The 144,179-nt window shown below is 49.5% G+C and overlaps 1 protein-coding gene across 1 annotated transcript; it reads left to right on the forward strand.

Annotated features, from left to right (window-relative positions):
* Positions 1 to 32,146: 32,146 nt before the first annotated feature.
* On the forward strand, positions 32,147 to 108,135 carry LOC139228043 (chemokine-like protein TAFA-2). The gene is made up of 4 exons (XM_070859192.1): positions 32,147 to 32,261; positions 76,777 to 76,929; positions 99,383 to 99,507; positions 108,082 to 108,135. The coding sequence occupies exons 1-4, from the start codon at positions 32,147 to 32,149 to the stop codon at positions 108,133 to 108,135; spliced, it is 447 nt and encodes a 148-aa protein (XP_070715293.1).
* Positions 108,136 to 144,179: the final 36,044 nt, after the last annotated feature.

The raw sequence follows: 144,179 nt of genomic DNA on the forward strand, positions 1-144,179 counted from the left end.
ATTAGCAATCTTGTTGTGCGAGGCCCCTTGGGGAAGAGTGACCATAACATGGTAGAATTCTTTATTAAGATGGAAAGTGACAAAGTTAATTCAGAAACTAGGGTCCTGAACTTAAGGAAAGGTAACTTTGATGGTATGAGGCGCGAATTGGCTAGATTAGACTGGCAAATGATACTTAAAAGGTTGACGGTGGATAGGCAATGGCAAACCTTTAAAGATCATATGGACGAACTTCAACAATTGTACATCCCTGTCTGGAGTAAAAATAAAACGGGGAAGGTGGCTCAACCGTGGCTAACAAGGGAAATTAAGGTTAGTGTTAAATCCAAGGAAGAGGCATACAAATTTGCCAGAAAAAGTAGCAAACCGGAGGAATGGGAAAAATATAGAATACAGCAGAGGAGGACAAAGGGTTTAATTAAGAGGGGGAAAATAGAGTATGAGAGGAAGCTTGCCGGAAACATAAAAAATGACTGTAAAAGCTTCTATAGGTATGTGAAGAGAAAAAGATTAGTGAAGACAAGCGTTGGTCCCTTGCAGTCGGATTCGGGTGAATTTATAATGGGAACAAAGAAATGGCAGACCAATTGAACAAGTACTTTGGCTCTGTCTTCACAAAGGAAGACACAAATAACCTTACCGATGTACTAGGAATCCGAAGAACTAGTGAGAAGGAGGAACTGAAGGATATCCTTATTAGGCGGTAAATTGTGTTCGGGAAATTGATGGGATTGAAGACCGATAAATCCCCGACGCCTGATAGTCTGCATCCCATAGTACTTAAGGAAGTGGCCCTAGAAATAGTGGATGCATTGGTGATAATTTTCCAACAGTCTATCGACTCTAGATCAGTTCCTATGGATTGGAGGGTTGCTAATGTAACACCACTTTTTAAAAAAGGAGGGAGAGAGAAAACGGGTAATTATAGACCAGTTAGCCTGATATCGGAGGTGGGGAAAATGTTGGAATTGATCATTAAGGATGAAATAGCAGCGCATTTGGAGAGCAGTGATAGGATTGGTCCAAGTCAGCATGGATTTATGAAAGGGAAATCATGCTTGACGAATCTTCTAGAATTTTTTGAGGATGTAACTAGTAGGGTGGACAAGGGAGAACCAGTGGATGTGGTGTATTTGGACTTTCAAAAGGCTTTTGACAAGTCCCACACAAGAGATTGATGTGCAAAATCAAAGCACATGGTATTGGAGGTAATGTATTGACGTGGATAGAGAACTGGTTGGCAGACAGGAAGCAGAGAGTCGGGATAAACGGGTCCTTTTCGGAATGGGAGGCAGTGACTAGTGGAGTGCCGCAGGGCTCAGTGCTGGGACCCCAGCTCTTTACAATATATATTAATGATTTAGATGATGGAATTGAGTGTAATATCTCCAAGTTTGCAGATGATACTAAACTTGGTGGCGGTGTGATATGTTAGGAGGACACTAAGTTAGCAGGGTGACTTGGACAGGTTAGGCGAGTGGGCAAATACATGGCAGATGCAGTATAATGTGGATAAATGTGAGGTTATCCACTTTGGGGGCAAAAACACGAAGGCAGAATATTATCTGAATGGCAGAAAATGAGGAAAGGGGGAGGTGCAGTGAGACCTGGGTGTCATGGTACATCAGTCAGAAAGTTGGCATGCAGGTACAGCAGGCGGTGAAGAAGGCAAATGGTATGTTGGCCTTCATAGCAAGGGGATTTGAGTATAGGAGCAGGGGGGTCTTACTGCAGTTGTACAGGCCCTTGGTGAGGCCTCAGCGGGAATATTGTGTTCAGTTTTGGTCTCCTAATCTGAGGAAGGACGTTCTTGCTATTGAGGGAGTGCAGCGAAGGTTCACCAGACTGATTCCAGGGATAGCATATGAGGAGAGACTGGATCAACTGTTTATTCACTGGAGTTTAGAAGGATGAGAGGGGATCTCATAGAAACATATAAGATTCTGACGGGACTAGATAGGCTAGATGCGGGAAGAATGTTCCCGATGTTGGGGAAATCCAGAACCAGGGGACATAGTCTTAGGCTAAGGGGCAGGCCGTTTAGGACTGAGATGAGGAGAAACTTCTTCACTCAGAGAGTTGTTAACCTGTGGAATTCCCTGCCGCAGAGAGTTGTTGATGCCAGTTCATTGGATATATTCAAGAGGGAGTAGTTAGATATGGCCCTTACAGTTAAGGGGGGGTCAAGGGGTATGGAGAGATAGCAGGAAAGGGGTACTGAGGGAATGATCAGCCATGATCTTATCGAATGGCGGTGCAGGCTTGAAGGGCCGAATGGCCTACTCCTGCACCTATTTTCTGTTTCTATGTTTCTAAATTACGAGAGGTTCCGGACAGATGGGTAGGAAGCGCCTGTCTATATTCCTTTGAGCGATAAGGGAATAAAGGGCTATGGGGAGAGAGCATGGAAGTGGAGTTGAGGCCACGATCAGATCAGCCTTGATCTTATTGAATGGCGGAGCAGGCTCGAGGGGCTGAATGGCCGATTCCTGCTCCTATTTCTTATGTTCTTAGCAGAGAGGGCAATAACCAGGGGGAATAGATTTAAAATAATTGTTAGAGGGGAGCTGAGGAAAATATTTTTCACCAAGAGGGTGGTGGGGGTCTGGAACTCGCTGCCTGAAATGGCAGTAGAGGCAGAGACCCTCATCGCTTAGACCTTCAGGGCTGCTGACCGAGGGCCATGCGGACACGATGGGCTGAAATGGCCTCCTTCTGCGCTGCAGATTTATGTGATTCTATGTGCACTTGAAGTGCCGTAACCTACAGGGCTACGGACCCAGAGCTGAGCTGGAACATAAGAACATAAGAATTAGGAAGAGGAGTAGGCCATCTAGCCCCTCGAGCCTGCTCCGCCATTCAAAAAGATCATGGCTGATCTGGCCGTGGACTCAGCTCCACTTACCCGCCCGCTCCCCGTAACCCTTAATTCCCTTATTGGTTAAAAATCTATCTATCTGTGATTTGAATACATTCAATGAGCTAGCCTCAACTGCTTCCTTGGGCAGAGAATTCCACAGATTCACAACCCTCTGGGAGAAGAAATTCCTTCTCACCTCGGTTTTAAATTGGCTCCCCCGTATTTTGAGGCTGTGCCCCCTAGTTCTAGTCTCCCCGACCAGTGGAAACAACCTCTCTGCCTCTATCTTGTCTATCCATTTCATATTTTTTAATGTTTCTGTAAGATCACCCCTCATCCTTCTGAACTCCAACGAGTAAAGACCCAGTCTACTCAATCTATCATCATAAGGTAACCCCCTCATCTCTGGAATCAGCCTAGTGAATCGTCTCTGTACCCTCTCCAAGGCTAGTGTATCCTTCCTTAAGTAAGGTGACCAAAACTGCACGCAGTACTCCAGGTGTGACCTCACCAATACCCTATACAGTTGCAGCAGGACCTCCCTGCTCATGTACTCCATCCCTCTCGCAATGAAGGCCAACATTCCATTCGCCTTCCTAATTACCTGCTGCACCTGCAAACTAACATTTTGGGATTCATGCACAAGGACCCCCAGGTCCCTCTGCACCGTAGCATGTTGTAATTTCTCCCCATTCAAATAATATTCCCTTTTACTGTTTTTTTCCTAAGGTGGATGACCTCACATTTTCCGACATTATATTCCATCTGCCAAACCTTAGCACATTCGCTTAACCTATCTAAATCTCTTTGCAGCCTCTCTGTGTCCTCTACACAACCTGCTTTCCCATTAATCTTTGTTTCATCTGCAAATTTTGTTATACTACACTCTGTCCCCTCTTCCAGGTCATCTATGTATATTGTAAACAGTTGTGGTCCCAGCACCGATCCCTGTGGCACACCACTAACCACCGATATCCAACCGGAAAAGGACCCATTTATCCCGACTCTCTGTTTTCTGTTAGCCAGCCAATTCTCTATCCATGCTAATACATTTCCTCTGACCCCGCGTACCTTTATCTTCTGCAGTAACCTTTTGTGTGGCACCTTATCGAATGCCTTTTGGAAATCTAAATACACCACATTCATCGGTACACCTCTATCCACCATGCTCATTATATCCTCAAAGAATTCCAGTAAGTTAGTTAAACATGATTTCCCCTTCATGAATCCATGTTGCGTCTGCTTGATTGCACTATTCCTATCTAGATGTCCCGCTATTTCTTCCTTAATGATAGCTTCAAGCATTTTCCCCACTACAGATGTTAACCTAATCGGCCTATAGTTACCTGCCTTTTGTCTGTCCCCTTTTTAAACAGAGGCGTTACATTAGCTGCTTTCCAATCCGCTGGTACCTCCCCAGAGTCCAGAGAATTTTGGTAGATTATAACGAATGCATCTGCTACAACTTCCGCCATCTCTTTTAATACCCTGGGATGCATTTCATCAGGACCAGGGGACTTGTCCACCTTGAGTCCCATTAGCCTGTCCAGCAATACCTCCCTCGTGACAGTGATTGTCTCAAGGTCCTCCCTTCCTACATTCCTGTGACCAGCGATTTTTGGCATGGTTTTTGTGTCTTCCACTGTGAAGACCAAAGCAAAATAATTGTTTAAGGCCTCAGCCAATTCCACATTTCCCATTATTAAATCCCCCTTCTCATCTTCTAAGGGACCAACATTTACTTTAGTCACTCTCTTCCGTTTTATATATCGGTAAAAGCTTTTACTATCTGTTTTTATGTTTTGCGCAAGTTTACTTTCGTAATCTCTCTTTCCTTTCTTTATTGCTTTCTTAGTCATTCTTTGCTGTCGTTTAAAATTTTCCCAATCTTCTAGCTTCCCACTAACCTTGGCCACCTTATACGCATTGGTTTTTAATTTGATACTCTCCTTTATTTCCTTGGTTATCCACGGCTGGTTATCCCTTCTCTTACCGCCCTTCTTTTTCACTGGAATATATTTTTGTTGCGCACTATGAAAGAGCTCCTTAAAAGTCCTCCACTGTTCCTCAATTGTGCCATCGTTTAGTCTGTGTTCCCAGTCTACTTTAGCTAACTCTGCCCTCATCCCACTGTAGTCCCCTTTGTTTAAGCATAGTATGCTCGTTTGAGACACTACTTCCTCACCCTCAATCTGTATTACAAATTCAACTATACTGTGATCACTCATTCCGAGAGGATCTTTTACTAGGAGATCGTTTATTATTCCTGTCTCATTACACAGGACCAGATCTAAGATAGCTTGCTCCCTTGTAGGTTCTGTAACATACTGTTCTAAGAAACAATCCCGTATGCATTCTATGAATTCCTCCTCCAGGCTACTCCGTGCGATTTGATTTGACCAATCGATATGTAGGTTAAAATCCCCCATGACTACTGCCATTCCTTTTTCACACTGCCATTCTATTATTCCCTTGATTATTGCCCGTCCCACCATGGGGTCAGAACAGCGCAGACACGGTGGGCCGAGATGGCCTCCATCTGTGCCGTAGATTTAAAAGTTTAAAATATCATCAATTACGAAGAAGTTACAGTACAGAAACAGGCCATGCGGACCAACTGATCGGTGTTTAGGCGCTTGAAAAAATTAAAGTCACATGCCTCCCCACGTCAAAAACAAGCGACCTCGTTCAGTTCTGCAATGTTGCATTCAGGTTGCATGCAAAACCGCTTCCACATTCAGCGATGTACCGACGGTCAGTGTACATCCACCGATATACCCATGGCCTCACCCACCCCCTATCTCACAGCTAGCTCGCTCCACTCCTCCGATCAGACTCATGGGCACACACTTCTTCCACTTTGCCCAGGTGAGGAGAGATTCGGTCTCCCTGATCATTGTGAAAACCAGGAGACAAGAAACAGCGTGCATTGTATTAATGGCACAGACGGTTTATGCCGGTCTTTATGCTCCAGATAATCCTCCTCCCACCTTAATCAAACTAATCCCATCGCCATCTCTGATTCCTTTCCCCCTCATGTGTTTATCCAGCTTCCCCTTAAATACATCGATACTATTCGCCTCAACCCCTCCCTGTGGCAGCGAGTTCCACATTCTCACCCCTCTCTGGGTAAAGATTTTCTCCTGAATTACCCATTGGATTTATTAGTGACTGTCTTATATTTATGGCCTCTAGTTCTGGTCTCTCCCACACGTGGAAACATCCTCTCTGCATTTACCCTATCCGAACCCCTTCATCATTTTATTGACCTCTATCAGGTCACCCCTCAGCCTCCACTTTTCCAGAGAAAAGGGCCCCAGACTGTTCAGTCCTCACCCTCTCAGTTCTGATATCAGCTGCAATCGGTAAAAACTAGCAACTCGCCAAGGCTTCTTCGGCAGCACCTCCCAAACCCACGACCCAGACAAGGGCAGCAGGCGCATGGGAACACCACCACCTCCGAGTTCCCCTCCAAGTCGCACACCATCCTGACTTGGAAATATATCGGCCGTTCCTTCATCGTCGCTGGGTCACAATCCTGGAACTCCCTCCCTAACAGCACTGTGGGAGCACCTTCTCCACACGGACTGCAGCGGTTCAAGAAGGCGGCTCACCACCACCTTCTCAAGGGGCAATTAGGGATGGGCAATAAATGCCGGCCTTGCCAGCGACGCCCACATCCCAGGAATGAATAAAAAACAAACAGTATCCCACACCATGGTGTACCAGCTATCTATGGTATGCTGACTGCCTAGCTCTACTGAGAGGGAGATGGGCCAGAGTGCCATAGGCCACACGTAGGGTCACCAACTCTGGTTGAATGCATTCCTGGAGGTTTCTTCACATGACCTCCCGTCTCGAATGCCAAACCCTCCTCCACCCAGTCAAAGTATCCTTTCCCTATCAGAAGGTTGTGGGTTCACTTCCCACTCCAGAGACTTGAACACTAAATCCAGGCTGACGCTCCCAGTGCAGTACTGAGGGAGGGCTGCACAGTCTGAGGGGCAGAACTGAGGGAGGGCTGCACTGTCAGAGGGGCAGAACTGAGGGAGGGCTGCACTGTCGGAGGGGCAGTACTGAGGGAGCGCTGCACTGTCAGAGGGGCAGTGCTGAAGGAGTGCTGCACTGTCGGAGGGGCAGTACTGAGGGAGGGCTGCACAGTCTGAGGGGCAGAACTGAGGGAGGGCTGCACTGTCAGAGGGGCAGAACTGAGGGAGGGCTGCACTGTCGGAGGGGCAGTACTGAGGGAGCGCTGCACTGTCAGAGGGGCAGTGCTGAAGGAGTGCTGCACTGTCGGAGGGGCAGTACTGAGGGAGGGCTGCACAGTCGGAGGGGCAGAACTGAGGGAGCGCTGCACTGTTGGAGGGGCAGTGCTGAAGGAGTGCTGCACTGTCGGAGGGGCAGTACTGAGGGAGCGCTGCACTGTCGGAGGGGCAGTGCTGAAGGAGTGCTGCACTGTCGGAGGGGCAGTACTGAGGGAGCGCCGCACTGTCGGAGGGGCAGTACTGAGCGAGTGCTGCACTGTCGGAGGGGCAGTACTGAGGGAGTGCTGCACTGTCAGAGGGCCAGCACTGAGGGAGTGCTGCACTGTCGGAGGGCCAGCACTGAGGGAGCGCTGCACTGCCGAAGGTGCCGTCTTTTGGATGAGATATTAAACCAGGCCCCGTCTGCTCTCTAAGGTGAATGTAAAAGATCCCATGGCACTATTTTGAAGAAGAGCAGGGGAGTTCTCCCCGGTGTCCTGGGGCCAATATTTATCCTCCAATCAACATCACTAAATCAGATTATCTGGTCATTATCAAATTGCTGTGTGTGGGAGCTTGCTGTGCGCAAATTGGTTGCCACATTTCCCACATTACAACTGTGACTACACTCCAAAAAGTACTTAATTGGCTGTAAAGTGCTTTGGGATGTCCGGTGGTTATGAAAGGCGCTTCATAAATGCAAGTCTTTTTTATAACTACTAAATGAACGAGAAAATGAGAAAGAAACGCACTGATTATTTATTGCTCCTTTGGTTTTGCACCCATTGTTTTTCTCTCAGCGTGTCCGGGAGATGAATCTTTAATTCCTGGGCACTGCTGGGCAGTCCTGGAGTGTTGGTGAACCTCTGTCCCTCTCAACACCAGCGAGTAGGTTCCGTGAAATGGCCGCTTTGTGCATCACTAAATGCTGGGGCATTTCGAGGTTGTGTTCAATGTGAATTTAACAGACTGAGCTGTTCAAATGGCGAGGCAGGATTATCTCTGTAGCTGAGCAAATATTGATTTCTCTATCTAGCTAACGTTTAACGGTGACCACTCAAGGAACAGGGCCAATCCACAGCTCTGACAGGCTCTTGCATTTTAAAGAAAGGAAGGACTTGCATTTATATAGCGCCTTTCACAACCACCGGACACCCCAAAGAGCTTTACAGCCAATGAAGTCATCATCATAGGCGGTTCCTCGAAACGAGGATGACTTGTTTCCACGCTAAAAACAGGATGAGTTCAATGAGTTCACAGGTGTTTCAATGAAGGACCTGATATTCCAGGTCCCGAACTGTATATTGAAGGGTTGCACACCAGTCACCACACGGGCTTGACAGAGCTCGGTCTTGGTCCAGTGGCAAGGGTTAACCAAGACGACTGGAGACCAGCTCTGCTGCATGGACCCAGTGCGCACACATATCGCAGTGTAGCGCCCCGTCCTGCAAGGGCAATAAAGTACTTTTGGAGAGTAGTCACTGTTGTAATGTGGGAAATGTGGCAGCCAATTTGTGCATAGCAAGCTCCCACAAACAGCAATGCGATAATGACCAGATATTCTGTTTTTCTTATGTTGATTGGGAAATAAATATTGGCCAGGACACCGGGGATAACTCCCCTGCTCTTCTTCAAAATAGTGGCATGGGATTTTTTCCATCCGACTGAGAGAGCAGACGGGGCCTCGGTTTAATATCTCATCCAAAAGATGGCACCTCCGACAGTGCGGCGCTCCCTCAGTACTACCCCTCCGACAGTGCCGCACTCCCTCAGTACTGCACCTCCAACAGTGCCGCACTCCCTCAGTACTGCCCCTCCGACAGTGCTGCACTCCCTCAGTACTGCGCCTCCGACAGTGCGGCTCTCCCTCAGTACTGCCCCTCCGACAGTGCGGCATTCCCTCAGTACTGCCTCTCCAACAGTGCGGCGCTCCCTCAGTACTGCCTCTCCGACAGTGCGGCGCTCCCTCAGTACTGCCCCTCCAACAGTGCGGCTCTCCCTCAGTACTGCCTCTCCGACAGTGCGGCGCTCCCTCAGTACTGCCCCTCCGACAGTGCGGCGCTCCCTCAGTACTGCCCCTCCGACAGTGCGGCTCTCCCTCAGTACTGCCACTCTGACAGTGCAGCACTCCTCAGTAAGGCCTCCCCGACAGTGCGGCGCTCCCTCAGTACTGACCCTCCGACAGTGCAGCGCTCCCTCAGTACTGCCCCTCTGACAGAGCGGCGCTCCCTCAGTACTGTCCCTCCGAAAGTGCAGCACTCCCTCAGTACTGTTCCTCCGACAGTGCAGCACTTCCTCAGTACTGTCCCTCCGACAGTGTGACACTCCCTCAGCATTGCACTGGAGTGTCAGCCTGGATTTTTGTGCTCAAGTCTCTGGAGTGGGACTTGAACCCACAACCTACTGACTCAGTGGCGAGAGTGGGATGGGATGAGGTGGGATATTGAAAGGTAGTGGGAGTGAGGAAAATGGGATTCGACTCGGTGGCTGATATGGAGGCAAGGACCATCATGTATCTGATGGGCCGAATGGCTGTTTCACTCAATGATACCCACAGCAATTACCTTCCTGGACACCCACAGTCAGAACCCATTTCTCCACTCACGATTCCTGTGGAGAATAGATGAAATGGGAATCACTGTTCCCTCCGTCTGTGCTTCTGCTCAGGAACCAGGCGGGGAGCGTAGGCTGGGTTGAGGTTGTACTGTTTATTTATTTCAATGATTCAGCCTTCCTTCCACACTGCTGGGCTTCCCAAGCTCAGTCCAACCTTTGCACGCGGTTAGCAGCAGACCTGTCTGATGCTGTTCTCAGCACGAAGGGACAACAAAAACAACTTGTATCACAGGAGTGTTAGAAAACAAAAATATTAATTTAACATCGAGCCAGATAAGAAATTAGGGCAGGAGACCAAAAGCTTGTTCAAAGAGGTAGGTTTTAAGGAGCATCCTGAAGGAGGAAAGAACATGAGATATAGGAGCAGGAGTCGGCCATTCGGCCCCTCGAGTCTACTCCGCCATTCATTTAGATCGTGGCTGATCTGAACTCCACTTCCCCGCCCGCTCCCCATAACCCTTGACTCCCTTTTCGTTCAAAGATCTGTCTATCTCCACCTTAAATATATTCAATGGCCCAGCCTCCACAGCTCTCTGGGGCAGAGAATTCCACAGATTTACAACCTTCTGAGAGAAGAAATTCCTCCTCATTTCCGTCCTAAATGGGCAGCCCCTTATTCTGAAACTATTCCCCCTAGTTCTAGATTCCCCCACAAGGGGAAACATCCTCTCTGCATCTACCCTGTCAAGCCCCCCTCAGAATCTTATACGTTTCGATAAGATCACCTCTCATTCTTCTAAACTCCAATGAGTACAGGCCCAACCTGCTCAACCTTCCTTCATAAGGCAACCCCTTCATCTCAGGAATCAACCTAGTGAACCTTCTCTGAACTGCCTCCAAAGCAAGTATATCCTGCCTTAAATAAGGAGACCAGAACTGTACGCAGTACTCCAGATGTGCCTCACCAATACCCTGTACAGTTGTAGCAGGACTTCTCTGCTTTTATACTCCATCCCTTTTGCAATAAAGGCCAACATTCCATTTGCCTTCCTGATTACTTGCTGTACCTGCATACTAACGTTTTGTGTTTCATGCACAAGGACCCCCAGGTCCCGCTGTACTGTAGCATTTTGTAATCTCTCCCCATTTTAATAATAAGTTGCTTTTTTATTTTTCCTACCAAAGAGAGGCGGAGAGGTTTAGGGAGGGAGTTCCAGAGCTTGGGGCCCAGGCAACAGAAGGCACGGCCACCGATGGTGGAGCGATTATAATCAGGGATGCTCAAAGAAATTGTGTTGGTTTTCAAAGTGGCACCTCCCCCACTAATACCCTCGCTACAATTACTGCTGTCCGATCAGTTCAACATCTTAAGTTGTGTGTTTACATTAAACCTCTAACTCCCCTGGACGGGAAATTAAGTCACAGCGAAATTCGGATGCTTTCTGGAGACAAAGGTTCTGTAAAGAAGTGGCTCGCTGTAGCTCACTGAAACCGTTTGATTATGAATAGTTGAAAATGATGCAGCAAGTCTTCAACGACACATCATAAATCATAACTCAGGGCTTTTTTTTTTACATAAAGGTCGAACTCTTTAAATAAATTTATATTTGAAGAACGTGTAGAGCATGTCAGAGAAAGATTGGCATTTAACTGGAGCACTTTGCAGCTTTGGACATGAATTTTTAAATGGAGAGATTTTCTTTACAGAGAGGCTGCAAGATGTGACGGCTGGTGTACATGATGTTCGATAACTAATGGGCAGTTTCAAGAGGCAAAGTGTCAATTTAAAGCAAAATTAATGTAGAAATAAAGACCTTTATACACTTGGCTGGATGAGTGCAGGTACAACAACACACAAGAAGCTCGATACCATCCAGGACAAAGCAGCCCGCTTGATTGACACGCTACCCACCACCTTCAACACTCACTCCCTCCACCACCGGCGCACCGTGGCTGCAGTGTGTACCATCTACAAGATGCACTGCAGCAACTCGCCAAGGCTTCTTCGGCAGCACCTCCCAAACCCGCGACCTCCATCGCCTAGAAGGACAAGGGCAGCAGGCGCATGGGAACACCACCACCTCCACGTTCCCCTCCCAGTCACACACCATCCTGACTGGGAAATATATCGGCCGTTCCTTCATCGTCGCTGGGTCACAATCCTGGAACTCCCTCCCTAACAGCACTGTGGGAGCACCTTCACCACACGGACTGCAGCGGTTCAAGAAGGCGGCTCACCACCACCTTCTCAAGGGGCAATTAGGGATGGGCAATAAATGCCGGCCTTGCCAGCGACGCCCATGTCCCAGGAATGAATAAAAATAAAATACAATACCTATCACATTCTCACAATGTCCCAAGGCTCCACAATCAATGAAGTACTTCTCAAGTGTAGTCACTGTGGTTATATGGACAAACACCGCAGTCAATCTGCGCACAGCAAGCTCCCAGAAACAATAATGAGATGCTGGATAATCTATTAGTGATGTTGATTGAGGGATAAATATTGGCCCAGGAAACCGGGGAAAACTCCCCTGCTCTTCTTTGAAATAATGCCCTGGGATCTTTCAGGTCATCTGACATGGTTTAGATGGGGCCTCGGTTTAACGTCTCATCCGAAAGACGGCCCCTCTGACAGTGCAGCCCTCCCTCAGTACTGCCCCTCCGACAGTGCGGCGCTCCCTCTGTACTGCCCCTCCGACAGTGCAGCGCTCCCTCAGTACTGCCCCTCCGACAGTGCAGCGCTCCCTCAGTACTGCACTGGGAGTGTCAGCCTAGATTTTTGTGCTCAAGTCTCTGGAGTGGGACTTGAACCCACAACCTTCTGACCCAGAGGCGAGATTGCGACCCACAAGAGATAAACGTAAGTTGCGAGTGACATGACTCTTCATATAAAACCGCTGACTGTTTTTCTTTTACGTCCCTGTGTTTAATTGCCCAAAGTGCCGACCACATCATTAGCCAGTCATCATCATCATCATAGGCAGTCCCTCGGAATCGAGGAAGACTTGCTTCCACTCTAAAAATGAGTTCTTAGGTGACTGTACAGACCGATACGGGAATTACAGTCTCTGCCACAGGTGGGACATAGAAACATAGAAACATAGAAAATAGGTGCGGGAGTAGGCCATTCGGCCCTTCGAGCCTGCACCACCATTCGGTAAGATCATGGCTGATCATGCAACTTCAGTACCCCACTCCTGCTTTCTCTCCATACCCCTTGATCCCTTTAGCAGTGGTTGAAGGAAAGGGTGGGTGGGGAGTCTGGTTTGCCGCACGCTCCTTCCGCTGCCTGCGCTTGTTTTCTGCGTGCTCTCGGCGACGAGACTCGAGGTGCTCAGCGCCCTCCCGGATGCACCCCATGCAGCGTCAGTTAGTCACTGCAGTCTGCTTGCTGCCGGTTACAGAATCGGTTCTCTGGCTGAGCAGGCAGTTAAAATACAGGGTCTGAAGCAGTGCTCTGTACATCTACAGCTGTAACACCTTGCCCACCTCGACAGTTTGAACCCTTCACACACGGTGCAAAAGGCAAGTCGGTCGTGCTCAAACTGGACAGGCTGTCAATGGAAATCGAGGATGGCGCAGTTCTGACACTCCACCAGCAGAGGCTGCTATTCCCTGTAGTGATGATAACGCTCGCTTGGCTCGCTATGGACATCTAGGGGCAGAGCGGCGCCACTACACCATTTCCAGGTTAACGCCTTGGGCTAGTTGCCAGCCTCCGAACTCCTGATGCAGAATTTTGAGCAGTGAGACCAGAAATGGTGCTAAATGTGCAGCTTGAGTCCACGTTTGCATGGGCTGCTAGTTGGATGCTGAGGCCATTGTCGAGGGGAAACCCCCTGTGAACCGAACCCCCCCATGAACCCTCACCCCCCCGCCCCCCCCCCCCAGTGAACTGGCACCACTGAGCTCAAAGCCCAGCGAACCCTCAGTGAACTGTCCTGCTGTTGATCCCCAGGGAATCATCGCCCCGTGAACCAGTTCCTCTGAAGCTGACCCCGTGACCCCCCCCCGTGAACTGACCCCCTGTGAAAAAGTGCTGAGGCCCACGGCGCTCACCATTACTTAGGCGCAAATCGGAGAGCAACTTCCGGCAAGCGGAGATGTGCAGTTGAACGGGAAAATCCGGACGTCGCTGTCCAAAATTGGAGTTTAGAAGAATGAGAGGTGATCTTATTGAAACACACAAGATTCTGAGGGGGCTCAACAGGATAGATGCAGAGAGGATGTTTCTCCTCCTCATGGGGAAATCTGGAACAAGGGGACATAGTTTCAGAATAAGGGGTCAACCATTTAAAATGGAAATGAGGAGAAATTTCTTCTCTCAGAGGGTCGTGAATCTTTGGAATTCTCTGCCCCAGAGAGCTGTGGAGGCTGGGTCATTGAATATTTTTAAGCGAAAATAGACAGTTTTTTGAATGATAGGGGAGTGAAGGGTTATGGGGAGTGGGCAGGGAAGTGGAGTTGAGGCAAAGATCAGGGCAGCCATGATCTTATTGAATGGCGGAGCAGGCTCGAGGGGCCGAATGGCCGACTCCTGCTCTTATATCTTACGTTCTAATGAAATGCGTCGCTCCTCCGTAAGCTGTGTGGAAAAAGCATCTCGACTTCTGGCTGCCCGTTGAAGTCATTGAACACAGGATGTACGTCACAGAAACCGGCCATTCGGCCCATCCAGTCTGTGCCGGCGTTTATGCTCCACTTGAGCGGTGGGATATTCTTGTGCTGACGCCACAGGTACTTGTCACAGAAAGCGAAGTCAAATCATTCCAGAACCCTTTGGTAACAGCGAGGTAAGTCATAGTTACTGCCAAACAACCTCTCTAACACTGAAAATTAACTTTTACAAACATCGAGTCCCATTCCTTCAGAGTTTAATTATTGCCGATTTAAAACAAAAGTGAAAGAACATTATTTTTAATGGTATTTTCTTTCTGCCACCTTTCTCTCTCTCTTAATCCAATCTCACTTTCCCTCTATTGTACTTTCTGCACCTGATTTTACATTGAATTTAATATTCAAACTTGCACATCCTGCTCCAGACTCTGCGCTGCTCATTAATGATTCTTCAATCTGATTGGTTAAAGAGATGATCAATTGCTTGTTCTTACCTGTAGTGGGCGCTGTGCTGTTTGGATCCCCCGCGGACAGCAACCTGCCTCAGGGTAATTTGAGTGGGGGGGTAAGAAAGTGGATTCAAAAACTCCTATTTTATTATTAATTCTCAGGATGTGGGCGTCGCTGGGAAGGCCGGCATTTATTGCCCATCCCTAATTGCCCCTTGAGAAGGTGGTGGTGAGCCGCCTTCTTGAACCGCTGCAGTCCGTGTGGTGAAGGTGCTCCCATAGTGCTGTTAGGGAGGGCGTTCCAGGATTGTGACCCAGCGACGATGAAGGAATGGCCGATATATGCCAAAATGGTTTGTGACGTGGAGGGGAACGTGGAGGTGGTGGTGTCCCCTGCTGCCCTTGTCCTTCAGTGTGGTGGTGGTCGTGGGTTTGAGAATTTACTGGAGAACCAGATAGAGGCTGTGATCTAGTTATCTGTAGGGCGATGAGCTGGATAGGCCTCTTGAACCTTCTGCTCACAACCATGGTTTCATATTTGACCCTGAAATTAACTTTCGACCACATATCCGCAATATAACTAAGACCGCCTATTTCCACCTCCGTAACATCGCCCGTCTCCACCCCTGCCTCAGCTCATCCGCTGCTGAAGCCCTCATCGATGTCTTTGTTACCTCTAGACTTGACTATTCCAACGCGCACTCCTGGCTGGCCTCCCACATTCTACCCTACCTAAACTAGCGGTGATCCAAAACTCGGCTACCCCGTGTCCTAACCCGCAGCAAGTCCCGCTCACCCATCACCCCCTGTGCTCGCTGACCTACATTGGCTCCCGGTTAAGCAATGCCTCGATTTCACAATTCCCATCCTTGTTTTCAAATCCCTCCATGTCCTCACCCCTCCCTATCTCAGTAATCTCCTCCAGCCTCACAATCCCCCCCGAGATATCTGCACTCCTCTAATTCTGCCCTCTTGAGCATCCCTGATTATAATCGTTCCACCATCGGTGGCCGTGACTTCTGTTGCCTGGGTCCCAAGCTCTGGAACTCCCTGCCTAAAGGGATATGGGGACAGTGCTGGAAAGTGTTGAGGTACAAGATCAGCCATGATCCTATTGAATGGCGGAGCAGGCTCTAGGGGCCGATGACCTACTCCTGCTCCTAATTCTTATGTTCTTGAACCTCTCTACCTCTCTTTCCTCCTTCAAGACGCTCCTTAAAACCAACCTCTTTGACCAAGCTTTTGGTCACCTGTCCCAATTTCTCATTTTGTGGCTTGGTGTCAAATTTTTTGTCTCATAGAAGCATAGAAACATAGAAAATAGGTGCAGGAGTAGGCCATTTGGCCCTTCGAGCCTGCACCGCCATTCAATGAGTTCATGGCTGAACATGCAACTTCAGTACCACATTCCTGCTTTCTCGCCATACCCCTTGATCCCCCGAGTAGTAAGGACTACATCTAACTCCTTTTTGAATATATTTAGTGAATTGGCCTCAACAACTTTCCGTGGTAGAGAATTCCACAGTTTCACCACTCTCTGAGTGAAGAAGTTTCTCCTCATCTTGGTCCTAAATGGCTTACCCCCTATCCTTAGACTGTGACCCCTGGTTCTGGACTTCCCCAACATCGGGAACATTCTTCCTGTATCTAACCTGTCTAAACCCGACAGAATTTTAAACGTTTCTATGAGATCCCCTCTGATTCTTCTGAACTCCAGTGAATACAAGCCCAGTTGATCCAGTCTTTCTTGATATGTCAGTCCCGCCATCCCGGGAATCAGTCTGGTGAACCTTCGCTGTACTCCCTCAATAGAAAGAATGTCCTTCCTCAAGTTAGGAGACCAAAACTGTACACAATACTCCAGGTGTGGCCTCACCAAGGCCCTATACAACTGTAGCAACACCTCCCTGCCCCTGTACTCAAATCCCCTCGCTATGAAGGCCAACATGCCATTTGCTTTCTTAACTGCCTGCTGTACCTGCATGCCAACCTTCAATGACTGATGTACCATGACACCCAGATCTCGTTTTACTAATCTGTCACTATTCAGATAATAGTCTGTCTCTCTGTTTTTACCACCAAAGTGGATAACCTCACATTTATCCACATTATACTTCATCTGCCATGCATTTGCCCACTCACCTAACCTTTCCAAGTCACTCTGCAGCCTCATAGCATCCTCCTCGCAGCTCACACTGCCACCCAACTTAGTGTCATCCGCAAACTTGGAGATACTACATTTAATCCCCTCATCTAAATCATTAATGTACAGTGTAAACAGCTGGGGCCCCAGCACAGAACCTTGCAGTACCCCACTAGTCACTGCCTGCCATTCTGAAAAGTCCCCATTAACTCCTACTCTTTGCTTCCTGTCTGCCAACCAGTTCTCAATCCACATCAGCACACTACCCCCAATCCCATGTGCTTTAACTTTACACATTAATCTCTTATGTGGGACCTTGTCGAAAGCCTTCTGAAAGTCCAAATACACCACATCAACTGGTTCTCCCTTGTCCACTCTACTGGAAACATCCTCAAAAAATTCCAGAAGATTTGTCTAGCATGATTTCCCTTTCACAAATCCATGCTGATTTGGACCTATCATGTCACCTCTTTCCAAATGCGCTGCTATGACATCCTTAATAATTGATTCCATCATCTTACCCACTACCGATGTCAGGCTGACCGGTCTATAATTCCCTGTTTTCTCTCTCCCTCCTTTTTTAAAAAGTGGGGTTACATTGGCTCTCATAACACTCCTGCAAAGCGCCTTGGGACGTTTCACTACGTTAAAGGCGCTATATAAATGCAAGTTGTTGTTGAGCCCTTGGCGTTGTTCCCCCACTCCCCGGCAGCAATTGCCGGCTGTGTTGCACACGGACGGAAGCTCAGGGATCGTCACAGGACTGAGCAGCAACACAAGGGCCGCAGTCCTCAGACATGAGCTGTTTAAGAGTTAAAGTCTGTATGGGAACGGCAGCAGTGACAGGAAGGAGCTCTGGGTAACGTTTGCAGCCCATCAGTTCTGATTATTCATTAATGAATTTAATGATCATTGCGATTACGGAACTGAAAATCAGCCTCATTATCTACTTACTAGGGTTTTTTTTGTTTCTTTAAATATTGGCTCAACTGACAAGTTAATTAGTGGAAAGTTCCAATATTAATCTTCCCGTTCCCTTTAAAATGCTAAAACGCCATTTTACCCCAAGCACAGACACAACTGGCTACACTTTCTTCCAATTCATGTTTAATCCAAGTACATTTCACCAACAATAAAATCACTCACACCCCTCACAGCACAAGAGGAGGCCATTGGGCCCATTGAGCCTGTGCCGGCTCTGTGACTGAGTGATCCAATCAGTCCCACTCCCCCCGCTCTTTCCCCACAGTCCTGTGAATGTTTCCTCTTCAAGTATTTATCCAATTCCCCGTTTGAAAGTTACTATTGAATCTGCTCCCACCGCCCTTTCAGGCAGCGCGTTCCCGATCACAACAACTCGCTGCGTAAACACATTCTCCCCATCTCCCCCTCTGGTTCCATCGCCGATTATCGCCAATCTGCGTCTCTCTGGTTACCGACCCTCCTGCCCCTGGAAACAGCTTCTCCTTATTTACTCTATTAAAGCCCCTCATCATTTTGAATGCCTCTATGAAGTCTCCCTTTAGCTTTCTCTGCTAAGAAATAGGAGCCATTCGACCCCTCGGGCCTGCTCCGTCATGGCTGATCTGATCTTTGCCTCAACTCCACTTCCCCGCCCGCTCCCCATAACCTTCGACTCCCTCATCGCTCAAAAATCTGTCTATCTCCACCTTAACTATATTCAGTGACCCAGCCTCCACAGCTCTCTGGGGCAGAGTATTCCACAGATTTACAACCCTCTGAGAGAAGAAATTCCTCATCTCCGTCTCAAATGGGTGGCCCCTTATCCTGAAACTGTGCCCTCTAACTCGAAGGGGAACAACCCCAGCTGCTGCAGTATCTCACCTTGACTCAGTCGGTAACGCTCTTGAGTCAGAAGGTTGTGTGTTCCTGGTCCTGCTCCTGGTCTTGAACACGATAGCTGTCCCTTCAGTGTTGGATTGAGGGAGCCTCTGCTGCATTGGCAGAGCAACCTGTCCATTGGACTAGGGATCTCCAGGCATTGTACAAAGAAAGGTGTCCTTGGCGACATTCATTAGAAAGAAAGACTTGCATTTATATAGCGCCTTTCACGACCGCCGGATGTCTCAAAGTGCTTTACAGCCAATGAAGTATTTTTGGAGTGTAGTTACTGTTGTAATGTGGGAAATGCAGCAGCTAATTTGCGCACAGCAAGCTCCCACAAACAGCAATGTGATAATGACCAGTTAGTTAGGTATCCTTCAACTAATACCCAAAAACAGATAAACTAGTCATTTATCTCACTGATCTCCGTGGGATCTTACCGTGTACAAATTGCCAACAAAACAAAACATGACTGTATTTGAAAAGTAATTCGTTGGCTATGAAGCACTTTGGGATATCTCATTCTTTCTTTCTTTCTTTCTCTCTTTCTCTCTTTCTCTCTTTCTTTCTTTCCTTCTTTCGCCTGTTCTGGACTTCAGATGTAAAGACGTTTGTTGGTGTCCTCCCACATTCTACCCTACGTAAACCTGAAGTGATCCAGAACTCTGCTGCCCCGTGTCCTAACCCGCACCGAGACACGCTCACCCATCACCCACTGTGCTCGCTGACCTACATTGGCTCCCGGTTAAGCAACACCTCGATTTGAAAATTCTCATCCTTGTTTTCAAATCCCTCCATGGCCTCGCCCCTCCCTATCTCTGTAATCTCCTCCAGCCCCACAACCCCCCGAGATGTCTGCGCTCCTCCAATTCTGACCTCTTGAGCATCCCTGATTACAATCACTCAACCATCGGTGGCCGTGCCTTCTGTTACTTGGGCCCCAAGCTCTGGAACTCCCTCCCTAAACCTCTCCGCCTCTCTACCTCTTTTTCCTCCTTTAAGACGCTCCTTAAAACCTACATTTTTGACCAAGCTTTTGGTCACCTGCCCTCATTTTTCCTCATGTGACTCAGTGTCAATTGGTTTGTCTCATAACACTCCAGTGAAGAACCTTATAACGTTTTACTATGTTAAAGGCACTATATAAATACAAGATGTAGTTGGTATATCTAATACCACAAGGTCTTGCTCTATAGCTGAACAATTAGAAATACAGGAACATTAGGAACAGGAGGAGGCCATTTGGCCCTCGAGCCATTCTGTCAGAGCATGGCGGACCTGTACCTCAACTCTGTTTACCCGCCTTTGCTCCATATCCCTCGATACCCTCATCCAACATAAATCTATCGATCTCAGTCTTGAAATCTATAATTAACCTCCAGAATTCACAGCCTTTTGGTGAAGTCCTAGATTTTAAAAATAATAATTCCTGGGATGTGAGCATCACTGGCATTTATTGCCCATCCCTAATTGCCCCTTGAGAAGGTGGTGGTGAGCCGCCTTCTTGAACCGCTGCAGTCCGTGTGGTGAAGGTGCTCCCACAGTGCTGTTAGGGAGGAAGTTCCAGGATTGTGACCCAGCGACGATGAAGGAACGGCCGATATATTTCCAAGTCAGGATGGTGTGTGACTGGGAGGGGAACGTGGAGGTGGTGGTGTTCCCATGCACCTGCTGCCCTTGTCCTTCTAGGTGGTAGAGGTCGTGGGTTTGGGAGGTGCTGCCGAAGAAGCCTTGGCGAGTTGCTGCAGTGCATCTTGTAGATGGTGCACACTGCAGCCACGGTGCGCCGGTGGTGGAGGGAGTGAGTGTTGAAGATGGTGGATGGGGGGCCGATCAAGCGGGCTGCTTTGTCCTGGATAGTGTCGAGCTTCTTGAGTGTTGTTGGAGCTGCACTCGTCCAGGCAAGTGGAGAGTGTTCCATCACACTCCTGACTTGTGCTTTGTAGATGGTGGAAAGGCTTTGGGGAGTCAGGAGGAGAGACACTCGCCGCAGAATACCCAGCCTCTGACCTGCTCTTGTAGCCACAGTATTTATGTGGCTGGTCCAGTTAAGTTTCTGGTCAATGGTGATCCCCAGGATGTTGATGGTGGGGATTCGATGATGGTAATGCCGTTGAATGTCAAGGAGCAGAGGTTAGACTCTCGCTTTTTGGAGATGGTCATTGTCTGGCACTTGTGTGGCGCGAATGTTACTTGCCACTTATCAGCCCAATGCTGAATGTTGTCCAGGTCTTGCTGTATGCGGGCACGGACTGCTCCATTATCTGAGGAGTTGCGAATGGCACTGAACACTGTGCAATCATCAGCGAACATCCCCACTTCTGACCTTATGATGGAGGGAAGGTCATTGATGAAGCAGCTGAAGACCACCCTTTGTGTGAAGAAGTGCTTCCTGACATCACTCCTGAGCAACCTGGCTCTAATTTTAAGAATATGTGCACTTGCTATCGCTATCCCCACCAGAGGAAATAGATTCTCTGTATCTAACCTATCGAATCATTTTAACAGTTGAAATTCTTCCATCAGATCATGCTTCAATCTTCTAAACTCAATGGAAAACAAGCCAAGTTAATGCAATACAATTTAAGCCCCTGGTATTATGCTGGTGACTCTGCGCTGCTCTCTCTCCGAGCCCGATATATCCTCCTGAGGGGTGAGGCGGGGCACTTACTCCCGATGGGGGTCTGGCCAAACCTCTGTACAAGTAAAGTCATTGGTACTTTATTTCAACACTGACTTTACAGCGTTACACAAACTAATTGAACCTTTTACAAGTAAACGCATTGCTAATGAGCTCCTTCTTAATTTCTGCATATCTTGCCTCTGTTTGTGTCAATGAGTGTGAGGTCTAAGTGAAGTGTTGCCACTGGCAACTGTACATTTGCTGCAGCAGAGCAGCTAATCCTGTTTGTGATGCATTACGGAAAATCATTCTTGCCTTTCTGAACCAACTCTTTAATTGACTCTTCCTGTTTATGATTTCAGCTCCTTTTCAAAGTCTTATCTTAATTTAAAAAAAGAAAGAATGCCAGACTTGCATTTCTATAGCGCCTTTCACTGCCACTGGGCGTCCAAAAGCGCTTTACAGCCAATGATGTACTTTTGGAGTGTAGTCACTGTTGTAATGTGGATAGCACGGCAGTCAATTGCGCACAGCAAGCTCCCACACACAGCAATGTGATAATGAGCGCATAATCTGTTTTAGTTATGTTGATTGAGGGATCAATATTGGCCCCAGGCCACCACTTCTGTTTCTGGAAGATTTACAACATAATTAGCTATTCCTTCCTCATATTGGTCTCTTTCAGTGCAGTACTGATGGAGCGCTGCACTGTCGGAGGGGCAGTACTGAGGGAGTGCTGCACTGTCGGAGGGGCAGTACTGAGGGAGTGCTGCACTGTTAGAGGGGCAGTACTGAGGGAATGCTGCACTGTCGGAGGGGCCGTACTGAGGGAATGCTGCACTGTCAGAGGGGCAGTACTGAGGGAGTGCTGCACTGTCGGAGGGGCAGTATTGAGGGAGTGCTGCACTGTCGGAGGGGCAGTACTGAGGGAGTGCTGCACTGTCGGAGGGGCCGTACTGAGGGAATGCTGCACTGTCAGAGGGGCAGTACTGAGGGAGTGCTGCACTGTCGGAGGGGCCGTACTGAGGGAGCGCCGCACTGTCGGAGGGGCAGTACTGAGTGCTGTTCTGTCGGAGGGGCAGTGCTGAGGGAGTGCCGCACTGTTGGAGGGGCAGTACCGAGGGAGCGCTGCACTATCGGAGGGGCAGTATTGAGGGAGTGCCGCAGTCTCAGAGGGGCATTGCTGAGGGAGTGCCACACTGTTGGAGGGACAGTACTAAGGGAGTGCTGCACTGTCGGAGGGGCAGTACTGAGGGAGCGCTGCACTGAGGGGCAGTACTGAGGGAGTGCTGTTCTGTCGGAGGGGCAGTGCTGAGGGAATGCTGCACTGTTGAAGGGGCAGTACCGAGGGAGCGCTGCACTGTCGTAGGGGCAGTATTGAGGGAATGCCGCAGTCTCAGAGGGGCAGTGCTGAGGGAGTGCCGCACTGTCGGAGGGGCAGTACTGAGGGAGTGCTGCACTGTTTGAGGGGCAGTGCTGAGGGAGCGCTGCACTGTCGGAGGTGCCGTCTTTCTGATGAGACGTTAAACCGAGGCCCCGTCTGCTCTCAGGTGGATGTAAAAGATCCCATGGCACTATTTCGAAGAAGAGCAGGGGAGTTATCCCTAGTGTCCTGGGGCCAATATTTATCCCTCAACCAACATCACTAAAACAGATTATCTGGGTCATTATCACATTGCTGTGTGTGGGAGCTTGCTGTGTGTCAGTTGCCTGCTGTGTTTCCCACATTACAACAGTGACTACACTCCAAAAGTACTTCATTGGCTGTAAAGTGCTTTGGGATGGCTTGAGGTTATGAAAGGCGCTATATAAATGCAAGTCTTTCTTTCTTGCAGACATGAGCCATTCTCTGTCTCTGACAGTTATATTCTCCGACCATGCCTTCACTGGTGATGATATCATCAACAAATATAATCAGAGTGACTAGAAATACATTGCTCGCTTTATTAAGTTTCAGTTTGACTCTAGCAGTCTGATGTCATGTTCCTCTTTGGGCAAAGCACAAAGTAGCAATTCATTCTTCAGTATCTCAGCACCATCATTGTGGTCGGACATTAACTGGATGGCTTCCGCTCCGGCAATGCCTTGATTTTAAAATTCTCATCCTTGTTTTCAAATCCCTCCACGGCCCTCGCCCCTCCCTATCTCTGTAATCCCCTCCAGCCCCACAAACCCCCGAGATCCATGGCTTCTTGACCATCCCTGATTATAATCGCTCCACCATCGGTGGCCGTGCCTTCTGTTGCCTGAGCCCCAAGCTCTGGAACTCCCTCCCTAAACCTCTCCGCCTCCCTACCTCATTTTCCTGCTACAGGTTCGACCTCCAAAATCCGGAGTTCCGGAATCCAGAATGTTCCGGAGTCCGGACACCGGGCCGATCCGTGGCGGGGTCGTCTGGAAATCGGAAATTGTTCCGATATCCGGATTCCTCCCGCCTTGGTGAACCGACTTCGCCCAGCCCTGACTTCGCCCAGCCTGACCTCGCCCCGGCCCACCTCCCTCCCCTTTACCTCGACCCCACCTACCTCGGGCCAGACAAGGAACTCCTCCTCGGCGGCAGGCCCCCGCCCGAACATTTCCTCAGCGGTGGGCCCTGCCCGATGACCTCATCGACCCGAACAGCTCCTCGGCGAGCACCCCCCCATTCCCATCCCCCCCCTCCCCCACCTTTCTGACATTCTGAAATCCGGAAATCTTGAACCTGGGCTCGCGTGTTTCCGGATTCGTGACGTCAGAAACACGTTCCGAAGTCCGGACAAACCCGAAAACCGGCTCGGCCCCAAGGTTGCCGGATTCGGGAGCTCGAACCTGTATTAGACGCTCCTTAAAACCTACCTCTTTGACCAAGTCAGTCTTCTTTATCTGACTCTGTGTCAAATTTTGATTGATAATGTTGCCGTGAAGCACCTTTGGACGTTTTACTTCGTTAAAGGCGCTATATAAATCCAAGTTATTGTTGTTAGATCTGCCTCATCTTAATCTACCCAGTGATACACTGTCTTGGGGAAAGAGCGAGAAAAATGAGTTGTTGTTCCTGATGAGTGTAAAAGATCCCGTGGCACTATATTGAAGAAGAGCAGGTTCTCCCCGGAGTCCTGGGCCAATATTTATCCTTCAATCAACATCACTTATACAGATTATCTGGCCATTATCACATTGCTGTTTGTGAGGCCTTGCTGTGTACAATATAGCTTTTTCTACATTCCCATGGGATTGGGAGTAATGTATTAGCTTGGATTGAAGATTGGTTAACAGAAAGAAAACAGGAGAATCAGAATAAACAGGTCATTTTAAGGAAAGGTTGAGTAGGTTGGGCCTCTACTCATTGGAATTCAGAAGAATGAGAGGTGATCTTATCAAAACGTATAAGATTATGAGGGAGCTTCACAAGGTGGATGCAGAGAGGATGTTTCCACTGATGGGGGAGATTAGAACAAGGGGGCATGATCTTAATCATAATAAGGGACCGCCCATTTAAAACTGAGATGAGGAGGAATTTCTTCTCTCAGAGGGTTGTGGATCTGTGGAATTAGCTGCCTCAGAGAGCTGTGAAAGCTGGATCATTGAATAAACTTAAGACAGAGATAGACAGTTTCTTAAACGATAAGGGGATAAGGGGTTATGGGGAGCGGGCAGGGAAGTGGAGCTGAATCCATGATCAGATCAGCCATGGTCGTATTAAATGGCGGAGCAGGCCCGTATGGCCTACTCCTGCTCCTATTTCTTATGTTCTTATGTTGGCAGGCTGTAACTACTGGGGTGTCTAAAGGATTGGTGCTTGGGCCCCAGCTATTTGCAATCTATATCAATGACTTGGATGAAGGGCCGGAGTGTAATATATCCAAGTTCACTGACAATGCAAAGCTGGGAGGGACAGTAAGCTGTGAGGAGGACACAAAGAGGCTGCAAAGCGATACGGACAGGCTAAGTGAGTGGGTACGAAGGTGGCAGATGGAGAAATTTGAAATGATTCACTTTGGGAGGAAGATTTCTTAAAGCAGAATATTTTTAAAAAGGTGAGCGACGGGTAAACGTTGGTGTTGGGAGGGATTTGTGCGTCAGAAAGTTAACGTGCGGGTACAGCAATCAATTATGAAGGCAAATGGTTGAAAGGCCGAATGGCCGACTCTTCTTGTTACAGCCAGTGACGACACCTTGAAAAAAAGACTTCAGTGACTGTACAGCTTTTGGACATTCTGAAGTCATGAAAGGCGCAATATAAATACAAGTCTTTCTCTGGTGTCTGAATTCAAATGAACGGCTTGTCATGGTGAGATCTGAACCGGTGATCTCTGGGCTGTTAGTCCCATACCATTACCACGAGGTTACCATACTGTACATTCGATTGTGACTGTGACAACACAGAAATCACCATCGTCTTTATGCAGCTGCCTTTGTGGGTTGAATGCGCATCACGGTGCACGGGCTCCCTGTCGGTCTTTCCTAATTGAATTGCTTCTTTCTAGATCCAGCCATGTGTATGTCTCCACTTCAAGAGGGCATTCACTTTAGACTGGCTAATGCACGCTCCTTAAGACTGCAATGCTCTCTCACTCCCATCCTGTGCGCTGAACATTTATTTATGCTTGTGTTGAAGTGTGCTGGCGACTGCATCTGTTTTATAATGCATGAAGTCAGCGTAAATGATTTAAAGGCAGGAGCATAAACTGCAGTGTCTCCCAACAACTGTATTAGAGCCCTTCTCACCAATGCCATTCATCATCTTTCCTTGAACAACAAAGATCAGTGGAAGGAATAAAATCTCAGTCATTTGCTTAAGTGCTGGGCTGGATTGAAAGGCCAGTGAGTGGTGTTGAGCCGGCTGTGTTCCGTCGGGTCTGACTCTGGCAGGAATAGAAACATAGAAACATAGAAAATAGGTGCAGGAGTAGGCCATTCTGCCCTTCGAGCCTGCACCGCCATTCAATAGGATCATGGCTGATCATTCACCTCAGTACCCCTTTCCTGCTTTCTTGCCATACCCCTTGATCCCTTTAGCCATAAGGGCCACATCTAACTCCCTTTTGAATATATCTAATGAACTGGCACCAACAACTTTCTGTGGTAGAGAATTCCACAGTTTCACAATTCTCTGAGTGAAGCAGTTTCTCCTCATCTCGGTCCTAAATGGCTTACCTCTTATCCTTAGCCTGTGACCCCCCTGGTTCTGGACTTCCCCAACATTGGGAACATTCTTCCTGCATCTAACCTGTCCAATCTCGTCAGAATTTTATATGTTTCTATGAGATCCCCTCTCATTCTTCTAAATTCCAGTGAATAAAAGCCTAGTCGATCCAGTCTTTCTTCATATGTCAGTCCTGCCATCCCAGGAATCACTCTGGTGAACCTTCGCTGCACTCCCTCATAGCAAGAATGTCCTTCCTCAGATTAGGAGACCAAAACTGAACACAATATTCCAGTTGTGGCCTCACCAAGCCTCCCTGCTCCTATACTCAAATCCTCTCACTATGAAGGCCAACATGCCATTTGCCTTCTTCACCACCTGCTGTTCCTGCATGACAACTTTCAATGACCGATGTACCATGACACCCAGGTCTCGTTCCACCTCCCCTTTTCCTAATCTGTCACCATTCAGATAATATTCTGCCTTCCTGTTTTTGCCCCCAAAGTGGATAACCTCACATTTATCTACATTATACTGCATCTGTCATGCATTTGCCCACTCACCTAACCTGTCCAAGTCACCCTGCAGCCTCTTAGCATCCTCCTCACAGCTCACACTGCCACCCAGCTTAGTGTCATCTACAAACTTGGAGATATTACATTCAATTCCTTCGTCTAAATCATTAATGTATATTGTAAATAGCTGGGGGCCCAGCACTGAACCTCGTGGTACCCCACTAGTCACTGCCTGCCATTCTGAAAAGGACCCGTTTATTCCTATCTTTGCTTCCTGTCTGCCAACCAGTTCTCTATCCACGTCAATACATTACCCCCAATACCATGTGCTTTAATTTTGCACACTAATCTCTTGTGTGCAACCTTGTCAAAAGCCTTTTGAAAGTCCAAATACACCACATCCACTGGTTCTCCCTTGTCCACTCTACTACAGCCTCAAAAAATTCTAGAAGATTTGTCAAGCATGATTTCCCTTTCATAAATCCATGCTGACTTGGACCTATCCTGTCGCTGCTTTCCAAATGCGCTGCTATTACATCTTTAATAATTGATTCCAGCTTTTTTCCCACTACTGATGTCAGACTAACTGGTCTATAATTCCCTGTTTTCTCTCTTCCTCCTTTTTTAAAAAGTGGGGTTACATTAGCTACCCTCCAGTCCATAGGAACTGAACCAGAGTCCATGGAATGTTGGAAAATGACCACCAATGCATCCACTATTTCTAGGGCCAGTTCCTTAAGTACTCTGGAATGCAAACTATCAGGCCCTGGGGATTTATCAGCCTTCAATCCCATCAATTTACCTAACACAATTTCCTGACTAATACTGATATTCCTGTTAGAACGTAATAATGGGATGAGGCTGGGGAAATCCGAGTTCTTAACCCACTATGACATGTGTTGGTGGCAGTGTCATGCTTTGTTGGGTATGGTATGCATTGTTGGCTACGGCATGCATTGTTGGGTATGGCATGCATTGTTGGGCACAGCATGCATTGTTGGGTACGACATGCATTGTCGGGCACAGAATGCATTATTGGGTACGGCATGCAATGCTGGGTACCGCATGCAGTGTTGGCTATGGCATGCATTGTTGGCGACGGCATGCATTATTGCATACGGCATGCATCGTCGGGTACGGCATGCATTATTGGGTATGGCATGCATTGTTGGGTACGACTTGCATTGTTGGGTACAGCATGCATTCTTGGGTGCAACATGCATTGCTGGGCATGGAATGCATTGTTGTTTGCAGCACACATTGTTGGGCACATCATGCATTGTCAGATACAGCATGCATTGTTGGGTACGACACCATACATTTTTGGGTACAGCATGCAGTGTTGGTTGCCGCATGCATTGTTGGGTGCGGGATGTGGTAGGTATTGTTGGACACTACCTGCATTGCTGGTTATGCCATTCATCGGTAGCTGTGGCATGCATTGTTGGGCGTGCCGTACATTTCTGGTTGCAGCATGCATTGTTGGGTACAACTTGCCCTACTGTTTGTAACATGCATTGTTGCATGTGGCGTGCATTGTTAGCTGCGGCATGCATTTGGGGTATGGCATGCATTGTTGGACGTGACATGCATTTGGGGTATGGCATGCATTGTTGGATGTGGCATGCAGTGTTGGGTATGTCATGCATTGTTGGGTATGACATGCATTGTTGGCTGTGCCATGCATTGCTGGCTGCAGTATGTGCTGTTGGGTGCAATATGCCTTTCTGGGTTTTATGGGAATTGTCGGGCACAACATACACTATGGTTTATTCCTTTAGTTATTAGGATAGGTTTAGAGATCTGGGTCTTCTTACTCATGAAGAGCGAAGTATTTACATTGATGGAAGTAGCAGGCGGTCGATGTGTGGAGCTGGATTGGTTAGGGGAAACGAGTGTTCATGTGTATAAGGCACGTAAGCCTAGGATAGGTTAGATATCAGGAGGGGTTCTCTTTACACGCCGGGTTGTTGACATTTGGAATAAGTTGCTGGCTGCTGTGGTGAGTGAGGATTTGCTGAAGCAGCTGGGTTAATCCCTCACTGCGGCTGATATCGCTGTGCAGGAAAGACAGGTAGATCGTTGGGTTTTGTACCTCAGGGTCACTGCGAACTCCTGGAACTCCTTTTAATCACCCTACGTGGTGAGAGAGAAGTTGGCTTAGGGTTTTAAAAACCTTTTGTCTGTCTCTCCCAGGGGTGGGGGATTTACAGGACTACACGTACCTGGGTGTCTCCATGTTTAGTGAGTCAAGACTGTTTAGGTCAGGCTTGATAGACCCTGGTTTTTTCCTGACTGTCTTTCAATGCTTATGTTCATATGTAACACACATTGCTGGGCGTGACATGCATTGCTGGGCGTAACATATGTTGTTGGGTTTGGCATGCATTGTTGCATGAGAGATCCAATTTTAGGTATGCCATGCACTATTGGGCGTGATATGCATTGTTGCATGTGGCTTGCTTTGTTGCGTCTGAAAAGTATTGTTGGGCATGCATGCATTGTTAGGTATGGCATGTTGAATGTGACATGCATTGTTGGATATGGCATGCAACGTTGCATCTCACCCCATCACCATCTCCTTCTATTCCTTTCTCCCGCATGTGTTTATCCAGCTTCCCCTTAAATGCATCGATACTATTCACCTCAACCCCTCCCAGTGGCAGCAAGTTCCACATTCTCACCGCTCTCTGGGTAAAGAAGTTTCTCCTGAATTGCCCATTGAATTTATTAGTGACTCTTATATTGATGGCCTCTAGTTCTGGTCTCTCCCACAAGTGGAAACATCTTCTCTACGTCTACCCTATCAGACCCCTTCATAACTTTAAAGACCTACATTAGGTCATCCCATCAGCCGTCTATTTTCTAGAGAAAAGGGCCTCAGCCTGTTCAACCTTTTCTGACAGGTATAACTTCTCGATACCTTGATTCCTGGGATGAAGGGGTTGCCTTATGAAGAAAGGTTGAGCAGGTTGGGCCTGTACTCATTGGAGTTTAGAAGAATGAGCGGCGATCTTATTGAAACATATAAGATTCTGAGCGGGCTTGACAGGGTAGATGCAGAGAGGATGTTTCCACTGATGGGGGAGACTAGAACCGGGGGGGGGGGGGGGCATAGTTTCAGAATTAGGGGCTGCCCATTTAAAACGGAGATGAGGAGGAATTTCTTCTCTCAGAGGGTTGTAAATCTGTGGAATTCGCTGCCCCAGAGAGCTGTGGTGGCTGGGTCATTGAATATATTCAAGGTAGAGATCAACAGATTTTTGAACGATAAGAGAGTCGAGGGTCATGGGGAGTGGGCAGGAAAGTGGGGTTGAGGCCAAGATCAGATCAGGCATGATCTTACTTAATGGCGGAGCATGCCCGAAGGGCCGAATGGCCGACTCCTGCTCCTATTTCTTATGTTCTGGTGTCATCCTTGTGAACCATTTTGCACCTTAACCAGTGCCTGTACATATATAATATGGAGAGCAGAGCTGTGCACCGTGCTGTGAGTGACACACATGGCATACAACAGCAGTAGGATGCTGGCTCGGGTAACATTGGATGCTCCTGTCCAGCCAGCCCCTGCCTGGAAACGGGCAATAAATCTTCAATCCATCGAGCTCAAAGTGCCCCTAAACTGCAGGCCTCATTACATCACTTATAAATTGTTCATTTACTTCATAATTGCATTTTCTTTTTGTAAATTGATTGAAAACCAATGGGGAAATATAGAAATCTCAGGGTTATTCAACCTCATTGGCTGTTGACATAATGAATGACTAATTAACCAAGAGTAACGACACCACTGTTGAAGGAGTTAGAACGTTGAGACTAATCTTCATGAACTCTTCTTCAGAACTGGGCATCGGTGCCAAGTCAATTAAAGTGTAGGAAGTGCTGACTCTTCCAACCTGTGCAGGCAGGGAGGAGCCGGGTGTGAATCCTTGCTCCGTGTCTGGTTAGCTGGTCTATGATGGGGTGATGGGAGAGGGCGGGGGTGGCGTGCTGTGATCAGTGGTGGCACTCCTGAGTTAGACCACCTTGGGGCCCTGCTCTCGATCGCAGCCCGCTGAGTCCACCATTCACTGGGCATTGGGCGAAGGTATGATTTGCTCAGCACGTCCACGGCACCAACTCACCAAGGCTTCTTTGGCAGCACCTCTCAAACCCACTCCCTCCACCACCGGCGCACCGTGGCTGCAGTGTGTACCATCTACAAGATGCACTGCAGCAACTCGCCAAGGCTTCTTCGGCAGCACCTTCCAAACCCGCGACCTCTACCACCTAGAAGGACAAGAACAACATCCTGGGGGTCACCATTGACCAGAAACTTAACTGGGCCAGCCACATAAATACTGTGACTACAAGAGCGGGTCAGAGGCTGGGTATTCTGCGGTCAGTGTCTCACCTCCTGACTCCCCAAAGCCTTGCCACCATCTACAAGGCACAAGTCAGGAGTGTGATGGAATACTCTCCACTTGCCTGGACGACTGCAGCTCCAACAACACTCGAGAAGCTCGATACCATCCAGGACAAAGCAGCCACTTGATCAGCCCCCCATCCACCACCTTCAACACTCACTCCCTCCACCACCGGCGCACCGTGGCTGCAGTGTGTACCATCTACAAGATGCACTGCAGCAACTCGCCAAGGCTTCTTCGGCAGCACCTCCCAAACCCGCGACCTCTACCACCTAGAAGGACAAGGGCAGCAGGCGCATGGGAACACCACCACCTCCACGTTCCCCTCCCAGTCACACACCATCCTGACTTGGAAATATGTCGGCCGTTCCTTCATCGTCGCTGGGTCAAAATCCTGGAACTCCCTCCCTAACAGCACTGTGGGAGCACCTTCACCACACGGACTGCAGCGGTTCAGGAAGGCGGCTCACCACCACCTTCTCAAGGGGCAGTTAGGGATGGGCAATAAATGCCGGCCTTTCCAGCGACGCCCACATCCCAAGAATTAATGTTTTAAAAGCTATGATAGCTCCTACAGTTGAATAGCTGGCCAGAATTCGTTGCTTGCGTATCCACGAGAAGTAAAGATGCTTGGGTGAGGTACAGGGAGGTCCTAGTGGCCTGAACACAAATCCCAATGATAGTCAGCGCCTTGCAGAGCAGAGGGGAAATGACTTTTAACTTGTAAAATCTCATCCCAATTTTATGAATTCTTTGTAGGATGAGTGGGAACTACTTACAGAACGTGAATAAATGGATAATACTGCTCACCGTATGCCTGATAACTATCTGGGGAAGAGTAAGTCTGGCCTCCAACCATCACCGAAGCCACTCAGGTACGTACAGCTTTATCCTCTGTCTATTTTTAAATATATATCTAGAAATGTTCGAGACACGAATTAACTAGAAATCATAAGGCTTCAGTTGTACTGAGCGTCGGTCAGACCTCCATCTGGGGTCACTGCGTTTGGTCTGGGCCCCTGACCTCAGGAAGGAGATATCGGCCCTAGAGGGGGAGTAACGCAGGTTCACCAGACTGAGCCTAAAAGGTTAATGTACGAGGACAGGTTGTATAGATGAGGCGAGGGGGTCGTTCAGCCCGACTGACTGCCTCTCTTCCGCGGTTACGTCCAAGCCAGGGTGTCCCTGGAGATGGTGCACACGGTGTCCACCGGTACGCTCGCGGCCTTCCGCGAGAGATGGGCGCCGGAGGGACTGGAGTGCATCATCACCCCCGGCAACCAAATTCTAATTTGATTAAAGGTTTGCGTTACAGTTTTAAATTGTTAATTTGTGGGTTTTAATGCCAAAAGGGGGCACTTGATTTAAGTATCAACAAAATTGTTGCATAGACAAGGCTTGTATTCGCTTAGGCTCAGTCAGGGGACTTGAGTACAGGGGCAGGGAGGTGTTGCTACAGTTGTACAGGGCCTTGGTGAGGCCACACCTGGAGTATTGTGTACAGTTTTGGTCTCCTAACCTGAGGAAGGACATTCTTGCTATTGAGGGAGTGCAGTGAAGGTTCACCAGACTGATTCCCGGGATGGTGGGACTGACATATCAAGAAAGACTGGGTCAACTGGGCTTGTATTCACTGGAGTTCAGAAGAATGAGAGGGGATCTCATAGAAACGTTCAAAATTCTGACGGGTTTAGACAGGTTAGATGCAGGAGGAATGTTCCCAATGTTGGGGAAGTCCAGAACCAGGGGTCACAGTCTAAGGATAAGGGGTAAGCCATTTAGGACCGAGATGAGGAGAAAATTCCCCTCCCAGAGGCGCTAACGCAACGTGAAAACAACCCCGATTTCTCCCCCCAAAAATGTTAGAAGGATTTGCGAGGGTTGGTAAAGAGAAACTGTTTCCTCTGGTGGGGAAATCAAGAACAAGGGGTATAAGGCTGATCGGGGGCGGTGTCGGGAAGCACATCTTCACACAACGGGTAGTGGGAACCTGGAACTCTCTCCCCCCAAAAACAGTCTGTGAACGCTGGGGGTCAATCGGAGCTCTCAAGACTATGGGCTCGAACCTCCACTTTTGTGCTTATCGGCCAAAAATGGGCGTTATTTCCGGCGTGGGCGGTAAAAAAGGATTTTCAGATCGCCGGCTTCTCGCCCGTTCTCAAAACACCCAGTTTACATTTTTGAAAATGGGCGTTACCGCGAGCGATATCAAATGGGCTGTAGCGTTAAATTTTTTTGACCTTCTGCCGTAAAGTGTGGCCGTCCTTAGCAATGGCATGACAACGCTCGATTCCCGCCATTCAGGAGGTCAAGGGTCATCATGACATGCGCAGAAGAGGAGACAGAGCGAGAGGGAGCTCAGTGGGACTGAAAGCGTGTCTGGGTGTGGTGTTTGCTTGTGGGAGGCACAAGGGAGATTCACCAGCAGCAAAAAGCCCACTAAGCACCAAGAACATAGTTGGCACTGAGTTTTTGTCCAACAAATAAGATATAACATGGAAGATATGGAGGAGGCCCTGGAGCTGGTAGCCAGGAACACTGGTGGCAGAGGGCTCCCAATGGTCCCGGAGCGCGGCACTGCACCCCAAGGTGACGCACCCCCATTGCCAACCACACGAGAGCCAGCAGCAACATCTTGCTTCTGGCTCGGAGCACGTTTCCACCTTGGGACCATCCTCTCCCGTATCCGTCCAAGCAGTGCCTCAGCCGTCACCCCCCCACACCCCGCTCCCCCCATCGAAGCATCTCCTCGGTCAGGTAGGGGAAGGGGTAGAGGTGGGGAGGAGAAGCGGGGGGCGGGGGGGTGGGGTGGGGGCGAAGGGTGGTTTGTACATAAATATTGATGATTTCAGACTAATGTTCGGTTGAAATGTTTTTTTATTTAACAAAACCTTGTAGCACATTGGCTCAGATAGCTGCACCATTACACTCTGGTGATTCCTTAACATCAAATGGCATAATCACACTTAACTTCAATCAACTTAAACTTTAACTGTCACCAAGGTGATGCCCACCATTGATGTATGACATGCACACCCAGCAGTGTGTCAGCCTTGGAATTAACACCAATGTTCTTTCAGGCAAAGCGATCATTGATGAGCTCCTGACGTAAGGCTCTTGCAGCTATCATACCACCATAGGCCTTTTCCTGAGGTCTTCAGGGGGGTGGGGCGTGGCTTCAGCATCGGCCTGATTGTTTGGGCCGATGTCAGCGTCCGCCTCCTCGTCCTCCTCTTCCTCTCTCTGGTGAGGTGGACTGTCAGACTCATCAGGCAATTCTTGTCCCCTCCCGATAGCCAAGTTGTGCAGCATGGAGCACACCACCACGAATTGAGCTACCTGCTCAGGGTGGTATTGGAGCTCGCCTCCTGAGTGGTCCAGGCATCTAAAGCGCTGCTTCAGCACTCCAATGGTTTTCTCCGCGATATTGCGAGTTGCTCTGTGGCTCTCGTTGTATCGCCTCTCGGCTTCGGTGTGGGTGTCATGCAGGGGGGGTCATCAGCCAGGTGGCGAGGCCATATCCTTTGTCCCCAAGTATCCAGCATTGAGCTTATGGCTGATTGTTAAACAAGTCAGATACTGTGCTCTCACGCAGAATGTGAGCATCATGGATGCTGCCCGGAAATTGAGCATTCACTGCCAGTATAATTTGCTGGTGGTCGACAACCAGTTGGACATTCAGGGAGTGGAATCCCTTGTGGTTCCTGAAAACCTCAGCATCCTGAAAAGCTGCCCGCATCGCGATGTGCGTACAATCTATTGCTCCCTGCATCTTGGGGAAGTTTGCAATTCTGGAGAATACTAGCGCCCTCTCACTCTGTGCCTCCCTGGTCATAGGGAAGCTGATCAAGTCCCTCCTGCATGCGTACAGGGCTTCAGTGACCTGTCCAATGCAGCGATGTGTGGCATGCTGAGAAAGTCCGCAAATGTCGGCAGCTGTGGCCTGAAAAGAACCTGAGGCATAGAACGACAGTGCCGCGGCGAGTTTGACCTCGACGGACAGTGCAGTACTGATGGTGTGGCAGGCTGCAGGTCTGCCCTTATCAGCTGGCATACCTCAGTGATAACCTCTTTGTGAAAGCGCAGTCTCCGAAGGCAGGTGATGTCGGGCAAGTCGAGGTAAGAATGCTTCTCCCTGTACTTGCGGGGTGTGTAACGTCTGGTCCTCCTCAGCTGTCTGGCACGTAATGCAGTGGAGTGTACCTTCGGTGATGTCGAGTCTGCTGCATGTAATTGGTCACCGAGAGGGTGAGAAAGGGCAGGCCCCATTGCAGTAGCTCTCTGTTTTCCACCGATCGGTCACAAACAAAGAATGTCCCGATGAAGACACCTTTTCATTTCAAATCGGTCACAGTGCGGTCAAGATGTTTTTAGAGATGTTTACATCAACTCCAACGACCTGCACAGTACATCCGAACCCCGCCGAGGTTGAAGCAGGGCAGCCTTTTAAAGGCCACGACATGTGATCTACAACATGGCGTCACAACGCTGTGATTCGTCCGGGTTAGTTCCACTTTTTGTGGCCGTTTTTTTGAGCGAGCGATATGTGTGCGAGGTGGTGAAATTGACGCTGGCCGATCTCCATGGCCGCTAGTTCGGGTAAATATACTCTGTACAGCAAAAAACAGTGGCCGGGCGTTAATATTGAATCTCGGCGATAATTCCATGCGGAAAGTAACGCTGGGTGATATTATGGGCTTTGAATTCGCCCATTCTGCTGATTCCGCCCAAAACAGTGGCCGGGCGGTAATATTTTTTCTCGCCATTAAGCACACGGGGAAAGTAACGCTCGCCGATAAGTCTCCGAAAAATGGCTGCCAGTTTCCAAATTGGCCGATATCTGGGCGTTATATGTCATTTCAGCGGTAAAATGGCCGTTAAGTGGATGTTAAGCTTGCATAAAAAGTGGAGGTTCTAGCCCTATGATTGGTGGATTTTTGTTGGGTAAGGGTATCAAGGGATGTGGAGCTAAGCCGGGTAAATGGGGTTGAGGTACAGATCAGCAATGATCGAAGAGAATGGCAGAACAGGCTGGAGGGGCTGAATGGCCTGCTCCTGTTCTGACATTCGTGAAGCAGCTCCTCCAGTCGGAGAGCAGTGGGGTGAGGGCTCGAAGCCAGGCAGAGCAGTTAGTGCCATTTGGATTAATGCTTTCTGAAGCAAGCTTCAAGCAAGAATGTAGGAAGTGAATTTGTAAGACAGAGGAAGCAAGGGTTAGTAAGTAGTAATCAAGGAGATCTTCCTGTGCTAAATGGTATATACTTCAATGCAAGGAGTATAGCGAATAAGGCGGATGAACTGAGAGCACAGATAGACACTTGGGAGTATGACATCATCGCCATTACAGAGATATGGCTGAAAGAGGGGCAGGTTTGGCAGCTCAATATTTCTGGTTACAGGATTTTTAGACAGGACAGAGAGGGGGTAAAAAGGGGGGGGGTCGTGATATTGATTAAAGAAACTATTACAGCGGTGAGGAGGGATGGTATGTCAGAGGGATCATCAAATGAGGCCATAATGGGCCGAACTGAAAAATAAAAAAGGGGCGATCACACTGCTGGGCGTGTATTATAGACCCCCAAACAGTGGGAGGGAGAGAGAGGAGCAAATATGTAGGCAAATTGCTGTGAAGTCCAAAAACCATAGGGCAGTAATAGTAGGGGATTTTAACTATCCAAATATTGTTTGGGACAAATATAGTGTGATAGTGTATAGAGGGTGCAGAATCCTTAAAATGCATTCAAGAGAACTCTTTTAGTCAGTATGTAACAAGCCCAACATGGGGGGGAGAGGTTCTGGATTTAGTTTTGGGGAATGAAGTTGGGAAGGTGGAAGGGGTATCCGTGGGAGAGCACTTGGGTGCCAGTGACCATAAATTCAGTCAGATTCAAGTTAGTTATGGATAAGGACAAGGATAGACCAGGAATAAAAATCCCAAATTGGGGAAAAGCTAACTTTGCTAAGTTGAGAAGTGATTTGGCCACAGTGGACTGGAAACAGCTACTTGTGGGTAAATCAGTGTCGGAACAGTGGAAGGCATTCAAGGAGGAGATCCGGAGGGCTCAGTCCAAACAAGAAAAAGGCGCCCACCTCTCGCGGAAGGCCGCGAGCGTACCGGTGGACACCAAGTGCTCCATCTCTAGGGACACCCTGGCTCGGATGTAACCGCGGAAGAGAGGCAGGCAGTCGGGCTGAACGACCCCCTCGACCGCCCGCTGCCTGGACCGGCTGATAGCCCCCTTGGCCAGGCCCAGGAGCAGTCCTACGAGGAGGCCTACCGACCTGCCCCCTCCCCTCCGCACCGGGTGCCCAAAGATCAGGAGCGTGGGACTGAAGTGCAACCAGAATTTGAGGAATAGTCCCTTCAAATATTGGAACAAGGACTGCAACCTCACACATTCAGTAAAAATGTGGAACATGGACTCTTCCAGACCGCAGAAATTACAGGCAGCCGATTGCACGGGACTGCTCCGTGCAACACCCTCCAGGCCAAGTCCCCAATAAATAGAGGGAGGGCTCCTGCGTAGAGAACACTCCATTGGGGACCCCCTCCTCTGGACGGCAAGATGGTGCGCCATAGCGTGTCGGAGGGGCAGTACTGAGGGAGTGCCGCACTGTCGGAAGGGCAGTACTGAGGGAGTGCCGCACTGTCGGAAGGGCAGTACTGAGGGAGTGCCGCACTGTCGGAAGGGCAGTACTGAGGGAGTGCTGCACTGTCGGAGGGGCAGTACTGAGGGAGTGCCGCACTGTCGGAGGGGCAGTACTGAGGGAGTGCTGCACTGTCGGAAGGGCAGTACTGCGGGAATGCTGCACTGTCGGAGGGGCAGTACTGCGGGAGCGCCGCACTGTCGGAGGGGCAGTACTGAGGGAGTGCAGCATGGTTGGAGGTGCTGTCTTCCGGATGAGACTTTAAACTGAGGTAATGCAAAAGATCTCATGGCAGTATTCCAAAGAAGAGCAGGGGTGTTATCCCCGGTGTCCTGGGGCCAATATTTATCCCTGAACCAACATCACTATTATCTGCTCATTATCACATTGCTGTTTGTGGGAGCTTGCTGTGCGCAAATTGGCTGCCGCGTTTCCCACATTACAACAGTGACTACACTCCAAAACTACTCATTGGCTGTAAAGCGCTTTTGGACGTCTGTTGGTTGTGAAAGGCACAATTAGGACTGGATTGTCGGCTTTGATGATTTCGGGGCGGTAATGGCGGTGGGGCGGTAAAGTTAGCGCCCGGGAACAGTTTGCGCCTCAGTCAGCAACATTGGTCAGCTGGGCCCTGAGTGTGGGGCGGGGCGCTAAGGGAGGCGTTACACACCTCTCTCTGGGCGCATGGGAAGATCCCAAGCTGAAGAACCGGCCTCGGAGCGCCCTGAGAGAGGCCTGGGAAGAAACAAAACCTGAAAAAAAACATTCCCAATATGTAGCCCACGCCACCACAAGATAAATCGCAAAAAAACCCAGAAAAAACAATCAAACTTATCTGAGGCGGACGTTAGTTACCTCACTGCAGCCAGTATTGGTTGGACTGTCTGTGTTCACCGGCGTTCCCAGCAGGGGGCGCTATACGCAGCGCTACGGGTCAGGCGGGACTGAAAAATTGAACTGGTGTCGTAACCAGGGGCGTTGCACACTGGCTTGCCTCTCCCTGGCGGTAATGTTCCGCGCCCCGCCGAAACCTGCCCCGAATGTCCTGGCCACCTGCTCGGCAAAGCTCACCACTGCCATTGCCGCACCACTGGGGCTCCAACACCGGCGGCCAGGACTGGGAAATCCAGCCCTATAGGTCTTGCCTTTTTTTATTCGTCAACAACTCCATTATGGTTGGATCACGCAACTGCCAGGATGGTAGAAGGTGAGCGAGACGGACCCTGGTCTATTTCATCGTGTGATTTCTATGTTCCTACTATAAGGACAAGAGAACAACAACAACTTGTGTAATCAGACAAAGGAGGGCGTGAACATTGACCGGGCACTAGAGAATCGCAGGAGGACTCGCCAACACTCCGTTCTCACGTGGGGCCACCGGGGAAGCAGCTCGACCGGGCATTCATCGGAAAGGAGGGCGGACAGGGAGAGGGAGTAAAGTTCCACCACATAACAACAACAACTCGCATTTATATAGCACCTTTAACATAGTCAAACGTCCCAAGTCGCTTCACCGGAGCGTTATCAGACAAGCATTTTGACATTGAGCCACATAAGAAGGTATTAGGGCAGGTGACCAAAACCTTGGTCAAAGAGGTCAGTTTTAAGGAGCATTTTAAAGGAGGAAAGAGAGGTAGAGAGACGGAAAGATTTAGGGAGGGATTTCCAGAGCTTGGGGCCCAGGCAACAGAAGGCACGGCCACCAATGGCTGAGCGATTATAACCAGGGATGCTCAAGAGGGCAGAATTAGAGGAGCACAGACATCTCGGGGGGTTGTGGGGCTGGTGGAGATTACTGAGATAGGGAGGGGCGAGGCCATGGAGGGATTTGAAAACAGGGATGAAAATTTTGAAATTGAGGCGTTGCTTAAAAGGCACAAAAAAGAGTGGGAGAACTATAGTGATAGGGGATTCTATTGTAAGGGGAATAGATAGGCGTTTCTGCGTTTCTGCGGCCGCAATCGAGACTCCAGGAAGGTATGTTGCCTCCCTGGTGCAAGGGTCAAAGATGTCTCGGAGCGGCTGCAGAACATTTTGGAGGGGGAGGGTGAACAACCAGTTGTCGTGGTGCATATAGGTACGAATGATATAGGTAAAAAACGGGATGAGGTCCTACAAACTGAATTTAGGGAGCTAGGAGTTAAATTAAAAAGTAGGACATCAAAGGTAGTAATCTCAGGATTGCTACCAGTGCCACGTGCTACTCAGAGTAAGAATGGCAGGATAGCTAAGATGAATGCGTGGCTTGAGAACTGGTGCAGAAGGGAGGGATTCAATTTCCTGGACATTGGAACCGGTTCTGGGGGAGGTGGGACCAGTACAAACCGGACTGTCTGCACCTGGGCAGGACCGGAACCAATGACCTAGGGGGAGTGTTTGCTAGTGCTGTTGGGGAGAGGTTAAACTAATATGGCAGGGGGATGGGAACCTATGCAGGGAGACAGAGGGAAGTAGAAGGGGGGCAGAAGCAAAAGATAGAAAAAAGAAAAGTAAAAGTGGAGGGCAGAGAAACCCAAGGCAAAAAGCAAAAAGGGCCACATTGCAGCAAAATTCTAAAGGGGCAAAGTGTGTTAAAAAGACAAGCCTGAAGGCTCTGTGTCTCAATGTGAGGAGTATTCGTAATAAGGTGGAAAAATTAACTGCGCAGGCAGCAATTAACGGATATGATATAATTGGCATCACGGAGACATGGTTCCAGGGTGACCAAGGCTGGGAACTCAACATCCAGGGGTATTCAACATTCAGGAAGGATAGACAGAAAGGAGGGGTAGCATTGCTGGTTAAAGAGGAAATTAACGCAATCGTAAGGAAGGACATTAGCCTGGATGATGTGGAATCTGTATGGGTGGAGCTGCGGAATACTAAAGGGCAGAAAACGCTAGTGGGAGTTGTGTACAGATCACCAAACAGTGGTAGTGAGGTTGGGGACAGCATCAAACAAGAAATTAGGGATGCGTGCAATAAAGGTACAGCAGTTATCATGGGCGACTTTAATCTACATATAGATTGGGCTAACCTAACTGGTAGCAATACGGTGGAGGAGGATTTCCTGGCGTGTATTAGGGATGGTTTTCTAGACCAATATGTCGAGGAACCAACTAGAGGGTTGGCCATCCTAGACTGGGTGATGTGTAATGAGAAAGGACTAATTAGCAATCTTGTTGTGCGAGGCCCCTTGGGGAAGAGCGACCATAATATGGTAGAATTCTTTATTAAGATGGAGAGTGACACAGTTAATTCAGAAACTAGGGTCCTGAACTTAAGGAAAGGTAACTTTGATGGTTTGAGGCGTGAATTGGCTAGAATATACTGGCAAATGATACTTGAAGGGTTGATGGTGGATAGGCAATGGCAAACCTTTAAAGATCACATGGATGAACTTCAACAATTGTATATCGCTATCTGGAGTAAAAATTAAATGGGGAAGGTGGCTCAACCGTGGCTAACAAGGGAAATTAAGGATAGTGTTAAATCCAAGGAAGAGGCATATAAATGGGCCAGAAAAAAGCAGCAAACCTGAGGACTGGGAGAAATTTAGAATTCAACAGGGGAGGGCAAAGGGCTTAATTAGGAGGGGGAAAATAGAGTATTAGAGGAAGTTTGCTGGGAACATAAAAACTGACTGCAAAAGCTTCTATAGATATGTGAAGAGAAAAAGATGAGTGAAAACAAATGTAGGTCCCTTGCAGTCAGATTCAGGTGAATTTATAATGGGAAACAAAGAAATGGCAGACCAATTGAACAAATACTTTGGTTCTGTCTTCACGAAGGAAGACACAAATAACCTTCCGGAAATGCTAGGGACCAAGGATCTAGAGAGAAGGAAGAACTGAAGGAAATCCTTATTAGGCAGGAAATTGTGTTAGGGAAATTGATGGGATTGAAGGCCAATAAATCCCCGGGGCCTGATAGTCTGCATCCCAGAGTACTGAAGGAAGTAGTCCTAGAAATAGTGGATGCATTGGTGATCATTTTCCAACAGTCTATCGACTCTGGATCAGTTCCTATGGACTGGCGGGGAGCTAAAGTAACACCACTTTTACAAAAAAGGAGGGAGAAAATAAGTAATTATAGACTGGTTAGCCTGTCATTCAGTAGTGGGGAAAATGTTTGAATCAATTATTAAAGATGAACTAGCAGCACATTTGGAAAGCAGTGACAGGATCGGTCCAAGTCAACATGGATTTATGAAAGAGAAATCATGCTTGACAAATCTTCTAGAATTGTTTGAGGATGTAACTAGTAGAGTGGACAAGGGAGAACCAGTGGATGTGGTGTATTTGGACTTTCACAAGGTCCCACACAAGAGATTGGTGTGCAAAATCAAAGCACATGGTATTGGGGGTAATGTACTGATGTGGATAGAGAACTGGTTGGCAGACAGGAAGCAGAGAGTCGGGATTAACTGGTCCTTTTCAGAATGGCAGGCAGTGACTAGTGGAGTGCCGCAGGGCTCAGTGCTGGGACCCCTGCTATTTACAATATATATCAATGATTTAGATGAAGGAATTGAGTGTAATATCTCCAAGTTTGCAGATGACACTAAGCCGGGGGGTGGTGTGAGTTGTGAGGAGGATGCCAAGAGGCTGCAGGGTGACTTGGACAGGTTTGGTGAGTGGGAAAATGCATGGCAGATGCAGTATAATGTGGATAAATGTGAGGTTATCCACTTTGGTGGCAAAAACACGAAGGCAATATATTATCTGAATGGCAGATTAGGAAAAGGGGAGGTGCAACGAGACCTGGGTGTCATGGTGCATCAGTCATTGAAAGTTGGCATTCAGGTGCAGCAGGCAGTGAAGAAGACAAATGATATGTTGGCCTTCATAGCTAGGGGATTTGAGTATAGGAGCAGGGAGGTCTTACTGCAGTTGTACAGGGCCTTGGTGAGGCCTCACCTGGAATATTGTGTTCAGTTTTGGTCTCCTAATCTGAGGAAAGACGTTCTTGCTATTGAGGGAGTGCAGCGAAGGTTCACCAGACTGATTCCCGGGTTGGCTGGACTGACATATGAGGAGAGACTGGATCGACTGGGCCTGTTTCACTGGAATTTAGAAGGATGAGAGGGGCTCTCATAGAAACATAGAAAATTCTTACTGGACTGGACAGGTTAGATGCAGGAAGAATGTTCGCGATGCTGGGGAAGTCCAGAACCAGGGGACATAGTCTTAGGATAAGGGGTAGGCCATTTAGGACCGAGATGAGGAGATACTTCTTCACTCAGAGAGTTGTTAACCTGTCGAATTCTCTACCGCAGAGAGTTGTTGATGCCAGTTCATTGGATATATTCAAGAGGGAGTTAGATATGGCCCTTATGGCTAAAGGGATCAAGGAGTATGGAGAGAAAACAGGAAAGGAGTACTGAGGTGAATGATCAGCCATGATCTTATTGAATGGTGGTGCAGGCTCGAAGGGCCGAATGGCCTACTCCTGCCCCTATTTTCTATGTTTCTATGTTTCAATGTTAACCGGGAGCCAATGTAGGTTGGCGAGCACAGGGGGAGATGGGTGAGGGGGACTTTGTGAGAGTTAGGACAAGAGTCAGCGAGCACAGGGGGTAATGGGTGAGCAGGACTTGGTGTGAGTTAGGACAGGATGCAGCGAGCACAGAGGGTGATGGGTGAGCGGGACTGGATGCGAATTAGGATACGGGTAGTCAGCACAGGGGGTGATGGGTGAGCGGGACTCGGTGCAATTAGGAAACGGGCAGCGAGCGCAGGGGGTGATGGGTGAGTGGGACTTGGTGCGAGTTTGGACACGGGGCAGTGAGCACAGAGGGTGATGGGTGAGCGGGACTTGGTGCGAGTTCGGACACAGGGCAGTGAGTACAGGGGGTGATGGGTGAGTGGGACTGGGTGTAAGTTAGGACACGGGGGCAGCGAGCACAGGGGGTGATGGGTGAGCGGGACTTGGTGCGAGTTCGGACACAGGGCAGTGAGCACAGGGGGTGATGGGTGAGTGGGACTGGGTGTGAGTTAGGACATGGGGCAGCGAGCACAGGGGGTGATGGGTGAGCGGGACTCGGTGCGAGTTAGGACACAGGTGGCAGTGTTCTGGATAAGTTCAAGTTCACAGAGGGGGGAAGGTAGGCAGCCGGCCAGGAGAGCATCCTAAAAGCTTCCGTGGAAAGACGGGGAAGGGACAAGATCTTAAGTAGCACTTGGGAATGCTTAGGTTGCCATAGCGACGTCTTTATCTCCGTGCAATTCAACTTGGTGACAGAGACGAGAGCAAGCTGTGAAGTTAAGGTGCTTGTTTGGTAATCACCCGTTTGAAAATACTCATCATGAACCGGCACATCTCATGGTGCCTGCGGTAATCCAATTAGAGCCTGTATTTATTGCAGGAATTTGACGCAATACACACTTGCCCACCAGGCAAAATCTCGCCCGCGGTGACCTGTCGACCCCAGCAATGTTGGCCAATTCTCAGCAGCCCGCCTCCGGCCGACAGCAGTCTGTCAATGGACTTTGGGTAGCGGTGACTTCTCAATTCGAGAATTCCGCTGCTGAATAGAAATGACAAGATAGGAACAGGCCATTGGGCCCAACCACACCAACAGAGGACCTAAAGAAAGACTTGGAGGTGGATTTTCATTTGACTCGTGCTTCTGTTTTTTTTTTAAGAACTAGTTGGTTTATTAGCAAAGGTTTAACAATCACACTTCACATTACCGGTTCATCCACCAGGCTCACAACCACCTGCCCCATCGTGGATCCCCCGAACCTAACTGGCCGGGGTTTTATTGAGTCTTGTGAACATCATCATCATTGGCGGTCCCTCGAACGAGGATGACTTGCTTCCACACCAAAAGGGATGAGTTCACAGGTGTTTCAATGGAGGACCCCATGTTCCAGTCCTGAACTCCAGGGATGGAAGATGCCTGTGTGTGGATTTTTTTAACGTGGGGTGGCCGTTGCACACCAGCCACCACACGGGGCTTGACAGAGCGAGGTCTTGGTCCAGGGACAAGAATTAACCAGGACGACTGGAGACCAGCTCTGCTGCACGGACCCAGTGCGCACACACATATCGCAGTGTGGGCTGGGCCCGTGCTGCCCCTGGGCCCTCGCTTCTCCCCGGCCCCGTACCTCATCTGTCGCACCTCCGCCACGATCTCTCGCTGCTCCTCCACCACAAACATTCTGCAACTCAACAGCTCTACAACTATTTTGGTGGAAACTTTCATTCAAGTGCCCCCTTGGTTTTTTTTTTTGAGGGCACCAAATGCATAAATTAAGAATTGAACATAAAAGGGAACCTTTTTCGAATCGCCCCAGAGTGGTGGTAATGGGTCTGGAAATGTTTACCACCCAATGGTCAGTTTCCAGCGCCCCGCCGAGAGATTTGGTGCCTGTTTTGTAGCGACGCTGTGCAGTACTGCCCGGGAGCGCCGTGCCAGTGAGCAACGCCCCCGGTATGGTTCCGATCTCGAAATGTGTTCCGCGCTGACCCCCCCCCCCTAGCGACCCGTAGACAACCCGCCCGAGAACGCTGGTGATCCGGCGAAGGCGAGGGAAAGAACGACTGCCTGAGGTGAGCCTGATTGTTTTTATTTTATTTTTGCAATTTATCTTTATTTGGGGCGAGCGATATACTGGGAATGTTTTTTGTGTTTTCTGAGGCGATTTCTTTTCTTCCCGCGGGAGCCTCTCTCGGGACGCTGCGAAGCCGGCCCTTTAACTCGGGACTTTCCGTTGCTCAGCTGGCCTAGCGACCAGGGACAGGTGGGTAACGCCTCGCTTTGTGCTCTGCTCCACTCTCAAGGCCCAGCAACCCAATTTGTTGGCTGCCATCGCAAACCATATCCCGGCACTAAATTTACCGCCTGCCACCATGAGTGCCCTAAAAAGCCTCTGAAAATTCAGCCCCTGCATTTCTATAGCGCCTTTCACAACCACCGGATGTCTCAAAGCCCTTTCCAGCCAATTAAGTACTTTTTGGCGTGTAGTCACTGTTGTAATGTGGGAACAACAGACCTAATCCAACGTTGGATGGAGTCTTGTCGCCGAGAGCATGCAGGAACCAAGCGCAGGCAGCGGAAGGAGCGTGCGGCAAACCAGTCCCACCCTCCCTTTCCTTCAACCACTGTCTGTCCCACCTGCGACAGAGACTGTAATTCCCGTATTGGACTTTTCAGTCACCTGAGAACTCACTTTTAGAGTGGAAGCAAGTCTTCCTCGATTTCGAGGGACTGCCTATGATGAATCCAATGTTTTAATATCCCTTTATCTCCCATTCTTTCCACCACTGATCTAACCTATTTTTAAATGTTGACATAGTCTCTTATTCAATCGCTAACTCTAGGGGTGCAGTCCAGAGGGGTGCAAACTCTCTTTGTAAAAATGTTTCTCCTGCCCTCTGACCGGATTCTCTCACATTTATTCTTAAACCCGCGACCTCTACCCCCTAGAAGGACAAGGGCAGCAGGCGCATGGGAACACCACCACCTCCACGTTCCCCTCCCAGTCACACACCATCCCGACTTGGAAATATATCGGCCGTTCCTTCATCGTCGCTGGGTCACAATCCTGGAACTCCCTCCCTAACAGCACTGTGGGAGCACCTTCACCACACGGACTGCAGCGGTTCAAGAAGGCGGCTCACCACCACCTTCTCAAGGGGCAATTAGGGATGGGCAATAAATGCCGGCCTTGTCAGCGACGCCCACATCCTGTGAGCGAATTAAAAAAAAATTATGTCCCTTCATTCTAGATCCACCTCTCACTGGAAGGTCTTTCTATTCACTCTGCCCAGTCCCTTCATAATTCTAAACATTTCCTCCACAAACCACTCCCTTAATCCACTCTTCTCAGGCGAAATCTCGCAGTGCAGGACCGCAATGGGGTTGATAAATAGTAGAAAAGTCGAGGTTTATCGGGAAGCAGTGATTGGCTGATGCCAAGTTTTGGGTTTTAAAAGGAGGAAGGGAACATGGAAAGAGACAAGGTCCTGGATACGGGTGAGTTAGAGTGGAAGCATAGGATTACACAGGATTACACGGGATATACGGCACAGAAACAGGCCGTTCGGCCCAACCAGTCCATGCCGCCGTTTATGCTCCACTCGAGCCTCCTCCTGTCTTTCCCCATCTAAATCTTTCAGCATAACCCTCTATTCCCTTCTCCCCCATATCCTTATCCAGCCTCCCCTTAAATACATCGATACTATTCGCCTCAACCCCTCCCTGTGGCAGCGAGTTCCACATTCTCACCATTCTCTGGGTAAAGAAGTTTCTTCTGAATTTCCCATTGGATTTCTTCATGACTATCTTATATAAGAATAAGAACATAAGAAATCAGAACAGGAGGAGGCCATACGGCCCCTCGAGCCTGCTCCGCCATTTAATAAGATCATGGCTGATCCGATCATGGACTCAGCTCCACTTCCCTGCCCGCTCCCCATCACCCCTTATTCCCTTATCGTTTAAGAAACTGTCTATTTCTGTCTTAAATTTCTTCATGTCCCAGTATCCACAGCTCCCAACCCTCTGAGAGAAGAAATTTCTCCTCATCTCAGTTTTAAATGGGGGGCCCCTTAATTTACGATCATGCCCCCTAGTTCTAGTCTCCCCCATCAGTGGAAACATCCTCTCTGCATCCACCTTGTCGAGCTCCCTCATAATCTTACACATTTCGATAAGATCACCTCTCATTCTTCTGAATTCCAATAAGTAGAGGCCCAACCTACTCAACCTTTCCTCATAAGTCAAACCCCCCATCCCCGGAATCAACCGAGTGAACCTTCTCTGAACTGCCTCCAAAGCAAGTATATCCTTTCATAAATATGGAAACCAAAACTGCCGCAGTACTCCAGGTGGGGCCTCACCAATACCCTGTATAACTGTAGCAAGACTTCTCTGCTTTTATATTCCATCCCCTTTGCAATAAAGGCCAAGATACCATTGGCCTTCCTGATCACTTGCTGTACCTGCATACTATCCTTTTGTGTTTCATGCACAAGTACCCCCAGGTCCCGCTGTACTGCGGCACTTTGCAATCTTTCTCCATTTAAATAATAAATTGCTCTTTGATTTTTTTCTGCCAAAGTGCATGACTTCACACTTTCCAACATTATACTCCATCTGCCAAATTTTTGCCCACTCACTTAGCTTGCCTATATCCTTTTGCAGATTTTTTGTGTCCTCCTCACACATTGCTTTTCCTCCCATCTTTGTATCGTCAGCAAACTTGGATACGTTACACTCAGTCCTTTCTTCCAAGTCGTTAATATAGATTGTAAATAGTTGGGGTCCCAGCACTGATCCCTGCGGCACCCCACTAGTTACTGGTTGCCAACCAGAGAATGAACCATTTATCGCGACTCTCTGTTTTCTGTTAGTTAGCCAATCCTCTATCCATGCGAATATATTATCCCCAACCCCGTGAACTTTTATCTTGTGCAGTAACCTTTTATGTGGCACCTTGTCAAATGCCTTCTGGAAATCCAAATACACCACATCCACTGGTTCCCTTTATCCACCCTGTTCCTCAAAAAACTCCAGCAAATTTGTCAAACATGACTTCCCCTTCATAAATCCATGCTGACTCTGCCTGAACGAATTTTGCTTTTCCAAATGTCCTGTTACTGCTTCTTTAATAACGTACTCCAACATTTTCCCAACCACAGATGTTAGGCTAATTGGTCTATAGTTTCCTGCTTTTCCTGCTAATTATGCTCTTCCCCACAAGTGGAAACATTCTCTCTGTATCACTATCGAAACCTTTCATAATTTTAAAGACCTATATTAGGTCACCCCTCGGCCTTCTTTTTTCAAGAGAAAAGAAAAAATACAGCACAGAAAGAGGCCATTCGGCCCATCGAGCCTGTGCCGGCTCTGTGACAGAGCGATCCGATCAGTCCCACTCCCCTCCCAGCTCTTTCCCCACAGCCCGGCACATTTTAATTTTTCTACTGTATAACTAATTCCCTTTTGAAAGTTACTATTGAATCTGCTCCCACCGCCCTTTCAGGCAGCGCGATCCCGATCACAACTCGCTGTGTAAAAATAATTCTTCTCATCTCTTGCTTTTTTGGGCAAATGTTCTTCAATCTGTGTCCTCTGGTTACAGACCCTCCGGACAGTGCAAACAGTTTCTGTCTATCTACTCGATCGAAACCCCTCATCATTTTGAACACCTCTCCCCTTAAACTTCTCTTCTCAAAGGAGAACAATCCCAACACCAGGAGATGGAACGATTTAAGCAGAGTTGGGGTTGAAGTGAGGAGGAAGGATAGGCTGGAATAGGAGGAACAAGATGGGAAGTGTTCGGACTCTCGGACAATATTTGGCTGTACAGACGCACAAAGGGAGCCTTGTGGTGTCAGTCTACATAAACTAGAGGTGATCCAAAACTCGGCTGCCCCTTGTCCTAACTCACACCCAGTCCCGCTCACTCATCACCCCCTGTGCTCACTGCCTGTGTCCTAATTCGCACCGAGTCCCGTTCACCCATCAACCCCTGTGCTCACTGCCCCCGTGTCCTAACTCGCACCGAGTCCCGCTCACCCGTCACCCCCTGTGCTCACTGCCCCCGTGTCCTAACTCGCACCGAGTCCCGCTCATCCATCACCCCCTGTGCTCACTGCCCTGTGTCCTAACTCGCACCGAGTCCCGCTCATCCATCACCCGCTGTGCTCACTGCCACGTGTCCTAACTCGCACCCAGTCCCGCTCACTCATCACCCCCTGTGCTCACTGCCCCTTGTCCTAACTCGCACCCAGTCCCGCTCACTCATCACCCCCTGTGCTCACTGCCTGTGTCCTAACTCGCACCGAGTCCCGCTCACTTATCACCCTCTGTGCTCACTGCCTGTGTCCTAACTCGCACCGAGTCCCGCTCACCCATCACCCCCTGTGCTCACTGCCCCATGTCCTAACTCGCACCGAGTCCCGCTCACCCATCGCCCCTGTGCTCACTGCCCCGTGTCCTAACTCGCACCGAGTCCCGCTCACCCATCACCACCTGTGCTCGCTGAACTACACTGGCTCCCAGTTAAGCAACGCCTCAATTTCAAAATTCTCATCCTTGGTTTCTAATCCCTCCATGACCTCGCCCCTCCCTATCTCTGTAATCTCCTCCAGCCCCACAACACCCCGAGATCTCTGCGCTCCTCTAATTCTGCCCTCTTGACCATCCCTGATTATAATCGCTCCACCATTGGTGGCCGTGCATTCTGTTGCCTGGGCCCCAAGCTCTGGAACTCCCTCCCTAAACCTCTCCGCCTCTCTCTCCTCCTTCAAGACGCTCCTTAAAACCTCCCTCTTTGACCAAGCACCTGCCCTCATTTCCACTTATGGGCCGCGGTGTAAAATTTCTTGTCTCATAATCCTCCTGTGAAGCGCCTTGGGACATTTTACTATGTTAAAGGCGTGATATAAATACACGTTGTTGTTGTTCTGTACCTGCCTAGGAGTGTTTGATGGGACAGTGCAGAGGGAGCTTTACTCTGTATCTAACCCCGTGCTGTTCCTGCCCTGGGAGTGTTTGATGGGACAGTGCAGAGGGAGCTTTACTCTGTATCTAACCCCGTGCTGTACCTGCCCTGGGCGTGTTTGATGTGACAGTGTAGAGGGAGCTTTACTCTGTATCTAACCCATGCTGTACCTGCCCTGGGAGTGTTTGATGGGACAGTGTAGAGGGAGCTTTACTCTGTATCTAACCCATGCTGTACCTGCCCTGGGAGTGTTTGATGGGACAGTGTAGAGGGAGCTTTACTCTATATCTAACCCCGTGCTGTACCTGCCCTGGGCGTGTTTGATGTGACAGTGTAGAGGGAGCTTTACTCTGTATCTAACCCATGCTGTACCTGCCCTGGGAGTGTTTGATGGGACAGTGTAGAGGGAGCTTTACTCTGTTTCTAACCCCGTGCTGTACCTGCCCTGGGAGTGTTTGATGGGACAGTGTAGAGGGAGCTTTACTCTGTATCTAACCCCCTGTACCTGCCCTGGGAGTGTTTGATGGGACAGTGTAGAGGGAGCTTTACTCTGTATCTAACCCCCTGTACCTGCCCTGGGAGTGTTTGATGGGACAATGTAGAGGGAGCTTTACTCTGTATCTAACCCCCTGTACCTGCCCTGGGAGTGTTTGATGGGACAGTGTAGAGGGAGCTTTTCTCTGTATCTAACCCTGTGATGTACCTGCCCTGGGAGTAAGTAAACGTTGTTGTTGTTGTCCATGCACTGCGGGGAAATTGTGGACCGAGGGTTGCCCCCTCCAATGATCTGGAACTGGAGGTGACCGTCACAGATGGGTAGCCATAGAGTCAATAGTGTCAGTCCATCAACAACAACAAATTGCATTTATATAGCGCCTGTAACTTAGCAAAAAGTTCCAAGGCGCTTCACAGGAGGGTTATTAAACAAAATTTGACCGAGTCACATAAGGAGATATTAGGACAGGTGACCAAAAGCTTGGTCAGAGAGGTCGTTTTAAGGAGCGTCTTAAAGGAGGAGAGAGAGGCGGAGAGGTTTAGGGAGGGAGTTCCAGAGCTTGGAGGCCAGGCAACAGAAGGCACGGCCACCGATGGTGGAGCGATTATAATCAGGGATGGTCAAGAGGGCAGAATTAGAGGAGCGCATACATCTCAGTGGGGTTGTGGGGCTGGAGGAGATTACAGAGATAGGGAGGGGCGAGACCATGGAGGGATTCGAAGATGAGGATGAGAATTGTAAAGTTGAGGCCTTGCTACGCTGGGAACAAATGTATGTCAGCGAGCACAGGGGGCGATGGGTGAGTCAAGCTTCAGTGTCGGTATTTTTCCACATTCAGCATCTTCCTGATTGGACACTTTAGAATCAGTTCCTGAACTGTGAAAAAACCTTCAAAGGAATATCAGATGAGTTTCATACCCCGGGGAGTCGGGCCTTGTTATTGGCTTTGACTGGAGTTCTGTGTTTCATGCTCAAATGGCAGGTGCGATGGTTAGCAATGGTTTACAGCTCAGTCCTCACTGTGGCAGCAGTCGCTTACACAAACAGGTCAACGGAAGCCACGTGTAGGAAACTGGAACCCTCAATCAGTGAATAATTAACAAGAGGCAGTGAAACCCATCAGTAAGAATGAAAAAAAAGACTTGCATTTATATAGCGCCTTTCACAACCACCGGCCATCTCAAAGTGCTTTACAACTAATGGTACTTTTGGAGTGTAGCCACTATTGTAATGTACGAAACGCGGCAGCCAATTTGTGCACAGCAAGCTCCCACACTCAGCAATGTGATAATGACCAGATCATCTGTTTTAGTGATGTTGATTGGGGGATAAATATTGGCCCCAGGACACCGGGGAGAACTCCCCTGCTCTTCTTTGAAATAGTGCCGTGGGACCTTTTACGTCCACCTGAGAGACAAGACGGGGCCTCGGTTTAACGTCTCAACTGAAAGACGGCACCTCCGACAGTGCGGCGCTCCCTCAGTATTGCCCCTCCAACGTGCGGTGCTCCCTCAGTACTGCTCTTCCGACAGTGCAGCACTCCCTCAGTACTGCCCTTCCAACAGTGCAGAGCTCCCTCAGTACTGCACTGGGAGGGTCAGCCTGGATTTTGTGCAGTTTGTTGGAGCTTGCTGTTGGCAAATTGGTTGCTGTGTTTCCTACATTACAACAGTGCCTACACTCCAAAAGTACTTTATTGGCTGTAAAGCACTTTAAGACATCCGTCGTCGAGAAAGGCGCTATATAAATCCAAGTCAGGTCACCTGTTCTAATATCTCCAAGATTTAAGCACAAAAAAATCTAGGCTGCCACTGCAGTGCAGTACTGAGGGAGCGCTGCACTGTCGGAGGGGCAGTACTGAGGGAGCGCTGCACTGTCGGAGGGGCAGTACTGAGAGAGTGCCGCACTGTCGGAGGGGCAGTACTGAGGGAGTGCCGCTCTGTCGGAGGGGCAGTACTGAGGGAGCGCCGCACTGTCGGAGGGCCAGTACTGAGGGAGTGCCGCACTGTCGGAGGGGCAGTACTGAGGGAGTGCCGCTCTGTCGGAGGGGCAGTACTGAGGGAGTGCTGCACTGTTGGAAGGGCAGTGCTGAGGGAGTGCTGCACTGTCGGAGGGGCAGTGCTGAGGGAGCACCGCACTGTCCGAGGGGCAGTACTGAGGGAGCGCTGCACTGTCGGGGGGGTTGTACTGAAGGAGCGCTGCACTGTCGGAGGGGTAGTACTGAGAGAGCGCCGAACTGTCAGAGGGGCAATGCTGAGGGAGTGCTGTACTGTCGGAGGTGCCGTCTTTCAGATGAGATGTTAAACCGAGGCCCGGTCTGCTCTCTCAGGTGGATGCAAAAGATCCCATGGCACTATTTCGAAGAAGAGCAGGGGAGTTATCCCCCGTGTGAGATTTTGCCTAATAACGCACCCGTGAAGCCCCCGGGACGATTTACTTCGTATATAATTACATGCTGTTGTCGGCTTGACAACTGGGGTGACTGGTTAAATAGTGGCTGCTCAGAGGCTCAGACATCAGTCCCCATCATTTGTGAAGCCTCCCTGATTCTGTGTACACAAGAAAGACGGAAGAAAGACTTGCATTTATATGGCGCCTTTCACAACCACCGGACGTCTCAAATGCTTTACAGCCAATGAAGCACTTTTGGAGTGTAGCCACTGTTGTAATGTGGGAAACGCAGCAGCCAATTTGCACACAGCAAGCTCCCACACACAGCAATGTGATAATGACCGGATAATTTGTTTTAGTGATGTTGATTGAGCGATAAATATTGGCCCCAGGACACCGGGGAGAACTCCCCTGCTCTTCTTCGAAATTGTCATGTATTCAACCAGCATTGTGACCAATTATAAACTGACAAGTTGTACACTGTGAGAACAATGACCACTAGGTGGTGAACTTTTGGGAGACACTCCTAACCTGGACCTTCAGGTACAAAAGGGGAAGCTCCACCCACTTTCATCACTTGAGTGCTGTGGAATAAAGGACAGGTCACAGACTTACCTTCCCACAAGCATGTGCCTCGTGTGCATTATTACTGTATAGTAAGGACGTATCAATGGCGACGAGAAACTGGGATTTAAACCATGTGAGCATGGCCACTAGCAGAACAGACGAGAGGTACTGTGTTAAGGAGTGGTTGGGACAGCGAATCAACATTGTTAAAGCAGCACACAGTTCTCCAGGCAGACAAGGGCAATTGGGCATGTTCCAACGTGTAGTCGAGCCCAGAGGGGGAGTTCGACAGAGACAATGGCTAGCTAAACGGCGATTCACGCCATTGCAATGCGGCCAGTAATGGGGCCATCAACACCTGTTAATGGCGCACTTAAGGACAGTCACAGAGGCAGTCAGAGATGATCGACTGGCAAGGGACCTTTTGTTTCCAACAGCAGCTCATGTTGGAGGTGTGGAGGCACACACTCAGCCAGCGTTTGCAGAGGTGAGCAAAATACCTGCAGAAATTGCAGAAATGGACACTGGGGGAAATCGCTGGAAGCTGAAGTTCAGCGAGTTCATGTGGAGCAAGTATATAGTTCATACACCAGGACGCCACCGATAATGATGAAAGTGCTCCTCAATGGCATCCCAATATCAATGGAGTTAGACACGGGGGCCAGCCAGTCCCTGATGAGTATCAAACAGTTCGAAAAGTTGTGGGTGTCCAAGGCCAGGAGGCCAAAATTATCGCCGATTGATGCACAGCTGCGGACTTACACAAAGGAGATCATTCTGGTGTTAGGCAGCGCCACGGTAGTCGTGACCCATAAAGATTCGGAGAACAGGTTGCCACTCTGGATTGTCCTGGGGGACGGTCCCGCACTATTGGGGAGGAGTTGACTTGCTGTCATAAACTGGAAATGGGGCGATGTCAATGCAATTTCCTCTGTGGAACGAGTATCATGCTCACAGACCTGGACAAATTTGACTCACTGTTTCAACCCGGCATTGGCACTTTCATGGGGGCCAAGGTAGTTTTTCACATAAACCCGGACGCCAGGCCAGTACACCACAAGGCCAGAGTGGTGCCGTATGTGATGCGGGAAAAGATAGAAGGCGAATTGGACCGCCTGCTGAGGGAAGGCATCATCTTGCCAGTCGAATTCAGTGACTGGGCGAGCCCGATCGTGCCGGTGCTCAAGGCGGATGGGTCGGTCAGGATATGTGGTGATTACAAGGCCACCATCAATTGGGTGTCACTCCAAGACCAGTACCCGCTACCGAGAGCGGAGGACCTCTTTGCAACGCTATCCGGTGGCAAGCTTTTTTCAAAATTGGACCTGACCTCAGCTTACATGACCCAGGAGCTGCTGAGTGAGTCGAAGAAGCTGACCACCATCACGACACACAAGGGGTTGTTTGAGTACAACAGATGTCCGTTCGGGATTCGCTCGGCCGCAGCGATCTTCCAATGAAATATGGAAAGCCTCCTCAAGTCGATTCCAGGGACGGTGGTTTTTCAGGACGGCATCCTCATCACGGGTTGCGATACTGAAGAACACCTCCACAACCTGGAGGAGGTGCTACGCAGACTGGACCGGGTAGGGCTGCGACTGAAAAAGGTGAAGTGCGTCTTCCTAGCTCCAGAGGTAGAATTCCTGGGGATGAGGGGAGCAGCAGACGGGATCAGCCCTACTGCGTCCAAGACGGAAGAGATCCAGAGAGCACCCAGATCCCGTAACACGACGGAGCTGCGTTCGTTCCTGGGGCTCCTGAACTATTTTGGTATTTTTCTTCCCAAATTGAGCACGCTGCTAGAGCCGCTACACGTGCTCCTTTGCAAAGGTCGCGAATGGGTCTGGGGGGACAGCCAGGAAAGGGCTTTTAATAGAGCACGCAATTTGTTATGTTCCAACAATCTGTTAACGCTATATGACCCATGTAAGAAACTTGTGTTAACGTGCGATGCGTCGTCCTATGGTGTCGGGTGTGTGTTGCAGCATGTCAATGCCAAGGGTCAGTTACAGCCGGTAGCTTATGCCTCCAGAAGTCTGTCCCAGGCAGAAAGGGGCTACGGGATGGTAGAAAAGGAGGCGCTCGCATGTGTATATGCGGTAAAGAAAATGCACCAGTAACTGTTTGGCAGGAAATTTGAGCTGGAGACAGATCACAAACCCCTAACGTCCCTTTTGGCCGACAACAAGGCCATAAATGCAAACGCATTGGCCCGCATACAGAGGTGGGCACTCACATTAGCCGTCTATGACTACACAATTCGGCACAGACCATGCACCGAAAACTGCGCCGATGCACTCAGCAGGCTCCCACTAGCCACCACTGAGGGGGCTACCGAGCATGGTACTGAGATGGTCATGGCTGTTGAAGCTTTCAGAAGCGAAGGCTCACCCGTGACAACCCGTCAGATCAAAGTCTGGACAAATAGAGACCCGCTATTCTCTTTAGTCAAGAAATGTGTCCTGAATGGGGACTGGGCAGCCATGTACGGGGAATTTAAACCAGGCGCAGGGATGAACTCTCGATTCAGGCCGATTGCCTACTGTGGGGAAACCGCGTAGTCATGCCCCAGAGGGGCAGAGAGGTGTTCATCAGAGAACTCCACAATGAGCACCTGGGCATTGTCATGATGAAGGCAATTGCCAGGTCACACGTTTGGTGGCCAGGGATTGACGCAGATCTGGAACTTTGTGTTCGCAGGTGCAACATGTATGCCCAGCTGGGCAATGCGCCCAGGGAAGCCCCCCTTAGCCCCTGGTCCTGGCCCGCCAAGCCTTGGTCACGCATCCATGTGGACTACGCAGGTCCTTTCATGGGGAAAATGTTTTTGGTTGTAGTAGACGCCTACTCCAAATGGATCGAGTGTGACATTTTAAATTCAAGCACATCCTCTGCCACGGTAGAAAGTCTACGGGCAATGTTCGCTGCCCACGGTCTACCGGACGGCTTGGTCAGTGACAATGACCTGTGCTTCACAAGCACTGAATTCCAGGACTTCATGGCAGGCAATGAAATTAACCATGTCAGAACAGCACTGTTCAAGCCGGCCTCAAACGGCCAGGCAGAACGACCAGTGCAGATAATCAAACAAGGGATGCTCATAATCCAAGGGGGTTCCCTACAAAGCCGCTTATCACGCCTCCTGTTGGCCTACAGATCCCGACCACACTCGCTCGCAGGGGTTCCACCCACAGAGCTGCTAATGAAAAGGACGCTCAAAACCAGGTTATCCCTTATACATCCCACCATGAAAGAAATTGTCGAGAGCAGGCGCCAGTCACAATGTGACTACATTGACAGGAATGCGAGGGCGCGATGTCAATGACCCTTTCTTTGTCCTCAACTACGCTGCAGGGCCCAAATGGCTCGCAGGCACTGTGATTGCAAAAGAGGGGAATAGGATTCTGGTAGTTAAACTTACCAATGGACAAATCTGCCGCAAACACGTGGATCAAACAAAAAGGACATTCAGCAACCTCATAGAAGAAGCAGAGGAAGAACACGATGTAGAGTTCACTCCACCACAGGTCACCGAACACAGGAACCAAAGGGAGGAGAGCCCAGTCACTGTGTGCAGTCCGGACAGGCCTGAGGCACCGCAAACAGCAGACACTCAGGCCAGTGCCCAACAACGGAGCCCCAACTCAGGCGCTCTACAAGGGAGCGTAAACCACCAGAGAGACTCAACCTGTGATCCCAATAAGACTTTGGAGGGGAGGTGATGTCATGTATTCAACTGTCATTGTAACCTATGTATAAGCTGACCGAAGTTGTACACTGTGAGAACAATGACCACTAGGTGGTGAACTTTTGGGAGACACTGCTAACCTGGACCTTCAGGTATAAAAGGGGAAGCTCCACCCACATTCATCACTTGAGTGCTATGGAATAAAGGACAGGTCACAGACTGACCTTCTCTCATGCATGGGCCAAGTGTGCATTTATACTGTATAGTAAGGACGTATCAGAAATAGTGGCCATGGGATCTTTTACATCCACCTGAGAGAGCAGACAGGGCCTCAGTTTAACATCTCTTCCGAAAGACGGCCCCTCCGACAGTGCAGCACTCCCTCAGTACTACCCCTCCGACAGCGCAGCACTCCCTCAGTACTGCCCCTCCGACAGTGCAGCGCTCCCTCAGTACTGCCCCTCCGATAGTGCAGCACTCCCTCAGTACTGCCCCTCCGACAGTGCAGCGCTCCCTCAGTACTGCCCCTCCGATAGTGCAGCACTCCCTCAGTACTGCCCCTCCGACAGTCCAGCGCTCCCTCAGTACTGCCCCTCCGATAGTGCAGCACTCACTCAGCACTGGAGTGTCAGCCTGGAGTTTTGTGCTCAAGTCTCTGAACCATGGCTGAAAATTGGTTGTGTGGGGGGTGGGGGGAAGGATGAGAGGGTGGGGGGCTGTGAGGGGGAGGGAAGGGGAGGATGAAGGGGGCTGTGGGGGAGGGGGAGGGGCCTGTGGGGGGAGGGGCTGTGGTTGGGGGTGTGGGGAACGATGAGGTAGGTGGGGGGGAGGGGGCTGTGTGTGGGGGGGAGGGGAGGATGAAGGGGGCTGTGGGGGTGGGGGAGGGGGAGGGGCCTGTGGGGGTAGGGTTTGTGGTTGGGGGTGTGGGGAACGATGAGGTGGGTGGAGGGGAGGGGGCTGTGTGTGGGGGGGAGGGGAGGATGAAGGGGGCTGTGGGGGTGGGGGAGGGGGAGGGGCCTGTGGAGGTAGGGGCTGTGGTTGGGGGTGTGGGGAACGATGAGGAGGGTGGGGGGGAGGGGGCTGTGTGGGGGGGGGAGGGGAGGATGGAGGCGGGGGGAGGGAACCTCGGAGGCCCAAGGCCCCCCTGCAGTGTGTGTTTTGTGGCCCTCCCTGAGGAGTTTGCAGTGTGGCAGTGTTGATAGACCTGCAGCAACCTCCGTCATGGAGCTACACATTGGCGGAATTTTGCAGGGTGGTAGCAGGCGATATCGAGGCGGGTCGGGTGGGGACGGTGTTATTTCTGGGAGTGGGTCGGGAACCCGCTGTCACCCCGCCCCCACGGACATTTTCCCGAGGCCCGTCTGTCAGTCAACTCAACCGACAGAGGCGGGCCACACAATTTAAAGTATTAGTAGCAACTTGTTTCCTGAAGGAGTGAGTCTCTATTTGTCTCTCTGTCTCTCTCTCAGTCTCTGTGTCTCTCTCTCTCTGTGTCTCTCTCTGTGTCTCTGTGTGTGTGTGTCTCTCTCTCTCTCTCAGTCTCTCTGTGTCTCTCTGTCTCTGTGTGTCTTTCTGTGTGTCTCTCTGTGTGTCTCTCTCTCAGTCTCTGTGTCTCTTTGTGTGTCTCTCTGTGTGTCTCTCTCTGTCTCTCTCTCAGTCTCTCTGTGTGTCTCTCTCAGTCTCTGTGTGTGTCTCTCTCTCAGTCTCTGTGTCTCTCTGTGTGTCTCTCTCTCAGTCTCTGTGTCTCTTTGTGTGTCTCTCTGTGTGTCTCTCTCTGTCTCTCTCTCAGTCTCTCTGTGTGTCTCTCTCAGTCTTTCTGTGTGTCTCTCTCTCAGTCTCTGTGTCTCTCTGTGTGTCTCTCTCTGTCTCTGTGTGTCTTTCTGTGTGTCTCTCTCTCAGTCTCTGTGTCTCTTTGTGTGTCTCTCTGTGTGTCTCTCTCTGTCTCTCTCTCAGTCTCTCTGTGTGTCTCTCTCTCTGTGTCTCTCTCTGTCTCTCTCTCAGTCTCTGTGTGCGTGTGTCTCTCTCTCTGTCTCTGTCTCTCTCTCAGTCTCGCTGTGTCTCTCTCTGTGTGTCTCTCTGTGTGTCTCTCTCTCAGTCTCTGTGTCTCTCTGTGTGTCTCTCTGTGTGTCTCTCTCTGTCTCTCTCTCTCTGTCTCTGTGTCTGTTTGTGTGTGTGTGTGTCTACCTCTGTCTCTGTGTGTCTCTGTCTCTCTCAGTATTGTGTCCTTACACACTACAGCAAATCAACACGAGGCACAGACTGGAGACAAGGTCACTCTGTGACCTGTACCTTTATTCCCAGGACCAAGAAGTGCTGACCCTCCGTGGGACCTCCCTTTATATACCTGGATGACCAGGTGAGGAGTTCACCCCCTGTGATCAAGGTGTGCATTTCTTAGGTGTATACAGTGTACAGTGTTGTTACATGAAGGTTACAGTTACATGAAGATTACATACATGACATCACCTCCCCCCAACGTCTTTGGGTCAAAGATTGGGTCTTTCAGGCGGTCGACGCTCTCTCTCTCTCTCTCGAGGAGCGCCGCAGTTGGGGCTCTGGTTGTTGAGCCTTGGCCTGCGTCTCTGTCCCCTGTGGTGATTCCGGCCTGTCCGGGCTGGCCGCAGGGACTGTGCATGCTGGTGAATGTTCTTGTTGCTCGTTCACTGGCGGTGGTGTGAGCAACATCTCATGATCTTCCTCAGGTTCCTCAGTGTCCATGCTGAAACTTTTTTTTTACTTGGTCCAGATGCTTGCAGCATATCTGCCCATTGTTAAGTCTGATCACTATGACCCTATTCCCCTCTTTGCCAATCACAGTACCCTCAAGCCACTTGGGCCCCAAAGCGTGATTAAGAACAAATACAGGGTCATCGATTTCTATACATCTGCCCCTTGAGTTACGGTCATGGCACTCATTTTGGGACTGGCGCTTGTCGTCAACAATGTCTGACAGGATTGGGTGAATGAGAGACAGCCGAGTTTTAAGTGTACGTTTCATGAGTAGTTCTGCTGGCGGGACTCCCGTGAGCGAATGCGGTCGGGACCTATAGGCCAGCAGGAGGTGCAATAGGCGGCATTGAAGGGAGGGTCCTTGAATCCGGAGCGTGCCTTGTTTTATGATTTGGACCGCACGTTCCGCCTGGCCATTGGAAGCCGGCTTCAACGGTGCTGTCCTGACATGTTTGATGCCATTACTCGACATGAACTCCCGGAATTCATAGCTAGTGAAGCACGGGCCGTTATCGCTAACCAGGATGTCTGGCGAGCCGTGGGTCGTAAAGACCACACGCAGACTCACAACGGTGGTGGATGTCGTGCACAAGTTTAATATGATGCACTCGATCCATTTCGAGTATGCATCAACAACAATGAGGAACATTTTCCCCATGAACGGGCCCGCGTAGTCTACGTGAATACGTGACCATGGCTTGGTGGGCCAGGGCCAGGGGTTAAGTGGGGCCTCTCTGGGGGCATTGCCCAGCTGGGCACACGTCATGCACCTGCGAACATAGTGTTCCAGGTCTGCATCAATTCCCGGCCACTATACATGTGACCGGGCAATGGCCTTCATTAGCACAATGCCTGGATGCTCGCTGTGGAGTTCCCTGATGAATGCTTCCCTTCCCTTCTGGGGCATGACTACCCGGCTGCCCCATAGTAGGCAGTCGGCTTGGATGGAGAGTTCATCCATCCGTCTGTGAAACAGTCTGACCTCGTCAGGGCATGCTCCGTGTGCGGGCGCCCAATCCCCAGTCAGGACACATTTCTTAATCAAGGATAGGAAGGGATCTCTGTTTGTCCAGATTTTGATCTGGTGGGCTGTGATGGGAGAGCCTGTGCTGTCAAAGGCATCGACAGCCATGACCATCTCAGCGCTTTGCTCCGCTGCCCCCTCAGTGGTGGTCAGTGGAAGTCTGCTGAAAGCGTCAATGCAATTTTCGGTGCCTGGCCGGTGCCGTATGGTGTAGTCATACGCAGCCAGCGTGAGAGCCCATCGCTGTATACGAGCTGACGCATTGGCATTGACAGCTTTGCTGTCTGACAACAGGGATGTTAACGGCTTGTGGTCCGCTTCAATCTCGAACCTTCTGCCAAAAAGGTACTGGTGCATTTTTTCACCCTGTAGACACATGCGAATGCCTCCTTTTCAATCATCCCATATCCCCGTTCTGCTTGGGAGAGCGACCTGGAGGCATAAGCCACAGGTTGGAGTTGGCCCTCATCATTACTCTGCTGCAACATGTGCCCAACCCCATAGGATGATGCATCACATGTCAAAACCAATTTCTTACAGGGGTTGTACAGGGTCAACAGCTTGTTTGAACAAAGCAGGTTCCGCGCCCGATTGAAAGCCCGTTCCTGACAGTCCCCCCAAAACCAATCGCAACGCTTACGCAGGAGCACGTGTAGCGGCTCCAACAATGTGCTTAAGTTCGGCAGAAAGTTCCCGAAATAGTTCAATAGTCCCAGAAGTGAACGCAACTCCAATGTGTTGCCGGGCCTGGGCGTGCGACGGATCGCCTCCGTTTTGGAGTCGGTGGGCCGGATCCCGTCTGCGGCAACCCTCCTGCCCAAAAACTCGATCTCTGGGGCCAAAAACACACACTTAGACTTCTTGAGTCGCAGGCCTACCCGGTCCAGTCGGCATAGCACCTCCTCCAGGTTGTGGAGGTATTCCTCGGTGTCTCGACCCGTGATAAGGATGTCGTCCTGGAATAGGATTGTTCCGGGGATGGATTTGAGCAGGCTTTCCATGTTCCTTTGAAAGATAGCGGCTGCTGAACGAATGCCTGTTGTAAACAAACAGCCCCTTGTGCGTGGTGATGGTGGTCAGTAGCTTGGATTCTTCGGCCAGTTCCTGGGTCATGTGATGTCCAACTTGGTGAACAGCTTGCCGCCTGCCAGCGTGGCAAAAAGATCCTCCGCTCTCGGAAGCGGGTATTGGTCTTGTAGTGACGCTCGGTTGATGGTGGCCTTGTAGTCGCCACAGATCCTGACCGAGCCATCCGCTTGAAGGACAGGAACAATGGGGCTTGCCCAGTCGCTGAATTCAACGGGCGAAATTATGCCCTCTCTTAGCAATCTGTCCAACTCACTCTCAATTTTCTCCCGCATCACATACGGCACGGCTCTGGCTTTGTGGTGCACTGGTGTGGCATCTGGGGTGATGCGTATCACTACTTTGATACCTTTGAAAGTACTGACACCAGGTTAAAATAGTGACTCAAACTTTTGTAGGACCTGTGAGCATGAACTTCGCTCCACAGATGAAATGGCGTGCACATCCCCCCATTTCCAGTTCATCTCAGCTAGCCAGCTCCTCCCCAAAAGCGCGGGACCATTTCTCGGGACAATCCAGAGAGGCAGCCGGTTCTCTGATCCATTATGTGTGACCACCAACATTGCACTGCCTAGCACTGGGATGATTTCTTTGGTGTACATCCGTAATTGCGTCTCAATGTGTTCTAGCTTGGGTCTGCTAGCTCTGAGTGGCCATAGTTTCTCGAATTGTTGGACACTCATAAGTGACTGGCTGGCCCCTGTGTCCAGCTCCATGCGTACCGGGATGCCATTTAACAGTACTCTCATCATCATAGGTGGCGTCTTTGTGTATGTGCTGTGGATGTTTGCCACCTGAACCCGCTGAACTTCAGCATCCATTGCTGTGTCCCAAGCATAACTCTGCCTTGCAGACCCCTCTTGTGGTTCATCTGCTTCGTAAACCAGCCTCGTTGCGGGCTTCCGGCACATTCTGACTAAATGTCCACTGAAGTTACAATTTCTGCAGATAAATTGTCAAAAAGTTAGTTTGCAGGTGCAGCAGGTAATCAGGAAGGCGAATGGAATGTTGGCCTTCATTGCGAGAGGGATGGAGTACAAAAGCAGGGAGGTCCTGCTGCAACTGTACAGGATATTGGTGAGGCCACACCTGGAGTACTGCGTGCAGTTTTGGTCACCTTACTTAAGGAAGGATATACTAGCTTTGGAGGGGTACAGAGACGATTCACTAGGCTGATTCCGGAGATGAGGGGGTTACCTTATGATGATAGATTGAGTAGACTGGGTCTTTACTCGTTGGAGTTCAGAAGAATGAGGGGTGATCTTATAGAAACATTTAAAATAATGAAAGGGATAGACAAGATAGAGGCAGAGAGGTTGTTTCCACTGGTCGGGAAAACTAGAACTAGGGGGCACAGCCTCAAATTACGGGGGAACCAATTTAAAACCGAGTTGAGAAGTAATTTCTCCTCCCAGAGGGTTGTGAATCTGTGGAATTCTCTGCCCAAGGAAGCAGTTGAGGCTCGCTCATTGAATGTATTCAAATCACAGATAGATCGATTTTTAACCAATAAGGGAATTAAGGGTTACGGGGAGCGGGCGGGTAAGTGGAGCTGAGTCCACGGCCAGATCAGTCATGATCTTGTTGAATGGCGGAGCAGGTTCGAGGGGCTAGATGGCCTACTCCTGTTCCTAATTCTTATGTTCTTATGTTCTTATGAAACCTGCAGGTTTTCGCAGCATGTCTGCCCCCGCACCTCCAGCATGAGCTGAGATTGTTGTGAACAACAGAGCTGTTACCAGGCATTCCTCTCTGATTGTCTCTTTGATTACTCTTGAGCACTCTGTTAGTGGGTGTCAGTGGCCCCATCCCGGGACGTATTGTCCCTTGTGATGGTTTAATTGTCCGTTCGACCTGCCATTGTCTGTGTTGAGGGCCCACCCTAGAGTCTGTTACTGCCTGGGTGGTGTTAAATTGCCCTTGCCTGCCTGCGGGGTTCTGAGTCGCGTTTACCATGTTAACTCCCTGCTCCGTCGCCACGTTGGGAGCAGAGTTGCGCGCGTATATGATCTTGGTTTCCTCCTCCCCCGCCATGAAGGTTTGAGCCATCAACGCCGCTACTTCCAAGGTCAAGCCCTTGGTCTAATTAGCTTCCTAAAATTCCCGGCATGACCAATGCCCTCAATGAAGAAGTCCCTTAACATCTCCCCTTACAGAGGCTGGCCAAGCGCCGAAGATCCACAACAATGTCCGCTATGCTCTGTCCTTCCCGACGTCGGTGCGTATAGAATCGGTGTCGGGCCATGTGTATACTGCTCGCCGGTTTGAGGTGCTCACCGATCAGTTTGCTGAGCTCCTCAAAGGTCTTGACCGCCGGCTTCTCAGGTGCGAGCGGGTCTTTCATCTTAGGTCCACAGCTGGTCAGTAGATGTGCCCTTCGCTTGTCGGCCGCTGCCGTTCCCAGCCAGTCCTTCGTGACAAAGCTCTGCTGGAGCCTCTCAATGAAATCGTCCCAGTTCTCACCAACACAGTACCGTTCCTCTGTGCTACCGGTGGCCATTCTCGTTGATTCCCATTTCTCATCGCCAAATGTTATGTCCTTACACGCTACTGCAAATCAACACGAGGCACATACTGGAGACAAAGTCACTCTGTGACCTGTACCTTTATTCACAGGACCAAGCAGTGCTGACCCTGCGTGGGACCTCCCTTTATATACCTGGATGACCAGGTGAGGAGTGTCTCCCACAAGTTCACCCCCTGTGGTCATAGTGTGCATTTCTTCGGTGTATACAGTATGCAGTGTTGTTACATGAAGGTTACAGTTACATGAAGATTACGTACATGACACTCAGTCTCTCTGTGTCTGTGTGTGTCTCTCTCTCTCTGTCTCTCTGTCTCTCTCAGTCTCTCCGCCTGCCTCTGTGAGTGTGTGTGTCTCTCTCAGTCTATTTGTGTCTGTGTGTGTCTCTCTCTCTCTCTCACTCTCAGTCTCTCCATGTGCCTCTGTGAGTGTGTCTCTCTCTCTGTCTCTCTGTGTGTCTGTGTGTGTGTGTCACTCTCTCTGTCTCTCTCAGTCTCTGTGTGTCTGTGTGTGTGTATCTCTCTCAGTCTCCACGTGCCTCTGTGAGTGTGTCTCTCTCTCTGTCTCTCTGTGTGTCTGTGTGTGTGTGTCTCTCTCTCTGTCTCTCTCAGTCTCTGTGTGTCTGTGTGTGTGTATCTCTCTCTCTCAGTCTCCACGTGCCTCTGTGAGTGTGTCTATCTCTGTCCCTCTCACTCTCTTCCCGTTGCGACATATCATTGGCAATGCCACTCACTCGTACTGCAGTGCTCGCACCTGATTGGCTGCCTGGCACCAGCCGTGAGTCAATGACCTCACTTCCTTTTGCAAGAGAATTTCCCCCACACCCCGCAAATTACCCCCCAGGAGAACCAGGCAGGGCGCGTGGTGGGAGCACTGTGTACAAACATAGAAACATAGAAACATAGAAAATAGGTGCAGGTGCAGGCCATTCGGCCCTTTGAGCCTGCACCGCCATTCAATGAGTTCATGGCTGAACATGCAACTTCAGTACCCCATTCCTGCTTTCTCGCCATACCCCTTGATCCCCCGAGTAGTAAGGACTTCATCTAACTCCCTTTTGAATATATTTAGTGAATTGGCCTCAATAACTTTCTGTGGTAGAGAATTCCACAGGTTCACCACTCTCTGGGTGAAGAAGTTTCTCCTCATCTCGGTCCTAAATGGCTTACCCCTTATCCTTAGACTGTGTCCCCTGGTTCTGGACTTCCCCAACATTGGGAACATTCTTCCTGCATCTAACCTGTCTAACCCCGTCAGAATTTTAAACGTTTCTATGAGGTCCCCTCTCATTCTTCTGAACTCCAGTGAATACAAGCCCAGTTGATCCAGTCTTTCTTGATAGGTCAGTCCCGCCATCCCGGGAATCATTCTGGTGAACCTTCGCTGCACTCCCTCAATAGCAAGAATGTCCTTCCTCAGGTTAGGAGACCAAAACTGTACACAATACTTCAGGTGTGGCCTCACCAAGGCCCTGTACAACTGTAGCAACACCTCCCTGCCCCTGTACTCAAATCCCCTCGCTATGAAGGCCAACATGCCATTTGCTTTCTTAACCGCCTGCTGTACCTGCATGCCAACCTTCAATGACTGATGTACCATGACACCCAGGTCTCGTTGCACCTCCCCTTTTCCTAATCTGTCACCATTCAGATAATAGTCTATCTCTCTGTTTTTATCACCAAAGTGGATAACCTCACATTTATCCACATTATACTTCATCTGCCATGCATTTGCCCACTCACCTAACCTATCCAAGTCACTCTTCAGCCTCATAGCATCCTCCTCGCAGCTCACACTGCCACCCGACTTAGTGTCATCTGCAAATTTGGAGATACTACATTTAATCCCCTCGTCTAAATCATTAATGTACAGTGTAAACAGCTGGGCCCCAGCACAGAACCTTGCGGTACCCCACTAGTCACTGCCTGCCATTCTGAAAAGTGCCCATTTACTCCTACTCTTTGCTTCCTGTCTGACAACCAGTTCTCAATCCACGTCAGCACACTACCCCCAATCCCATGTGCTTTAACTTTGCACATTAATCTCTTGTGTGGGACCTTGTCGAAAGCCTTCTGAAAGTCCAAAAACACCACATCAACTGGTTCTCCCTTGTCCACTCTACTGAAACATCCTCAAAAAATTCCAGAAGATTTGTCAAGGATGATTTCCCTTTCACAAATCCATGCTGACTTGGACCTATCATGTCACGTTTTTCCAAATGCGCTGCTATGACATCCTTAATAATTGATTCCATCATCTTACCCACTACCGATGTCAGGCTGACCGGTCTATAATTCCATGTTTTCTCTCTCCCTCCTTTATTAAAAAGTGGGGTTACATTGGCTACCCTCCACTCGATATGAACTGATCCGGAGTCAATGGAATGTTGGAAAATGACTGTCAATGCATCCGCTATTTCCAAGGCCACCTCCTTAAGTACTCTGGGATGCAGTCCATCAGGCCCTGGGGATTTATCGGCCTTCAATCCCATCAATTTCTCCAACACAATTTCCCAACTAATAAGGATTTCCCTCAGTTCCTCCTCCTTACTAGACCCTCTGACCCCTTTTATATCCGGAAGGTTGTTAGTATCCTCCTTAGTGAATACCGAACCAAAGTACTTGTTCAATTGGTCAGCCATTTCTTTGTTCCCCGTTATGACTTCCCCTGATTCTGACTGCAGGGGACCTACGTTTGTCTTTACTAACCTTTATCTCTTTACATATCTATAGAAACTTTTGCAATCCGTCTTAATGTTCCCTGCAAGCTTCTTCTCGTACTCCATTTTCCCTGCCCTAATCAAACCCTTTGTCCTCCTCTGCTGAGTTCTAAATTTCTCCCAGTCCCCGGGTTCGCTGCTATTTCTAGCCAATTTGTATGCCACTTCCTTGGCTTTAATCCTATCCCTGATTTCCCTTGATAGCCACGGTTGAGCCACCTTCCCTTTTTTATTTTTACGCCAGACAGGAATGTACAATTGTTGTAATTCATCCATGCAATCTCTAAATGTCTGCCATTGCCCATCCATAGTCAACCCCTTAAGTATCATTCGCCAATCTATCCTAGCCAATTCACGCCTCATACCTTCAAAGTTACCCTTCTTTAAGTTCTGGACCATGGTTTCTGAATTAACTGTTTTATTCTCCATCCTAATGCAGAATTCCACCATATTATGGTTACTCTTCCCCGAGGGGCCTCGCACAACAAGATTGCTAATTAATCATCTCTCATTACACAACACCCAGTCTAAGATGGCCTCCCCCCGAGTTAGTTCCTCGACATATTGGTCTAGAAAACCATCCCTTATGCACTCCAGGAAATCCTCCTCCACCGTATTGCTTCCAGTTTGGTTAGCCCAATCTATGTGCATATTAAAGTCATCCATTATAACTGCTGCACCCTTATTGCATGCACCCCTAATTCCCTGTTTGATGCCCTCCCCAACATCACTACTACTGTTTGGAGGTCTGTACACAACTCCCACTAACGTTTTTTGCCCTTTGGTGTTCTGCAGCTCTACCCATATAGATTCCACATCATCCAAGCTTATGTCCTTCCTAACTATTGCATTAATCTCCTCTTTAACCAGCAATGCTACCCCACCTCCTTTTCCTTTTATTCTATCCTTCCTGAATGTTGAATACCCCTGGATGTTGAGTTCCAAGCCCTGATCATCCTGGAGCCACGTCTCCGTAATCCCAATCACATCATATTTGTTAACATCTATTTGCACAGTTAATTCATCCACTTTATTACGGATACTCCTTGCATTAAGACACAAAGCCTTCAGGCTTGTTTTTTTTAACACCCTTTGTCCTTTTAGAATTTTGCTGTCCAGTGGCCCTTTTTGTTCTTTGCCTTGGGTTTCTCTGCCCTCCACTTTTCCTCATCTCCTTTCTGTCTTTTGCTTTTGTCTCCTTTTTGTTTCCCTTTGTCTCCCTGCATTGGTTCCCATCCCTCTGCCATATTAGTTTAACTCCTCCCCAACAGCACTAGCAAACACTCCCCCGAGGACATTGGTTCCGGTCCTGCCCAGGTGCAGACCGTCCGGTTTGTACTGGTCCCACCTCCCCCAGAACCGGTTCCAATGCCCCAAGAATTTGAATCCCTCCCTGCTGCACCACTGCTCAAGCCACATATTCATCTGCGCTATCCTGCGATTCCTACTCTGACTAGCACGTGGCACTGGTAGCAATCCCGAGATTACTACTTTTGAGGTCCTACTTTTTAATTTAGCTCCTAGCTCCTTAAATTCGTTTCGTAGGACCTCATCCCTTTTTTTTACCTATGTCGTTGGTACCAATGTGCACCACGACAACTGGCTGTTCTCCCTCCATTTTTAGAATGTCCTGCACTCGTTCCGAGACATCCTTGACCCTTGCACCAGGGAGGCAACATACCATCCTGGAGTCTCGGTTGCGGCCGCGGAAACGCCTATCTATTCCCCTTACAATTGAATCCCCTATCACTATCGCTCTCCCACTCATTTTCCTGCCCTCCTGTGCAACAGAGCCAGCCATAGTGCCATGAACTTGGCTGCTGCTGTCCTCCCCTGATGAGTCATCCCCCTCAACAGTACTCAAAGCAGTGTATCTGTTTTGCAGGGGGATGACCGCAGGGGACCCCTGCACTACCTTCCTTGCACTGCTCTTCCTGTTGGTCTTCCATTCCCTAGCTGGTTGTGGACCCTTCACCTGCGGTAAGACCAACTCGCTACACGTGATACTCACGTCATTCTCAGCATCGTGGATGCTCCAGAGTGAATCCACCCTCAGCTCCAACTCCGCAACGCAGTCCGTCAGGAGCTGGAGGCGGATACACTTCCCGCACACGTAGTCGTCAGGGACACTGGTGTTGTCCCCGATTTCCCACATGGTACAGGAGGAGCATAACACGTGACCGAGCTGTCCTATCATGACTTAACCCTTAGATAGGCAACAACAGTGCTAAAGTTTACTCACTGTTATAGAAGAGAAAAAGAAAACAGTGTCGCATTAACTGTTCTGATGCCGGCTGGCACGAGTATGTGACCCGACTGGCGTCTGTTGATGAAGGCCCTGCTCTGAGGGCCATTAAATGAAAATAAAAATCGGCAATCAGTGTTAAAGCAACAAACAGTTTAAGCTTCATCCTCCTAATCCCTATTGCAGTGCTGATTTTTATTGTGATGAAAAGATCGAGATTGCAACACCTTCATTTCGGAAACGAATAATGAAACGGTGCAGGTCCGTGGGGAGCCGTTTCAGGTTTATCATCGTCCCATCAGTCACCAAACTTGTAATAATGCATCATTTTTACGATGAATGGAGAATAGTCAATAAACACAGTCTGTAAGCAACTCAGTATAAACGTCTGCAGATAGCTTCTGTCTGACTCACACAATCAGAATTCACAGAATCAGAGAAATTTACAGCACGAAGGAGGCCATTCGGCCCATCGTGTCTGCGCCGGCCGACCAAGAGCTATCCAGCCTAATCCCACTTTCCAGCTCTCGGTCCGAAGCCCTGTGCACTTCAGGTGCACATCCAAGTAATTTTTAAAAGTGGTGAGTTCCAGACCCCAACAACCCTCTAAACCTTCTACCAATTACTTTAAATCTATGCCCCCTGGTTATTGACCTCTCCAATGGAAACAGGTCCTTCCTATCCACACTATCCAGGCCCCTCATAATTTTATACACCTCAATTAGGTCTCCCCTCAGCCTTCTCTGTACCAAAGAAAACAAATCCAGCCTATCCAATCTTTCCTCATAGCCAAAATTCTCCAGTCCAAGCAACATCCTCGTAAATCTCCTCCACACCCTTTCCAGTGCAATCACATCCTTCCTTTAATGTGGAATTGACCAGAATTGTGCGCAACAATGATCTGGCTCAGTGCAGTACTGAGGGAGTGCCGCACTGTCGGAGGGGCAGTACTGAGGGAGTGCCGCACTGTCGGAGGGGCAGTGCTGAGGGAGCGCCGCACTGTCGGAGGGGCAGTACTGAGGGAGTGCCGCACTGTCGGAGGGGCAGTACCAAGGGAGTGCCGCACTGTCGGAGGGGCAGTACTGAGGGAGTGCCGCACTGTCAGAGGGGCAGTACTGAGGGAGTGCCGCACTGTCGGAGGGGCAGTACTGAGGGAGTGCCGCACTGTCGGAGGGGCAGTACTGAGGGAGTGCCGCACTGTCGGAGGGGCAGTTCTGAGGGAGCGCTGCACTGTCGGAGGGGCCATACCGAGGGAGCGCTGCACTGTCGGAGGGGCCGTACCGAGGGAGTGCCGCACTGTCGGAGGGGCAGTACTGAGGGAGTGCCGCACTGTCGGAGGGGCAATACTGAGGGAGCGCTGCATTGTCGGAGGTGCTGTCTTTCGGATGAGACATTAAACCGAGGACCCGTCTGCCCTCTCGGGTGGACATAAAAGATCCCATGGCACTATTTTGAAGAAGGGCAGTGGAGTTAGCCCTGGTGTCCTGGGGCCAATATTTATCCCTCAACCAACATCACTAAAAGCAGATGATTGGTCATCATCACATTGTTTGTGGGAGCTTGCTGTGGACAAATTGGCTGCTGCGTTTCCTGCTTTACAACAGTGACCAGACTTGAAAAGTACTTCATTTACCGGAAGCCGATTTGGAACATCCTAAGTGTTATGTCCTTGGATGCTCTGATAATGACTCCACGAGGCAATGTGTTGTACTTGAACTGTAGTGACCTTAGTCCTTTATTGATAACTCCAGAGTGAGGATCACACCTGGTGGCCTGCCTTTTATACTAGGCCAGGCACACCTGTACTGGTAACCTACAAGTCTCCCACTGAGGTGCCCCCTGGTGTCATACCTTGTAATAGTACCAACAGTCACCATGTAGGATACATGACATCACTCTCCCCCAAGCCTTTTGTGCAAATCGGCTCATCATTGACTGTGCTCTGGGCTTAGCTCTAGCTGGTTGACCCTTGACAGATCGTTTCAGTCTTGGCTGAGTGGTTGGTGTTTCGCCTGCAGTAGAGTGCTGGTGGTTGTTGTTTGTGTGTGTCCCTGACCATTCCATTCTCTCTCCCCCGCACTCTTCCCCCGCACCCCGCCCCCACATATAGATTATGCCGGAGGCTCATTACATTCATATATGTTCAAGTCCAGAAAAACAAGTTTGCATTACATTTGTGTTTCAGTTGTGAGACAAGTACATTAGACTGGTGAGATACATTATCGATACGTACTGGGGATGGGTAACCGGTGCGTAGGGACAAGTTAGTTCCAGAACTGCTGGATGGTGTCCAGTCTGGTTGTGGTGCGGTGCCCAGGGCTGGCAGTGGGAACCTGGTTGGCTCCAGTTGCCTGCTCTCGGGGCTGTTGCCGTGGTTCCTAGCGTTGGGCAGGTTCACAGATACCTGTGACCTCCCTGTCCTTTCTTTGCCCCCTGGGTCGCTGCTGCTCCTTGAGGAACTGTTGTCTAGCAGTGCACGGGGAACTGCTGACTCGCTGGCCTGGGTGTTGTTTGGTTTGGGATCCTGGCTGGTCCCGGTCCCCTTTGGGAGAACTGTTGCAGGTGACTCTTGGTTCCCGGGTATGGCCTTGGTGGCGATGGGGTCTGGGGGCTGCACCTTAACACAGTCTGCTCTTTCAGGTTCATGGTGGTTAGTGTCATTGGGTGCCTGAGAGGTGGAGCCGATCAGGGGCAGGGTATCGATACCGGTGCCATTGCCCTCCTGAGGTTGCTTGCTCTGCAGCTCGTGTGTATTGGCTGCTTGTGGCCACACTCCATGGTGCATAACTCTGGTCCCAGGGACGCAGGCCACAGCATTGGGTAGCTCGCTGATCCTGTGTGCTCCCGATGGGTGTTTGCCCGCTGCGTTGGCTGTGTGCAGTTGAAATCCTACATTGCACAACTTTCCATTATTTATTGTGAATACCTTGTAGCTCCGACTTTTCCTTGCTTGTTGCATGTACACAACTCTGATCATCAGTTACACGTTTTACCTCTAACTCACAGTTACTATTACATTGCTTGAGTGTGTAGAACTGTCCCTTTAAGTGTGGTGGGTTGCAGGCCTCCTTTAAGAGAGCCTTGCTTTCTTTACACCAATCCTCTTCTCCGTTTGGTGCCACGTGTTGCTCCATCAGCGCTGCACCTCGTGGTCTGGCCGCCGCCATCTTTTTCTTCAGAGCATCACCTCATGGTTCAGGCGCCATCTTTCCTCCATCCACGATGTCGATTGCGGCGATCCTCTTCTCCCCGGGTTCTGCCTCCGAAGCTGGGAAGTCGCCTCTGGATCCGAGTTTCTTCCTCCGGAGCCCTGCCACGGGAGCCTGGAAGGTGCACTCGGGTCGTCCCAGCTGGATCATCTCCACGCAGTCGTGCTGGGAGGTGTCTGTGCCTCGGGTGCTGTGCCGGTCTGCTCTCTGGTGCTGGGTCCACCCTCAGGTGAGGGCTTTCTTTGCCTCTGAGCACAGAGGACGTCGATCGCTGGAGGGGTGAAGTCTTCCCACTTCCAATGGATCTTCTCCATCCACCTTCTTCCGAGTAGAGTTGGTCCATCACCTGCAACAATCCACAGGGGTAACTTGTGCACCGTGCCATCATGGAGTACCTTAACATCCGCACTACCAACAACCGGGATGAGTTCATCGGTGTAGGTGCGCAGCTTTGCCTGAACCGGGACCAACTTGGGTCGTTCAGCCTGATTGTCCCATAGCCTTTCACAGGCTTCTTAAATCATCACTGACTGGCTCGCCCCCGTGTCCACTTCCATGAAGACTGGAACGCCATCTATCTCGATTTCCATCGTCAACGGGGAACGCTCGGTGGTGCAGGTAAACATGCTATGTACCTCGTCGTGGGGCTGAGCTGCCTCTCTGCCCATCCCGCGCTGGATTCATGGACATCTGCAGACTCTTCATCGACACAGTGAGTCATATTTCTCTTACACATTCCCTGGAGGTGGCCCTTTGTGCTGCAGCCTTTACACACATAGTCTTTAAAGTGGCACTGGTGAGCCCTGTGATTTCCTCCACAACGCCAGCATGGAGCTATTCAATTAGCCGCCCTCGGCGGACTCTGAGTTAAGGGACTCGGGGGCCTGTTCTCTCTTCCCTGTGAGGGTTCACGTTCTACAGTCCAGCCTCTAAACGGCACCACTCTGTGCACAGTACCTGCCGGGTTTGAGTCCTGAGGGTGAGTCATCTGCCTAGAGCCACAAGTCGAGGTCATGAATGCCTGGCTCACAGAGATGGCCTTCTGCAGTGTGACTGTGGTATCCGCCGACAGTAGCTTATGAAGAAGGCCCTCATGGCTGATTCCAATGACAAAAATGTCCCGCAACGCTTCATTGAGGTGGTCGCCAAAATCACACGTTGCCGCCAGCCTCCTGGCCTTCGGGCCGTCGGTGGGTGTAGAACCGGTGTCTGACTGTCAGGATGCTCTCCTTGGGCTTGAGTTGCTCATGGATCAATGTTACGAGCTCCTTTTATGTCTTAGACGTTGTCTTCGCTGGTGCCAGCAAGTCCCTGACGAGGCCATAGACGGTGGGCCCACAACTGGTTAGCAGGATAGCTCTGCGCTTATCAGCCAGTGTGGCCGGGCCGTCTCCTGCCGGGTCGTTTACTGTGAAGAAATAGTCGAGCCTCTCCACAAAGGCGTCCCAATCATCATCATCAGCGAACTGCTGCAACGTACCAAGGGTAGGCATTTTCACATGAAAGTCCATAATCTTGTCGCCAATTGTTATGTCCTTGGATGCTCTGATAATGACTCCACGAGGCAATGTGTTGTACTTGAAGTGTAGTGACCTGAGTCCTTTATTTGTTAACTCCAGAGTGAGGATCACACCTGGTGGCCTGCCTTTTATACTAGGCCAGGCACACCTTGTAATAGGTAACCTATAAGTCTCCCACTGCTGCGCCCTCTGGTGGCACACCTTGTGATAGAGCAAACTATGGCCATGTAAGATACATGAGGCTAAGGATGGGAAAGGTGCTATATAAATACAAGTACTTTCTTTTAACATCAAACAGTTTGAGAGGGTTATCAAAAGTGGAATAAATGAGCAAGGAGCAGAATTGGGCCAGAACTTTACAGGGAGGATTGAGGAGGATTGTGGTGGAGCTCAGCGGCCTGTGGCAACGCCAACACACCCATGCAATGCAGGTATATTGCTGCCAATCTCTGGCCAACTTTAAAGAGAGAAATGTATCTTTCAAAGAAAGAAAGACTTGCATTTCGATAGCGCCTTTCACGCGCTGCGGACGCCCCAAAGCGCTTTACAGCCAATGAAGTACTTTTGAAGTGTAATCACTGTTCCAAAGCAGAAAATGCGGCAGTCAATTCGCCCACAGCAAGCTCCCACAGACAGCAATGAGATAATGACCAGATCATCTATTTGATAATGGTGTTGGATGATATATTGGGCAGGACACCGGAGAGAACTACCCTGCTGTTCTCGAAATAATTCCTGTGGGATCTTTCATATCTTTCATATCTAAGGTTGGTATGCAGGTACAGCAGGCGGTTAAGAAAGCAAATGGCATGTTGGCCTTCATAGCGAGGGGATTTGAGTACAGGGGCAGGGAGATGTTGCTACAGTTGTACAGGGCCTTGGTGAGGCCACACCTGGAGTATTGTGTACAGTTTTGGTCTTCTAACTTGAGGAAGGACATTCTTGCTATTGAGGGAGTACAGCGAAGGTTCACCAGACTGATTCCCGGGATGGCGGGACTGACATATCAAGAAAGAGTGGATCAACTGGGCTTGTATTCACTGGAGTTCAGAAGAATGAGAGGGGATCTCATAGAAACGTTTAAAATTCTGACGGGTTTAGACAGGTTAGATGCAGGAAGAATGTTCCCAATGTTGGGGAAGTCCAGAACCAGGGATCACAGTCTAAGGATAAGGGGTAAGCCATTTAGGACCGAGATGAGGAGAAACCTCTTCACCCAGAGAGTGGTGAACCTGTGGAATTCTCTACTACAGAAAGTTGTTGAGGCCAATTCACTAAATATATTCAAAAAGGAGTTAGATGAAGTCCTTACTACTAGGGGGATCAAGGGGTATGGCGAGAAAGCAGGCATGGGGTACTGAAGTTGCATGTTCAGCCATGAACTCATTGAATGGCGGTGCAGGCTAGAAGGGCCGAATGGCCTACTCCTGCACCTATTTTCTATGTTTCTATGTCTATGTTTCTACCTTAGAGAGTATACGGGGTCTCGGTTTAACGTCTCATTTTAAAGACAGCATCTCCGACAGTGCGGCACTCCCTCAGTACTGCCCCTCCGACAGTGCGGCGCTCCCTCAGTACTGCCCCTCCGACAGTGCGGCGCTCCCTCAGTACTGCCCCTCCGACAGTGCGGCGCTCCCTCAGTACTGCCCCTCCGACAGTGCGGCGCTCCCTCAGTACTGCCCCTCCGACAGTGCGGTGCTCCCTCAGTACTGCCCCTCCGACAGTGCATTGCTCCCTCAGTACTGCCCCTCCGACAGTGCGGCGCTCCCTCAGTACTGCCCCTCCGACAGTGCGGCACTCCCTCAGTACTGCCCCTCCGACAGTGCGGCGCTCCCTCAGCACTGCATTGGGAATAGGTCATGGAATATGCGCTTAAGCCTCCGGAGTGGGGATTTTAACCCACAACCCTTCTACCCCAGAGGTGAGAGTGCTGCCCACTGAGCCATGGCTGAGATGATGGATCGGAGCTGGCGGGGCCGGGGGGGGTGGGAAGGGGGTGCTCGGCGGGGCGTGTGGCGCCCGGTGCTGTACGGCGCGGCACGGTTCGGAGATGGAGAGAGTGCCAAAGGAGTTCGCCCCTCACCCTGTGTGTGTTTTGTTTGGCAGTGGTCCACGTTAAAGCTGGAACGTGCGAGGTGATTGCTGCCCATCGATGCTGTAACAAGAACAAGATCGAGGAACGCTCCCAGACGGTGAAATGCTCCTGCTTTCCCGGGCAGGTTGCCGGGACCACCCGGGCGGCCCCTTCCTGCGTTGATGGTAGGATTTCGCTCCTCAGTTCAAGGAGTTGCACGTGAGGCCTCTCCAGCCATGGGCAGGCAAAGAATTACAGACAATTTCACAGCCCAGAAACAGGCCACTCAGCCCTACTGATCCTTGCTCCCACATGGGCCGCCTCCCATCTCAGTTTACCTCACCCTACCTTAGAATCATAGAATCCTACAGCACAGAAGGAGGCTATTCGGCCCATCGTTCCTGTGCCACTCCGTGACAGAGCGATCCGATTGGTCCCACTCCCCCCCCGCTCTTTCCCCACAGCCCTGAAAATGTTTCCCGTATCAGGTATTTATCCAATTCCCGGTTTGAAAGTTACTGTTGAATCTGCTCCCACCGCCCTTTCAGGCAGCGCGTTCCCGATCACAACAATTCGCTGCGTAAAAACATTCTACTCCTCTCCCCCTCTGGTTCCATCGCCGATTATCGCCAATCTGTGTCCCTCTGATTACTGACCCTCCTGCCCCTGGAAACAGTTCCTCTCTATCTACGCTATCAAAATCCTTCATGATTTTGAACACCTCTATCAAATCTCCCCTTAACCTTATCTGCTCTAAAGAGAACAATCCCAACCTCTCTAGTCTCCACATAACTGAAGTACCTCATCCCTGGCATCAGTCTATTCCTTTCCCCGTCGTGTGTTTATCCAGCCTCCCCTTAAATGCATCGACACTATCCTCAATTCCCCATTGGATTTATTGGTGACTGTCTTATATTGAGGGCCCCTAGTTCTGGTCTCCCCCACAAGGGGAAACATCTCTACGTCGACCCTATCGAACCCCTTCATCATTTTAAAGACCTCTATCAGGTCACGCGTCAGCTTTCACTTTTCCAGAGCTGAATTACTTCGGATTACATAGAAACATAGAAACATAGAAAATAGGTGCACGTGTAGGCCATTCGGCCCTTCGAACCAGGCACCGCCATTCAATGAGTTCATGGCTGAACATGCAACTTCAGTACCCCATTCCTGCTTTCTCGCCATACCCCTTGATCCCCCAGGTTACAAGGACTACATCTAACTCCTTTTTGAATATATTTAGTGAATTGGCCTCAACGACATTCTGTGGTAGAGAATTCCGCAGGTTCACCACTCTCTGGGTGAAGAAGTTTCTCCTCATCTCGGTCCTAAATGGCTTACCCCTTATCCTTAGACTGTGACCCCTGGTTCTGGACTTCCCCAACATTGGGAACATTCTTCCTGCATCTAACCTGTCTAACCCCGTCAGAATTTTAAACGTTTCTATGAGATCCCCTCTCATTCTTCTGAACTGCAGTGAATACAAGCCCAGTTGATCCAATCTTTCTTGATAGGTCAGTCCCGCCATCCCGGGAATCAGTCTGGTGAACCTTCGCTGCACTCCCTCAATAGCAATAATGTCCTTCCTCAAGTTAGAAGACCAAAACTGTACACAATACTTCAGGTGTGGCCTCACCAAGGCCCTGTACAACTGTAGTAACACTTCCCTGCCCCTGTACTCAAATCCCCTCGCTATGAAGGCCAACACGCCATTTGCTTTCTTAACCGCCTGCTGTACCTGACAACCTTCAATGACTGATGTACCATGACACCCAGGTCTCGTTGCACCTCCCCTTTTCCTAATCTGTCACCATTCAGATAATAGTCTGTCTCTCTGTTTTTATCACCAAAGTGGATAACCTCACATTTATCCACATTATACTTCATCTGCCATGCATTTGCCCACTCACCTAACCTATCCAAGTCACTCTGCAGCCTCATAGCATCCTCCTCGCAGCTCACACTGCCACCCGACTTAGTGTCATCTGCAAATTTGGGGATACTACATTTAATCCCCTCGTCTAAATCATTAATGTACAATGTAAACAGCTGGGGCCCCAGCACAGAACCTTGCGGTACCCCACTAGTCACTGCCTGCCATTCTGAAAAGTACCCATTTACTCCTACTCTTTGCTTCCTGTCTGCCAACCAGTTCTCAATCCACGTCAGCACACTACCCCCAATCCCATGTGCTTTAACTTTACACATTTATCTCTTGTGTGGAACCTTGTCGAAAGCCTTCTGAAAGTCCAAATACACCACATCAACTGGTTCTCCCTTGTCCACTCTACTGGAAACATCCTCAAAAAATTCCAGAAGATTTGTCAAGCATGATTTCCCTTTCACAAATCCATGCTGACTTGGACCTATCATGTCACCTCTTTCCAAATGCGCTGCTATGACATCCTTAATAATTGATTCCATCATTTTACCCACTACCGATGTCAGGCTGACCGGTCTATAATTCCCTGTTTTCTCTCTCCCTCCTTTTTTAAAAAGTGGGGTTACATTGGCTACCCTCCACTCGATATGAACTGATCCAGAGTCAATGGAATGTTGGAAAATGACTGTCAATGCATCCGCTATTTCCAAGGCCACCTCCTTAAGTGCTCTGGGATGAAGACCATCAGGCCCTGGGGATTTATCGGCCTTCAATCCCATCAATTTCCCCAACACAATTTCCCGACTAATAAGAATTTCCCTCAGTTCCTCTTCTTACTAGAGCCTCTGACCCCTTTTATATCCGGAAGGTTGTTAGTGTCCTCCTTAGTGAATACCGAACCAAAGTACTTGTTCAATTGGTCTGCCATTTCTTTGTTCCCCGTTATGACTTCCCCTGATTCTGACTGCAGGGGACCTACGTTTGTCTTTACTAACCATTTTCTCTTTACATATCTATAGAAGCTTTTGCAGTCCATTTTTAATGTTCGCTGCAAGCTTCTTCTCGTACTCTATTTTCCCTGCCCTAATCAAACCCTTTGTCCTCCTCTGCTGAGTTCTAAATTTCTCCCAGTCCCCGGGTTCGCTGCTATTTCTGGCCAATTTGTATGCCACTTCCTTGGCTCTAATACTATCCCTGATTTCCCTTGATAGCCACGGTTGAGCCACCTTCCCTTTTTTATTTTTACGCCAGACAGGGATGTACAATTGTTATAGTTCATCCATGCAATCTCTAAATGTCTGCCATTGCCCATCCACAGTCAACCCCTTAAGTATCATTCGCCAATCAATCCTAGCCAATTCACGCCTCATACCTTCAAAGTTACCCTTCTTTAAGTTCTGGACCATGGTCTCTGAATTAACTGTTTCATTCTCCATCCTAATGCAGAATTCCACCATATTATGGTCACCCGAGGGGCCTCGCACAACGAGATTGCTAATTAATCCTCTCTCATTACACAACACCCAGTCTAAGATGGCCTCCCCGCTAGTTGGTTCCGCGACATATTGGTCTAGAAAACCATCCCTTATGCACTCTAGGAAATCCTCCTCCACCGTATAGCTTCCAGTTTGGTTAGCCCAATCTACATGCATATTAAAGTGACCCATTATAACTGCTGCACCTTTATTGCATGCATCCCTAATTTCCTGTTTGATGCCCTCCCCAACATCACTGCTACTGTTTGGAGGTCTGTACACAACTCCCACTAACGTTTTTTGCCCTTTGGTATTCTGCAGCTCTACCCATATAGATTCCACATCATCCAAGCTAATGTCCTTCCTAACTATTGCATTAATCTCCTCTTTAACCAGCAATGCTACTCCACCTCCTTTTCCTTTTATTCTATCCTTCCTGAATGTTGAATACCCTTGGGTGTTGAGTTCCCAGCCCTGATCATCCTGGAGTCACGTCTCTGTAATCCCAATCACATCATATCTGTTAACATCTATTTGCACAGTTAATTCATCCACCTTATTACGGCTATTCCTTGCATTAAGAAACAGAGCTTTCAGGCTTGTCTTTTTAACACACCTTGTCCCTTTAGAATTTTGCTGTAATGTGGCCCTTTTTGTTTTTTGCCTTGGGATTCTCTGCCCTCCACTTTTACTATTCTCCTTTCTATCTTTTGCCTCTGTCTCCCTTTTATTTCCCTCTGCCTCCCTGCATTGGTTCCCATCCCCCTGCCATATTAGTTTAACTCCTCCCCAACAGCACTAGCAAACACTCCCCCAAGGACATTAGTTACGGTCCTGCCCAGGTGCAGACCGTCCGGTTTGTACTGGTCCCACCTCCCCTAGAACCGGTTCCAATGTCCTCGGAATTTGAATCCCTCCCTTCTGCACCACTCCTCAAGCTACGTATTCATCTGAGCTATCCTGCAATTCCTACTCTGACTTGCACGTGGCATTGGTAGCAATCTTGAGATTACTATTTTTGAGGTTCTACTTTTTAATTTAGCTCCGAGCTCCCTAAATTCGTCTCGTAGGACCTCATCCCGTTTTTTACCTATATCGTTGGTACCAATGTGTACAACGACAACTGGCTGTTCACCCTCCCTTTTCAGAATGTCCTGCACCCGCTCCGAGACATCCTTGACCCTTACACCAGGGAGGCAACATACCATCCTGGAGTCTCGGTTGCGGCTGCAGAAACGCCTATCTATTCCCCTTACAATTGAATCCCCTATCATTATCGCTCTCCCACTCTTTTTCCTGCCCTCCTGTACAGCAGAGCCAGCCACGGTGCCATGAACTTGGCTGCTGCTGCCCTCCCCTGATGAGTCATCTCCCTCAACAGTACCCAAAGTGGTGTATCTGTTTTGCAGGGGGATGACCGCAGGGGACCCCTGCACTACCTTCCTTACACTGCTCTTCCTGTTGGTCACCCATTTGCTATCTGGCTGTGTACCCTTTACCTGCGGTGTGATGCTATTCACATCATTCTCAGCATCGTAGATGCTCCATAGTGAATCCACCCGCAGCTCCAGTGCCACAATGCGGTCCGTCAGGAGCTGCAGGCGGATGCACTTCTCGCATATGTAGTCGTCCGGGACACCAGAAGCGTCCCTGACTTTGCATATAGTACAGGAAGAGCATAACACGTGTCCGAGCTCTCCTGCCATGACTTAACCCTTAGATACACTTAAGTTGGCAACAACAGTGTTCAATGTTATTACTGATAAAGAAAGAAAAAGAAAAGTTACTCACCAATCACCAGCCAATCACTTACCCCCTTGGCTGTGACGTCACCTTTCGATTTCTTTCTACTTCTTTTATGCCTTCTCCCTGGAGCTGCACAAGCCACGCCTCTCCACGCACCTCCCGACTCTCTCCACACACCTGGAACTCCCAAACCTCTCCGACGCGTTGGGCCTTTTTATAGGCCTCAGCGACGCACCTCCTGAGCCTCTCCACGCACCTGGAACTCCCGAACCACTCCGACGCGTTGGGCCTTTATATAGGCCTCTCCACGCACCTCCCGACTCTCTCCACACACCTGGGAACTCCCGAACCTCTCCGACGCGTTGGGCCTTTATATAGGCCTCTCCACGCACCTCCCGACTCTCTCCACACACCTGGGACTCCCGAACCTCTCCGACACGTTGGGCCTTTATATAGGCCTCTCCACGCACCTCCCGACTCTCTCTACACACCTGGGAACTCCCGAACCACTCCGACGCGTTGGGCCTTTATATAGGCCTCTCCACGCACCTCCCGACTCTCTCCATACACCTGGGAACTCCCGAACCTCTCCGACGCGTTGGGCCTTTATATAGGCCTCTCCACGCACCTCCCGACTCTCTCCATACGCCTGGAACATCGGATATATAGCACAGAAACGGGCCTTTCGCACCTCAGCTGCCTCTGTTCGAAAGAAAACTTAATTGCAGTTGTCCAAGTGCAGGATGCAAACTCACATCCTTTGGATTACTAGTGCAGTAACAGACCCACTACACTACCGTACCCGCAGTAGTGAGCTAGCAATTACCGAAGAGGTGTGTCAGTGTTGAAGGCATCAAATGTATTTTTTCTATTGTGACAGAGCTCCCAGAACTCTTTGAATTTCGGTTCGATGGATTTCGTGTCATGTTGGAAGTGACTGATTGTGAATCTCTCGGTATCACTTCTTTTTTATTAAGCAAAATCTATCATCATTCCAAACCCACTCCCTATTTTATGTCCAAACCTTAGCAGCCTCGCAAGTACAGGGAGAGGAACTGTCAGATAAATGCAGATAATGCATTCACACCCGGCAACATTCAGCTCATCTCAAACAAACACTTACAGCCGGTCTGAAATGAAACAAACCCTTACATAAGGCAACAGCCTCGGCCTGTCCCAGAAAGGTTCATTGGGATAACATCAGAACCTTCGCGAAGATTTGATGAAGTAAATAGAGAGAAGGAAGCAACTTGTATTTATATAGCGCCTTTCACGTCCTTGGGACGTCCCAAAGCGCTTTACAGCCAATAAAGTACCTTTGAAGTGTAGTCACTGTTGCAATTACATTACACGGGATATACGGCACAGAAACAGGCCATTCGGCCCAACCAGTCCATGCCGGTGTTTATGCTCCACTCGAGCCTCCTCCCGTCTTTCCTCATCTAAATCTATCAGCATAACCCTCTATTCCCTTCTCCCCCATACGCTTGTCCAGCCTCCCCTTAAATACATCGATACTATTCGCCTCAACCCCTCCCTGTGGCAGCGAGTTCCACATTCTCACCACTCGCTGGGTAAAGAAGTTTCTCCTGAATTCCCCATTGGATTTCTTGGTGACTATCTTATATTGATGGCCTCTAGTTATGCTCTTCCCCACAAGTGGAAACACTCTCTCTGCATCCGCTCTATTAAAACCTTTCATCATTTTAAAGACCTCTGTTAGGTCACCCCTCAGCCTTTTTTCAAGGGAAAATTGACCCAGCCTGTTCATCCTTTCCTCATGTATATACCCTCACATTTCTGAAGACGGAACATAATTCACTGTGACTTGTTGCCTCATGTACATGTGGTTCGGAGGAAGGGGAGTGGGTGGTCTAAGGGTGCACCTGATAGATTTGCTGCTTGGGTATCAGTAAGAGCTGTACCTGTCTGCAGGTTGCTGGCCCAATGAAGGCTCACGCTCCTTATTGAGCCTGGAATGAGATAGAACACAGAAATATAGAAATTTACAGCGCAGAAGGAGGCCATTCCGGCCCATCGTGTCCGCGCCGGCCGACAAAGAGCCGCACGGCCCTCGGTCAGCAGCCCTGAAGGTTACATATAAACCTGTGAACAATGAACAATGGCGGAAAGGTAAAGAGCACCCAGCCCAACCAGTCTGCCCCACACAACTGCAAAACCCCTTACACCGAAACATTCTGCACTCCATCCCAACTGGAGCCATGTGATCTCCTGGGAGAGGCAAAAACCAGATAAAAAGCCGGGCCCATAGGGGGAAAAAAATCTGGGAAAATTCCTCTCCGACCCATCCAGGCGATCGAAACCAGTCCAGGAGATCACCCTGGCCGTATTCGATTCCCTGCAGTACTTACCATTATATCTGCGCCAGTCAACAAGAGGTCATCCAGTCTAATCCCAATTACCAGCTCTCGGTTCGTTACCCTGCAGGTTACGGACCTTCAAGTGCCCATCGAAGCATCTTTTAAATGTGGTGAAGGTATCTGCATCCACCCTGGTATGCCCTGGTGAGCATCACTGCACACCCCAGAGAGGAGGCTGAAACTGAACGGAAATGAAGCCGTTATGTTAGTGGACGAGTGAGCCAGAGAACCTGACTTCAAATCCTACCACGGCAGTTAGCGAATTTAAAATCAGTTTAAGAATCTGTTACCAGTAAAAGTGACCCTGAAGCTGTTGGATTGTCGTAACAACCCAACTGGTTGACGCATGCCCTGTGGAGAAGGAAACAACACAACTTGTATTTATATAGCGCCTTTAACATCATAAAACGTCCCAAGGTGCTTCACAGGACCGATTCACTGGAGTTTAGAAGAATGAGAGGGGATCTCATAGAAACATGTAAAATTCTGATGGGTTTAGACAGGTTAGATGCAGGAAGAATGTTCCCGATGTTGGGGAAGTCCAGAACCAGGGGTCACAGTCTAAGGATAAGGGGTAAGCCATTTAGGACCGAGATGAGGAGAAACTTCTTCACTCAGACAGTTGTGAACCTGTGGAATTCCCTGCCGCAGAGAGTTGTTGATGCCAATTCATTTGATATATTCAAGAGGGATTAAGATATGGCCCTTATGGCTAAAGGGATGAAAGGGTATGGAAAGAAAGCAGGAAAGGGGTACTGAGGGAATGATCAGCCATGATCTTATTGAATGGCGGTGCAGGCTCGAAGGGCTGAATGACCTACTCCTGCACCTATTTTCTATGTTTCTATGATTATTAAACACAATTTGACACCGAGCCACATAAGGAGAAATCAGAGCAGATGACCAAAAGCTTGGTCAAAGTGGTCGGTTTTAAGGCCCGTCTTAAAGGAGGAGAGAGAGGTAGAGAGGTTTAGGGAGGGAATTCCAGAGCTTCGGAAGGCACAACCACCAATGGTGGAGCGATGATAATCGGGGATGTTCACTCGGCCAAAATTGGAGGAGCGCAGAGATCTCAGGGGGTTGTGGGGCTGGAGGAAATGACAGAGATAGGGAGGGGCGAGGGCCATGGAGGGATTTGAAAACAAGGATGTGAATTGTAAAATTGAGGTTTTGCCAAACTGGGAGCCAGTGTGCGTCAATGAGCACAGGGGATGATGGGTGAACGGGACTGGGTGTGAGTTAGGACAGCACATGGAGTGATGGATGAGCGGGACTTGGTGTGAGTTAGCACATGGAGCAGTGAGCACAGGGGGTGATGGATGAGTGGGACTCGATGCGAGTTAGGACACGGGGCAGTAAGCACATGGGGTGATGGATGAATGGGACTCGATGCGAGTTAGGACACGGGGCAGTGAGCACAGGGGGTGATGGATGAATGGGACTCGATGCGAGTTAGGACACGGGGCAGTGAGCACAGGGGGTGATGGGTGAATGTGACTCGGTGCGAGTTAGGACATGGTCAGTGAGCACAGGAGGTGATGGGTGAGCGGGACTTGGTGTGAGTTAGGACACGGGCAGTGAGCACAGGGGGTGATGGATGAGTGGGACTTGGTGTGAGTTAGGACACGGGCAGTGAGCACAGGGGGTGATGGATGAGTGGGACTCGATGCGAGTTAGGACATGGGGCAGTGAGCACAGGGGGTGATGGATGAGTGGGACTGGGTGCGAGTTAGGACACGGGGCATAGGGAGTGATGGGTGAGCGGGACCCGGTGCGAGTTAGGACACGGGGCAGCGAGCACAAGGGGTGATGGGTGAGTGGGACTTGGTGTGAGTTAGGACACGGAGCAGCAGAGTTTTGAATGACTTCTAGTTCATGAAGGGTAGAATGTGGGAGGCCGGCCAGGAGTGCATTGGACAGTGAAGTCTAGAGGTAGGTTCTAGAGAAATTTACCATTCTTACCCAGTCTAATCCTATGTGTGATTCCTGCCTCAATCCAGTGACGCCGCGAGCTTCTGTGCAACGCGCCCCTCACCCCCTCACCCCCTCACCCCCTAATGGCCACTGCCAAAAAGCCCCACCCCATTGCAAATCATTAACCGGACTACAGTAACACCATGCTGCAGCGGAGAGTCTTGCTTGCTGCTTATAATCCGCGACCTCTACCCCCTAGAAGGACAAGGGCAGCAGGTGCATGGGATCACCACCACCTCCACGTTCCCCTCCCAGTCACACACCATCCCGACTTGGAAATATATCGGCCGTTCCTTCATCGTCGCTGGGTCACAATCCTGGAACTCCCTCCCTAACAGCACTGTGGGAGCACCTTCACCACACGGACTGCAGCGGTTCAAGAAGGCGGCTCACCACCACCTTCTCGAGGGGCAATTAGGGATGGGCAATAAATGCCGGCCTTAAACAAAAAAACTTCCGCACCAATTAGGAAACCAGGCCCTTCGATCTCCGTCCTCTCCTTGCTTTGCTCTGCACAGGAGATGGGGAGAGGATAACAGTGGGGCCAAGATGATACGATAGGACAGGCTGGAGAGTAAGAAATCGGTGTGCCAGGGGCCAGGGTTTGAGTTCTGGTGTCTGTTTTGCTGCCGTTAAAATTTCATTGAAAACATGAATAACCAATAATTAGTAATGAATAACAAACAATGGATAACTAATAGTTAATAACTAATAATTAATAATAACTAATGAAGATCCTCAGCTCACTAAGCATAGAAATAAATGGAATATGAGCATTTAGAGTTTAACAATGAACATTTTTATATTGACGGCCTCTAGTTCTGCTCTTCCCCACAAGTGGAAACATTCTCTCTGTATCCACTCTCAAAACCTTTCATGTATTTAAAGGCCTCTATTAGGTCACCCCTCAGCCTTCTTTTTTTCAAGGGACAAGAGACCCAGCCTGATTTAGTACAGGATAATTGCTGGCCCAAAGCATCACAATGTCAAATCACTCCGAAAATTCTGAAGGTAAAGATTGTAAAGGAGACTTCAATAAGCAGCGGGCTCTCAGGGTGCCTTTTGCTGGGAAGCGGTCTGTGGACTAACATTGATCAGTGGACGGTAATTCTGTCGCAGTTATTAATCTTACAGAAAGTAGTTGTCACAAGACCAGCGACCCTTGAACCTGCCAGTGACCTGTGAACTCCACTGTGTAAATATAAAATCCGCTGATGCTTGCAGTAACTGTATCTGGGCGCAACACGGAGTGATTCAGCTTACCAATCATGGTGTACGATATTATCTGAACTCCTCGTCTGAATCGCTGTCAATATAATTCACTGAGATCACCGCCGAGACCCTGTCAAATGACACCGGGCAGGCTCAGAAGCTTCCGGTAATCCGCCACGGTTTATTTCCTGGGCGATGCTGCAGTAATGACATCACGGTCGTTAATTCTCTTGTGGGGACATCTCTACGTATCAGCCACAGAATATTCTGGGAAAAACTGGAGCCCTTGGACTGTATAAAACACTGGTTAGGCCGCAGCTGGAGTACTGCGTGCATTTCTGATCACCACATTACAGGAAAGATGTGATTGCACTGGAGAGGGTACAGAGGAGATTTATGAGGATGTTGACTGGACTGGAGAATTTTAGCGATGAGGAAATATTGGATAGGCTGGGTCTGTTTTCTTTGGAACAAAGGAGGCTGAGGGGAGATCTTATTGAGGTGTATAAAATTATGAAGGTCCTGGATAGAGTGGATAGGAAGGACCTGTTTCCCTTAGCAGAGGGGTCAACAACCAGGGGGCATAGATTTAAAGTAATTGGTAGGAGGTTTAGAGGGGATTTGAGGGGACATTTTTTCACCTAGAGAGGGGTGGGGGTCTGGAACTCACTGCCTGAAAGAGTGGTAGAGGCAGAAACCCTCAAAGCATTTAAAAAGTACTTGGATGTGCACTTAAAGTGCCGTAACCTACAGGGCTACGGACCGAGAGCTGGATAGTGGGTTTAGGCTGGGTAGCTCTTGGACGGCCGGCACGGACACGATGGGCCGAATGGCCTCCTTCTGTGGTGCAAGTTTCTATCTATGATTCCATCTATCTTCACGTTAGCAATATCCCGGTGTTAGGGCTCGGGTTAGGGATTTTGGTTGCGCTTAAGGTAAGGGTTGGAGTCGGGGTTGGAGTTAGGGTCAGAATCAGATTAGTGCCAGGTTGGCGGGGGCGGGGAGTCAAGGTCAGGTTTAAATTAGGATTGTGGTTAATATTGGGATTAATATAAGAGCCAAGTTTGGGGTCAAAATCAGGCTTACAGCCCGGATTACGGTCAGGGGTACAGTTAGGATTAGGATTAGGGTCAGGGTGGGACTGTACCAGCGCCTTGCACAGACTCATGATCAACCCTTGAGATTCAAGCTCTACCCGCTGCCCATACCTCCCAAGATCCCGCTGGCCTTCCTTGTTCCGCCAATCACTGTGCTGTCGGGTTTAGTGAGGGCTCCACTAATAACCTCCGCTGCCTGTCTCCTGTTGTGTCCTGTAATTGGTAAACGAGCCAAAGGTGGGCAGCGGAAACGTTACAAGGACATCCTCAAAGCCCCTCCCTGGTAAAATGAGACATCACCACTGACACCTGGGAGACCCTGGCCGAGGACCGCCCGAGGTGGAGAAAGTCCATCTGGGAGGGCGTTGAGTTCTTCGAGTCTCAACGCAAAGAGCGTGAAGAGGTCAACCACAGGCAGCGGAAGGAGCGCGCGGCAAACCAGCCCCACCCACCCCTTCCCTCGACGAATGTCTGTCCCACCTGTAACAGAGTCTGTGGCTCTCGTATCGGCCTGTTCAGCCACCAGAGAACTCACTTTGGGAGTGGAAGCAAGTCTTCCTCGATTCCGAGGGACTGCCGATGATGTGTCCTGTACATTTACTTTATGTTCTCTGCTCATTTCATAACAACATATGAATTCAGAGCAGGGGCCCAAAGTTCCACATTGCCGATTTTTTCACCTATCGAAGGATAACGGTCGTTTGTTTAGTGAGCGATAGCGGCAAAAGAAAAGTCCGAAGTTTCGCCATAATTACCTTTTAATTTGGCGCAGTGCCGAACGACCTCTGGCTTTGTGGGTGGAGCATAAATTCTGCTCCGAAAAGCTGAGGCCCCGATCTGCACATGCCGAAGCATTTAGGTCTAATTGTAGAGCTTTACTCTGTAGCTAACCCCTGCTGATTGTGCCCATGCTGACCTGCTGAGATTTCCAGCATTTTCTGTATTTATTCCGGATTCCAGCATCCAGTATTTTGCTTTTGTCTCCGTGCTGTACCTGCCCTGGGAGCATGTTGCTGCTGAGCGTGTCCCAGCCCACGGCTCGCAAATGGCCCCCCGCTGGCCCCCTATCCCTGGCCCAATGGTCCCCCATTGCTGCCGCTATCCTCTTTGAATGGCCCCCCCGCTGCCCCCCCTATCCCTGGCCCAATGGCCCCCCACAGTCACCTCTATCCCTGGCCCAATACCCCCCCCCCCCATTGCCTCCCCATCCCTGGCCCAATGGTCCCCCCATTGCTGCCCCTATCCTTGGCCAAATGGCTCCCGCTGCCCCCCCCTCATCCCTGGCCCAGTGGCCCCCTGCTGCCCCCCCATCCATGGCCCAATGGTCCCCCCATTGCTGCCCCTATCCTCAGCCAAATGGCCCCCCGCTGCCCCACCCTATCCCTGGCCCAATGGCCCCCCACGGTCACCTCTATCCCTGGCCCAATACCCTCCCATTGCCCCCCCCCCATCCCTGGCCCAATGGCCCCCCGCTGCCCCCCCTATCCCTGGCCCAATGGCCCCCTGCTACCCCCTATCCTTGGCCCAATACCCCTCCATTGCCCCCCTATCCCTGGCCCAATGGCCCCCTGCTACCCCCTATTCTTGGCCCAATACCCCCCCATTGCCCCCCTATCCCTGGCCCAATGGCCCCCCATTGTTGCCCCTCTCCCCGGCTTGGCTGCCACCACCTCCCCCCGGGTTTCTATGGAAGCCGAGCGCCAAGCTCCTGTGTCCGGCCGAGGGAGCAATACTGCCGGCCGGCGCTCCGACCCCATGTGCCTCGAGCCCGGTGAGCAGCGGGTCAGTGGTGGAACTTCAACTTACTGCAACAAATAAAGTTTTTCTCTTCCCTCCGCAGAAAACAAACATTTTAATTAGTTTGGATATAATACAAGTCTTGTTCCCTCCCTCCAAAACCCATAACTCGGCTCCGATAAACAAGATGGCGACTGTTGTGCCGATTTCTATCTGACTCTGACTCGGTTATGCTAAGGTATGGTAAAGTTTACAAAGCGGTCCCCAGCGCCGTCCTTAAAAAAATCCTTATTGGCGAAACTTGCAAAAATGGCCAAAAATGGTGTTATGGGTGGGTTTGACCCCAAATTATATCATAAAAACATTAACTAAAAGAATCAGCCGTTATCTGTTAAGGACGGCGTTATAACATTGGCGAAACTTGCAAAATTAAATGAGCTCCAAAAAACACAGCTCCAAAAAAATGGAGCTAAATGGTGGCGAATTTTGGGCCCCCAGGAATAGGCCATTCGGCCCCTCGAGCATGGTCTGTCATTCAAACAGATCATGGCTGATCTTCTACCTGAACTTCACTTTCCTGCACTGTCTCCATATCCCTTGATTCCCTTAATATCCAAAAATCTATCGATCTCTGTCTTAAATATACTCAATGACTGAGCCTCCACAGCCCTCTGGGGCAGAGAATTCCTAAGATTCACAACCCTCTGAGTGAAGAAATTCCTCCTCATCTCAGTCCTAAATGGCCGACCCCTTATCCTGAGACTGTGACCCCTGGTTCTAGACTCCCCAGCCCGGGGGAAACATCCTCCCTGCATCTACCCTGTCAATCCCCCTTCAGAATTTTGTATGTTTCAATGAGATCACCTCTCATTCTTCTAAACTCTAGAGAATATCGGCCTAGCCTACTTAATCTCTCCTTATAGGACAATCCCCCCATCCCAGGAATCAGTCTGGTGAACCTTCACTGCATTCCCTCTATGGCAAGTGTATCCTTCCTTAGATAAAGAGACCAAAACTGTACACAATACTCCAGGTGTGGTCTCACCAGGGCCTGATATAATTGCAGTAAGACGTCTTTACTCTTATACTCAAATCCTCTTGTAATAAAGGCCAACATACCATTTGCTTTCGTAATTGCTTGCTGTACCTGCATGTTAACTTTCAGTGATTGGTGTACAGGGACAACCAGGTCCCTCTGAACACTAACATTTCCCAATTTCTCACCATTTAAAAAACACTCTACCCAAATTTCCTCTCCCCAATCCTATTGCCTTACATTTGTGCATATTAATCGGCATTTGCCACTCACTAGCCCGCCCAACCGTTCAACCTGTCCACCTCCCTTTTGCATTCGGTTCACCTTTTGTTTGAACCTCTCCCCAATTTGGCATCTTCTGCAAACTGAAATATCTTTCTGCCTGTCCCCAGCTCCAAACCGTTTTATACACAGTAAACAGTGATGGGCCCGGTGCTGATCTCTGTGTGAGTTGCCCGTGACTCCTTGTCCTGTCAATGCAGTTCCATTCATCTGTTACTTCCTCTGGTTCATAGAACGATATAACACAGAAGGAGGCCATTCGGCCCATCATGCCTGTGCCGGCTCTGTGAACGAGCAATCCAATCAGTCCCATTCCCCCTGCTCTTTCCCCACAGTCCTGTAAGTTTAACCCCTTCAAATATTTATCCAATTCCCGGTTTGAAAGTTACTATTGAATCTGCTCCCACCGCCCTTTCAGGCAGCGCGTTTCCGATCACAACAACTCGCTGCGTAAAAATAATTCTCCCCCCCGGTTCTTTTGCCAATTACTTTATATGTTTCCTCTGGTACCGACCCTCCTGCCCCTGGAAACGGTTTTCCCTTATTTACTCTATCAGAACCCCTCATAATTTTGAACATCTCTACTAAATTGCTGATGATACAAAGATGGGTGGGAAAGCAAATTGTGAGGAGGACACAAGAAATCTGCAAAGGGATATAGACAGGCTAAGTGAGTGGGCAAAAATTTGCCAGATGGAGTATAATGTGGGAAAATGTGAGGTTATCCACTTTGGCAGAAAAAATAGAAAAGCAAATTATAATTTAAATGGCGAAAAATTGCAAAGTGCTGCAGTACAGAGGGACCTGGGGGTCCTTGTGCATGAAACACAAAAAGTTAGTATGCAGGTACAGCAAGTGATCAGGAAGGCAAATGGAATGTTGGCCTTTATTACAAGGGGGATGGAGTATAAAAGCAGAGAAGTCCTGCTACAACTGTACAGGGTATTGGTGAGGCCACACCTGGAGTACTGCGTACAGTTTTGGTCTCCGTATTTAAGGAAGGATATACTTACAATGGAGGCTGTTCAGAGAAGGTTCACTAAGTTGATTCCAGAGATGAGAGGGTTGACTTATGAAGATAGGTTGAGTAGGTTGGGTCTCTACTCATTGGAATTCAGAAGAATGAGAGGTGATCTTATCGAAACTTATAAGATAATGAGGGGGCTCGACAAGGTGGATGCAGAGAGGATATTTCCATTCATAGGGGAAACTAAAACCAGGGGACCTGGTCTCAGAATAAGGGGCCACCCATTTAAAACTGAGATGAGGAGGAATTTCTTCTCTCAGAGGGTTGTAAATCTGTGGAATTCTCTGCCCCAGAGAGCTGTGGAGGCTGGGTCATTGAATATATTTAAGGTGAAGATAGACAGATTTTTGAGCAATAAAGGAGTAAAGGGTTATGGGGAGTGGGTAGGGAAGTGGAGCTGAGTCCATGATCAGATCAGCCATGATCTTATTGAATGGCGGAGCAGGCTCTAGGGGACAAATGGCCGACTCCTGCTCCTATTTCTTATATTGTTAAATCTCCCCTTAACCTTCTCTGCTCTGAGGACAACAATTCCAGCCTCTCCAGTCACTAAAGTCTCACTCCCCTGGTATCATTCTGGTAAATCTCCTCTGCACCCTTTCCAAAGCCTCTTAAAAAGCCAGTTTTTAAGAGCTTTCCTCCTTCTCCGCGGCTTCCTACATTTGTATTTATTTATTCACAGGACGTGGGCGTCGCTGGCAAGGACGGCAATATTTCCCGCCTCACGTTACTCTTGAGGAGATGGTGACCATCTTCATGAACCCCCAGCGTAGTGATACAACTGAGCGGCTCGCTTTGCCACTTTGGAGAGCATTCAAGAGTCAACCAGACTGGTGGTGGAATGGAGTCACATTTAGGCCCAGACTGCATCGTTCCTCTGTTTCTTTCTCAACCCTCAGATCTCACGGGTTGAGGAGATAGACGGTTGGTCCCATCATTCACCCGGGTCCTAGATGCCCTCACTGCCCCGTTACCAGCTCACACCCCTAGTAACTTGCCGGGTAAAAATCTCTCGAGCCGAAGGGTGAGAGATAAAGTCTGGCTAACGGGCAGGGCTGTGAGAGGCCCCCCCCGCAACAAAAGCTGGATAATTTTTATGTTCCAATAAACAGTCCTTGGGGCACTAATCCTGTTTCTAAAGATAGCGGCAACAGCATGACTGATGTCACCAGCCGTTCTTTGAGCACCTTATATGAAGCGGGGGAAAAATTGATTTCCGGATGAGGGATTGTCCTATGAGGAGAGATTGAGCAGACTAGGTATATATTCTCTAGAGTTTAGAAGAATGAGAGGTGATCTCATTGAAACATCTAAAATTCTTACCAGGCTTGACAGGGTAGATGCAGGGAGGATGTTTTCCCCGGGCTGGGGAGTCTAGAACCAGGGGTCACAGTCTCAGGATAAGGGGTCGGCCATTTAGGACTGAGATGAGAAGAAATTTCTTCACTCAGAGGGTGGTGAATCTTTGGAATTCTCTGCCCCAGAGGGCTGTGGAGGCTCAGTCTTTGAGTATATTCAAGGCTGAGATCGATAGATTTTTGGGGGAGAAATTAGCCCACGTCCAGTATGGCGTGCACAATTTGAATGAAATGATTATTTAGTGCCCAGCACGTTGGGCCGCTAAATGACGTGGAATTGGGGTCTTTGTTTAAAGATGATGCGCGGAGCGGAAGTGGGGCACCGCGCTCAGAGTCGGCTGATGACATCAGCGTCACGCGCCACAACGCCCCTCCCCTTCCGTTAAAGGGGAGGGCCGCTGCAAACTCTTCAGCCGGTCTCCTGCCGCCCACAGGGAGGGTTTCGGCCGGGCTAGTGGCCCTGTACCCAGGAAAGGGGGCGCCGGGTTGCGTGTTGGAAAATCGGCCGACAAAAAAAAGATGGCGGCCACGGTGCAAGACCCTCCCCTGTCGCTGGCATCGCCCCACGCCAATCTCGCGTCCCACGGGGCAACTTCCCCCGTGGGGCGACAAGGGGTCGGCGCGCACGGTGACGACATCATCGTTGTGCGCACCCCCACGCGGGCCAAAAGGTAATGGGCCCGCACAAGCCTGTTTGCGCCCACGGCATCCCCGGGGGGGCAATGCTGGACAGGGCGTTTCCGTCGCCCCCCCCCCCACGCCCCCCACCCCCCAGCGATAAATCATTAGCACCCCGATAGCGCCTCCGGGAGCTATAAAAAGGGGCAATTTCGGCCCCATGGACTCCCGGGGAAATCGAGGGATATGGGGATCGGACGGGAAAGTGGAGTTGAGGTGGAAGATCAGCCATGATCTCATTGAATGGCGGAGCAGGCTCGAGGGGCCGAATGGCCGACTCCTGCTCCTAATTCTGATGGTCTCAGTCCGTTTGGTTTGATGTCTGCAGCAGAGCTGGAGGTTACGGGGGTGATCGTGACCTTGGACAATTTCTCCAATGAAGTCAATAAACGGACGGCTGACTTGCTATCACCCGGTTTGCATTAGTGTCCAAATTCAAAATAACCTCCTGTATACAAGCTGATTTTGTTGTCCACGAAAAATCCTAAACTCCTTTGTATTAAAAGCCTGGAGCTGATAATTAGCTGCACATCCAGTGGCAGCCTATCTCCCCCTCCGCCATTTGCCGACTGGATTTCTCCCATGGACATTAACACAGGACCAGGAGGATATTATTCGGCCCCTCGAGCCAGTTCTATCATTCAATCAGATCGTGGCTGATCTGTACCCAGTCCCACTGACCTGTCTTTGCTCCATATCCCTCGATACCCTCGCCCAACAAAAAACTGTCACTCTCAATCTTGAAGGCTTCAAAATGATAAAATTATAACATTCAAAGGTGTAAAATTCTGACGGGGTTGGACAGACTGGATGCGGGGAGGATGTTTCCCCCGGGGCTGGGAAGTCTAGAACAAGGGGTCACAGTCTCAGGATACGGGGTAGGAAATTTAGGACCGAGGTGAGGAGAAATGTTTTCACTCAGAGGGTGGTGAACCTGTGGAATTCTCTACCACAGAAGGCTGTGGAGGCCACGTCACTGAATATATTTAAGAGGGAGATAGTTAGATTTCTAGACACAAAAGGCATCAAGGGGTATGGGGAAAAAGCGGGAATATGGTGTTGAGATAGAGGATCAACCATGATCATATTGAATGGCGGTGCAGGCTCGAAGGGCCGAATGGGGCCTACTCCTGCTCCTATTTTCTATGTTTCTATGTTGACCCCCAACATCAACAGCTTTTTGGGGGAGAGAGTTCCAGATTCCCACGGCCCTTTGTGTGAAGAAGTGCTTCCTGACATCACTCCTGAACGGCCTGGCTCTAAGTTTAAGGTTATGCCCCTTGTTCTGGGCTCCCCTCATCAGAGGAAATAGTCTCTCTGTCATCCACCCTATCAAATGCCTTTAACATTTTAAACACCTCAATTCGATCTTCCCTCAACCTTCTAAACCCGAGGGAATACAAGCCAGGTTTTTGTACCCTCATATTTGTATGTTTTACGCCCGGGTGTCTTTCTGGTGAATCTGCGCTGCTCGTCCTCCCAAGGCCCATGTCTCCTTCCTGACGGGAGGGGCCAGAACTGAACACAGTGACTCCACATGAGGCTATACAACCCGAGCATCACTTCCTCACCCTTCATGTCCCAGCTCCCTTCGAGGTAAAGGCCAACGTTCCTTCAGGCATCTTGATTATTCTTTGTAGCTGTCTACTTGCGGTTGGCGATTTTAGTGTGCGATGTGCGAGAGCATCTGACCGGGCTGCTTTCTGCATTCTCCCAGCTGTACATTTCACTTTGTAACCCGTGTGTGTGCCATTAATAATGTATCCTGCTGACGTGGTACTTGTCACTTCATGGGCTGTGTCAGCTGTGGCTCAGTGGGCAGCGCTCTCGCCTCTGGGTCATAAGGTTGTGGGTTCAAGTCCCACTCCAGGGACCTGAGTACAAAAATCCAGGCTGACACTCCCAGTGCAATGCTGAGGGAGCGCCGCACTGTCGGAGGGGCAGTACTGAGGGAGTGCTGCACTGTCGGAGGTGAAGTACTGAGGGAGTGCTGCACTGTCGGAGGGGCAGTACTGAGGGAGCGCCGCACTGGCGGAGGGGCAGTGCTGAGGGAGTGCTGCACTGTCGGAGGGGCAGTACTGAGGGAGCGCCGCACTTTCGGAGGGGCAGTACTGAGGGAGTGCTGCACTGTCGGAGGTGGAGTGCTGAGGGAGCGCTGCACTGTCAGAGGTGGAGTGCTGAGGTAGCGCTGCACTGTCGGAGGTGCAGTACTGAGGGAGCGCTGCACTGTCGGAGGTTCAGTACTGAGGGAGCACTGCACTTTCGGAGGGGCAGTATTGAGGGAGCGCTGCACTGTCGGAGGGGCGGTACTGAGGGAGTGCTGCACTGTCGGAGGTGCAGTACCGAGGGAGCGCTGCACTGTCAAAAGGGCAGTACTGAGGGAGCGCTGCACTGTCGGAGGGGCAGTACTGAGGGAGTGCTGCACTGTCGGCGGAGCAGTACTGAGGGAGCGCTGCACTGTCGGAGGGGCAGTACTGAGGGAGTGCTGCACTGTCAGAGGGGCAGTACTGAGGGAGCGCTGCACTGTCGGAGGTGCATTTCTGAGGGAGTGCTGCACTGTCGGAGGGGCAGTACTGAGGGAGCGCTGCACTGTCGGAGATGACGTCTTTCAAATAAGATGTTAAACCGACAGTGTAACTATTTGTACTGCACTTTTTTATGATAGACATGGTGCCGAGAAGCAGGACCTGAGGCTCCGACTCTCGCCCCTCTTCCCCCTCCCACCCCCCGACTCTCTCCTCCCTCACCCCCCCTCCCCCTCCCCCCCCGCCCCTCCTGGCTGGCGTGGGGCCGAGAGTGAGAGAGAGACTGGGGGAGAGAGAGAGAGAGACTGGGGCTCGGGGGGAAGAGAGAGACTGGGGGGGGAGAGAGAGACTGGGGGGAGAGAGAGAGACTGGGGGGGGGTGGAGATGGAGAGAGACTGGGGGAGAGAGAGAGACTGGCGGGGGGGGGGGGGAGAGAGAGACTGGGGGGGGGAGAGAGAGACTGGGGGGAGAGAGAGAGACTGGGGGGGGGGAGATGGAGAGAGACTGGGGGAGAGAGAGAGACTGGGGGGGGGAGAGAGAGACTGGGGGGAGAGAGAGAGACTGGGGGGGGGGAGATGGAGAGAGACTGGGGGAGAGAGAGAGACTGGGGGAGAGAGAGAGAGAGAGAGAGAGAGACATGGCCGAGGGGGTGGGGTCGGGGCGGGGGGGGGGGGGCTGGTGTTCGGAGGGGAGAGAAAGAGAGAAAGAGTCGAGCGGTGGGAAAGAGAGAGCACTCAGGGAAGACCTGATCACGTTCTTACAACCCCCTACAAGGGACAACGTTGGGGTGGATGATATCCAGAAGGCACGACACTGTCACCATTCACTTCATACCCAATAAACCTGTTAACAATCCGTACACAATACCCCATCTATGGTGGGGGAGGGAAAGGATGCACTTGCTCTGGGGTAAGGCACTTCGGCTATGGGAGGCAGGTACTTGGACTGAGGTAAGGCACTTTGGCTGGTCCTTGCTGTGTTCTGGGGAGCTCTGTCCTCTGTTGCTTCAGGAAGTAAAAGTGGATCGAGTTACAATTTGCAAAGTCAGTAGACCTTGGGGATGGGCGGTTCCAGTTATACATTCCTGTGAAACTTCAGGGTGTGGCTTATCCTCCAAGGCGACCAATCATAGACAGATGGTGGAGCATGTTGGCCATTTTTGCAGTACAAATAAGCACGTCCTTACATCGAGACCCTGTCTGCTCTCTCAGGTGGTCATAAAAGATCCCATGGCACTATTTCGAAGAAGAGCAGGGGAGTTCTCCCCTGTGTCCTTGAGCCAATATTGATCCCTCAATCAACATCACTAAAATAGATGACCTGGTCATTATCACGTTGCTGTTTGTGGGAGCTTGCTGTGCGCAAATTGGCTGCTGCGTTTCTTCCATTACAACAGTGACTGTGCTTCGAAAGTACTTAATTGGCTGTAAAGTGCTTTGAGACCTCCGGTGGTTGTGAAAGGCGCTATATAAATGTAAGTCTTTTTCTTTTTTCATGTGAGTGAGGCAGAGGGTCTCCAAACTGAGCAAGGGCTCCAACCCTCGCCGGAGGGAACATCCCTGGGGCAGGAAAGGGAGGTTACACCGTGTCCCTCGGCACTATTTCTGGTCCTCAGATCGATGAGTTATCGAGTTACCCATCGGAAAACTAGCCCTCCATTCCGTCAGCCGTGGCTCAGTGGGCAGCACTCTCGCTCTCTGAGTCCGAAGGTTGTGGGTTCAAGTCCCACTCCAGGGACATGAGCACAAAAATCCTGTCCGAAGCTCCCAGTGCCAGTGCTGAGTGAGCACCGCACTGTCAACGATGTTGTCTTTTGAGTGAGACCAAGGTCCTGTGTTCCCTCTCGGGTGGACACGGGAGTTACAATACTGCTATTGTAAGAAGGGTGTGTGGGCGTGTGCTGGCTGACATTTATCTCTCAACCAACACCTTCAGAAACAGATTACCATGGCACTTATCTTATCGTGGTTTTGTGGCATCTTGCTGTGTGCAAATTGGCTGCCGCGTTTCCCTACAGGGCCACAGTAACCACGCTTCAAAAAGTACTTCATTGGCTGTGAAGCATTTTGGGATGGCCCCGAGGTTGTGGAAGGTGTAGAAACAGCAGCTCTCCCTCTCTCTGTACGCCTGGACACAGTCTGCGTGTGCTGTGCCGTCGGGGTGTGAAGGTGGGCGCCAAGTGGTCCTCAGTGCCAGTCTTACTGTCCTGCTTTTGCTCTTCATTGCAGCCTCCATTGTTGTTCAGAGGTGGTGGTGCCACATGGAGCCATGTTTGGAGGGTGAGGAGTGCAAGGTCCTCCCGGATCTGAGCGGATGGAGCTGCAGCACCAGGAACAAGGTCAAAACCACCAAGGTTAGTCACAGCGTCTCGCCGGCCCCCCCAGGCCCCGCCGTCGCCCCTCCACCCACACCCCACCCCCCCATACCCTCACCCCCCACCCCCTCAACCACCCCCACACCCCCCTTACCCCCCCACCCCCTCAACCCCCCCCACACCCCCCTTACCCCCCCCCACCCCCTCAACCCCCCCCCACACCCCCCTCACCCCCCACACCCTCAACCTTCCCCACACCTCCCTCACTCCCCCACCCCCTCAACCCCCCCCACACCCCCCTTACCCCCCCACCCCCTCAACCCCCCCCACACCCCCCTCACCCCCCACACCCTCAACCTTCCCCACACCTCCCTCACCCCCCCACCCCCTCAACCCCCCCCTCACCTCCTCAACCCACCCCCTCAACCCCCCCCACACCAACCCCCGTCCCCCCACCCCCTCAACCCCCCCCCACACCCCCCTTACCCCCCCACCCCCTCAACCCCCCCCACACCCCCCTCACCCCCCACACCCTCAACCTTCCCCACACCTCCCTCACCCCCCCACCCCCTCAACCCCCCCCTCACCTCCTCAACCCACCCCCTCAACCCCCCCTACACCAACCCCCGCCCCCCCACCCCCTCAACCCCCCCCACACCCCCCTCACCCCCCACCCCCTCAACCCTCCCCACACCTCCCTCACCCCCCCACCCCCTCAACCCCCCCCTCACCTCCTCACCCCCCCTCCCCTCAACCCCCACCCCACCACCCTCCAACCCCCAACCACCACACCCCCCTCGCCCCCTTACCCTCACCTCCTCACCCCCTGCCCCCACCTCCCCTCCCCCTCACCCCCTCCCACTCACCCCCCAACCCCCCCAATATCCCCCATCCTCCTACCTCCTCAACCCACCCCCCCCCCACCGCCCCGAACTCCCCTCACCCCCCCACCCCCTCATCCCCTCCCAACCCCCTCAACTCCCACCCCTTCACCCCCCAGCCCCCTCCACCACCCCCGTACCCCCCCTCTCTTTACCCCGCCCCCCACAAAGGTCCAATGCCCAAGTGGCCATCAGACCCACATATTCTCCTTGCATTGTAAAATTCTCATCACTGTGCTAATGCACCTCCATGGACCTCGCCCTTTCCCTGTCTCTGTAACCTCCTCCAGATATCCCTCCCTCCATGCTCCTCCAATTCTGGCCTGGGTGCAGTTTTAATTGGATTTATTAATTGTACAACATTTTACATAGGATTACATGGGATATACGGCACAGAAACCGGCCATTCGGCCCAACCAGGTCATGCCGGTGTTTATGCTCCACTCGAGCCTCCTCCCGTCTTTCCCCATCTAACTCTATCAGCATAACCCTCTATTCCCTTCTCCCCCATATGCTTATCCAGCCTCCCCTTAAATGCATCGATACTATTTGCCTCAACCCCTCCCTGTGGCAGCGAGTTCCACATTCTCACCACTCTCTGGGTAAAGATGTTTCTCCTGAATTCCCCATTGGGTTTCTTGGTGACTATCTTATATTGATGGCCTCTAGTTATGCTCTTCCCCACAAGTGGAAACATTCTCTCTGTATCCACTCTATCAAAACCTTTCATCATTTTAAAGACCTCTATTAGGTCACCCCTCAGCCTTCTTTTTTCAAGAGAAAAGAGACCCAGCCTGTTCATCCTTTCCTGATATGTACACCCTCGCATTTCTGCTATCATCCTTGTAAATCTTCTCCACACCCTCCCCAGGACCTCTATATCCTGTTTATGTCACGTTTACACCAGATTGCCTCTACAACATTGCTTGCACCTTTCTTCATCCGTCTCCAGACGTTCCAAAGTGAAATGATTGACAGCAACCTCTTACCACACGAAGGCTTAGATTTTCCTGATGTCATCGGTAAGATGGACGGGGCTGCTTTCCGTCCATGTCAACCCAACGGCCCCTGATTACCTTGTCCATGGGGGTGTGGGAGGGTGGGGGGAGTATGTAGCGTGAGAATACAGCAAGAATCCTGATTGGATTGTCTGCTGCCGAGAGGAAGAGAATTCAGGATTGGCAGCAGCAGTTAAAGGGCTGCTGCAGCTGTAAATTCTGCTGCCCGAATCCCAAGCAAGTCCCATTGACCCTTCACCACCACCCCCCCCCCCCCACTCCGCCCCCCTCTGGGCTCGCTGACCTACATTGGCTCCCGGTTAAGCAACGCCTTGATTTCAAAATTCTCATCCTTATTTTCAAATCCCTCCATGTCCTTGCCCCTCCCTATCTCTGTAATCTCCTCCAGCCCCACAACCCCTCCCCTCCCCACCCCCCCGCCCCAGTGCCTTCAGCTACCTGGGTCATAACCTCAGGAATTCCCTCCCTTAACCTCTGTGCCTCGCTACCTCTCTTTCCTCCATTAAAACGCATCTTATGCGGCTCGGTGTCAAATTTTCATCGCGTAACACTCCTGTGAAGCGCCTTGGGCTATTTCACTACGTTAAAGGCGCTATATAAATACAAGTTGTTGTTGTTGTTGTTAAAACCTACCTCTTTGACCTGTCCTAATACCTTCTGATGTGGTTCAGTGTCAAATTTCGTTTGATGATCCTCCCGTGAAGCGGCTTTGGACATTTAACTACATTAAAGGCGCTACATAAATGCAATTGATGCTGTTATTGGGAGGGATTGAAGGAAATTAGTTGGATTGCACAGATTTAAACCAGGGGAAATGGATTGGTGTAGATCCCGGCCCTAGCGTAGGGTGGGCTGAAGGACAATCTGAAGGTCAACCTGTTCAATCCTCGAGCTTTTCGCTGTAACAAGATAGTGCGCAGATCGGCTGCTAATGGCGTTTAATCAGATTGTCGGTAGTTTGTCATTTTCATCCCGAGCCAAAGTTTTTTTTTAATGCAGACATAGAATCAGAGAATGATACAGCACAGAGCGAGGCCATTGGGCCCATCGAGCCTGTGCCGGCTCTGTGACAGAGCGATCCAATCAGTCCCACTCCCCCCGCTCTTTCCCCACACTGCTAATGTTTCCTTTTGAAGTATTTATCCAATTAAAAAAGCAGAGCATTCCTTCTTTGCATAACCACAAATGTAGCCAAACTGAACATTAAAATAATTGCCGCTCCGCTAGACTCGGGCAGACTCTCCGGCAATCTCCATCTCAAAATTGAGTCCCATTCTTGCTCTTTGGTCCCCACCCTGCAAGAAAACCTCACACAACTGTTGAACATAGTAATTAAAATCCTTTAACTGCGGACATAACACCAGCAAATGGGACAGAGTCTCATCCCGTGTCCCACACACTGGGCAAGTTGTCACCTCTACTTGCCCAATCTTACATAAGACCATCACAGTAAAACTCCGGCTGTGAGCCAATTTGAAATCCACTTCAATCCACTCTGGACATTTAAGATTCACCCACACTCCCTTCCAAATCCTGTTGAAGTCCAGCTGTGGGTATATATTCTGCCAAAATTCCTGACCAGCAGGTGTCTTAAATCACCATTCTGTAAATACCCCATAGAAATCTCCAGTATTACCGTTGTCAACTTAGACCAACTCCTCCCCTTTCTCCAGCAGAAAGCTTGGAAAAGTGGGACGCATTATACCTCCTTTGGAGATTTTTGTATTTATTTCTTCCAACCAATCCTGTAGCATTGCCCTCACAATCCTCTCACACATGATCTTAATTGCTTTTTCCCCTACCTCCTGATCCTCCTCCCAAACCATATCCCTCACTACCGCTTCCGGCAGCCAACCTGGAATTACCTCACATAATACATCTTTCACATATATAATACCGGCTTTTATAAAAGCTTGATTAAATAATCCCTCTCCTTCAATATTGATCCACCTGTTCAAAAATAAGGGCTGTTCTAAAAATCCCTCAGCACCTTTGGGCATAAACTGCACACTTTAAAAAATGGGTCCCAAGTGTCTACAACCCCTTTATAAAACCAGGGAGCGGTTTAATCGATTTCAAAAACATTGTTGTATTCCATATAAAATATTCCCTGTCCTCCTATCCCACTTAATTTAAAAAAAATGCTGGCAACAACTCTTCCAAAAACTTGTATTTGACTTCTGAAGAAATCTCTTCACCCATTTAATTCTAAAGGATTTGTTCTTCAAATCAATATCTGGGAAATTGAGTCCTCCCTGATTTCGCTGTCCAATGATGGTATTGTAAGCAACCAGGGCTGGCTTCCCTTCCCATAAAAACTTTACACAGCCTCTCGAATAGACTTTTCCACCCACTCAGCAATATCCTCCACCGTCAATAAGTACCATGGTGTCGATAGCAGGCGAGCTGACACCACTGTCGCTCTTCCTTGCACTTTCAACCACCTTCTTTCATATTTTCCCAAAATCTTTTTAATTTTCATAACTTCGGTGCCAATTTAATCGATCCATTTCATCCCTATCCTTCTTACATCCCATTTGCACCCCCAGAACTTCCAAAACCTCCACCACCTTAAAAGAGCTTTCCTCCAACCCTCCCCCCAACTCCTTCCCACGGCCAGCATTGGGACTTACTATAATTCACTCTGGCTCCTGATGCTCTACAATACTCCTCCACTACTCCCATAGCTTTCCTCCCTGACTCCCCATCTCTCAACGTTAAGGTCGTGTCATCTGCATATTGGTGTATCACCGACACCTGCCCGGAACTGGGAACCGCAATCCCAACTGTGCCTTGTTCCTTTCGCATCGTGTAACCCAATGGTCCTGCTCCCAATGTGTACAACAATGGGGACAGGGGACAACCCTGTCTCACTGATCTCTGTATTGGAAAATACTTGGATAAAAAAACATTACATTTAACACAGCTAAATGTGTTTGAATAAAAAATCCTTATCCACTCAATGAAATTTTCCCCAAAACCAATGCTCCCAAAACCATCAATAAAAACTCATGAGAGACTCTGTCAAAGGCTTTCTCTTGATCCATCTTTAGCACATAAGCTTCCCTCCCACACTCTTCCATGAGCTCTATCACATCTCGGATTGAGACCACAGAGTCAGCGATGTCCCGGCCTATGACTCCATGGAACTGAGAGGGCGAGACTATCTGCGGCATCACCTCCTTCATACGATTTGCCATAACCCTCGCCAAGATCTTATAATCCACATTTAATAATGTGATGGGTCTCCAATTCTTCAGATCCCTTCTATCTCCTTTATTTTTATAAGTTAAGCTTATGACACTGATCCTCATAGATGGGGCTAGGCTTCCCTCAGTTTTAATCTCCTTAAAAACCTCTAAGACTAATGGACTTAAAATATCTAAAAATTCTTTATAAAATTCTGCACTTAGTCCATCGGACTCTGGCGTTCTCCCGCCTCATTCCACTTATTGCTACTTTTATTTCCGCTAATCCTATTTCTTTGTCACACATGCTTCTGTCATCCTCTTTTAAAGCCTCTTCAATAAAAGCATTAACCTTCTCCATCGCCAATTTGGAAATGTCTTCTTTTGTATATAACTCTTGATAAAAGCTACTTGCCGCCTCCATAATCTCCCTACTTTCATTAATGATCTTTTCCACAACCTTCAACTCTCCAATTAATGATAACCTTTGTCGCAACTTCTCTTGCTCTAGAAAATATCGAGTGCATCTTTCTCCCGCCACTGCATCTTTAGCCTTTGCACGGAGAATGGCCCCCTTGCATTTTCCAGCTTGCAATAATTCCCACTCTTCCGTTAAAACCTTTCACTTAGTCTCTGCTCCTTTATCCCCTCCGTCAACTGCTGTACAGATATCTGTAAACCTTCTGTTTCTCTCCTTGACGCCAGTTAGCTGTTGCTCTTTCTTTCCCATAACATACCGAAAAACTTTTACCTCATCTTTGAAATTGTCCCACCAAACTCTTTTTTCTTTCAAGAATAAAGGTTCCTTCTGAGCATTCTTTATTATCTTTAAAATCCCTTCTTTAAAAATAATTTCTTTCAGGTATTGATTGTTTAAAATCCACACCCCTGGACCGATCTTAACTCTGCTGTTCCTAATTTTAAGAACCAAAGCCGAGTGGTCACTAAAAAATATTTTTTTATAGTAAATCTCCATCACCTCAGAACTTAACCCTTCCCGCATTAACACAAAATCTATTCGGCTCTGTTTTAAAATATCACTCACACAATCTCTTCTGGAGAAACCCGTTTTATGGGGTTCCGATCCCTCCATAAGTCTCTCAAATTTAAATTTGTCATCATTTTTACAATCATCTCTCGAGTTATCATCCTTAAAGGTCATCTGGGCTGAAATGTCGATCCGGGATAAAAATACATTAAAATCCCCCACTGTACAAGGGTTTTCTGTCTCTGTCACTTCTGTGAATAACCACCGAAAAAGCTCACGACACTTGCAATGGTCATTCGGCGCATAGATATTAAAGAGATCACAATTCAATTCATCCATTTGTACCTTTAGCTGTAAAAATCTCCCCTCAGTGTCCTTGTCCACCAATGCAACGTTCTCCTTTATGGACAAACTCACTAAAACAGCCACCCCTCTACGGTTATTATTTGCACAACTTGCAAACACTTCTTCCTTCCAAACCTTCCGAACTCTTTCTCGGATATCCTCACTCCAAAAGGTTTCTTGCAGACACAACAGGTCAGTGCCTTTAAAACACTGCAACAACTGCTGCAATTTCTTCTCCCCCCTCAGTCCGTTCACATTAATCGAGACCAATGTAATCATTGCTCCTAATAATCCCCTCACTAACCTTTCCCTTTCCACATGATCCCCCCCACCCCCCAATTCCATGTCTCCATCCCCCTCTGACTCCTCACTCTCGAGCTCTTCTGTAATCTCCTGTCCCTGTTTCCTGTCAGATACAGAATCTCCCTTCGACAGTCCTCCTAGTAACCCGGTTTCTCCAACAGTGCCACTCCCTTCAGCCTCACCTCCACCGCTGACCCTTGCTCCCCGTTTCTCCTCTCTCTGGGTCAATGGCGCGTCTCCATCCATCTTGCTCTCTATTGGTGTCTTTGTCTCCCCGCTCCCGTCCTGCTGCCCCTTTAAGACTCCTGCCTCTTGCACCCTGTCCTGGTCTTTCTCCCTCCTGCTCCCCAAGATGTACAACTCCCCATCTCTCTTTGGAGTACTTACACTTACCCCGCACCCCACACCCGCCACTGCTCTCCCTACGGACACCTGAAGACGAGCCATGTTATAGCTCGACTCTGACCCTGACCCGTGCTGCCCTCCACTGTGTTTGTCCTTATCCACCGTACTTGGTATGTTTTCCACCATCTCCATCCTGTTCTCTGCTCCGTAATTTTCTACCTCTTCTTGTGCTCTTTCCTCACTCCGTTCGGCGGCTGTGTCCTCCTCCTGCTCCGCTCCTCCGGCCACTCCACTCACACCTCCTGCTCCTTCTCCCATCTCCTCGTCACTCAAGGAGCTTCCTTCTGCCTCACACTCACAGCGGGTGGGGCCTTTGCGACAAACCGCACAGCTCTCTGCCTTGCAGTTCCGAGCGATGTGTCCAGAATTGCCACGGTTATAACAGTACGGGTCTGGACAGATTATTACTAGATGGTTGTGTCCAAGTTAGTAATAGCAAACCTTCACCTGGTTATCATGCAGAACCCGGAAGTACTGCACTCCTGTCATTGTCTCGAATTTCATGCTGTAGGGTAATGACTTCACCCCCTCTGGGAACTGCACCTTGACATAACGGGTTCCATCAGCTGCCCGTGTTCCAGGATAGTATCTCCTCTTTATTACTGAGCAAAGTTTAATGTCCACGACTCCAACTTTTTTATCAGCACATCAACCTCAACATAAACCGGCAGGTTTAAGAATGAAACTACCATCTTCGGAATACAGCAAAGATACATCCAAGTCCTTCTCACCAACCTTCAGGCTCAGTAAAAGTCTATCCACCTCCTCTCGCCCACTGACCGTCACTTCAAGCCCAACATTCGGCTTTGGTCGGCAAGCAAAGCAACTTCCCTCCCCGCAGTCCTCGTGTACTGCCTGGATAATATCCCAAGCTCACATCTCCTTATCCTGGCAGTGAACCACCACCGTGTTTTCTTTTCCAAACCTCCTGGGGTCCCGGCCCAAATCTTTGGGCCTTTTATTCTCCCTTCTCAAGACATTCTCTCCCCTGGTTAAATTCACACTGGGAGCATTGTCCTGAGAGAGGCCCGGCACTCCAGGCCCCTCAGCAGCCATCTGGCTGATGTTTATGGGCCAAAAGGGCCCTAAAATTTGGAAAAATAGGACCAAAAACCCACTAGCCGCTTCTTACAAACTCACTCCAACTCCCTGCAGAAATCAGCAGTACCTGCTCACTCCCAGCTAGAGAGTGCTGCCCACTGGTCCACGACTGATACACGGTGATGTTACCAGACCAGTGGGGGGCTGGTGATCCAGGAAGTGAGTGCCAGAGCCCATGGGCTATCAGACTGCTTCACCATGATGAGCTGCTGCATCACACTGATTTAACTATTTGTTGTATTCCAGGTCACTCGATAGTCCTTTGGGAATACAGGAGGCAGTGTTTTAGTTTTTAAAAACCCGAAAAGGGGTTCCATCTTTCAACTTGTGGGGGCCCCACAGATTGGAGCGGTTAACCTGACTTATAGTTTGTTCCCAAGCAGTTGCTTTTGTCCGAATGGGAATCGCTTCGGCTGCCAAAGGAACGTCGGATATAACGAGGGAGCCCGGGACACTCCGCAGGAGGAGAGGACGCTTCGGGGGGATTCTGGTGATGGGCGAACCCGGGAACGCTGGATGGGACAAAGGCAATGGTGTAGCCTTCGCTCGTGACACACGGCGGGGGGATGGACATTAGGCGTGCTGACAATGCAGCTTCCTTCCAGCTCACCGGGGCCGGAATCAAGAGGGGAGACCCCCCCCCCGCTCCCCCCCCCAACCCCAGCCCCAGCGCCCACCGGCCCAAACCTCTTTGTCATAAAGGGATAGCGTTCCCCTGTCCCATCGCCCAGCCCAGACACTCTCTGCAACGTATCCCAGTACGGACAAGAGGTGTGTTCTTCAGGAAGTCCGCACCGATCTGACATTGAGCTGCCTTCAAAAGGGAAAGACAGAGAAAGGTCGACGGGAAGCGTTCCGACAAAAGCGTCGTTTTTTCTTTTGCCTCTTTCCGTCCAATTCCAGTCAGCGAAACGCGGTCCGTGGGTGTCAAGGGGTTGAAGCAGCCGCCTCTCTGGGGCAGCCACGGCGCTGTGTGCAAAAAATGGCCGCCACATCTCCGCACTCCACAGGATTGGCCGACAGTGACAGCAAGTGCTAATGTTTGAGGAGCCCCGTGACCCGCTGAGGGCGTTCAGTGGACAGCCAGCATCATTGAACAAGTGCCCAGGCAACCTGTGAATTGGCCACTGATGCACCTGACCGGGTCTAGCCTCAAAGGACTCGCTCGCCCGCAATCCGACTGGTCATACTGTCGCACCGCTCCTGGGATCACCGCTGTTTCTGGACCCACTCCCCTGCCTCCCTCCTCCAATTGCTCCACTCATTACTGACACTGCAGCAATGCCTCGTCCCTATTTTTATAACGGGCTTCCTGACTGGCTCCTTGTGACATTCTGTAGACGAGTAGTGAGAATTAATCGGATCTTGTGACCTTCTGTACCCCCCCGGTTAGATTGTATTCTAATTGTACAATTCAGAGTTAATACATGTCCATGTCTGATAAAGATAATGCTTTGTGTTTTGAATTTATTGCGGTTACTTTTTGCAAATCACCTACCCAGAGACAGGGTACTCTGTGTTTCGACTCTTCCAATCAGGTTTCTTCCCCGGCGACGGCCCTGAAACGGCCCCAATTTATGATGTTGTGAGACACGTCAACCAGGAAATTCAGACTCCCTCAAAACGTTTTAATAATGTACGTGAAGACACAACAACTTAATTTCATATAGCGCCTTTAACTATGTGACTGTGACCGTGGTAAACTCTCCCTCCTCCTCCTTCTGGACCTGTCTGCAGCCTTCGACACAGGTGACCACTCCATCCTCCTCCAACGCCTCTCCACCATGGTCCAGCTGGGTGGGACTGCACTCGCCTGGTTCCATTCTTATCCATCTCATCGTAGCCAGAAGTTCTCCAGCAATGGCCTCTCTTCCCACTCCCGCATCGTTACCTCTGGTGTCCCCCAAGGACCTATCCTCGGCCCCCTCTTATTTCTCATCTACAGGCTGCCCCTCGGCGACATCATCCGAAAACACAAAGTCACACGTACGCCGACGACACCCAGCTTATCCCGATATTAAAGGTGCTATATCAATTCAAGTTGTTGCTGCTATACAGTGAGGAGTCAGGGAAACACATCGCCTGAGATTTTGAAACCAAAGGGATGAAAAATAATTGGGCAGCATGCTGGGAATGTCCTCGATTCCGCTGCCGGAGGGCAAGGTACCCCAGCGGTGGCACAGAGCCGGGTAATTCAGGCTTCACTGTCGAGGGTGACGGGTGTTGGTGACCGTGGAAAAGTAACCAGCGAGAGACAGCACCGCAGGACTGGGCGGACAGAGCTGGACAAATACCTTGCTTTGAAACACATTTATGAGTGGTTAATGTGAAACTGGTTCCTCTTCTGGCAGAAAGACATAATTATAACGTGACACGTTTACATAGGAAGTTCCCTTTGTAAATGTTGACATAGGGATTTATAATGGGAAAAATTGACACGCGTGCATGCAGATGTAAAGATTTTTATAATTTTACATATAATGTAGGTACTAACACCGTCTACAGTGACGTCGTGAAAATATGTGGGAAGATTTCCTCTGATTGCTGGTTAAATACTTGAAAGGAGACATTTTGAGGGCTGTGTGGAAAGAGCAGGGGGGTGGGACTAATTGGATAGCTCTTTCAAAGTGCTGACACATACACGATGGGCTGAATGGCCTCTTTCTATGCTGTAAGATTCTAAGGTTCTACGACCCCAATATAATTGTAAAATAAAGCACTCGTCATTCTCAGAGAAGCACCGAACTGTGGAAAACTTGGCAAACAGGTTTATGATGTTGTGACACAGGCTCTCCAAAACTTTTTAATAATGTACATGAAGACACACAAATCTGCATTCATATAGCGCCTTTAACGTTGCAAAACGTTGCAAGGTGCTTTGCAGACAAAAAGGGATGTTGAGCCAAAGCAAGATATCGGGAGGAGTGAGTGAAAGTCTGGTCAAAGAGGTGGGTTATTTATTATCATCATAGGCGGTCCCTCAAAATGAGAATGACTTGCTTCCACGCCAAGAAAGGATGAGTTCACAGGTGTTTCAATGAAGGACCTAATATTCCGGATCCCGAATTACATCCTGAAGGGTGGAAGATGCCTGTGCGTGGATTTTGTTTAACGTGGGCTGGCCGTTGCACACCAGCCACCACACGGGCTTGACAGAGCGAAGTCTTGGTCCAGGGGCAAGGGTTAACCAGGACGACTGGAGACCTGCTCTGCTGCACGGACCTAGTGCGCACACATATCGCAGTGTGGGCTGCCCCTGGGCCCCTGGCCTCGAACTCACGCCTCTCCTGGGCCCCGATCACATCCCTCCACAGTCTCTCGCCGCTCCTTCGCCCCGACCTCGCCACGCCTGCTGTATCTGGCCACGCTCCAATCACCGACCTGGATCTCGCTGCCGTCGCCCTCCTGCACCAGCTCGCGCTGTTCCCTGAAGTGGCCTCCACGTTGCTCCCAGGCCGCTGCTCGCCACTCCTTTCATGGCCCTGACCTGCCGCTGATGGTCTCCCGCAGGTTGGGGCCTCCACGTTGCTCCCAGGTCTGCGAGGTCTGCTGCGGCAGGTCGGGGCCATGAAAGGAGCGGCGAGCAGCGGCCCTGGTGGAGGAGAGGGAGGTGGAGAGCAGAGAGGTTTTGGGAGAGAATTCTAGAGCTTAGGGATTAAACTGAGTTCCCTACAGATGCGGTCTCCCAGGATTGAACCAGAACAGATTAGAGAAGTAAAAGATGGGGAGCATCTAGGCAATAGTGACCATAATATAATATGCTTTAAGATGATAATTGAGAAGGACATAAGTATGATCAAAAACCAGGGTAATAGATTGTAGAAAAGTTGATTTTGAGGGGCTGAGAATAGAACTTGGGAAAATAAAATAGGCAACAATATTAGCTAAAAACCATGTAGAACAGGCCATAAAAAAGCACACCAAGCACTAGGGTTTATTTCTAGAGGTATAGAATTGAAAAGTAGGGAAGTTATGCTAAATGTGTATTGAACCTTGGTTAGACCACACTTAAAGTACCGCGTACAGTTCTGGTCGCCATATTATAAAAAGGATATAGAGGCACTGGAGAGGGTGCTGAGAAGATTTACAAGGATGATACCAGAAATGCGAGGGTGTACATATCAGGGAAAGGATGAACAGGCTGGGTCTCTTTTCTCTTGAAAAGAGAAGGCTGAGGGGTGACCTAATAGAGGTCTTTAAAATGATGAAAGGTTTTGATAGAGTGCATACAGAGAGAATGTTTCCACTTGTGGGGAAGAGCAGAACTAGGAGCCATCAATATAAGATAGTCACCAAGAAATCCAATGGGGAATTCAGAAGAAACTTCTTTACCCAGAGAGCGGTGAGAATGTGGAACTCGCTGCCACAGGGAGGGGTTGAGGCGAATAGTATCGATGTATTTAAGGGGAAGCTGGACAAGCGTCTGAGGGAGAAGGGAATAGAGGGTTATGCTGATAGAGTTAGATGGGGAAAGACGGGAGGAGGCTCGAGTGGAGCATAAACGCCGGCATGGACTGGTTGGGTCGAATGGCCTGTTTCTGGGCCGTATATCCCGTGTAATCCTATATTTCCTTTGTTGTGATACAGCTGTTGGCCATTAAGACAAACTTTTAACATCTCAATAATCCGTGGTATAAATATTTGATATTTTGGTGAATTATTTTAAGGTTTCTCTTTTAGTGTTGAAGTGCTATGTGCCCCGACAAGGTCAAAGGGCTTTCGTGACTTGTCCCAAAACAGATTATCACATTGCTGCTTGTGTGATGCTCCAGATCAGGAGGTCACAATTGGGGGTTTGATATGTCGTACCATTCAGTGGAGTATCAACTCTGGCCGGACATCACAGTTACTGATGGACCACATCATCATCATCATCATCATCATCATAGGCAGTCCCTCGGAATCGAGGAAGACTTGCTTCCACTCCTGAAGTGAGTCCTTTGGTGGCTGAACAGTCCAATACGGGAGCCACAGACCCTGTCACAGGTGGGACAGGCATTCGTCGGGGGAAGGTGGGGGGTGGGACTGATTCACCGCACGCTCCTTCGGCTGCCTGCGCCTGACCTCTTCACGGGTTGACCATAAAGCATTAAACAATGGCCCAGATTTTGCAGGAGCGGGGAGTCTCACGTTAGCTCGGCATTGTCCCCTGACCCTTCAGCTTGGAAATATTTTGTGCCCCGTAAGTTGCTGTAGGTGCGCGTGCTTATAACGGGGCGGTGAGGGCGACGGGACCCTCAGTGCGCGACGGGACCCTCAGCCTGTCTCCTTAATCAACGGGATTTAAGGATTGAGAAAAAAACAGAGGAACGGCGGAGAAGGAAATGGGTGAATTAGAGTCAGATCAGGTAGAGAAAGAAATAAAGGGAGGGAGAGAAAGATTGCATTGAGAGAGAAAGGAAAAGCAAGACACAAATTTTGAATTTAAAACAGCAATGATAAATGACCAGATAATCTGTTTTTGTGATGTTGAGGGATAAATATTAGCCCCAGGACACCGAGGAGAACTCCCCTTATTCTTCAAATAGTGCCATGGGATCTTTTACATCACTTTCCCACATTACAACAGTGCCTACACTCCAAAAGTACTTCATTGGCTGTAAAGCACTTTGAGTCGTCCGGTGGTCGTGAAAGGCGCTATATAAATCCAAGCCTTTCGTTTCTTTCTTGCACCTGAGAGAGCAGACGGGGCCTCGGTTTAACAGCTCGTCCAAAAGACGTCACGTCTGACAGTGCGGCGCTCCCTCAGTACTGCCCCTCCGACAGTGTGGCACTCCCTCAGTGCTGTCCCTCCGACAGTGCGGCACTCCCTCAGTACTGCCCCCTCTGACAGTGCAGCACTCCCTCAGTGCTGTCCCTCCGACAGTGCGGCACTCCCTCAGTACTGCCCCCTCCGACAGTGCAGCACTCTCTCAGTACTGCCCCTCCGACAGCGGGGCACTCCCTCAGTACTGCCCCCTCCGACAGTGCAGCACTCCCTCAGTACTGCCCCTCCGACAGTGTGGCGCTCCCTCAGTACTGCCCCTCCGACAGTGTGGCGCTCCCTCAGTACTGCCCCTCCGACAGTGCGGCGTTCCTTCAGCACTGCACTGGGAGTGTCAGCCTAGATTTTTGTGCTCAAGGCTCTGGAGTGGGACTCGAACCCATGACCTTCTGACTCAGGTGAGAGAGTGCTACCCGCTGAGCCACGGCTGACACCAGGTGACACAGCACTACATCAGCAATGTAATGTATTTGCTTCATGGGGTCCTTGCTGAAGAATTCATAGCAACACATTGCTATTAAGAACTAGTTGGTTTATTAACAAAGGTTTAATAATCACAATATACATTACCTGTTCATCCACTAGGCTCACAACTGCATACCTCATCGTGGATGACCGAGACCCAACTGGTTGGGGTTTTATTGAGTCTACTGAACATCACGTGACTGGCTAAGCCACTCACAATGCAACAGCTCTACAACTATTTTAAGTAGAACATTAAGTCAAGTGCCCCCTTTTGGCGAGGGCACGAGAACCCACAAATTTCCCCAAAATACTTTAACGGAAACTGAGATCAGATTGTCGGGTTGATGATGCACTCCAGTCCCTCCGGCGCCCACCTCTCGCGGAAGGCCGTGAGCGTACCGGTGGACAGCGCGTGCTCCATCTCCAGGGACACCCCGGCTCGAACGTAACCGTGAAAGAGAGGCAGGCAGTCGGGCTGAACGACCCACTCGACCGCCCGCTGCCTGGACCGGTTAATGGCCCCCTTGGCCAGGCCCAGGAGCAGTCCTACCAGGAGGCCCTCGGACCTGACCCCTCTCCTCCGCACAGGGTGCCCAAAGATCAGGAGCGTGGGACTGAAGTGCAACCAGAATTTGAGGAACAGCCCCTTCAGATAATGGAACAGGGGCTGCAACCTCGCACACTGAACATACACGTGGAACACGGTTTCCCAACAGCTCTACAGACCTGTGTGCGTACTCACAGGTGCATACACTACAAGCGGCAATACATTCAATCTGCCTCCTGTGTCGGTCCTTCAGCCTGTACTGCGCGCACACATTGTCAGTCACACACCACGCTATACCTCAGGTTGTACAGCAGGTTGTTAAAGCTGATTTTGCAATTGGCAAATCTGGGGGGGGGGATTTGTTCAGATTCACCGTTCCTGGTCAAATACGAAACCTGTTTGCGAAGCGTGTTTTTGCAAGTCCACTACATCTAGCAATCTCTCCCCCGTTAAATCCTGGGGCAGGGTCATATGTTAACATAAGAACATAAGAAATAGGAGCAGGAGTCGGTCATTCGGCCCCTCGAGCCTGCTCCGCCATTCAATAAGATCATGGCTGATCTGATCATGGACTCAACTCCACTTTCCTGCCCGCTCCCCATAACCCTTGACTCCCTTATCATTCAAAAATCTATCTTCACCTTAAATATATTCAATGACCCAGCCTCCACAGCTCTCTGGGGCAGAGAATTCCAAAGCTTCACGACCCTCTGAGAGAAGAAATTCCTCCTCATCTCCGTCCTAAATGGGCGGCCCCTTATTCTGAAACTATGTCCCCTAGTTCTAGATTTTCCCCACGAGGGGAAACATCCTCTCTACATCTACCTTGTCGAGCCCCCTCAGAATCTTATATGTTTGAATAAGATCACCTCTCATTCTTCTAAACTCCAATGAGTATAGGCCCAACCTGCTCAACCTTTCCTCATAAGACAACCCCTTCATCTCAGGAATCAACCGAGTGAACCTTCTCTGAACTGCCTCCAATGCAAGTATATCCCTCCCTAAATACGGAGACCAAAACTGTACGCGGTACTCCAGGTGCATTGGGGTTATAACCCCACAGCTACACCACAGTGCGAAATGTCCGATTAAATGTCCCGCTAAATTCCACACTCTCTCTGTGTGCAACATCCCAGCAACCCACCAACATGTTCGACTCGAGTGTCATTTGCCAATTATATTCAGACGCCCAGGCAAACATTTAGATTGGAATTCTGTTATCTCTCCTTTATTTGCCGGCCCTGTGGGCCAATTCGCTGATTGATATGCAAACTTACACAGAAAATGTGAATGCTAATTATTATTTTACGCAAGTGCCGAGGAATTGGAACCACGAAGGGCTCTGTGCGTATCTGATCAGCAACACAGTATGCTCGTGGTGTGCAGTCTCTGAGAGATCCATCGATCACAATCTGTCCCCGCAGTCAACTAACGGTGCACCATCCAGGGCAGGTACTTAACCCTATTGTGGGCAGCCTGCTCTGCCAGCCAGCTCAGTGTTGTTGCCATTCTGACTGGGCTTGTATTCCCGCGGGTTTAGAAGAGTAACAGCTGATTTAAGAACATAAGAGCATATAAGAACATAAGAATTAGGAACAGGAGTAGGCCATCGAGCCCCTCGAGCCTGCTCCGCCATTCAACAAGATCATGGCTGATCTGGCCGTGGACTCAGCTCCACTTACCCGCCCGCTCCCCGTAACCCTTAATTCCCTTATTGGTTAAAAATCTATCTATTTGGGGCCGATTTTGATGAGCTTACCAGCCACTGCCGCCGATGTTCCTCTGCTCGATCCGCCCAGTGCCACTTTCGACGTGGCCTGGAGCGGGCGGGAGGGGAGAGCAGCCGGGAAGCGCCCGCCGACGTCAGCGGACGGCCGATTCGCATAAGTAGACTCCCGCCGGCCGAGACACCAGATTGGTGTGGGCGGGAGTTGGCGGGAGTCAGCGGTGGACTGCTGCTTGGAGGCTGCTCTGTCCCCGGCGGTAAATGTCAGGATCCTGTAAAAAATGGTCAGTGGAATTTACTTACGTTATTTCTTTACAGGCACATACCTGGATGGGAGCCCCTGAAGGTCCTCAGATGTATTTTTTTGGGTTGGTGATGATTTTTATTTCCAGCTCTTTGACTCTCCGTGCGCCCGACTCCATCCTTGGCGGCACTTGGGCAGGCGGAGGCCTCCATCAAATTTGGCCCCAAAGAAGAAAGAAAGACTTGCATTTATAGAGCGCCTTTCACAACCACCGGATGTCTCGAAGTGCTTTACAGCCAGTGAAGTACTTTTGGAGTGTAGTCACTGTTGTAATGTGGGAAACGCGGCAGCCAATTTGCGCACAGCAAGCTCCCACACACAGCAATGTGATAATGACCAGATAATCTGTTTTTTTGTTATTTGGATTGGGGGATAAATATTGGCCCCAGGACACCGGGGATAACTCTCCTGCTCTTCTTCGAAATAGTGCCATGGGATCTTTTACATCCACCTGAGAGAGCAGAAGGGGCCTCGGTTCAATGTATCGTCTGAGAGACTGCACCTCCGACAGTGCAGCACTCCCTCACTACTGTACTGGGAGCATCAGCCTAAATTTTTTTATATTCAAGTCCCTGGAGTGGGACTCGAACCCACAACCTTCTGACTCAGAGGAGGGTCAGAAGGTTGTGGGTTCAAGTCCCACTCCAGGGACTTAAGTACAAAAAAAATTAGGGTGACACTGATTAAAGGATTTGAAAGAGTAGAGGGAGAGAGAAACGATTTCCTCTGGTGGGGGGAGCCCAGAACAAGGGGCATAACCTTAAAATTAGAGCCAGGCCGTTCAGGGGTGATGTCAGGGAGCACTTCTTCACACAAAGGGCCGTGGGAATCTGGAACTCTCTCCCCCAAAAAGTTTGTTGAGGCTGGGGGTCAATTGAAAATTTCAAAACTGAGATAGATAGATTTTTATTAGGTAAGGGAATTAAGGGTTACAGAACCAAGTAGATGAAGATGACATACAGATCAGCCACGATCTGATTGAATGGCGGAACAGGCTCGAGGGGCTGAATGGCCTCCTCCTATTCCTAATGTTCCTAAATTATGGTCTGGTAGTTTTGTTGGGTGGTTCGCCTCATTGTTACTAAACAATTTTCTTTCTATTCCTGGGATTACACCAGCTCTCCACAACCTGGCACTGGTCGCTGTTTCCATGCAGGTCTGAGTGTCATTGGGCTAGTATTGCTGACGGGCCATTTTGCAACGACACATGATCTGCTGGTTCGACCTTTCAGAGTAGCAGCTGTGACCCTGTGGGCAGCACTCTCGCCTCTGAGTCGGAAGGTTGTGGGTTCAAATCCCACTCCAGGACCTTGAGCACAAAAATCCAGGCTGACACTCCCAGTGCAGTACTGAGGGAGCGCCGCACTGTCGGAGATGCAGTACTGAGGGAGTGCTGCACTGTCGGAGGGGCAGTACTGAGGGAGCGCCGCACTGTCGGAAGGGCAGTACTGAGGGAGTGCTGCACTGTCGGAGGGGCAGTACTGAGGAAGTGCTGCACTGTCGGAGGGGCAGTACTGAGGGAGTGCTGCACTGTCGGAGGGGCAGTACTGAGGGAGTGCTGCACTGTCGAAGATGCCATCTTTCAGATGAGATGTTAAACCGAGGCCCCGTCTGCCCTCTCAGGTGGATTTAAAAGATCCCATGACATTATTTCGAAGAAGAGCAGAGGACTGCCCCCTGGGCCAATATTTATCCCTCAATCAACATCACAGAAATAGATTATATGGTCATTATCACATTGCTGTTTGTGGGAGCTTGCTGTGCGCAAATTGCCTGCTGCGTTTCCCACATTACAACAGTGACTACACTTCAAAAGTAGTTCTTTGGCTGTAAAGCGCTTTGCGATGACCGGAGGTCATGAAAGGCGCTATATAAATGCAAGTCCTACTTTCTCCCTGTCAGCTTTGCTTCAAAGTATTTCACTGAGACCTTGGCCCGTTAACTCCGTACCTGTACCACACACAGGTGCAAGGCTGAGGCAGGACACTTGGGATATGAGCAGAGGGTGGGAAAACCATTTGCTGGGCCCTGCAGGAAAATGGAACTGTCGAATGTAATAGTTTGTTAAAATGATGTAGGGTCAAAGGAGTGGAACTATATTGGAATTAATGAGGCGTTTCGAGAATTTTACAACACATTATGCATCCCGGCATGTAAATCAAATGGAACGGATTTTAATAAGTCTTAACCTTAGGATAGTGCTCCCACACTAGGAATCTTTCTGCACCCTGGCTAAAGCCACAAACAGAACCAGCAGCTCGAAGTTGTCCAGCAAGGGTCAAGGGTCCATTTGCAATAAGCAGGGTGTTTGTGTAGAGTGAATGGTGTTTGGTGCCAGCTGGTCTCTGGAGTTAGTGGGATCGCTTGCCTGCTTACTCACAGCATTCCGTTCTCGCGGAGGATCTCCAGTTCACCGCGACTGGGTGTAAAGGCCCCCAGGACTGTTCCCCGTCTGTGCTGGGTCAATGATTTATCCGCATTAACCGGACAATACCCCACTAATTGGCTACTGCGTTTCCCACGTTGCAACAGTGACTACACTTCAAAAGTACTTCTTTGGCTGTAAAGCGCTTTGAGACATCCGGTGGTCGTGGAGGGTGCTATATAAATGCAGGCCTTTCTTTCTTCTTTGGGGCCGAATTTTATGAAGGCCTCCGCCCACCCAAAGTATTGTGGCTGGGGGGAGGGGGACATGTCTCCAAGGAAGGTCCACCGATATAAAGTTGCTGCCTGTGGCCCTGACGTTGCTTCTGCTGTGGTCACGGATCCCCAATCTCCTGCGCCATTCTCCCGCCAATTTGGGGTGAGCGGAGGGTGGGGGGTGGTGGGCGCGGAATCGCCAGGGATACTGTTCCGCTGGCTCCTCGATGTTTCCAGAATTTTCCACCGGGAGTAATGGCACCCAGTGATCTCGTCCATCCAGAGATTGGGCGGACATATTCAAAGTGGGAGTTGCACGTCCCATCATTTTGACAGCAGCCATGTTGGATACAAGGAATGTTTCTACAGGGAGTTCGATGGCCTTTATATTTTAAATGAATTGCAATATAGATAAGTGGGAGGTGGCTATTTTTGGCAGGAGGAATAAGGAGACGATACACTCCTTGGATAATAAGAGATTAAATGGAGTAAAGGAGCAAAGGGATTCACAAATCCTTAAAAGTAGTAAAACAGGTTAACAAGGCTAAAAGAACACAAAACATTGGGCTTCATTTACATAAGAACATAAGAAATAGGAGCTGGAGTCGGCCATACGGCCCCTCGAGCCTGCCCCGCCATTTAATACGATCATGGCTGATCCGATCATGGACTCAGCTCCACTTCCCTGCCCACTCCCCATAACCCCTTATTCCCTTATTATTTAAGAAACTGTCTATTTCTGTCTTAAATTTATTCAATGTCCCGGCTTCCACAGCACTCTGAGGCAGCGAATTCTACAGATTTACAACTCTCTGAGAGAAGAAATTCCTCCTCATCTCAGTTTTAAATGGGCGGCCCCTTATTCTAAGATTATGCCCCCTAGTTCTAGTCTCCCCCATCAGTGGAAACATCCTCTCTGCATCCACCTTGTCAAGCCCCCTCATAATCTTATACGTTTCGATAAGATCACCTCTCATTCTTCTGAATTCCAATGATTAGAGGCCCAACCTACTCAACCTTTCCTCATAAGTCAACCCTCTCATCTCCAGAATCAACCTAGTGAATCTTCTCTGAACTGCCTCCAATGCAAGTATATCCTTCCTTAAATATGGAAACCAAAACTGCACGCAGTATTCCAGGTGTGGCCTCACCAATACCCTGTATAACTGTAGCAAGACTTCCCTGCTTTTATAGTCCATCCCCATTTCTACAGATTTAGAATTGCACAGCTGAGTAATTTACATAGAACGTACCTAGGTTAAAGGAAGATGTACATTTCTATAGCGCCCTCCACGACCACCCGATGTCTCAAAGCGCTTTACAGCCAATGAAGTACTTTTTGAAGTTTAGTCACTGTTGTAAGACAGTTAGACCACACTTGGAGTGCTGTGCACAGTTCTGGTCTCCATATTAAAAAACTGATATGGAGGCACTAGAGAAGGTTTGAAATAGATTTACAAGGATGATACCAGAACTGAGGGGTTATAACGAAAGACAGAAGAGGCTGGGGCCCTGATCTCCAAGAGAAGGTTGAGGGGTGACCTGATAGAGGTCTATAAAATGATGAAGGGGTTCGATAGGATAGACGTAGAGGAGATGTTTCCACATGTGGGGAGACCAGAACTCGGGGCCATCAATATAAGACAGTCACCAATAAATCCAATGGGGAATTCAGAATAAACCTCTTTACCCAGAGAGCGGTGAGAATGTGGAACTCGCTGCCACAGGGAGGGGTTGAGGCGAATGCAATTCATAGAATGCATATGGGATTGTTTCTTAGAATAGTATGTTACAGAACCTACAAGGGATTAAGCGATCTCAGATCTGGTCCTGTGTAATGAGACAGGAATAATAAACGATCTCCTAGTAAAAGATCCTCTCGGAATGAGTGATCACAGTATGGTTGAATTTGTAATACAGATTGAGGGTGATGAAGTAGTGTCTCAAACGAGCTAAAACAAAGGGGACTACAGTGGAATGAGGGCAGAGTTAGCTAAAGTAGACTGGGAACACAGACTAAACGGTGGCACAATTGAGGAACAGTGGAGGACTTTTAAGGAGCTCTTTCATAGTGCTCAACAAAAATATATTCCAATGAAAAAGAAGGGCGGTAAGAAAAGGGATAACCAACCGTGGATAACCAAGGAAATTAAGGAGAGTATCAAATTAAAAACCAATGCGTATAAGGTGGCCAAGGTTAGTGGGAAAATAGAAGATTGGGAAAATTTTAAACGACAGCAAAGAATGACTAAGAAAGCAATAAAGAAAGGAAAGATAGATTATGAAGGTAAACTTGCGCAAAACATAAAAACGGATAGTAAAAGCTTTTACAGATATATAAAACGGAAGAGAGTGACTAAAGTAAATGTTGGTCCCTTAGAAGATGAGAAGGGGGATTTAATAATGGGAAATGTGGAAATGGCTGAGACCTTAAACAATTATTTTGCTTCGGTCTTCACAGTGGAAGACACAGAAACCATGCCAGAAATTGCTGGTCACAGGAATGTGGGAAGGGAGAACCTGGAGACAATCACTATCACTAGGGGGGTAATGCTGGACAGGCTAATGGGACTCAAGGTAGACAAGTCCCCTGGTCCTGATGAAATGCATCCCAGGGTATTAAAAGAAATGGCGGAAGTTATAGCAGATGCATTTGTTATAATCTACCAAAATTCTCTGGACTCTGGGGAGGTACCAGCGGATTGGAAAGCAGCTAATGTAACGCCTCTGTTTAAAAAAGGGGGCAGACAAAAGGCAGGTAACTATAGGCCGGTTAGTTTAACATCTGTAGTGGGGAAAATGCTTGAAACTATCATTAAGGAAGAAATAGCGGGACATCTAGATAGGAATAGTGCAATCAAGCAAACGCAGCATGGATTCATGAAGAGGAAATCATGTTTAACTAATTTACTGGAATTCTTTGAGGATATAACGAGCATGGTGGATAGAGGTGTACCGATGGATGTGGTGTATTTAGATTTTCAAAAGGCGTTTGATAAGGTGCCACACAAAAGGTTACTGCAGAAGATAAAGGTACGCGGAGTCGGAGGAAATGTATTAGCATGGATTGAGAATTGGCTGGCGAACAGAAAGCAGAGAGTCGGGATAAATGGGTCCTTTTCGGGTTGGAAATCGGTGGTTAGTGGTGTGCCACAGGGATCGGTGCTGGGACCACAACTGTTTACAATATACATAGATGACCTGGAAGAGGGGACAGAGTGTAGTGTAACAAAATTTGTAGATGACACAAAGATTAGTGGGAAAGCGGGTTGTGTAGAGGACACAGAGAGGCTGCAAAGAGATTTAGATAGGTTAAGCGAATGGGCTAAGGTTTGGTAGATGGAATACAATGTCGGAAAATGTGAGGTCATCCACCTTGGGAAAAAAAACAGAAAAAGGGAATATTATTTGAATGGGGAGAAATTACAACATGCTGCGGTGCAGAGGGACCTGGGGGTCCTTGTGCATGAATCTCAAAGTTAGTTTGCAGGTGCAGCAGGTAATCAGGAAGGCGAATGGAATGTTGGCCTTCATTGCGAGAGGGATGGAGTACAAAAGCAGGGAGGTCCTGCTGCAACTGTACAGGATATTGGTGAGGCCGCACCTGGAGTACTGCATGCAGTTTTGGTCACCTTACTTAAGGAAGGATATACTAGCTTTGGAGGGGGTACAGAGACGATTCACTAGGCTGATTCCGGAGATGAGGGGGTTACCTTATGATGATAGATTGAGTAGACTGGGTCTGTACTCGTTGGAGTTCAGAAGGATGAGGGGTGATCTTACAGAAACATTTAAAATAATGAAAGGGATAGACAAGATAGAGGCAGAGAAGTTGTTTCCACTGGTCGGGGAGACTAGAACTAGGGGGCACAGCCTCAAAATACGGGGGAGCCAATTTAAAACCGAGTTGAGAAGGAATTTCTTCTCCCAGAGGGTTTTGAATCAGTGGAATTCTCTGCCCAAGGAAGCAGTTGAGGCTAGCTCATTGAATGTATTCAAGTCACAGGTAGATAGATTTTTAACCAATAAGGAAATTAAGGGTTACGGGGAGCGGGCGGGTAAGTGGAGCTGAATCCATGGTCAGATCAGCCATGATCTTGTTGAATGGCGGAGCAGGCTCGAGGGGCTAGATGGCCTACTCCTGTTCCTAATTCTTATGTTCTTATGTTCTTATGACCTTCTGACTCAGAGGTGAGAGTGCTGCCCACTGAGCCACGGCTGACACTATAGAGGATTGAAGTGAAGTCCAACTGCTTCTTTGGAATCTGGATCGGCACGTGTTGTGTTGGCAGCAGACTTCGTTCCACAAGTAAAGCAACCTCGAAGGGCTGTGACCTGCCGGGTTTCATTGATCACCTGCTAACGCCACGTCAGATCTCCTGGGTTTGGTGTTAAATGCGTTTTGCGTTTTCATTACCTGACCTTTGAGTGGAAAAAAAAATCGCTTGAACCTCAAAGGTGCCTGTTTGCACATCAAAGGAAGGACTCGTGTATAATTTAATGACAGCCTCTTGATGTGCAGTTCACTGCACCCTTCAGTCCCTGCACATGAAGGGGTCAGAGGGTGGTGTTCTGTGATTGGGCTCCACCCACACCACTCCCATCAGGCACTGTTACTCACAAACCTCTGGAAAGTACGCCAGGGATTTTTCACTGCTCCCGCCATTGTTTATTTTGTCGATTTGGAACCGTTTATCTATCCTGTAGATCCTTAAATCCAACCTCGTCAACCAAGCTTTTAGTCATCCCCCTTAATATCTCCCCCTTTGGTTCCGTTTCCATTTTAATGTCGGATTTGCGCTCCTGTGAAATGCCTTGGGATGTTTTACTACGTTAAAGGCACCATATAACTGCAAGCTGTTGTTTGGTTATTGTACTTTCAGTATGTGGCTGTGTCTTTCTGCTTCTGTGTATTCTTTCGCCTGTAAATAAATCTCATTCAATAGTTTAGCCTGCAGTCATTGGTCTGATTCCAATGTTATTCCCCAGCTTTCTGGAAGGAGAAAGGGAACAATGGTGGATGTGCCACATGGGTACCAATGATCAATTATCGGGCAATGGGACGTTAATGGTTATATCTGTGCACGCTAACTCATATATGACAAATAGAAAGAGGTGGAAATTCGGTTGGGGGCCAATTAGGGCACTAATGGCGGCGGGACGGTAAATGGTTTGCGTCGGCAGCCTCAAAATTCACCAGCTGGGCCCTGAGAGTGGGGTGAGTTGCTGAGGAAGGCGTTTTGCACCGTTTTGGTCTCTGTATTTACGGAAGGATATATTTGCATTGGAGGCTGTTCAGAGAAGGTTCACTCGGTTGATTCCAGAGATGAGGCGGTTGACTTATGAGGAAAGGTTGAGTAGGTTGGGCCTCTACTCATTGGAATTCAGAATATTGAGAGGTGATCTTATCGAAACATCTAAGATAATGAGGGGGCTTGACAAGGTGGATGCAGAGAAGATATTTCCACTCATAGGGGAAACTAAAACTAGGGGGCATAGTTTCAGAATAAGGGGCCACCCATTTAAAACTGAGATGAGGAGGAATTTCTTCTCTCAGAGGGTTGTAAATCTGTGGAATTCTCTGCCCCAGAGAGCTGTGGAGGCTGGGACATTGAATATATTTAAAGCGGAGATAGACAGATTTTTGAGCGATAAGGGAGTGAAGGGTTTTGGGGAGCGGGCAGGGAAGTGGAACTGAGTCCATGATCAGATCAGTCATGATCTTATTGAATGGCGGAGCAGGCTCAAGGAGCCAAATGGCCGACTCCTGCTCCCATTTCTGATGTTCTTATGTTTCCCACCTCTCTCAGGGCGCTAGGCCAGCTGAGTAAGTGAAAATCCCAAGCTAAAAAGCCAGCCTTGGAGCACCCTGTGAGAGGCTTCCCTTGGAAAATAAATAAATCATCAAAAAAAAACAAATATTCCCAATACCTTGCGCACCCCACATAAACATAACACGCCAAAATAAAAAATAAAAAAGGAATGTCGACCTCAGGTAAAGGTGATTGTTTTTTTATTTCCAAAGGCAGTCCCTCGGAATCTGCCTATGGAATGAGTTCTCAGGTGATTGAATAGTCCAATATGAGAGCCACAGACTCTGACACAGGTGGGACAGACAGTGGTTGAGGGAAGGGGTGGGTGGGACTGGTTTGCCGCACGCTCCTTCCGCTTGGTTTCTGCATGCTCTCGGCGACGAGACGCGAGGTGCTCAGCGCCCTCCCGGATGCCCTTCCTCCACTTAGGGCAGTCTGGTCTTTGGCCAGGGACTCCCAGGTGTCGGTGGGGATGTTGCACTTTATCAGGGAGGCTTTGAGGGGGTCCTTGTAACGTTTCCTCTGCCTGCCTTTGGCTCGTTTGCTGTGAAGGAGTTCCAAGTAGAGCGCTTGCTTTGGGAGCTTCGTGTCTGGCATGCGAACAATGTAGCCCGCCCAGCGGAGCTGATCAAGTGTGGTTAATGCTTCAATGCTGGGGATGTTGGCCTGGTCGAGGACGCTAATGTTGGTGCATCTGTCCTCCCAGGGGATTTATAGGATCTTGCGGAGACATCGTTGGTGGTATTTCTCCAGCGACTTGAGGTGTCTACTGTACATGGTCCATGTCTCTGAGCCATACAGGAGGGCGGGTATTACTACAGCCCTGTAGACCATGAGCTTGGTGGTGGATTTGAGGGCCTGGTCTTCAAACACTCTTTTCCTCAGGCGGTCCAAACACCCATGGCTCCTCCCCACTGCTGGCCAAGAACGGGGAAACACTCATCAAGGACACCGAAGCAGTCAGGGCCCGCTGGCAGGAGCATTTCGAAGATCTCCTCAATCGAGACTCTGCCTTTGACTTGAGTGTTCCCGACTCCTTCCCGCAGCATGCTAACCACCACCACCTCAGTAAAACCCCAGCACTGCATGAGGTAGAAATGTGGATCAGTATATAGTGTGAGTCTGAGAGTTTCAGTAGTATGTGTGTCTGTGAGTGTGTGTGAGTGTGTCTGGGAGTGAACGTGTGTGTGTGTTTGTGAATGAGTTAGTGAGTGAGTGTGTGTGTGTTTGTGAGTGTGTCTCTGTGTTTGTGAGTGTGTGAGTGTGTGTGTGTGAGTGTGTGTGTGTGTGAGTGTGTGTGTGCGTGAGTGAGAGTGTGTGTGTGTGCGTGAGTGTGTGTGTGCGTGAGTGTGTGCGTGAGTGTGTGTGTGTGTGTGAGTGAGTGTGTGTGTGTGAGTGTGTGTGTGTGAGTGTGTGTGTGAGTGAGTGTGTGTGAGTGTGTGCGTGAGTGAATGTGTGCGTGAGTGTGTGTGTGTGTGCATGAGTGAGAGTGTGTGTGTGCGTGAGTGTGTGCGTGAGTGTGTGTGTGTGTGTGAGTGAGTGTGTGTGTGTGAGTGTGTGTGTGTGAGTGTGTGTGTGAGTGAGTGTGTGTGAGTGTGTGCGTGAGTGAATGTGTGCGTGAGTGTGTGTGTGTGAGTGTGTGCGTGAGTGAGTGTGTGTGAGTGTGTGTGAGTGTGTGCGTGAGTGAATGTGTGCGTGAGTGTGTGTGAGTGTGTGTGTGAGTGAGTGTGTGTGAGTGTGTGCGTGAGTGAGTGTGTGTGAGTGTGTGCGTGAGTGAGTGTGTGTGAGTGTGTGTGTGAGTGAATGTGTGCGTGAGTGTGTGTGTGTGTGAGTGTGTGTGTGAGTGTGTGCGTGAGTGAGTGTGTGTGAGTGTGTGTGTGAGTGAGTGTGTGTGAGTGTGTGTGTGAGTGAGTGTGTGTGTGAGTGTGTGCGTGAGTGAATGTGTGCGTGAGTGTATGTGTGTGTGAGTGTGTGCGTGAGTGAGTGTGTGTGTGTGTGTGTGAGTGTGTGTGTGAGTGTGTGCGTGAGTGAGTGTGTGTGTGTGTGTGTGTGTGTGTGTGAGTGAGTGTGTGTGAGTGTGTGCGTGAGTGAATGTGTGCGTGAGTGTGTGTGTGTGTGAGTGTGTGTGTGAGTGTGTGCGTGAGTGAGTGTGTGTGTGAGTGTGCGCGTGAATGAGTGTGTGTGTGTGTGTGAGTGTGTGTGTGAGTGTGTGCGTGAGTGAGTGTGTGTGTGAGTGTGTGCGTGAATGAGTGTGTGTGTGTGAGTGTGTGCGAGAGTGAATGTGTGTGTGTGAGTGTGTGTGTGTGTGTGAGTGTGTGTGTGAGTGTGTGCGTGAATGAGTGTGTGTGTGTGTGTGAGTGTGTGCGTGAGTGAGTGTGTGTGTGAGTGTGTGCGTGAGTGAGTGTGTGTGTGAGTGTGTGCGTGAATGAGTGTGTGTGTGTGTGTGAGTGTGTGTGTGTGTGAGTGTGTGTGTGAGTGTGTGCGTGAGTGAGTGTGTGTGTGAGTGTGTGCGTGAATGAGTGTGTGTGTGTGTGTGAGTGTGTGCGAGAGTGAATGTGTGTGTGTGTGTGTGAGTGTGTGTGTGAGTGTGTGTGTGAGTGTGTGCGTGAATGAGTGTGTGTGTGTGTGTGAGTGTGTGCGTGAGTGAGTGTGTGTGTGAGTGTGTGCGTGAGTGAGTGTGTGTGTGAGTGTGAGTGTGTGCGAGAGTGAATGTGTGTGTGTGAGTGTGTCAGTATAGGTCCTATGACCTAATTTGAGCTAATATGATGTAAAGACGCAGAGCCTTTCGATAAGTTCGGCTGGCTTGGTTACTGCCTGAATAAAACAGAAAAAAACATTGCAACTGAAACTTTCCCACATTACAACAGCGACTACACTTCAAAAGTGCTTCATTGGCTGTAAAGTGCCTTGGGACTTCCTGAGGTTGTGCAAGGTGCTATATTAATGCAAGTTCTTTCTTTCTTTCATTATAAAAAGAATGATTTATTTCTTATTTTCTATAATCTGAATACTGATATGCTTTTTTGGGAATGAAGTATTGCATTTTGGTAAGAATAATAAGGAGGTCATATATTACTTGGAAACACGAATATAAATAGAGTAAAGGAACAAAGGGATCTCGGAGTACAGATACACCAATCACTAAACGTTGTGACACAGGTTAGCAAGGCCATAAAAAACACAAGCCAAGCACTAGGGTTTATGTCTAGAGGGATAAAATTAAAAAGTAGGGAAGTTATGCTAAACCTGTATCGAATCTTGGTTAGACCACACTTGGGGCACTGTGTACAGTTCTGGTCACCATATTATAAAAAGGATATAGAGGCACTGGAGAGGGTGCAGAGAAGATTTACAAGGATGGTACCAGAAATGCGAGGGTACATCTATTGGGAAAGGATGAACAGTCTGGGTCTCTTTTCTCTTCAGAAGAGAAGGCTGAGGGGTGACCTCATAGAGGTCTTTAAATGATGAAAAGTTTTGGTAGACTGGAGGGGCTGAACTTGCCCTCCGCCTGAAATGAGGCACACCTCCCGATTTCAAAGGATTCCTTCCGCCCCAATGCGTGGGGCAGACAATGTGGAGAAATTCAAGCCTTTGTGGGGTGTTTTTGGAGTGGACTGGAAGTAAGGTTGGGTTGCAATGGCTCGCGCTCCAAGTCATCAGTGCCGCACTAATGACGTCATCGTGCTGACGCATCACACGTCCCTCCCCCTTCAGTTAAAGGGCAGGGCCAATGCGAACTCTGCAGCCATTTTAGTGGCAAACACTGGGCCACCAGGGAGGGTTTTGGCCAGGCCAGCGACTTGGCACCCAAGAGACCTCTGTTAGGTGAGACGTGAAATGGCTAGAATAGACTGGCGAATGATACTTAAAGGGTTGACGGTGGATAGGCAATGGCAAACATTTAAAGATCACATGGATGAACTTCAACAATTGTCTGGAGTAAAAATAAAACGGAGAAGGTGGCTCAATCGCGGCTAACAAGGGAAATTAGGGATAGTGTTAAATCCAAGGAAGAAGCATATAAATTGGTCAGTATAAGCAGCAAAAGCTGAGGACTGGGAGAAATTTAGAATTCAGCAGAGGAGGACAAAGGGTTTAATTAAGAGGGGGAAAATAGAGTTTGAGAGGAAGCTTTCCGGGAACATAAAAACTGACTGCAAAAGCTTCTATAGATATGTGAAGAGAAAAAGATTAGTGAAGACAAACATAGGTCCCTTGCAGTCAGAATCAGGTGAATTTATAATGGGGAACAAAGAAATGGCGGACCAATTGAACAAATACTTTGGTTCTGTCTTCACGAAGGAAGATACAAATAACCTTCCGGAAATACTAGGGGACCGAGGATCTAGTGAGAAGGAAGAACTGAAGAAAATCCTTATTAGTCAGGAAATTGTGTGAGGGAAATTTTTGTGATTGAAGGCCGATAAATCCGCAGGGCCTGATAGTCTGCATCCCAGAGTACTTAAGGAAGTGGCCCTAGAAATAGTTGATGCATTGGTGATCATTTTCCAACAGTCTATCGACTCTGGATCAGTTCCTATGGACTGGAGGGTAGCTAATGTAACACCACTTTTTTAAAAAAGGAGGGAGAGAGAAAACGGGTAATTATAAACCGGTTAGCCTGACATCAGTAGTGGGGAAAATGTTGGAATCAATTATTAAAGATGAAATAGCTGCGCTTTTGGAAAGCAGAGACAGGATGGATTTATGAAAGGGAAATCATGCTTGACAAATCTTCTGGAATTTTTTGAGGATGTAACTAGTAGAGTGGACAAGGGAGAACCAGTGGATGTGGTGTATTTGGATTTTCAAAAGGCTTTTGACAATGTCCCACACAAGAGACTAGTGTTCAAAATTAAAGCACATGTTATTGGGGGTAATGTATTGACGTGGATAGAGAACTGGTTGGCAGACAGGAACCAGAGAGTAAGGATAAACGGGTCCTTCTCAGAATGGCAGGCAGTGAGTAGTGGGGTGCCGCAGGGCTCAATGCTGGGACCTCAGCTATTTACAACCTACATCAATGGTTGAGATGAAGTAATTGAGTGTAATATCTCCAAGTTTGCTGACGACACTAAGCTGGGTGGTGGTGTGAGCTGTGAGGAGGATGCTAAGAGGCTGCAGGATGACTTGGACAGGTTAGGTGAGTGGGCAAATACATGGCAGATGCAGTATAATGTGGATAAATGTGAGGTTATCCACTTTGGTGTCAAAAACATGAAGGCAGTATATTATCTGAATGGGGGCAGATTAGGAAAAGGGGAGGTGCAACGAGACCTGGGTGTCATGGTACATCAGTCACTGAAAGTTGGCATGCAGGTACAGCAGGCGGTGAAGAAGGCAAATGGCATGTTGGCCTTCATAGCTAGGGGATTTGAGTATAGGAGCAGGGAGGTCTTAATGCAGTTGTACAGGGCCTTGGTGAGGCCTCACCTGGAATATTGTGTTCAGTTTTGGTCTCCTAATCTGAGGAAGGACGTTCTTGCTATTGAGGGAGTGCAGCGAAGGTTCACCAGACTGATTCCCGGGATGGCAGGACTGACATATGAGGAGAGACTGGATCGACTGGGCCTGTATTGACTGGAGTTTAGAAAAATGAGAGGGGATCTCATAGAAACATATAAAATTCTGACAGGACTGGACAGGTTAGATGCAGGAAGAATGTTCCCGAAGTTGGGGAAGTCCAGAAGCGGAGGTCACAGTCTAAGGATAAGGGGTAAGCCATTTAACATAGAAGCAGAGAAGAAACATAGAAAAATAGGCGCAGGAGTAGGCCATTTGGCTCTTCGAGCCTGCACCACCATTCAATAAGGACATGGCTGATCATTCCCTCAGTATCCCTTTCCTGCTTTCTCTCCATACCTCTTGATCCCCTGAGCCGTAAGGGCCATATCTAATTCCCTCTTGAATATATCCAATGAACTGGCATCAACAACTCTCTGCGGCAGGGAATTCCACAGGTTAACAACTCTCTGAGTGAAGAAATGTCTCCTCATCTCAGTCCTAAATGGCCTACCCCTTATCCTAAGACTATGTCCCCTGGTTCTGGATTTCCCCAACATTGGGAACATTCTTCCCGCATATAACCTGTCCAGTCCAATCAGAATCTTATATGTTTCTATGAGATACACTCTCATCCTTCTAAACTCCAGTGAATAAAGGCCCAGTTGATCCAGTCCCTCCTCATATGACAGCCCACGGACCAAGATGAGGAGAAACTTCTTCACTCAGAGAGTTGTTAACCTGTGGAATTCCCTACCGCAGAGATTTGTTGATGCCAGTTCATTGGATATATTCAAGATGGAGTTAGATATGGCCCTTACGGCTAAAGGGATCAAGGGGTATGGAGAGAAAGCAGGAAAGGGGTACTGAGGTGAATGATCAGCCATGTTCTTATTGAATGGTGGTGCAGGCTCGAAGGGCCGAATGGCCTACTCCTGCACCTATTTTCTATGTTGCTATGTTTCTATGTAAAACAGTCGGACAGCTTCAATCCAGCCCTGATGGAAGCAGCTCACTCTAACAGACGCCAGGATTCGCCTATAAATTCACAGCCCCTCCGAAACTTAATAAAAAAACACAATAAAATAATCTGTCAGTAAGAAATTCTACAGGAAAACATCACTTCTTGTGGCTAGAAATGTTCCATTGATGTCAAAGTGAATATTGAACACATTCGAATATAAGCCATAAAGAAATGTAATCAGTTTCTCTTCCTTTCTCTGTATGAAAGCCATGTTCGGAATATTAAGAGTGAGGCGGGGGTTTGCTGGGGATGTGAGCATGTTTCGGATTCCTCGCACCTTGAGGATTTGGAGGTTAATCTAACATTATTAGCATGACCTTAATGAGAATGAAGTCAAACATCTTTTATTAAATGACTGCTAACCGAGAACACGTATAAATTATCGCACGCATCACTGCCTCTAAATAACCGCCCTGGTTCTCGTCTCGTATCACACTGGGGACAGGAGTCAGCTCAAACCTGCTCTGAAATTCAGTCCTGATGCATAGGGACAGATACCTTGGCACTGTGCTCAGTATTCAAGCAGCGATGCCTAGAATCAGTCCTGCTAAGGTCCAGGGAGCATTTACTGGGTTCATTAAGTTTTTCTATCGCCCCTCAACAATGCAGACTTTACCCCTATTTCGGGAATGAGTGAAGCATTTCTTTTTAAATTTCCCCCAACTCCCCTCCCTCTCCGCTTTTCTCCCTCTACTCCGTCGTGATACACCACCTCTGCAATTCAACTTCTAAACAGCAACTTGCATTTATATAGCGCCTTTAACGCGGTAAAACGTCGCAATGCGCTTCACAATGCGTTACTGAATAAAAATTTGACACTGAGCTGCATCAGGCGATATTAGGACAGATGAGGAGGTAGGTTTTAAGGAGCGTCTTGAAGGAGGAGAGAGAGGTAGAGAGGCGGAGAGGTTTAGGGAGGGAGTTCCAGAGCTTGGGGCCCAGGCAACAGAAGGCAGGGCCACCGATGGTGGAACGATTATAATCAGGGATGCTCAGGAGGGCAGAATTAGAGGAGCGCAGACATCTCGGGGAGTTGTGGGGCTGGAGGAGATTACTGAGATAGGGTAGGGGGCGAGGGCATGGAGGGATTTGTAAACAAGGATGAGAATTTTAAAATCGAGGCGTTGCTGGACCGGGAGCCAATGTAGGTCAGCGAGCACAGGGTTCCATTAAAGCTACTAACCGCGGAGCTCCATTAACAATTTGGATTTTACAAAATTCCCTAGATTCTGGAACGCTCCCAGCGGATTGGAAGGTAGCAAATGTATCCTCACTAGTCAAGAAAGCAGAGAGAGAGAAAACAGGAAACTGCAGGCCAGTTAACCTGACATCAGTCGTCGGGAAAATGCTGGAATCAATAATTAAAGATGTGGTGACAGGGCACTTAGAAAATATATTTAAGGTGGAGAGAGACAGATTTTTGAAAGATAAGGGAGTGAAAGGTTATGGGGAGCGGGCGGGGAAGTGGAGCTGAGCCCAAGATCAGATCAGCCATGATCTTATTAAAAGGCAGAGCAGGCTCGAGGGGCCGAATGGCCGACTCCTGCTCCTATTTCCTATGTTCCTATGTTTCTAAAACCATAATAGGATTGGACAGAGTCAAAATGGATTTCTGAAAGGGAAATTGTGCTTGACAAATTGTTAGAGTTTTTTGAGGATGTAACTAGCAGGGTAGATAAAGGGGAACCAGTGGATGTAGTATATTTGGATTTCCAAAAGGCATTCTATAATGTGCTACACTAAAAGGTTGTTGCACAAGATAAGGGGCAATGGGGTTGGGAGTAATACATTAGCATGGATAGAGGATTGGCTAACGGACAGAAAAAAGAAAGTAGGGATAAACAGGTCATTTTCAGATCGGCAGACTGTTATTTAGTGGGGTGCCGCAGGGATCAGAGCTGGGGCTCAGCTATTTACAATCTATATCAATTACTTAGATGAAGGGAATGAATGTAATGTATCCAAGTTTGCTGATGAGATAAGGCTAGGTGGGACAGTAAGCTGTGAGGAGAACACAAAGTGTCTGCAAAGGGATATAGATAGACTTAGTGAGTGGGCAGTAAGGTGGCAGATGGAGTATAGCATGGGGACATGTGAGATTATCCACTTTAGTAGGAAGACTAGAAAAACAGAATCTTTTTTAAATGGTGATAAACGTTTAAATGTTGGTGGTCAGAGAGATTTGTGTGTCCTTGTACAGGAAACGCAGAGAGTTAGCATGCAGGTACAGCAATCAATTAGGAAGCCAAATAGCATGTTGTTCTTTATTGCAAGGGGGCTGGTGTATAAGAGCAAGGAAGTCTTGCTACAGTTGTACAGGGCTCTGCTGGAAACCACACCTGGAGTACTGTGCACAGCGTTGGTCTCCTTATCTGAGGAAGGATATATTTGCCTTTGAGGGAGTGCAATAAAGGTTCACCAGACTGATCCCTGGGATGAGAGGGCTGTCCTATGAGGAGAGATTGTGTCGATTGAGCCCATACTCTCTGGAGTTTAGAAGAATGAAAGGTGATCTCATTGAAACATAAGATTCTGAGGGGGATTGACAGGGTAGATGCTGAGAGGATGTTTCCCCTGGGCTGGAGTGTCTAGAACTAGGGGTCACAGCCTCAGGATAAGGGGTCGGCCATTTAGGACTGAGATGAGGAGGAATTGCTTCACTCAGAGGGTGGTGAATCTTTGGAATTCTCTGCCCCAGAGGGCTGTGGGGGCTGAGTCTCTGAGTATATTCAAGGCTGAGATCGATAGATTTTTGGAATCTAGGGGAATCAAGGGATATGGGGATCAGGCGGGAAAGTGGAGTTGAGGTAGAAGATCAGCCATGATCTTATTAAATGGCGGAGCAGGCTCGAGGGGCCGAATGGTCGACTCCTGCTCCTAATTCTCATATCCTTATGTTGATAAAGCCATAGGTCCTATAGCTCTGTGATATTCAGGGGTGTTTGGGCAGTGAGGAAAGACCACCTTAAGAAGCACAGTATTAAACCTGAGCCTTCTATAACCATCGCTGGAGAACTCATGCAATTACTCCCTTAAGGAGAATATATCCATTCCTGTTTGGGACAAATGATCGTGACGTGTAAATGGTGAATAACTTTTAAAAGTTTGTATTTGTGAAACTGCCAGGGTGATGCGATTTAAATAATCTCCGTGCATCTAATAAGCAATACAATCCGGGGGAATTTGGGCCGTAGTATAATAAAAATCTGGTGGGAATTGAAAAATAAATATACTTTTCTCCTGTGCAAATGAAAGCTGGAGTATTTATGTGACTACAAATCTAATTAGGCAACTGAGAGAGTTATTAATATTCCAGCATCTGTATAATGCTTCCATCCACTAGGAATAATTTAATTTTGTTGAATTTAACAAGCACATGACTGGAATACAGTAACCAAACAGCACAGGTTGCTTTTAAAGGGTTTTATTTAGTTAAGAAATGATTAAAGGAGAGCGATGGTGTGTGTATCCTGTGCCGTGCTCTGTCCTTGTTCCTGCTGTATTCAGGTGAGTCTCAGGTAAAAGGCCAGAGATTGCCTGACATTGCCAAGGTGGAGAGGACTAGACGGGAAGCAAAGGGAAAATTTGCAAAGGGTCGCAGGAAAGCTGAGTGTTATGGGGAACGGGCGGGGAAGTGGAACTGTGCACAAGATCAGATCATGATCTTATTGAATGGCGGAGCAGGCTCGAGGGGTTGAGTGGCCTACTCCTGCTCCTGTTTCTTACGTTCTAAATCAAGTTATACTTGGTTTGGGTGACACCAAGAGGGGTTTTGGTGGACTGGATCGGGAGAAGCTGTTTCCCAGGGCAGGAGGGTCGGTAACCAGAGTGACACAGATTGACGATAATCGGCGATGGAACCAGAGGGGGAGATGGGGAGAATTGTTTACGCAGCGAGTTGTTGTGATCTGGAACGTGCTGCCTGAAAGGGCTGTGGGAGCAGATTCAATAGTAACTTTCAAACCGGGAATTGGATAAATACTTGAAATGGGGAAACATTTTCAGGGCTGTGGGGAAAGAGCGGTGGGTGTGGGACTGATTGGATCACTCTGTCACAGAGCTGGCACAGGCATTGATACGTCAATACTATACAGTATAAATGCACACGAGGCCCATGCTTGAGAGAAGGTCAGTCAGTGACCTGTCCTTTATTCCATAGCACTCAAGTGCTGGAACTGGGTGGAGCTTCCCCTTTTATATCTGAAGGACCAGGTTAGGAGTGTCTCCCACAAGTTCACCACCTAGTGGTCATTGATCTCACAGTGTACAACTTAGGTCAGATTATACATGGGTTACAATGCTGGTTGAATACATGACATCACCTCCCCCCCGCAAAGTCTTATTGGGATCACAGGTTGAGTCTCTCTGGTGGTTTACGCTCCCTTGTAGAGCGCCTGAGTTGGGGCTCCGGTTGTTGGGTGCTGGCCTGAGTGTCTGCTGTTTGCAGTGCCTCAGCCTGTCCGGACTGCCCACAGTGACTGGGCTCTCCTCCACTTGGTTCCGGTGTTCGGTCACCTGTGGTGGAGTGAACTCTACATCGTGTTCTTTCTCTGCTTCTTCTATGGGGTTGCTGAACCTCCTTTTTGTTTGATCCACATGTTTGCGGCAGATTTGTCCATTGGTAAGTTTAACTACCAGAATCCTATTTCCCTCTTTGGCAACCACAGTGCCTCCGAGCCATTTGGGCCCTGCAGCGTAGTTGAGGACAAAAACAGGGTCATTTACATCAATACATCGCGCCCTCGCATTCCTGTCATGGTAGTCATATTGTGACTGGTGCCTGCTCGCGACAATTTCTTTCATGGTGGGGTGTATAAGGGATAACCGGGTTTTGAGCGTCCTTTTCATTAGCAGCTCTGCGGGTGGAACCCCTGTGAGCGAGTGTGGTCGGGATCTGTAGGCCAACAGGAGGCGTGATAAGCGGCTTTGTAGGGAAGCCCTTGGATTCTGAGCATCCCCTGTTTGATTATCTGCACTGCTCGTTCTGCCTGGCCGTTTGAGGCCGGCTTGAACGGTGCCGTTCTGACATGGTTAATTCCATTGCCGGCCATGAAGTCCTGGAATTCAGTGCTTGTGAAGCACGGGCCATTGTCGCTGACCAAGATGTCCGGTAGACCGTGGGCGGCGAACATTGCCCGTAGACTTTCTACCGTGGCAGAGGATGTGCTTGAATTTAAAATGTCACACTCGATGCATTTGGAGTAGGCGTCTACTACAATCAAAAACATTTTTCCCATGAAAGGACCTGCGTAGTCCACATGGATGCGTGACCAAGGCTTGGCGGGCCATGGCCAGGGGCTAAGGGGGGCTTCCCTGGGCGCATTGCCCAGCTGGGCACACGTGTTGCACCTGCGAACACAAAGTTCCAGATCTGCGTCTATCCCTGGCCACCAAACGTGTGACCTGGCAATTGCCTTCATCGTGACAATGCCCGGGTGCTCCTTGTGGAGTTCTCTGATGAACACCTCTCTGCCCATCTGGGGCATGACTACGCGGTTTCCCCATAGTAGACAATCAGCCTGAATCGAGAGTTCATCCCTGCGCCTGTGAAATGGTTTAAATTCCTCAGGGCATGCCCTGTACGTGGCTGCCCAGTCCCCATTCAGGACACATTTCTTGATTAGAGACAATAGCGGGTCTCTATTTGTCCAGACTTTAATCTGACGGGCTGTCACGGGTGAGCCTTCGCTTCCGAAAGCTTCAACAGCCATGACCATCTCAGCAGCATGCTCGGTAGCCCCCTCAGTAGTGGCTAGTGGGAGCCTGCTGAGTGCATCGGCGCAGTTTTCGATGCCCAGTCTGTGCCGAATAGTGTAATCATAGGCGGCTAACGTGAGTGCCCACCTCTGTATGCGGGCCAATGCGTTTGCATTTATGGCCTTGTTGTCGGCCAAAAGGGACGTTAGGGGTTTGTGATCTGTCTCCAGCTCAAATTTCCTGCCAAACAGGTACTGGTGCATTTTCTTTACCGCATATACACATGCGAGCGCCTCCTTTTCTACCATCCCGTAGCCCCTTTCTGCCTGGGACAGACTTCTGGAGGCATAAGCTACCGGCTGTAATTGACCCTTGACATTGACATGCTGCAACACACACCCGACATTATAGGACAACGCATCGCATGTTAAAACAAGTTTCTTACATGGGTCATATAGCGTTAACAGATTGTTGGAACATAACAAATTGCGTGCTCTATTAAAAGCCCTTTCCTGGCTGTCCCCCCAGACCCATTCGCGACCTTTGCGTAGGAGCACATGTAGCGGCTCTAGCAGCGTGCTCAATTTGGGAAGAAAGTTACCAAAATAGTTCAGGAGCCCCAGGAATGAACACAGCTCCGTCATGTTACGGGGTCTGGGTGCTCTCTGGATCGCTTCCGTCTTGGACGCAGTAGGGCTGATCCCGTCTGCTGCTACCCTCATTCCCAGGAATTCTACCTCTGGAGCTAGGAAGACGCACTTCGCTTTTTTCAGTCGCAGCCCTACCCGGTCCAGTCTGCGTAGCACCTCCTCCAGGTTGTGCAGGTGTTCTTCAGTATCATAACCCGTGATGAGGATGTCGTCCTGAAAAACCACCGTCCCTGGAATCGACTTGAGGAGGCTTTCCATATTTTGTTGGTAGATCGCGGCGGCCGAGCGAATCCCGAACGGACATCTGTTGTACTCAAACAGCCCCTTGTGTGTCGTGATGGTGGTCAGCTTCTTCGACTCATTCGCCAGCTCCTGGGTCATGTAAGCTGAGGTCAGGTCCAATTTTGAAAAAAGTTTGCCACCGGATAGCGTCGCAAAGAGGTCCTCCGCTCTCGGTAGCGGGTACTGGTCTTGGAATGACACACGATTGATGGTAGCCTTGTAATCACCACATATCCTGACCGACCCATCCGCCTTGAGCACCGGCACAATTGGGCTCACCCAGTCACTGAATTCGACTGGCGAGATGATGCCTTCCCTCAGCAGGCGGTCCAATTCTCCTTCTATCTTTTCCCGCATCACGTACGGCACCGCTCTGGCGTTGTGGTGTACTGGCCTGGTGTCCGGGTTTATATGAATCACTACCTTGGCCCCCATGAAAGTGCCAATGCCGGGTTGAAATAATGAGTCAAATTTGTCCAGGATCTGTGAGCATGATACTCACTCCACAGAGAAAATTGCATTGACATCGCCCCATTTCCAGTTCATGACAGCAAGCCAACTCCTCCCCAGTAGTGCGGGACCATCCCCCGGGACAATCCAGAGTGGCAACCTGTTCTCCGAATCTTTGTGGGTCACGACTACCGTGGCGCTGCCTAGCACCGGAATGATCTGCTTTGTGTAAGTCCGCAGCTGTGCGTCAATCGGCGATAATTTTGGCCTCCTGGCCTTAGACGCCCACAACTTTTCGAACTGTTTGATACCCATCAGGGACTGGCTGGCCCCCGTGTCTAGCTCCATTGATACTGGGATGCCATTGAGGAGCACTTTCATCATTATCGGTGGCGTCCTGGTGTATGAACTGTATACGTGCTCCACATGAACTCGCTGAACTTCAGCTTCCAGCGATTTCCCCCAGCGTTCATTTCTGCAATTTCTGCAGGTATTTTGCCCATCTCTGCAAACTCCGGCTGAGTGTGTGCCTCCACGCCTCCAACATGAGCTGTTGTTTGAAACAAAAGGTCCCTTGCCAGTCGATCGTCCCTGACTGCCCCTGTTATTGTCTTTGAGTGCGCCATTAACAGGTGTTGATGGCCCCATTACTGGCCGCATTGTCCCTTGCAATGGCGTGAATCGCTGTTCAGCTTGCCATTGTCTCTGTCGAACTCCCCCTCTGGGTTCGACTACATGTTGGGGCATGCCCGATTGCCCTTGTCTGCCTGGAGAACTGTGTGCTGCTTTAACAATGTTGAATCTCTGTCCCAACCATTCCTGAACACAGTACCTCTCATCTGTTCTGCTCGTGGCCATGCTCGCGTGGTTTAAATCCCAGTTTCTCGTCGCCATTGATACGTCCTTACTATACAGTATCAATGCACATGAGGCCCATGCTTGAGAGAAGGTCAGTCTGTGACCTGTCCTTTATTCCTTAGCACTCAAGTGTTGGAAGTAGGTGGAGCTTCCCCTTTTATATCTGAAGGTCCAGGTTAGGAGTGTCTCCCACAAGTTCACCACCTAGTGGTCAGTGTTCTCACAGTGCACAACTTAGGTCAGATTATACATGGGTTACAATGCTGGTTGAATACATGACAGGCATGATGGGTCCAATGGCCCCCAACGGGTCCGTGTCGGTGTTTATTCTCCACACCAGCCCCCTCCCACCCCTCCCCATCTCACCCCATCACCATATCCCTCTATACCTTTCCCCCTCATGTGTTTATCCAGCTTCCCCAAATGCATCGATACTATTCACCTCAACCCCTCCCTGTGGCAGCGAGTTCCACATTCTCACCACTCTCTGGGTAAAGAAGTTGTCCTGAATTCCCCATTGGATTTATTAGTGACTGTCTTGTACTTACAGCAGAGAAGCAGGCTATTCGGCCCATCGGCCTGTGTCAGCTTTTAGAACGAGCTATCTGATCTCCACGTGGGGAGCTTACCTCAAGGTGCTGTGCAGATTGAAGTCGAATGTGAATCTGTGACAAATTAGGCGATCTGATGGAGAATGCAAAAGGGAACGGTATCGCCCTCTTTTTACAATGAAATCAAACATCTAAATGCAATTTTACACATAAATAAGCACATTTTTTAAACCCTTTACCTTAGGATGATGCCAGGAATGGAGGTAAACGATTCTACACCTATCTATCCTTGGCCCCTCCTATTTCTCATCGACATGTTGCCCCTTGGTGACATCATCCGGAAACACAGCGTCAGTTTCCACATGTACGTTGACGACCCCCAGCTCTACCTCACCCCCACTTCTCTCGACCCCTCCACGGTCTCTAAATTGTCACACTGCTTGTCCCACATCCAATTCTGGATGAGCAGAAATTTTCTCCAATTAAATATTGGAAAGACCGAAGCCATTGTTTTCAGTCCCCGCCACAAACTCCGTTCCCCAGCCACTGACTCCATCCCTCTCCCCAACTTCTGTCTGAGGCTGAACCAGACTGTTCGCCACCCTGGTGTCATATTTGACCCTGAAATGAGCTTTGGACCACATATCCGCAGCATAACTAAGACCGCCTATTTCCACCTCCGTTACATCGCCCGTCTCCGCCCCTGCCTCAGCTCATCCGCTGCTGAAGCCCTCATCCATGCCTTTGTTAGCTCTGGACTTGACTATTCCAACGCACTCCTGGCTGGCCTCCCACATTCTACCCTACGTAAACTAGAGTTGATCCAAAACTCGGCTGCCCCCTGTCCTAACTCGCACCGAGTCCCGCTCACCCATCACTCCCTGTGCTCGCTGACCTACATTGGCTCCCGGTTAAGCAACGCCTCGATTTCAAAATTCTCATCCTTGTTTTCAAATCCCTCCATGGCCCTCGCCCCTCCCTATCTCTGTAATCTCCTCCAGCCCCACAACCCCCCCGAGATCTCTGCGCTCCTCTAATTCTGCCCTCCTGAGCATCCCTGATTATAATCGCCCCACCATCGGTGGCCGTGCCTTCTGTTGCCTGGGCCCCAAGCTCTGGAACTCCCTCCCTAAACCTCTCCACCTCTCTCTCCTCCTTTAAGACACTCCCTAAAAACTACCTCTTTGACCAAGCTTTTGGTCGCCTGTGCTAATTTCTCGGTGTCAAATTTTTTAGCTCATAACACTCCTGTGAAGCGTCTTGGGATGTTTTACTACGTTAAAGGCGCTATATAAATACAAGTTGTTGTTGGGTTGTTTGTGGGTCAGTAATCGGTGCGTGTCGTGCTTTGTTACTCCCGATTGCCCGCCTCTGATAGATGACGATGCTCCCACTGCCCGCTGTATGAGTTTGTCGGTGTGTGAGGGGCGCGGATAAATCATTCCCTTCTAGAGTCTAACGCCGGAGTTTAATCTGAAGTCGGGAGAGTTCTGTCACCACTGAGATTAAATGCCCAGCTCCCGGGAGATTTATTTAGGAGCTCCGGAAACCTCACAAGGCTTCGGTTATTGACAAGCTGCAAGCAGATGCCTGTTTGCGACGTCTCCTGCATGTGATGTCGGAGACTTTCGTCGGAGCGACGAAGTGAGTGTTCAACACAGGGATTGTCGGAAAAAATTCACTCAGATGATTAAAAAACTTTCTTTACAATTACAAATTTTGAAATGAAATAACTGGCTACCACAGTGAGTGGTGAGAATGTGGAACTCGCTGCCACAGGGAGGGGTTGAGGCGAATAGTATCGAAGCATTTAAGGGGAAGCTGGAGAAACACACGAGGGAGAAAGGAATAGAAGGATATGGTGATGGGGTGAGATGGAGAGGGGTGGGAGGGGGCTGGTGTGGAGCATAAACCCCGGCACGGAGCGGTGGGCCCAATGGTCTGTTTCTGTGCCGTACACTCTGTGTAATTATTTATTGATGTTAGTTGAGGGATAAATATTGACCAGGACATGGAAGACAACTCCCCAGCTCTTATTTAAATAGTGCCACGGGATCTTTTACGTCCATTGCTAGCAACATGCAGGTGGGAGAAAGGGTTTAAAATGTTATTAATTTATGTTTAAAATTCTGCAGCTCAAGTGAATATTCCAGGAATTAACCGATTCATCTTCTTTGAGTAAATGTATTAGTGTGCTATTAGTGTTGGTTTGATTATCACAGTACACTATGACAAATTGAAACTGGTCTGCCTTCGGGACCTGGAGATTTCCTGAACCTGCCAGAAGTCTGAGACTATCTCTGATGAAGTAGGACTGGTGAGATAATTCCTTTCCGGATTTAAATTTGGATGAATGAAATTGTAACTGTTGAGTATGCAATAACTGTTAGACTGAGTACTGTTTAGCTCCAAGAGGTATGACCTTGGCTCTGCTTTATTAAGGCCCAAAGTGCCTCATATACAAAATGGCTGGCCTTTTATACTTGGGCTGCACACACGTGGGTCCAGTGACTCCAGCTAGTGGCTAGTGATCCCAAAAGTACCTACATGACAACCACGGTATAAAGATTAAAGCCAAGGGTCACAATGGTCAGGCGCGGAATGGGGAGGGGCGTGATGGAGAGGCGGTTCCACGTACGCACACTGAGCCAACATGGTGGGCAGTTTTGAGCCAAGAATTGTTGAGCGGGGAAGTGTTGCAATGTTGCTGACTCTGGTCCCATACTGTCATAATTTGCCGGAACTGAATTCCATTTGACTTATGTTTTCATTGAAGCTGACACCCTCTCTCCACACGTATGGACACGGAGCTGTGGGCAAGTGCTCCCAATGGAAGTCCCGTCTGAGTAATCGCTGATTGCATTCTGTTGACACTGAAAGGCGATACAACTTCTCAACAACAACAACAACTTGTGTTTATATAGCACCTTTAATGTAGTAAAACATCCCAAGGCGCTGCACAGGTGTGTTATAAGACAAAAAATAATAAATCTGACACCAAGCCACAATAAGAAGAAATTAGCGCAGATGAACAAAAGCTTGGTCAAAGAGGGAGGTTTTAATAAGCATCTTGAAGGAGAAGAGAGAGAGGTAGAGAGGCGGAGAGGTTTAGGGAGGGAGTTCCAGAGCTTGGGGCCCAGGCAACAGAAGGCACGGCCACCGATGGTGGAGCGATTATAATCAGGGATGCTCAGGAGGGCAGAATTAGAGGAGGGCAGACATCTCGGGGGGTTGTGGGGCTGGAGGAGATTACAGAGATAGGGAGGGGCGAGGCCATGGAGGGATTTGAAAACAAGAATGAGAATTTTGAAATTGAGGCGTTGCTTAATCGGGAGCCAATGTAGGTCAGCGAGCACAGGGGGTGATGGGTGAGTGGGACTTGGTGCGAGTTAGGACACGGGGCAGTGAGCACAGGGGTGATGGGTGAGTGGGACTGGGTGCGAGTTAGGACACGGGGCAGTGAGCACAGGGGGTGATGGGTGAGCGGGACTCGGTGTGAGTTAGGACACGGGGCAGTGAGCACAGGGGGTGATGGGTGAGTGGGACTCGGTGCGAGTTAGGACACGGGGCAGCGAGCACAGGGGTGATGGGTGAGTGGGACTCGGTGTGAGTTAGGACACGGGGCAGCGAGCACAGGGGTAATGGGTGAGTGGGACTCGGTGTGAGTTAGGACACGGGGCAGCGAGCACAGGGGTAATGGGTGAGCGGGACTGGGTGCGAGTTAGGACACGGGGCAGTGAGCACAGGGGGTGATGGGTGAATGGGACTTGGTGCGAGTTAGGACACGGGGCAGCGAGCACAGGGGTGATGGGTGAGTGGGACTCGGTGTGAGTTAGGACACGGGGCAGCGAGCACAGGGGTGATGGGTGAGTGGGACTCGGTGTGAGTTAGGACATGGGGCAGCGAGCACAGGGGTAATGGGTGAGCGGGACTGGGTGCAAGTTAGGACACGGGGCAGCGATCACAGGGAGTGATGGGTGAATGGGACTTGGTGCGAGTTAGGACACGGGTCAGCGAGCTCAGGGGGTGATGGGTGAATGGGACTGGGTGCGAGTTAGGACATGGGTCAGTGAGCACAGGGGTAATGGGTGAGCGGGACTTGGTGCGAGGTAGGAGACGGGGCAGCGAGCACAGGGGGTGATGGGTGAGCGGGACTTGGTGCGAGGTAGGAGACGGGGCAGCGAGCACAGAGGGTGATGGGTGAG

This window comes from Pristiophorus japonicus, chromosome 17 (genome assembly GCF_044704955.1).
Source record: "Pristiophorus japonicus isolate sPriJap1 chromosome 17, sPriJap1.hap1, whole genome shotgun sequence".
Lineage (NCBI taxonomy): Eukaryota > Metazoa > Chordata > Chondrichthyes > Pristiophoridae > Pristiophorus > Pristiophorus japonicus.

Bases quoted from the DNA above. Each gene is read 5' to 3' on its own strand.
- LOC139228043 (XM_070859192.1), top strand. From the start codon at position 32,147: ATGAGTGGGAACTACTTACAGAACGTGAATAAATGGATAATACTGCTC. The intron at 76,930-99,382 runs GTAGGATTTCGC...TCTTCATTGCAG, and splicing joins GGCCCCTTCCTGCGTTGATG to CCTCCATTGTTGTTCAGAGG. The intron at 99,508-108,081 runs GTTAGTCACAGC...GTTCCCAAGCAG, and splicing joins ACAAGGTCAAAACCACCAAG to TTGCTTTTGTCCGAATGGGA.